At 40.9% G+C, this 144,179-nt stretch overlaps 2 protein-coding genes across 2 annotated transcripts; one reads left to right on the top strand and one right to left on the bottom strand.

Annotated features, from left to right (window-relative positions):
- Positions 1-51,417: 51,417 nt before the first annotated feature.
- gadd45aa (growth arrest and DNA-damage-inducible, alpha, a) lies at positions 51,418-55,410 on the top strand. Its single transcript, XM_060905489.1, has 4 exons — positions 51,418-51,567; positions 52,217-52,318; positions 52,410-52,626; positions 55,235-55,410. The coding sequence occupies exons 1-4, from the start codon at positions 51,524-51,526 to the stop codon at positions 55,346-55,348; spliced, it is 477 nt and encodes a 158-aa protein (XP_060761472.1). The 5' UTR covers positions 51,418-51,523; the 3' UTR covers positions 55,349-55,410.
- Positions 55,411-69,297: 13,887 nt separating this feature from the next.
- LOC132871909 (guanine nucleotide-binding protein G(I)/G(S)/G(O) subunit gamma-12-like) lies at positions 69,298-110,520 on the bottom strand. Its single transcript, XM_060906520.1, has 3 exons — positions 110,270-110,520; positions 75,605-75,710; positions 69,298-71,484 (listed from the first exon to the last, which is right to left on the bottom strand). Exons 2-3 carry the CDS (start codon positions 75,704-75,706, stop codon positions 71,359-71,361), a joined length of 228 nt encoding a protein of 75 aa, XP_060762503.1. The 5' UTR covers positions 75,707-75,710; positions 110,270-110,520; the 3' UTR covers positions 69,298-71,358.
- Positions 110,521-144,179: the final 33,659 nt, after the last annotated feature.

Below are 144,179 nucleotides of genomic sequence, written 5' to 3'. Positions count from 1 at the left end.
TTCTATTTTTCCAAGATACTTACATGGAAATTGGCAGCACGTAGATGGTTTTAGACTGAATACAAAGTTTAAAAAAATAGTAAAAACAAATTATGCAAAGTAGTATTTAATTAGTATTAATTATGCTAATCAAGTTTTTAAAAAACATTAAATCAGTATACTCAATAAAAAAGTAATAAAAGATTATTTCTAATCCCCTCTTTGTGCTCTGTAGGCTTTTGTATTTGGGCCGACTAGTGTTTCTATGAAAGAATATAAATGATTATTTCGATTAATATTCATAACTTTCAAGGCAAACCTCAAAAAAACTGTCTGATCCACATCCAATAAACAATTCACATTAACTCAACTGAAATTGAAACTTGCGTTTCTGACTTCCGTTTCTTTAAAATCTCATTCCGACCACTAAGATCTCAATATTTTTCATCAAAACAACTCCAGTTATATTCTAAAACAGTTATTTATTTACAGGAATAAGTTTGATTTGAAAAAAAATAAGTAGGTAAAGCTCTGAACACTCACTTCAAAGTCTCCCGTGAATCAGCACATCAAAACTAGCAGAGGGAAAATGTTGCTGAATCCTTCATCAGAAACAGTGAGAGCGAGAGAACATCGCTATAAAAGTGATCTGACTGATATCGATGAGTAATCCAGTGGGAAACTGATCAGGAGAGAGAGAGAGAGAGAGAGAGAGAGAGCACTTTCCTGTGACTCAAAAAGAAAAGCACCGGCAGTTTCCCGACGTCCTGCGAGCAAAGTTTTTACTCTGTTGTACTGACTTCAACCTGCCGTTACTCCCAAAGTACTGAACAGATCTTAACCAGATACATTTCTATGGAAAGCAGAGATTATAAACTTTTTAATGATAGTGTTCACAATAGAAAATATTCAAGAGTTAATCAGTGACAGATTTGGAAACTTAGATGAGCATCAGTTTTCACAGCACAGCCAGCGAGTGTCTGATACGACTAATAAATGCCAAACTCCTGAGTGAAATTTTGTACTTTGAGGCCATGAAACGACTTACACCTTCACAAACAGCACAAGATATTTAACTCTAGATATGATTTTTTTCATACTAATATCTTCCCAAACCTTGAAACCTTCAAATATAACATAACATTTATATTTCAGCGATACGCTGTTGAAGTTTGTATGATTCTTTTTTTTTTCGGTATTCCCAAGGACTTCCAATATGGAGGCTGGAATTTTTGACACTTGGCTCACTTTTGTGAAAAAAAACAAAAACAATGGCTTTTCGAATAAAATCCAACATTCCCAATTAATTTAATTTAAGAATGTATGTACATACTTATGCCATGCATAAGTATTCACCCCCTTGAGCTTTTCCACATTTTGTCGTGATACACCCTCGAATTGAAATGGACTTAATTGGGATTATATGTTTATATGTTTATATATATATATATGTTTATATGTGTGAGTGAATCTGCACAAAAGGCCTGAATATTGGAGTGTGTGGAGGGAAAAAATCTATACAGTTTGCATAAATATTGCATGTAGGTTGTGATTGCATAAGTATTCACCCCCTGTTTCTGTGAAACCAATAACTCAGCACCAGAAGTCAAATCATTAGCTGAAGAAGTGGTCATGTGATCGCGGTATAATTAACAGTTATTCCACGAAATCGAGTCGTACATGAGCTGATAGGTGACAAGGCGCATAGCACCAAGTTGTCTATAATCCACGTAGGATGAGATTGAGTGGAATAACTCTTTTATTCTATCCACATTCACTGGATTTTGAGAAACAGAGCCTTTTTATTTTTATTTTTTGCAGATTCGATCAATAAAAACTTTATACAACACGTCCGACAAAATCATTTCCGCTTAGAATGTAAACAAACCAGTGAAATGACAGGAGCAATTTGTGAAAAATGTGATAATAATAATTCTTGAAAAATTAAAAAAATAGAGATACATTCTTATCATCAAATACTTTCATTCCATATTTTGTTGCATTTTTGTGTATTTTTTGGGGTTTTGTTTTCGAGTAGAGTTTTTATTTCGTCCTCAGCTGGTTCAGTAACACGCTCCGCCATTTTATTTTTCCCTATTCATGGTATATGAGCTGATATCCTAATAGTAGAGTAGCCAATCAGAGTGCATGATTGCTCATATCCAGTGAATGTGGATAGAATAAATGCACTTGTTCATTTTGTGTTAATTTCCTTACTTGTTACAAGTTACTGTTTCAGAATGATCATATGACAGAACATTCAAGAACAGTGACTCAAATAAAAGTCAACATTCCAGATTAATTTCATTTAAGAATGTACATACTGATGCCATGCATAAGTATTCACCCTCTTAAGCTTTTCCACAATTCAAGGCTGTAACTTTTGTTTAAAGTTTCTATCTTTCTGGAGAACGTCTGAGCTGTTGGACTTTGTGTCATTTGCCTTTTGGGTCACTTTTGGACTTTCTTACCCTCCACACTAATATTTGGTCCAATGCAAGTGCCAACCTTGAACCGGCTGATGTGAATCCGATGGCCAGGCCTCATCAGTTCAGAGCGTGCATTTCCACCCAGCGCTGATGATGAATATCGTCCGAGTCGCACCGTGACCTCACCTTTGACTTTTATGGAAATGCCATTGAGCTCGTTCTCGTTCCGGCCTTCATGAAAGGAAAAAGCTGCTGTTCTCAAAGTCACCAAAGTGTCATCACACCACAGTCAGAGAGTTTGCAATTCATTCGACGGCCTGCTTACTGAAATATCATTTACTTTCTTCATGGATGGATGGCTAATAAGATGCCGTCTAATAGACTTTCAGCCTTTTCACTGGGATGCGAACAGGTTATCTATCAGTCAAAATAATGATCATTATCATTATCACAATGATGATGATGACTCTCTTTTTCATCCACAATGAATGTTTATTTCAATCTCCAGTGCGTTATTTAATAAAAAAAATAAGCCTCGTTTAGAGATCATCAGTCCTTCATGGTGAGGCTGCCACCAACCGTACGCTTCCTACACGCCACTTCCGAGCATAATTACATCAATCCCAGGAGCAAGTTGAAGCTCCAGCACTGCCATCAGAACTTTCAAAACCCAAAAGCATGAAAGAAGGCGACCTATTGGGTTGTGTTTGATGTTCAAATCAATCTCTTTCCAAGTCTCCATTAACGCTGTGCTTTAAAAGTATTGGACACACTCTGAAGTACGGCAATGGCATTAGATCTACTGTCATTAATTTGGGTTGGAAAAATATTGCAAGCCTCTGCCTCTCTCTCTCTCTCTCTCACTCTCTCAAAAGGCAAAATAGTTAACCTCATTACTGCAGCTATTTACTTCTAACGTTGGTTTATTTATATATTTCCGGGCTGAGAGAGGAATTTTATGCTTTGTGTATGTGAATTAATATGGGCCATGGAAATATAGAAATATTCTCAGCCTTGATCTTTGTGCTAAAGCCGTTCAGCGGGTGGAGAAGAGAACCATTAGGAATGTGAAAGACAAATCTATATCGAGAAAGTGGCAGGTTAGTGTGTGTGTGTGTGGGGGGGGGAACGTGCTACTAAAAAAACAAACATTAAAATTTGTTGCAATGTTATTGAACATTTCTAACTGAGACGTAAATACAGTTTAAATTTTAATTTAACTGTGAAATTAAAATGTATGATGTCTTTTTTCTTTATGGTTTCAACTCCGAGTGTAACATGATGCTATATGATGTTGTTGTTGTTGTTGTTTATGTACGGTACAGTAGGATGTCTCTCCCATCAGCATCCTTTTCCATCTCATAGTTTTAATCTGAGCTTAAATCCTCACCAGACACCAACAGATAAGATCTTTTCATGCTCACATCTCATCTCATCTCATTATCTCTAGCCGCTTTATCCTGTTCTACAGGGTCGCAGGCAAGCTGGAGCCTATCCCAGCTGACTACGGGCGAAAGGCAGGGTACACCCTGGACAAGTCGCCAGGTCATCATTCATGCTCACATCTGCGAGTCTTTAGTCAAAGAAACATCTAGAGTAGGTTTCATGATAATGTTGCATTTTAGGGCTAAAGAATGAGTTTAAAGATGCTCTTGAGCAAAGAACATTGTCTCTGAACTCACTTGTAAGAAAGAGTCTTAAGAGCAACTTTGCTAAGAGCATCTTTGCAACGTGCGTCCTTGATAAAGACATGAGTAGTTGTTAAAGGCATTAGTAATTGCTAAATCCAGTCAGTGAGGTCACATGGCTTTCATTTTTAACCAAAAACTAATGAAATTGAAGTGTTTAAAATATGACATATTGTGTCATTGTGAAGCATTATGTACATAATGTGTATGTTTTTTTATTAAATGAACAAATGTTGATATGAAAGAATGAGCAAATAATGAACTAAAGAATTAAGTAAATGTGTTCCCCGTGCCCGCTCATTTCACTATTACCCAAACATACAGCCAGGATTATTTCAACTGTTATCCACAATGCCAAGCTGGCAATGTTCTCCCTTATATATCAAAGTCCTTCCCATGCCATGACCTGGTCTTCTCAGTCAGTCTCCCGTCCCAATACTAACCAGGCCCTTAAGGTGCATTGGGCGGCGCCGATCTCCGCTTCTATAACCCTCGGCCTCTCACCTACACAGCTAGGGTTACAGTAGGGGGCAGGTACTCTGGTAACCGTAAGAGTTTGACTCCCTACTCACATCTGTATTGTAGCGTACCATGCCAGACGGCAGTAGATAAAAATTTTTTTATTGTCTTTGGTATGATACGACCACAATCTCCCGATCAAGAGGTGGACACGCTAACCACTCGGCCAGCTGGTATATATAATGGTGTGTGTGTATATATACACACACACACACACACACATTATATATATATATAAGCAAATCTCCTCCAGAAAACTTTACTATGTCAACAATTATTCTATCCACATTCACTGGATATGAGCAATCACGTGCTCTGATTGGCTACTCTACTACTAGGATATCAGCTCATATACCGTCAGTAGAGAAAAACAAAATGGTGGAGCGTGTTGCTGAACCAACCGAGGACAAAATAAAAACTCTACTTGAAAACAAAAAAATATATATATTAGGGCTGTCAAAGTTAACGCGATAATAACGCGTTAACGCGATCTCAATTTATCGCGATTTAAAAAAATAGTGCCGTTAACGCAAATTCTAATTTTGCCCTGCGAGTCACCCGTAGTTCCTGTTGAGGCTTGTTGCTTGCTGCTTCAATGTGAGTGAATCATACGTCTGCGTAGAATCATACATCATCCTCGCCGCCATATTGGATGTGGCAAAGTGGAGATTCTTCACCCGTCTCTGGTATAGCGTCTAGACAGTAGCCGAGAATAAAGATGCCTCATTCATGTGCTGCGTTTAACTGTACCAACAGGTTTACCGTCCAAACGAGATCACATGGGATTACCTTTCACAGGTGAGACTGGAAAAATACTTTTCAATACTGTTCTTTCAGTCTTCAGTTTCCCAGCTCATCTCCACCGGGGAGGTGTAGAGTTATAAGCAGTGAGAATTAGATAATACAGTGCCACACTATGATGAACGTTTTTGAACGTATGATGAATGTGTTTAACCTTTCTGAATGTGAAGGAATCCGTGATGTATTTTGTGACGTTAGAACCTGGCCGAACTCAGTTTGGCGCTCATTCAGCTCACTTTATTCAGCGAGAGCAGGTCTGTGTGGTGACTCAATAAATAAAACAGTACATTTTTATTTTCATTCACTATTTCCAGTTTTTCCACTATTTCCATCATTTATCATATTCAGTCTTGTAGGTTGGTTATTGTGGCCTCAGGTTTTGGTAGCTTGCTACGGTATGCTGACTGATTAGCTTACCTGAGCTATCTATCGCGTATCTGTCGCTAGTTTGCAGTGTACAGGGTATTTCACACACTATTTATAACCATCACATTAAAAGTTATATATGTTGTTTTGATGCCTGTTTGTTTCCCAAATATATACGTGTGTGTCTTAATGGGTGAATAAAAGGCATCGAGTTAAATATTATTGTAGAAAGGGGCTTTATGAAGTTCAGTCCATTTACTTACATTGGTTTACGGGGAAGATTTGCCACATCCAATATGGCGGACACTCTGACGTATCCCAGCAACGGGCCACCAGCTCAATGCGGCGTCTATGTTTATATGTCTATGGTGAGTGATGGAGAAAGGTCTGTTAAACGGGAAGTTTCATTTCAAAAGTAGAGTGTGATTGAGTTGGTTTTGGTATGCACTTTGCAGTTCTAAAATACTTTTGTAAAGTGAGATGTCAGTATGCTGTAGCACTGTGATATGACACTAAAATGTCTTTATTGAAGTCCAGCTGCAATTTATTTTTGTTTGCACAGCACTGTGAAGTCCTATAGGCTGTGACTGAATACAACTCCGGCACAATTGAAGTTTTATTTCATTATTTTCTTTTGTCACACATGTCTGAACTGAGACACAGTAGTATGTGACTACATGTTTTATATTTGAGACTACAGCTCCCTAATCCATCACACAAAACACAAAATTGGATTTTATGTTCAGTACTGCCTAGTATATGAGTGAATAAACTCCCTTACCATTTTCTCTTGTCCCAGCAGTTTAACAAGTACTTTTAGCATAAAATGTGTTCACCATTTTAATTGTAACATTTCACTTTAAAAGCCTTATTCATTTACATAGATTTAAAAAAAATGCAATTAATCCCGATTAACTATATGAAATCCTGAGATTAATCGCGATTAAATTTTTTAATCGTTTGACAGCCCTAATATATATATATATATATATTTTTTTTTTTCCCCCAATATCTCCTGTTCCACACTCCAGCCCAGTCGGTGCCAGTAATGAACCTTTAAGTTGGCTTGCCAACCACCAAAAAAACACTAAAGAAAAAGAAGGAAACCCCCAAAAATACAAAAAAGCAATAAAATATGGAATAAAAGTATTCGATGGTAAGAATGTATATATTTTTTATTTTTTCAATAATTATTATCGCATTTTTCACAAATTATTTCTGTCATTTTGCTAGTTTGTTTACATTCTAAGCGGAAATGATTTTGTCAGATGTTTTGTATAAAGTTTTTATCAAATTTGAAAAAATAAAAATAAAAATGCTCTGTTTCTCAAAATCCAGTGAATGTGGATAGAATAAAACAGTTATTCCACTCAATCTGGTTCTATATGGATTATAGACAACTCAGTGCTACGCGCCTCGTCGCCTATCAGCTCATGTACGACTTGATTTTGTGGAATAACTGTTAACTACACTGTGACCCTCACCAGGATAAAGTACTTAATTAAGATGAATATTTATCTCTTATCTACATCACTCGTACAGCTCCAGATGCCAAACATGTCATGCCTGATCGACTGAACTGGAATTGAGAATTGTGTTTAAACCAAACCATTGTTTTTAATGCTGTGTTTTATTCCAACTGACTCTTTAAAATGTTCAAGTCTGATGAGTGTGGCTCAGTTTTATCCCTCTGCCTTTGTATTCCCAATTCATTATCATGTAGTTCATTAGTTATTACTGCACAGTCGCCATGCACAGTCGCCAACACCTGCACATCCTGAGAGAATCTGCTCCGTCCCGCTGTTTAATCTGGCTGCCCGGCTGGCTGTGAAGTAACTCAGGATGGCTGACGGACCTCAGGACATCCGTCGTCCAATGTCTCATTTCCCTGATGGAGCTCTGTGCTGTTTGACATCGCAGAGATTTGACGTCGATGAGATCATTAGCAACTTTACTCCTCCGCTGGCCCGGGGCTACGGCCAGATAGACGGCACAATCTCCACGGACTCCCCTTCATTTCAGCCTCGTCCTTCTTCCCTCTCTCTCTCTCTCTCTCTCTCTCTCTCTCTTCTGCCTCTCGCTTCTTTCTTCCATCCTTCCACTCTAGTCATTTCCATCTTGTGGAATGTTATTTAGGCCTCGCCATGTCCTGCCCTATATGCGCTTTGATCAATTCCAGGCCAGAGGAATGGATTTTGCGCTTCACCTGATTAGCTTTGCATCAGCATGTAAATACTGTTTGTGACCTCCGAGTACTCGTGCATTATTCACAAATGCTCTGGTCAAGCTGCTCGTTAAGGATCTGGCTATTTATAGTGCAGAATCGCACTACATTTTTGTCACTTTCTTTCTTTCTTTCTTTCTTTCTTTCTTTAAAATATTACACTCTAATCAAACAATGTTACTTTGATCCATCATTCATTTTGTCGCTCGATTACGATCTTATCTTTAACAAAAAGAAAACAAAATGGAGACTATAAAAAGCTAGAACCCTAAAGAATCGTCTCTGATGGACCTCTTAATATTTAATATCTCTCATCTGCACAAAGGAGGACTTTTTTATTATTATTATTAAAGAACACTTCAAATGAGCCGTGACTTGCACAGCCCTCGACTCAGAACCTCATTTTCATTTCTAATCAGCAAAAGTGGTTTTCCTGGAGTTTTTTTTTTCCAAATGAACTCAAGTTCTAGCTCTTGATTAACAACTTGCTTATGAAGAATATGAAGTGTTAAACACTATTAATGTGTTAAGTTTGTCACAAATTTATGATGTTTTATTCGAATTAAAACCCGCTTACAGAACAGAAAATGATCGAAGCCTTAAGGTAATGTGTCAATATGATCATCCATTCATCCATTATCCGTAACCATTTATCCTGTACAGGGTCGCGGGCGAGCTGGAGCCTATCCCAGCTGACTACGGGTGAAAGGCGGGGTACACCCTGGACAAGTCGCCAGGTCATCGCAGGGCTGACATATAGAGACACACAACCATTCACACTCACATTCACACCTACGGTCAATTTAGAGTCACCAGTTAACCTAACCTGCATGTCTTTGGACTGTGGGGGAAACCGGAGCACCCGGAGGAAACCCACACAGACATGGGGAGAACATGCAAACTCCACACAGAAAGGCCCTCGCCGGCCCCGGGGCTCGAACCCGGACCTTCTTGCTGTGAGGCAACAGCGCTAACCACTACACCACCGTGCCACCCGTCAATATGATCAGTCAGCCTTATTATATTAAATAATAAAATATTTCAAGCTTGATCAAGTATTCATATAAATAAATAAATAAAATTTAAAGAATAGATCGAACAAAAACAGAACAATCAATCAATCAGATAGACAATATTTAAGTTTTTTTGTGGTGATTAAATGTTAAATATGACAAACCGTAGGTGCTAAAGAAGGCAACTGGACTTGCTTAAATTCTTGAAGATATTTCATGGAAGACATGGAGGAAGCGAAAAACAAAGCCTGACCACTTTTTCAGGAGTCGCTCCCAGCCACTGGTTCAGGTATGTGGATCACACCTGGGTAAAAATCAAAACCTACAAGAAGACAGAGTCATCTATATCCCCCGCCCTATATACCAACTATATACCAAGTTTCAAGATAGATTTGTCACATTTTTCAAGTTCTGCTGCAGGAAACCAACCTGACCTCTTTACACTGACCTCAGCAGCCCATGGCATAAACCCACAGACCTTTGGTCCAGGTGAGCTAAAAATGTAAATTTCTCACATTTTTTAGTATCAAAAGGCACATATGAAGAGTTTGGTTGCAAAACATGATAAACGCCAAATTTGAAAAATGTAAACTCCCACCACCAAACCATCAGCAATTATCATACCATATTCAGTTTTTGCCAAAACACAATATCTGCCATTGATTTACACACTGCATTACGGCCTTTCATTCCAAAACACAACAAGCACCACCACTGATTTTTCTCAAAACCAGACATAACCATTTGACCAATCAGAGGCCGCCATTGGCATGAAGTCTTCTAAGATGTCTGTGCCCATGAAGTAGGAAATCGCTTCGTCACTTCTTGCATTTATTGGACAATTTCACACTGAAATATGAATAATTTCGATAAAATAATCTAAAAAAAATCTATAAAATAAAATAATCGGTCATGAAAGAACATGGTTAAATGCACTTTAAATAGAAAGGGATATGTAGTATTTTGGAGGGAAATGCCATGGTGTGGATATGTAGCGACTTGACAAAAAAATAATTACTTGCTTCAGTTAAAAGTTGTTAATTAGTTTTGGATTTCATTTTTGAGGGCGGCACGGTGGTGTAGTGGTTAGCGCTGTCGCCTCACAGCAAGAAGGTCCTGGGTTCGAGCCCCGGGGCTGGCGAGGGCCTTTCTGTGTGGAGTTTGCATGTTCTCCCCGTGTCCGCGTGGGTTTCCTCCGGGTGCTCCGGTTTCCCCCACAGTCCAAAGACATGCAGGTTAGGTTAACTGGTGACTCTAAATTGAGCGTAGGTGTGAATGTGAGTGTGAATGGTTGTCTGTGTCTATGTGTTGGCCCTGTGATGACCTGGCGACTTGTCCAGGGTGTACCCCGCCTTTCGCCCGTAGTCAGCTGGGATAGGCTCCAGCTTGCCTGCGACCCTGTTGAAGGATAAAGCGGCTAGAGATAATGTGATGAGATGAGATTTCATTTTTGAAGTTTATTATCATTAAGGAGTTAGTCAATAAATTTTAAAACAGGATACAGTGGTTTTCCTTTTATCACTTCCTGTAATCAGAAAAAGTGATTTTTCTTGAAACAATGGAATTGGATATATAGCATTTTGGAACCAAACTCTTCATATGCATTACTTAACACATATACCAACTTTCAGACCATACCACTCATAATTTTCAAGTTCTGCTCTGGAAACAAAATCTACCCCTAAGACTAACCTGAGAGACCAAGTCTGAAATTGTTTCCATGGAAATGTGAAAAATTTAAACTTCTCAAATTTGTTAGTATGAAAAGGCACATCTACATCACCTTGGTAACATGTATACCAAGTTTCAAATCCGTATCATGAATAGTTTTGGATATATGCACCAGAAACGAACATTGCTCTTGGAAGCTAAGTCAAAATCTAATTTTTATGTAAAAATTTGAAAAATACTTTTTTTTCCAAAAATCCATAATAGGAAAAGTAGCAGTTCACATGTTGCTTGATGTGTATACAAAGTTTCATTAAGATATCTTCAGTAGTTTTAAAGATAAGGCCCAGAAATGAAAACGTGACTGAACGGACGGACAGCCAGATGGATGGACAGAACCTGTTTCTATATCCCCCGCCTAACTTCGTTTAGGCGGGGAATAATAAGGTGGAAGCCTTCACAGAGCACATCAATGCAGTGGATATCAACATCAAGTTCACTCAGGAGGACGTCAGTGGAAACAGCTTTGCCTTTTTGGACTGCAGCGTGCACATCAAACAAGACAGAAGCCTTAGCATTGAGGTCTACTGGAAACACACACACACACACACACACACACACACACACACACACACACATGCAGACCAGTATCTACTGTTTGACTCTCACCACCCACTGGAACACAAATTGGGTGTCATTAGGACCTTACATCACAGGGCTCAGAACATTCCTACAACGGTAGAGGAAAAGGAGAAAGAGCACAAACACATCAAGGAAGCACTTCAGAAGTGCAGGTATCCCAACTGGACTTTTGTCAAGACCAGAAAAAGAAACATAACGAACCGGGAAGAAAACAGCAACAAACACAAGAACATTGTCATTCCCTACATTTCTGGACTATCTGAGAAACTCAGGAGGATCTTCTACAAACACAACATCCCTGTACACTTCAGACCCAATAACACTCTGAATCAGAAGTTGGTCCACCCCAAGGACAGCATACCCAGACACAAACAGGACAACGTAGTGTACGCAATTCAGTGCAGTGAAGAATGCACAGAACTGTACATTGGGGAAACGAAACAACTGCTTCACAGGCACATGGCTCAACACAGGAGAGCCAGTTCCTCAGGCCAGGACTCTGCAGTCTATCTTCATCTCAATAACAAAGGACACTTGTTTCAGGACTGTAATGTACGCATTTTAGCCAGAGAAGACCGGTGGTTTGAAAGAAGAGTAAAAGAAGCCATCTTCGTCAACCTGGAACAACCATCACTGAACAGAGGAGGTGGTCTGAGGCCCTGTCCACACGGCAACGGATTCAAGTGAATCTGATAAAATTGTTTATCGTTTCGGCCTGGCGTCCACACGGCACCGGCGTTTTGGGTGCCCCAAAACGAAATCTTTTGAGAACGGGTTCCAGAGTGGAAAAATCTGGCAACGGCCCCGTTGCGAAGTCGTCTGGATGAGTAGAATGGATTTGTTTACGATGATGTCACAACCACATGACTGTCAGTGCTTCATGCCGGGTAGAAGTGTAACGAACTCGATGCGAGTTGTCAACAAATCCTATAACTTGGTTCATGAAACGCGCTTACAAAATATTTTCACTGTGAATATTTATTGTGTAATGGTGCAAAGTGAGAGAGAGAGAGAGAGAGAGAGAGAGAGAGAGAGAGAGAGAGAATAGCCCTTAGGGCAGAGTCTTTAGTCCAAATACTGCGGAAGTACTGAGTATAACCAAACCGTGCACCGCCCGTGCGCTTTCCAAAAACAAATACAATCCTGCCAGCAAAAATAGGGAAAAAAAAGGCGCGATCTCACCTCTTCAGATGTTGGTTTAAGTCCGACAATACATTCCTCAAAAAGGGTGTAGAAGAACAAAGTAATCCATCAACGTGTAGCATTCAATTTATTCCGGACCATTAAAGAATTTTGGAGGATATCAGAATGTTGGCGTACCGGCTTCCATCTACCACCATTCATTCCTCTTTCCGCGTCTTTCATTTTACGCTACTGATTAATAATCAAAACTTTGTGGCTGATGCTACAGAAGAAGGGGTTTATGAGCATGCGTCTACTTCTTCTATTGTTCTGGTGTCTCCGATGGGACCGTCTTACAGCGCATGTAGAGGTGTGGCATGTGTATTGCATCATTTTCAGCAAACGTTGCGTTGCCATATGTACCTGATATTTTACTGATCCGTTGCCCATGTGGATGTGATATTTTAAAAAAAAAATCTCGTTGCCGTTGTCGTGTGGATGTAGCCTGAGACACCACTGAGACATCAGCCACCTACAATGGAGTCCTTGGCACACTTCCCAGAAAACTGAATACACATCCACACCAAGACTCTGCTGACTTCAACGACTCACAGGATGGCAGAGAGAGAGAGAGAGAGAGAGAGAGAGAGAGCCAACGACCCACAGATCACCCTAACGACTCTCTAGGCCACTAATGCCGCTTTTCCACTACCAACGCGGCTGAGTTGGGCTGAGTCGTGCCGTGCTGAGTTGGGCTGAGTCGAGCTGAGCGGGGCTGTTGGAGTTGCATTTCGACTACAACCGCGCTGAACCATGCTGGCTGGAAGTGGGTGAACACATTGGGTGGAGTTAGCGAAAGTGGGTGGACGTCACGTGATTTCGTTAGGCGGCGCAAACAGTGACATCAGTGATCTTTTAAGCGGTAGTCTCACGACCCGGATAGTAAACAATAAACATGGAGTCGTTAGTGTTGCTGGTCTTGGTGCTGTGGCTTGTTGTCACCGACAACACCAACAGATATTGGCAAGAGCATATAGATGAGGCGAGGTGCATAAGGCTTCAGAAATTCTCGTAATTCGTAATTATTATTCTTCCGGGTTTATGGTGTTTACAGATCCCAGCGTGCTCGCGGGGCGTGTGTGGGCATGTGAGGACATTCCTCCTCACCAATCAGTGCACAGGGGAGTGTCTCCTCACGCCCCTAGCCCCACTCGGCTCGGTTTGGCTCGCTTCAGCCCTACTCCAAAACCGTGCTAGTTTTGGGTGCTAAGCAGGGCTGAAGCAAGCTGAGTCGTGCTGCTCTGAGGTAGTCGAAACGCGAGCCGTGTCGGGCTGAAGTGAGCTGAAGCGAGCTGAAGTGAGCTGAAAAAGGGTAGTGGAAAAGGGCCATAAGGCCCTGTCCACACGGCAACGGATTCAGGTGAATCCGATAAAATTTTTTATCGTTTCGGCCTGGCGTCCACACGGCACCGGCATTTTGGGTGCCCCAAAACGATATTTTTTGAGAACGGTTTCCAGAGTGGAGAAATCTGGCAACGGCGCCGTTGCGAAGTCGTCTGGATGAGTAGAACGGATTTGTTTACGATGACGTCACAACCACATGACTAGAACAAGCAGCACTCACTCATTCACGCCAGGTAGAGGAAGGGGTTTATGCGCATGCGTCCTACTTCTTCTATTGTTCTGGTGTCTCCGATGGGACTGTCTTACAGCGCACGTAGAGGTGTGGCATGTGTATTGCATCGTTTTCAGCAAGCGTTGCGTTGCCATATGTACCTGATATTTTACTGATCCATTGCCCGTGTGGACGTGATTTTTTTTTACCCGCTAAAAAAAAAAATCTTGTTGCCGTTGTCGTGTGGATGTAGCCTAACACCGTTCACACCCGGTCTCCAGTGGCCCTAATACCTACAGGATGACTGAGCGCATCAACGACCCAATGTGACCTCAACAACTCTCCTTAGGGTTGCTTTTGGTCCACTCAAGGATAATACCTGGAACTCCACACTAGTCAGACAGAACTGAAGAAGCCTTTCAGATGAGAGGTGGAACATCTTCAAGCATTTCAAGCAAGTCCAGTTGCCTTCTTTTGCACCTACGGTTTACGATGACCTGGATGACTGAGAACCTTCAAAGGCTTTAAATATAACACTTCAACATGGGGTAAAACAATGTACAGCCATCAAAGTGTGTTAAAAATAATTTTAAGGCGTAATTATAATCAGAGTTGCTGATGGACACATGCAGTGAGTATTTCCTGTTTTCCAGACACCTTTGATTTTCCTTTCCATATCCTGATGAAGAATTTACCAAAAATAAAAGATGTTAATGTGTAACTTCAAACTTTACAAGCAAAGGTGTTGATTAATTCTCTTTAGTATAAATACGCAGGTGATTATAGGAAATCATGCGTGCTGATTAGTCGAGAGATTCATCTCATCTCATCTCATTATCTCTGGCCGCTTTATCCTTCTACAGGGTCGCAGGCAAGCTGGAGCCTATCCCAGCTGACTATGGGCGAAAGGCGGGGTACACCCTGGACAAGTCGCCAGGTCATCACAGGGCTGACACATAGACACAGACAACCATTCACACTCACATTCACACCTACGCTCAATTTAGAGTCACCAGTTAACCTAACCTGCATGTCTTTGGACTGTGGGGGAAACCGGAGCACCCGGAGGAAACCCACGCGGACACGGGGAGAACATGCAAACTCCACACAGAAAGGCCCTCGCCGGCCCCGGGGCTCGAACCCAGGACCTTCTTGCTGTGAGGCGACAGCGCTAACCACTACACCACCGTGCCGCCCCTCGAGAGATTCGGATTATTTATTTTCGATAATCACCTCAAGCGACTCGGCAAAATGGTGGCCAATCGCTTCGTCACTGTAAGTGAGGAAGAATTACAAATGATGAAAGAAAATGCTGTTCCTAAAAGCACTAAAGGTGCTACAAAGTTTGGTCTAAAACCATTCAAAGGTGGGATTGGGATTCATTTTATCGATTTCAAAACAAAGGATTTTATGTGACTCGGTGTAGATAAGTGACTAAAGATAATAATAATAATAATAATAATAATAATAATAATAATAATAATAATAATAGTGCTTTTGTTTAGACTGGGTCAGTTAGTGTGGAATGGATCAGTTCTGACAGTTTGAGTTTGATTGTTTGATTGACAGCAATCATTTTGGCTGATTTTGACATTTTGTTATTAAAAAAAAGTCAAATGAAGACTGTTCTCGCTCTTGGGTGTCGAGCTCATGCCCTGCCGACTGTGAAATCACCTGAACTTGGCTTTGACTAACATGTAAAGTGGGCTAAAGCTTAAAGAGACGGGATGTGATTTTGGGGCACGCATGCTTTGGAGTCGGCCTCTTAAAGTCCTAAAGTGCCTCCCTCCTCCTCCGCCCTCCTCCTCCTCCTCCCTCTTCCTCCTCCTTCCTCGTCCTCTCTTTAGAAAACATACGCAATCTCGATTTCCAAATCCGTCTGATTTCATGACTCTCAGTGAGCGGGTCGCTGGTGACTGACATTAGTGTGTGTTCTCATGGGCCACGGTCTGGGGAAGGGAAGGAGGCGGGGCAGGGTTTAAGATTTATTTGCGCTCTCCGTCTTGAAAGAGCTTACGGCCTGAGCCAAAGAATCGCAGGGAGCTAATGTGAAGATTTTGGACTTTCTCTCAGGCTCGAGTGTCGGCTAAAGCTCTAGCAGCGGGAGCTGTTTGCCAAGGTCCTGCTCCCACTGAGCTCGGATTAATACTCTCCCACTGCTGAGGTCTGATGACATCCACCTCCCTGACACACACACACACACACACACACACACACTTGTGCCGGACTCTAATCATCTCACCTCTAATCCACACTCTGTTCATCTCCTTCTTTATCTCAGTTAAGCACATAAACACCTCCCAAGTGTTCTTCACAATACTGGAGGTCCACAAATGCGAGTAAATATGTTTTGTATTGTCTTATTATAGAAGAAAATCCTGTAAAATATGACTCTGGCTGGATTTTAGGGTGTTGGTGTATATCGACAGTCCACAAAAAACCATAGACTAATCTATCAATATTCAACATTCAATATCAACATTTTGTTTTTAATATAAATTCATGTCGACTGATGATTTAAACAGTAATCAAAATCAGACTTGTGCTTAAAGTCTGATTCATGTTCTCATATTTTGTTTATATTATAGCCCAAGTTATTTGTAGTTAAATATACAGTGTTGTATATTCCATAATTTGCATAATTTTAAGCTGCTGAACTAAGCAATACCTTTTTATAGTTATCTTTAGAATACCATAAACTTAATAAAATCCTTTTTTAATTATTAAATCAATTTAGAGATGTTAAAGTGTGAAAATTTGTCACTACAGAAACCTGGACTGCAGAAAAACCTCTGAATTTGTAATGAACATGTAACAGACAGAACTTATTGCATCATAAGATATAAGAGCCAATCATGTTCTAATATGCAAATGAAGTTTATGCAACACTGGAAAAAGGAGATGAAGAACATAAAGTTGGGAGAATTTCCCATTTTCTTATTTATCAGGTTTCGATTTCTTGATGTTGGTAAAAGTTCAAGCACCCCTTTGCTCTTTTTTTGGAGAACCATCATGTCATACTACTTACATTTAAAAAAAACAAAACAAAACAAAAAAAACCAAGATGTGTGTCTATGATCACCTGTAACAAATAATTCCCCAACACTATTTACAACTAAAAGTTTGTGTTTATTACTCAATTTTCTGAGACCATTCTGGATTTCTTTAGTGTTTCTTTAGTTTTTACTGACCAAAGACCAGATTTTTATGCATCAAAGATCTGGAACTCAATACTGATAAGCATTATTCAGACTCCAGATATAACTGATTTAAAAAAAAAAAAAACACCCTTGCATCATATTTCCTTTTTAGCATTGAACTAATGTACAGTTTTATTTTATATATATTTTTTATTTTATATATTTTTGGTCACTGCTTTTATTTTTGCATATAAATAATTTTATTATTTTATATTTGATTTTCTTTATTACTCTTTTTTTTACTTTACACTTTAAAGAACTTTAAAGATGCATTTTAAAGATATAAAAGGTGCAGTATGAGTAAAATAAATCAATAATAATAGTAATAATAATAATAATAATAATTTGACATCAACCAACTTCACCATTTTTCAGAGCAGGAAGTAGCTTGTGATTTGGCGTTAAATTTTTGTGTTGGAAGGAAACTTCTGACTTTGACTATTTCTCTCATCCAAAACCTACATCTTTAACCCGTTTTCCATCCTCTCGGGCCGCTTCAAATCAGTCGGCATAGAAACTGAATAACAAACATATTTGCGGCAAAGCAACAGAAAGAGGATGAGTCGGATTTTTTTTTCATTTGGCGCACCAAAGAGGCTGTCAAAACCCATTACCTAAGCGTCCTTTATCTTCCCATATGCTTTTGTTGCCTAATCAGCTTTGTATCTCTCCAAATCCAGGATTGGGATAAAAACAAATGGATCAGTCCGGCGTGTAGAGGACGGGAGGCTGAGAAGTGGCCGAGCACGGCTTTACAGCTGGGGGGAAGAAAGGCAGCAGAAATAGGCCAGGAATAGAATCTCTCTCTCTCTCTCTCTCTCTCTCGATCCTCTTGGATTTTTTTTCTCTCTCTCACAGAAATATGCTTTATACCCCTCGATCCACGCCGGTGGAGAGGAAGAGGACATTTGCAGGATCAAGGCTCAGACTGGGTCTCAAACTCGCCTCACAATAGAACTATTACTCTTCTCAGATTTGTACGTTTGTCTAAAAGCTCTCAGCTGTGGTGAGTCACTGTGATGTAAAAAAAAAAAGCAGTGTAAATGTGCTCGCATGGCTCCTGGCCTTCAACGATAAAAAGACATCAATACACAGTTTCTGTTTTGGTGTCCGCATCAGATTATTCGGTGTTAACAAATATCGAACAAAAGGTGGATTATTTTGGCCCAAACAAGCATCTTAGGAAAAAATAAAAAACAAGACTGGAGATGATTTCTTTCAAGCTCAGACTATAGATTCACACAGCTCCTTTCCACCAATGCTCAGTAACTACTGGTTCTGGGTTGGTGCAAGTGCCACGTTGGAGTTGGTTCAATTTGTGAACCTTCTAAGAACTGGTTTCCTTTTCCACGAGCTAGAGAGCCACCATCGGGCCACGTCATTATATCACTGTATATTACACAGACACGAGTGTTTTACTGGGAAATACGCCACTCGTATTTTTCATCCAAGCTCCATCCGGGACATGGAGAACCAAAACCGGGACGTAAATCTATCTGTCACTCATGAGGAAATCGATGACTGAGTTGTTTTGATAAATTTGGGGACTTTTTGTTTGTGAATGTGTCGATATAATAAAAAGAAAATCATACATTGGCTTGAAGATAGGAAGTTTATCTTCTCGTGTTGAAAAAGTCGCGGATCTGAGTGACATATTTAAATAATATTGTCTGGCTTTTTTTCATGGTCTATCAGATATATTTCATTCAGCGAGCATGATACTGAACGAGTCAAAGATGAGTAGCTGAATGGAATATATCTGATAGACCATGAAAAAAAGCCAGACAATATTATTATTATTAGTAGTAGTAGTAGTAGTAGTAGTATTAGGCGACACGGTGGCATAGTGGTTAGCGCTGTCGCCTCACAGCAAGAAGGTTCTGGGTTCGAGCCCCGTGGCTGGCGAGGGCCTTTCTGTGCGGAGTTTGCATGTTCTTCCCGTGTCCGTGTGGGTTTTCTCCGTGTGCTCCGGTTTCCCCCACAGTCCAAAGACATGCAGGTTAGGTTAACTGGTGACTCTAAATTGAGCGTAGGTGTGAATGTGAGTGTGAATGGTTGTCTGTGTCTATGTGTCAGCCCTGTGATGACCTGGCGACTTGTCCAGGGTGTACCCCGCCTTTCGGCCGTAGTCAGCTGGGATAGGCTCCAGCTCGCCTGCAACCCTGTAGAACAGGATAAAGCGGCTAGAGATAATGAGATGAGATGAGATTATTATTATACATACACATTCCTTTTGGGTGTTCAGCGCATCTTTCTCTTTCTAAATTCTCTCAAAATCTTCCATATTTAACGAAGCAAACCTGGCGACCATGTTTGTTTATTTACAAATCGTCACAGTCGCTCGCTAGCGTGGAAGTTTTACGTCTCTGACATGTGACATCATGTTGTCTTGACAACCATGCAATATCGTAAACCATATTCAACGTTCATTCTCCATTGGGTAGAGTGATGTAATACATGTAGGATAAGCGATATGCTAACAATATTGCATGCTATTAAACCAAATGAATGAAACCCGCTAGAAGGGAATAGAACACATGTTTTTATTCCATTGAAAAAGTGTCTTGTATGGATAAGAAGTCCTGATATTTCACTCTGATGACGTCACTCCCAGTGTTTTCCCGCTGCGTTGTCAAAATGGCAAACTGGTTCAAAATTAAAATTCTTTTGATTAACTTGTATATTTTTTTTGGGGGGTGGATGTGTCCATATAATATAAAGAACATTACACAGTGGTGCAAAGATATGAAGTTTATCTTCACGTGTTAAAAATATTCAGTCGTTCACTCTTCGTGCAACCGTGTAATATCCTCTATATACACTTAGTGTGGTAGAAACGATTGAAAATGACTTGATGTATTTGTTTGAAACAAATTTCATGAACAAAATAAATTCATTACATATTGTAGTGCATTCAAAAAAAAAACCCAAAAAAACAAAAAGTAATCTTCTCATTTTCCTTTCAAAACAAATGAACACGACATACACAGAACATCATCTTATGCCAAGGATATGACCTTACGATGTAACGTATTGTGTAACCTGAGTATTTTTCCTGCCGATGGATATTACGCTACATTTTAGCTCGTCTAATATCATGACCGCTGAATAAAGGTCGAGACTCTGGACTGTTAAATAGATCCAAAATTATGACTGTTGTTTCTCCTTCACTCGAATCAATGAGAAACAAATCACCAAGCAAACATCTCTTTCTCTTTCTCACACACACACACGCTTCTTCTCATGGACTAATCTATACCAGACAAATTAGCCTGGCAAACAGATTGGGAGAGAAAAAGATTTACTCGGTGCCGGCTAATTACATCAGCTCATTAAGAGTCTTTAAGAGGCTGTGATTAGAGATGTTTGTTCACACTCTGCGTGGTGTGTTTAATGAGCGCCAGTTTATCACCAGGCCGCTCGAAGCGCACTCTGTGTCGTGTGTGTGTGTGTGTGTGTGTGTGTGTGTGTGTATGGGACCAAAGGGCTAATCAGCCTATCATCAATATTTAAGAGCACAGTAGAAGGGCCTTATGGTGTTAAAAGAATCATGAGTCTTAAAGACCAGTCCTTAATGGGAGTTACTGGGATGAGACCGCGTTTGAAGTGTGTTGATTTGTGATTCATGTGTGTAGATAAGGGAGGAAGTGTGTATTCAAGATATACACATACATATCATTGGCTGACTTTTGTTAAACAAATTTCTGCCTATACTGACTTTTTGTAAACCTGTTTTTGTTTTGTTTAAACATGCTAAAAAAAAAAGTCCACTTTCTCAGAGAGTTTTGATTTGGGAATTTGGCTAAGTGAGTTTTATATGCTAACTAAAGCATTTTAATTTGCTAGCCCATCAGTTTCTAAACGAAAACTGATCATTTTTAGCACCATTATAGCACCATGCATGGTGTCAAATGGAAAGACAGCCAAACAAACACACAATACGCGTGCCATCATATTGTTATTCAAGTCACAAGAAAGTGTTTGTTAGCCATGATTTAGCGCTAGCACATCAAAAAGTTCTCGGTCTCACCCGGAAACAAGGGGTGTAACTCCCATTTTGGGGTGTAACTGTACACTATAAAGCCTTATATCACTGTCCACAAGAACTCAACTGAAAGAAGCAATCAAAGAGAAAATGAGAAGAAACATGAGGAACGCTTCAAGTTGGCACGATGTTGCTCCAGGACAATGTGCCTGTCCACACAGCACAGGTGGCAGGGGCAGGAACAGCCAAATGTGGCTTTGAACCGTTGCCCCTCGCACCTTACTCACCCGACCTGACACCGTCTGACTTCTATCTGTTCACCAAACTGAAATCCTACTCTCATGGTCATGGGTTCAGAGTGATGATGATGATGAAGTCATCTATGCTGGAGGCTTGAGATGTGTGTGACCTTCTTCCATGAAGGGCTAGAGAAGCTTGAACATCAGTGGACCAAGTGCAGTGAAGTTAAAGGAGATGGTGTAGAAAAATAATGCAAGAGCAATTTTTCTCCTGAGACATTTTCTGGGTGACGGAGGCTGAGAACTTTTTGAAGTCCCCTTGGAGCTTAAGTCAGATGTATCTGTGTGGAGGAAACACACCTCAGGTAGTCTGGTATCAGTCAGGAAAGCAAACAGGCCCTCTGTGTGCACTCCAATAGAAAGGGACCAAACTGTCACTGGTGTAATGGTACCAACAAACATACTGTACACTTCTAGGTCCAAGATAGGTACAAAGGATAAACACTTCAGGAACTTGTTCTTGATTTTAAGATCCCTGTTCTTGGCTGCAGGAGTGGAACCCAGTGTGTTCTTCTGCTTGAAAGCGGACAAGGTGAAATAAGTTGAGAGAACATCATTTATGACTGTACACTTTCACTTTACATTCACTGGCCACTTTATTAGGAACCCCCATGCTGTTTTCTGCAGTTCTGTAATCGTCCGATCCCTCGACAGCAGCAGGATGCGTCAAATCACGCAGATACAAACCAAGAGCTTCAGTTAATGTTCACAATGTTCAAACATCAGAATCGGAAAAATTGTAATCTCACAGTGAAGTGTGACTTTCTTTCACTGTGGTATGGGTGTTGGTTGGAGCCAGATGGACTGGTTTGAGTATTTCAGAAACTACTGATCTCCTGGGGTTTTCACACACACAATAGTTTCACAGAATGGTGCGAAAAACAAAAAAAAACACTGAGTGAGTGAGTGACAGTTCTGTGGGTGGAAACAAACACCTTGTTGATAAGAAAGGGTCAGAGATTGGAAAATGGACAGATTTGAGGTGGTTCAAGCATTTTTTTTTTTCCAGGAAGGATATAGTAACTCATAATCACTCTTTACAACCGTGGTGAGCAGAAAAGCATCTCAACATGCAACAGAAAACAGAACACCACACTGGGTTCCACTCCTGCAGCCAAGAACAGGGATCTTAGAATCAAGAACAAGTTCCTGAAGTGTTTATCCTTTGTACCTATCTTGGACCTTCTCAGATAGAAGTGTACAGTACGTTTGTTGGTACCATTACACCAGTGACAGTTTGGTCCCTTTCTATCTGAGTGCACACAGTGGGCCTGTTTGTTTTCCTGACTGATACCAGACTACCTGAGGTGTGTTTCCTCCATGTCACTTCCTCCCCCCCCCAAGAAAAAGAGCCTCTTTTCTCTCAGCTCCGGTTCCCCACAAACCACCCCCTCCTTTTTTTTTTTTACCCCGCGGCGCTGCGTTCCACAACGGAGAACGGAGCGGTTTGGGAAATGGAGGCCATTTATAACCGCTGCCCCGAGTTGTGCCGTGTTTCAAGACAAAGCGAGAGCCCGGCGTCTCCCTCGTCTCCCTCTCCCTCCTTCTCTTCCTTTCTGTCCGCTTCCTCCATGCTAATGTCACACAATTACCTCTTAACCGCTCAGACAAACTGCGCACGGGGGAAAAGTGACATCAAATCAAAACTGTCACAGGTGATCGAGCCCAGTCATCGAGAGAGAGAGAGCATGTGCTGCCTCGCCGCCTGTCACGGCCGCCGGTGCGTGTGTGCGTGTGTGTGTGTCTGTGTGTGTAAGATTTCAAATGATAACAGGATGTTAATATCCCACCAACACGCTCTTCTCATCAGCCCCTTAATATCAATGCACAGCTCGGGCCTAAGATGATAAATCACCAGACTTTTTGAGTCTCCCTTTTCTTTTTTCTTTTTTCCCCCTCTCTGTCTGTCGCGCTGACTCTCTCTGGGACTTGATTCTGGCAAGCATGGAAAATGAACTGCTCTTCGCTAATGATATTCAAAAATGATAGAGAAGAGATTGAAAAAGCGCTCCCCTCTGAACCATGCCGAATGTGTACCTAGCAAAGCATTGAGTTTTTTTTTTTAATAGAGTTTAGGGGACACTGTCAAACTGAGGCGTGCAGTCAATGTCAACTTATCACGCACACCTTCGACAAGCTCAAACTGGTGACGGATTACAGCGTCTTATAAACTCTGACGCACTTACTTTATTGCATAATTTAGGGAAAAATACAACAATGTTGTTTTTGAATCTCAGAAGTTGAAATGAACACATCTTTGAGAAATGTGTGATTTTTATTATTTATTTGGGGTGTGTGTTTCTTGGTGGCACGTGGCAGATTGGCTTCTCACCGTGAGTTTCAGATGAGTGTCTGTCAGAATGCAATGACTGGGAAATCACAGCTACATTACTGCACAGCATGAAAACACACACACACACACACACATACAAAAGGGAATTCCTGATAGCTTTAGTGACATGCTTTACTGATAAGCAATCACAAATGCTGCTAAGCTGTAATTTAGCACCACATTTTAAAGAAATAACTGTACAAATTGTCCCTCTGTATCCAAAATGCAATTATTTTTGCTCTCTGAAGTTTGATTAATTTGTTTGCTGTAATCGATGCCCTGATATTTGATGCTGCACAACACTGTTATTTATAAAAAATGTACGAAAGTACAAAGCTAAAAACTGTCATAGCTCCATTTTAAAGCTAGACGGCCTTTCAGATTTTTCAAGTGTAGGTCATAAAAGAATTTTCCCAACACCCACTTGTTTTTGTTTAGTGACTGAAAGCTACTGAATTCGAATCACAGACTTACAATTTTATTAGGGTTTTTAAAATAGAACAATTAATGAATTTAAGGTCACATGGCCCTAAATTCTCCGCTATTTTTTCCTGCTTCACCATGACCCAATTCAAGATACTACATCATGCATCATGTGGTCGGCTTTCCCCGTTCACGCAAGGCATTGTGGGATACAAATTTGAAACAGGAGAGAAAAATGGAGGACACGAGTATGCGGATGAAACATGAAAGACCGACTACAGTAATGGAAAGCGAGAAGAAAAGACGTTATGTTGTATACGAAGGAAAGGAAACGCAGGGCCAAACTAATAAATATGGGCGGTCAGTGAGCACCTCGGTGTGATCAGCTGTTCGTTTAGCGACAGAATGATGGAACTGTCAGTGCACGCTCAAAGGGAAACCTGTAGATGGCAGTAATGCAACACTGTGGACGCCAGCTGCCATAAAACCCAAAAGAAGAAGAAGGTAAACCTGCGCATGCGCACATGGACTTCCTCTGTCTGCTTGACTGCGCGACACCAGCGATTTCATGCACATTATTTGCTTTAATCCCCTCAAATTAAATAACTTCCCAGCCACAGAATGGCCTGATATTTTGTGAGATATTACAAAAATAAACATATATCACAGTAACCACATTTCAGAGGGAACTAAATTTCACCGGTTTTATGAAATCGAAAGGCTGCCTAGCTTTAATTATTATATTTTATGAGACTTTTTGAGTTGAGTATATGACTCCTGTACAAACACTTGATTTATGAGACTCTTTGCTGCTGTTATTGCTGCTATATTTATTTGCAGCGACGCTACACAATACTTTACACTCCATGCTCTGTGTTTTTATTGTCCTGGAGAAATGTCTTGTTCCAATGTATACAAGCTATCGAGAGGAATGACAAGAAAAACCCACTTGACTTGATGCTAAACTGGCTATAAGTCTCCATGTACTTGTTATCAACTCCTTCCCGTCTCTCTGTCTCTTGCTCTTTCTCTCTGTTGAGTCACATGTCGATCCTGAGACACCAGTAAGATGCTGAACCTCTTCTGCTCCTCAGACCTGCCTGATCCATCCTGATGCCCTACTTCTGGCTGGAGCCTCAGCTCATCGCTCCTATGGAGGACGGCCCCCATACAGACAGTCGAAAGACACTCTTAGAAGACGCCTCTGGACACTTAGGCTACATCCACACGACAACGGCAACGAGATGTTATTTTAAAAAATATCACGTCCAAATGGGCAACGATCAGTAAAATATCAGGTCCATATGGCAACGCAACGCTTGCTGAAAACGATGCAATACATATGCCACACCTCTAGGGGCGCTGTAAGACGGTCCCTTCGGAGACACCAGAACAATAGAAGAAGTAAGGACGCATGCACATAAACTATTATGTGCGAGACTTCATATTAGCCACAAAGTCAGAAAAGTCTGTTCGTAAAATTACATTATAATGACCAAATACAATGAAAAGTATTTTTCCAGTCTCACCTGTGAAAGGTAATCCCATGTGATCTCGTTTGGACGGTAAACCTGTTGGTACAGTTAAACGCAGCACATGAATGAGGCATCTTTATTCTCCGCTTTGACCCATCCAATATGGCGGCGAGGATGACGTATGATTCTACGCGGAAGGCGGCGTCTTTAATGGTCCGGAATAAATTGAATGCTACACGTTGATGGATTAATTTGTTCTTCTACGGCCTTTTTGAGGAATGTATTGTAGGACTTAAACCAGCATCTGAAGAGGTGAGATCGCTCCTTTTTTTCCCCTATTTTTGCTGGCAGGATTGACTCTGCCCTAAGGGCTATTCTCTCTCTCTCTCTGACTTTGCACCATTACACAATAAATATTCACAGTGAAAATATTTTGTAAGCCCATTTCATGAACCAAGTTATAGGATTTGTTGACAACTCGCATCGAGTTCGTTACACTTCTACCCGGCGTGAAGCACTCACAGTCATGTGGTTGTGATGTCATCGTAAACAAATCCGTTCTACTCATCCAGACGACTTCGCAACGGCAACGTTGCCAGATCTTTCCACTCTGGAACCCGTTCTCAAAAGATTGCGTTTTGGGGCACCCAAAACGCCGGTGCCGTGTGGACGCCAGGCCGAAACGATAAACAATTGTATCGGAGTCACCTGAATCCGTTGCCGTGTGGACAGGGCCTTAGTGTTGCTACGATGCTTTAGGACTACAATTGCAATGATGCCTTCAGGACTGCAGTTGTCATGAACAATTTTACACTCAAGTCTCCATCAGTTGATGAACAGTTTATAACTTCAACAAAACAGACTTCCTGTTAAAACTATAATGAATTTCCTGGTTACACAGTTGTATTTTGTGACTTTAAAGGACACAGTTATAAAAGTGAGTTATTTATAATCACACTATCTGTTATCACCCAGATGAGGATGGGTTCCCTTTTGAGTCCGGTTCCTCTCAAGGTTTCTTCCTTGTGTCGTCTGAGGGAGTTTTTCCTCACCACCATCACCTCAGGCTTCATTATTTGGGATAAATTAGAGATAAAATTCGCTCATATGTTTAAAGTCTTTAATTTTCTGTAAAGCTGCTCTGTGATAATGTCTGCTGTTAAAAGCGCTGTGCAAATAAACTGACTTGAAAACTGTTTCTGGTGTGAGGGTGTGTGTGGCTGAATGAACACACCCTGGCAAGAGTGAGCCCTCACTCTGTCAGGCCACACACACACACACACACACTACACTCAAACACTTCTGCAGCTGTCACACTCTTAATTGCCTGTGTGACCCCATCCTCCTCACTGACAGCCTGCTAATTACCCTGTGTGTGTGTGTGTGTGTGTGTGTGTGTGTGTGTGTGTGTGTGTGTGTGTGTGTGTGTGTGTGTTCGGCTAAATGCCAAAAATCCTTCAGCAAAACATTGTAGACAAGTAGAATTTACAATTTGTATAATATTATAATTATAATACAATCATATAAATAATAATTAAAATGTGATGCTAGGTATTTTCTGTTAGTTTGTTTTTACGTCAATGTAAATTCTGGGATTATATAATATTTATTTTGTTTTATTTTTACAAATTTAATTTTGAGTATTTTTAAAGGAGTTTTTAGATTTAACAAGCAGCAAACAATTCCGTGTTTCCGTTTTATTTTGTTTTATTTCACTCCATTCCAGAGGCACGATTTCCACTGTTCTTTTACTTTTAGTTTCTGATTTAATTTTTATTCAAAATGCATTAATTTATATTGTGCTATAGTATTATAGTTACATTTTTTAGTAATGTTTTATTTAGTTTTTAAATGTTTTTCCATGTTGTGTTTTTAATTTATAGGTGCTTGACTTACTCTGTTGAATCAGTGACGGTGTTGTTTTTTGGTTTTTTTTGTAACACATACTTTTAGCCACAATAACTTTGTCTTTCTGAAATTATAATCATTTCACGTTTCTCCGTATTCCGATACGTTGCTATTTCCAGGCATCAAATCTCCTTAAATGCTCTCTTCTGTTCAGCCATGCTGCTTTAGGCCCTGATTTTTCTCCTTCTCCTGTCAAGAACAAAAAACAATTAAAGTAAAATGAGTAAAGTTCTCCTAAGAAACGGTTATGCAAATGAGATGCTAATGACATGCTAATGAGGGCGATGGGGGTAAAGTTTGGTTAGGGAGCGGAGCGGCGAGGAAAGCGGGCAATGCCTGGGTGAGCAGTGAGTACGAGAGGTGCCATGCTGAGTGGCAAAATGTTTCGTTAGTGAGAGAGAGAGAGAGAAACAGCCAGTGAGCGAGCGAGTGAGCAAATGCCTCACGGGCTAATGAATACTGATTGATTTCCAAATTAAATTTCACAACTGTTCTCTCTCATTTTCCTCCTCGCATCATGTTCTTTTCCTCCTACTTCCATTATTATAGTTTCTTTTTTCATCCCTTTCCACCATTAATAAAGACTTAAACAAGAAAAAAAAATTATAAAAAAACACTGGTGACAAGCATGCAGGAGTTTTACGTCCATAATAACATGATCTCATTTACATAACACTAAATGATCCATAATACAATTAAAAGAAAACTCATGAAGAAGAAAAAGAAAATTTCTTCCTTACCTTGTTAAAACGATGACCTTAATAAAAATGAAAATGCTAGCATAAAAAAGTGTTAGCATGACCGTTTAAAATCACTAATAAAAACAAATACAAAGATCATAAAGAAAACTTTCATAAAAACAAAGCTAGCGTGGAAATTAGCATCATGTTAATTGCATAGTGAATGAATGCTAAAGTAGCATGCGCAGCTAGCATGATCTCAATTCCGTAATACTAATGCTAATAAGAAATGTGTTAGCATGACCATTTAAAATCACTTATAAAAACAGACACAAAGCTCATAAAGAAAACTTTCATAAAAACAAAAGCTAGCATGGAAATTAGCATCATGTTAATTGTATAGTGAATGAATGCTAATGTAGCATGCATGGCTAGAATGATCTCAACTTCATAATGCTAATATATCCCTTTAAATACAGAGCAAACTAGCTTGGAAGAGTTACTATGATCTATCTAACTGTTGAGTGCTAATCCTTTCCGAAAGGCATTTCTTTTATAATCAGCATTAAACGAGCAGTTTCACAGACATATGCTGCTTTTTAGTTAAATGATGTGATGTGACGTGTAAATAGACAACTCCTCTAGGAAGCTTTTAGCCACAGAATCTTTGCTTAGCTCATGTTAGCAGTTGTTATGCCAACATTATTCACACAGGTCTGGTTGTTGTTGAATAAATTACTGAGACAATAGCAATGTGACCTGAGACCCAGATTCTGAAATCCCACTGAACTTAGCAGTTAACTAGCTGGTCAATGGTATATTTTGACAGATTTGGTGACTATTACATAAATAATGATGGAACTTCAGTACAGAAAACCCACTCGGACAAATTTGAGCTACTTTACTAGCAGTTAGCTAGCCAATTGGTTTACTTAGCTAATGTTAGTGATAAAATATAACAAATGATTTATAAACTTTGGCTGCTGTAAAATAAACAGCTGAGAAAATGACAATGTAATTTGAGATGTGCTCGGTCACGAATTTGAGTTAGCTTGCTAGCAGCTAGCCAGTTAGCTTACTTAGCTCATGTTGGTGATAAACAATTGTGGTTGTTATGGTACCATTTCACATTTTATCAGCTTTGATGATTAATATTTCAATAAATATTTAATATATTAAATATTTGTCAAATGTGAGCTACGTTACTAGCAGCTAGCTAGTCAATTAGCTTATTTTTCCAATGTTATTGTTAAACAATCATGGTTGTTATGGTAACTTATATTTTCATGTATTTGACTGCTGTTACATAAACTACTGAGACAATAACAATTCATACTGAATTCTCACTCAGTGACAAATACAGGATAGTTTACTCACAGTTAGCTTAATTTGCTAATATTGGTGACATAGTCATGGTTGATATGGCAATATTTCATATTTTAGCAGGTTTGGTTGCTGGTAAATAAATTAAGACAACAACAATGTCAATTGTGACTCACTGACAATTACAAGCTAGTTTACTAGCAGCTAGCAAGCCTGTTAGCATACTTCACTCGTGTTAGTGATAAACAATAGTGGTTGTTCTGGTAACATGATATTTTATAAGGTTTGACTGCGAGTAAATAAACTCCTGAGATGATACGGATGTAAATTGAGGCTCAGTGACAAATTTGAGTTAGTTTACTAGCAGCTCGCTAGTCTGTTAGCTTACTTACATAATGTTAGTGGTAAAATATATAACATTACCATAACAGTTATAATTGTTGATCAGATTTGGCTGCTGTTTAATGAATTACTGGGAAAATAATGAAAAGACTCAGGTGCTAAATCCAACTCCGTTAGCAATGTGAGCTAGTTTGCTAGCTTACTTAGCCAATGTTAGTGATATATTTTATATTATGTTATATTTTGACAGATTTGGCTGTTGTTTAAAAAATGACTCAGATAATATGATGTGAACTCAGGAAGCTACTGAAATCCCCCCCCCCCCCCCCCCAAATTAGTACTAGCAGTTAGCTTACTTAGCTAATGTTAACCTCTGGTTAGCTTACTTAGTTAATGTTAGTGATATTAGCGTTTTAAGTACAGACATTTTATTAGCTCCAGATTAATTTTTTTTCCAGCTAGGTTACTTTTAATGATTTAAAGCAGCATTAAGTGGGACTTTATAGGCAGAGCAGTGAGGCCACTTTAGCGCAGACAGTCCGTCACTCAACACAGCGAGCGTTTAAAGGCAAGAAAAGAAAAGAAAGAAAAGAGACACCTCATAAACCTGTCAGTTCATTGCACACTTACAAATGACAGACCGGGACCCGGTTTGGTTTGTCTGGCCTGCTAATGTTGCCACTCTGTCTTCTGACCTGACAAATTGGAACGCAGCCCTCAATACCCCCCCCATGCACCTCTCCACCCCCCAACACCAAACCCCTCGTCCCCACCGCCAGCTTCATTTCAATTTTACAAACCTGGGAAGGGAAACGTTTTGTTGTTCGTATCGGCGAGGTCACGCGTTCATCATTAGCCGGCTGAAGGTGTAAGACGGGCCTCATGATGGTGGGAAAAAAAAGATGCGCCCACACACACACACACAAGCACAGATATTGAAATGTGAGGAAGCAATTGTGTGTGCATTTCTTTAAGAAAAAAAAACAAAACAAAATATTAATGATCTTTCATTTGAGTCTCATCACAAGGCAGGCGAGGGGCGAAATTGCATTCTATTTCACAAAGCCTAAGAAAGCGCAGGCCTAGGTAATGGGTAATGTGTGTAGAGAGGAGAACGAGGGTGAGGGCCATGAGGCTTGGGGAGGAGAGAAATAAAAAGAGGGAAAAAAGAGAAAAGAGTGAAAAAATTCCCTGAGAGAAAGCAGGGCAGGAGAGTGGCTAAGGTTGGTAGTGAGGAGACGGGGGGAAAGACGAGAGGAGATTGGAAATTGAAATTGATGACATTGAGAGCGCCTATGACAGAGACGGGTCCTTTTTCATTTTTTTATTCTTTTTTTTGAGGAAATCGCTGCAGCCAACCCTGCAATGAGAGCAGATCAACTTAAAATAGGCTGAAACAGAGAGAGAGAGAGAGAGAGAGAGAGAGAGAGAAATAACACAGTGACAGAGAGAGGGACGGACAGACAGACAGATAGACAGACAGAAAGGGATGGCAAGGGATGGTGAGAGAGAGAGAGAGAGAGAGAGAGAGAGAAAGGGGGGACAGGGACAGAGAGTGATGGAGAAAGAGAGAGACAGTGGGACAAAGGGACATAGATAGATAGATAGATAGATAGATAGATAGATAGATAGATAGATAGATAGATAGATAGATAGATAGATAGATAGATAGATAGCGCAGGAAAGAGGGACAGCAGGACAAAGTGATTAGGACAGAGAGAAGGAAAGAGAGAAAGACAGAGAGAGAGAAAGACAGAGAGAGAGTGATTGAGAGAGAAAGAGACAGTGGAACAAATGGACAGGGGGCATAGATAGAAAGCAGGACAAAGGGACAAAGAGAGACAGTGAGAGAGAGAGACAGCGGGACAAAGAGACAGAGAGAGGGACAGAGAGAGACGGTGGGACAAAGAAAGAGATTAGGACAGAGAGAGAGAGACAGGTGGGCTGACGATGATGGGGGTTTAGAGAAGAGTGAAGGAGGACATTAGTGAGTAGATGATGTTGTCAGTGACCGATGTAAATCGGCAGCGCTACATAGTCAACAGACACACTCGGCTGGCTGCACGGGGCCGCCATCACCGGCACTGGCACTGACAAATGGAATATTTTTGGAGGACTTAATCAGAGGAAAATGGGGTTTCATCTACACGCCTCCCCGCTCCGCTGCCCTCAACGAGAGAAATGATTGCCTGTCTTTCTCACCGTCTCCTTCCATCCTCTCCGCTTCCTCACTCTCACCATCACTATCTCTCTATCTCTCACACGGCAAAGGTTACAGGAAGCGCAATGATATACAGCGACGAGGATGAGCATCCCTGAGTCCACACGTATCATCACTAATGGACACCGTTATCTCCCGTCACCAAAGGCTGATATATACATACATACACATATATAACACACACGTGGTGTGAAACCCATCAGACGCTGGCTCTGTCGCCATATATTCACTTTAGTTATGAGCACGAGCCCTTTATATGTGTGTGTGTGTAGTAGTAGTAGTAGCCTTTATATACCATTTTATTAAACAGCTAGCTTCATTTCCAAGAAGAATTAACGCTAACCGTTTTCTATTTGCAAAAAATATTCCAAAATACCAAACCTGACATTTTGAAGCATCAGAGACTCTTCTAGACTCAAAAAATACTTTGGAGTAATTTTTAAAGACTAAGACAAATTAAGATTCACCAAAGAAAAATGAAGCTGGACTCGCTAGTGTGTCTAAACATGATGAAGCATCTCAAGCTGAAGCAAAGACCGACATGGGAGATTAGATTTTCTTGCAAGGAAAAGGATTAGCAGCATATGTATTAGCACAAAGTGTTAGCAAAAACAATTAGCATTGCAGGAGTAAATAGCACAGTATCAGGGCATTATTCAAAATATTGAAGCAAGCTGAGTCTGGTATCTTAGCTAGCATCATTTTGAAGTGATAAAAATATATATTTTTAGATATTGGTCTAGAATTAGCAAGAAAAAAAAGCCCAATAAGATGAAAGCAGACTAGCCGTAGCATTGATTGATGCTGTTTATCCTGTTGCTATGACGACAAGGAAGAAAACTTGCGTTGCTTCAATTTCTAATTACTCATAAAATAAGACGAAATAACTTCCAGTCTGATTTGAATCCGACGAAAGTTTTTAAATTAAAAAATTTCACTCACAAACCCTTAAATGGTGGAGTGGAAAACGATTTCACATTTTACATCTCAAACCAAGAATTAATGCATCCTGAATGACTTTAACGTCCTTTCGACTTCCTGGATGAGGCCGTACGGTCCCCGGAGTGCATCCGTGTCAAACTAATATCCCGCCAAAGAATTCCTGCATCCTCTCACCCCACTTAGCCCATAATCACAATTTATGGTGGAAATCTGTGGGTCGCTCCGTTCGGTCGGAGCACGAGGAGTCACCTCTATCAGGTTTTTCCCAATAAGTTTATTCCTCCATCGAGCCATGATGGACTTCAGGGATCTGAGGCAGTGAGATGAAATCGAGGGATGGAAAATATAAAATATAAATATACAGATGCATAGTGTACACACTGGGTCCTGGGTATATAAGAATATAATGGATGAGAGTCTTGAAACGCGCACACGTATCGAGTGTGTGGTGTGTTTGACGCAGCAGGCCCTGGTCTCTAAGCCGCAGGTGACCACCGAGTGCTGGATAAACACTAATAAATCTTTCTGTACCGGCAGGCAATCAGTCATCTATCAAAACTCAAAGAGAGGGAAGACGGAGAGAGAGAGAGAGAGAGAGAGACGGGGGGAATGTTTCGGCATGTAAAGAGCTTTTTATAGATATTTATCGATGTTAGCAAGAAGATGTTTCGAGAACTGGATTAACATTTATTAACTTCTAGGATCATAATGACTGCAAAAACGAGATATTTTAAAGAATTAAAGTCAAAAGACTTCTATAAACCAATAAGGAGCACAAAAGCACATCAGTTCTAATCAAAAGGAAGTTGTGATGTAGGATCCGAGGATCTGAGGCTTAGCCTGTCCGCACAAACCCAGCAGTAAGCGCTACAAGCCCTCGACACCATCATGATGAATGTGGCAATCTCATAGCCCTTTGCCTTGTCCCCCTCATTTGTTACAAGCTGACGTGCTCGCTGCTTTCTGCTCCGTCGTTGCCAGTGGGGACTGCCGGCTAAGTAGGATCATAACTTTTTTAGCAGACTCGGCCGAAGAGAGGCTGCCAGTCAACTCAACAAAGTTGGTTCTTGTTCTTTGGTTTGGATTTGGATTTTTTTTTTCCTGCTCACTGTCATAGATGCTTTTTCCTCATGAGGATAAAGATCTTTTGGTTTACATCAAAAGTGCATTGCAACACATAATGGACAAAATACATTAAAATAATTAACAGTTATTCCACGAAATCGAGTCGTACATGAGCTGATAGCTGATGAGGCGCGTAGCACCGAGTTGTCTATAAGTCACATACGACGAGATTGAGTGGAATAACTGTTTTATTCTATCCACCTTCACTGGATTTTGAGAAACTGAGCATTTTTATTTTTAGCAAATTTGATAAATAAAAACTTTATACAAAATGTCCGACCAAATAATTTCCGCTTAGAATGTAAACAAACTGGCAAAATGACAGGAGCAATTTGTGAAAAATGCTATAATAATAATAATAATAATAATAATTCTTGAAAAATGTTTTAAAAATTACGTTCTTACCATCAAATACTTCCTTATTTTGTTGCTTTTTTGTATTTTGGGGGTTTTGTTTTCGAGTAGAGTTTTTATTTCATCCTCGGTTGGCTCAGCAACACGCACCCTTATTTTTTTCTTTAGGTTTTTTTTAGTCAGTTGGCAAACCAACTTAAAGGTGCATTACTGCCACCGACTGGGCTGGAGTGTGGAACAGGAGATACTGGGGTGGGGGGGTGGGAACCTGTATTATTTTCATTCATTCATTCATTCATTCATTCATTATCTTTAGCCACTTTATCCTTCTACAGGGTCGCAGGCAAGCTGGAGCCTATCCCAGCTGACTACGGGCGAAAGGCGGGGTACACCCTGGACAAGTCGCCAGGTCATCACAGGGCTGACACATAGACACAGACAACCATTCACACTCACATTCACACCTACGGTCAATTTAGAGTTACCAGTTAACCTAACCTGCATGTCTTTGGACTGTGGGGGAAACCGGAGCACCCGGAGGAAACCCACGCGGACACGGGGAGAACATGCAAACTCCACACAGAAAGGCCCTCGCCGGCCCCGGGGCTCGAACCCAGGACCTTCTTGCTGTGAGGCGACAGCGCTAACCACTACACCACCGTGCCGCCCGCCTGTATTATTTTATTTAACCATTTCTGTTTCTTTTAAATACTTGATAATAAAGTGGTATATCTGACTTGATGCGCTCCGCCATTTTGTTTATCTCTACTCATGGTATATGAGCTGATATCCTAGTAGTAGAGTAGCCAATCAGAGCACGTGATTGCTCATATCCAGTGAATGTGGATAGAATAAATCTTGATATACATATAGTATGCAACACCGGCAATGATAACATCTTCACATTATGGTTGATGTTCACTAACACTATCGTGAGGTATCTTTCAGAAGCCTCCTTATTTATCGTATGATTAATAAAGTTGTGTGTAAACATTTTTGTGATTTCATGATTTGGTCATCAAACAAAACTAAAAGTTGCCACCAGATTTGCTGATTTTCTTTGTACTCATGTGCGTTTGTTGATAAATGCAAATCACACATAAATTGTCAAGAACTTTTACTGTGCATGTAGCCACACCCAAACTTCATAAAATTCAAAAAAAGACAAAATACTCACTACATGATGAAAGAACTGCTTCTAAACACAAAAATCTAAATCTTCCAATAATGCAGCTCAGCCACTGCAGTGCATCAGCTACCATAAACACACACTTCCTGCTTTTATAGGGTGCTGTTACTTTTGTCCTAACTAAACAACTAGATGTATGTTTTAATTTATGCTTTCTTTCATATGACATGACAAAATGTTCTTTAAATCTGTTCATGTAAATGCATATAAATAAGCGATTTAACCCAATTTGAGCTTGAACCCAGTCAATCAAGGTTCACATTAGTGCAACTCTTTATATGTAAATTTACACAAATGCAGGAGCAAAACTACGGATAAGGATACAATTTTTTCTTCCAAACTAACTGGATTTCTTGCTTAGATGTTCCTGTGAACAATATACAAATAAAATCATTCAAACACATTTGAAAGTCAATGGTGGGATTCAAACTCACAACCTTCTGGTTAATTAGTTCATAGGTACAAATCTGTCTGATATTTGTTTTATCAAATATGTTGAATTGATTTGATGTCTGTAACTCATGTTGCAGATAAAAGTTGAAGATTTTGCCCACTAATGGAACAAACCCTGCACTTTTGCTCCGTACTTTCACTGTTCACCAACGCGGGCATGAATCATGCCACGGTACGACAGCAAAATTTGTCACTTTTTCTCCAGCAGATCAATGATAATTACCTCCCTGACACGCGTACGGTTATTACTTTACAGGATCAAGGACGGAGGGGAGGAAGGCCTGGCGGCGTTTAGGCAGTGCCTGATCGATACACGCTGAAATATGGCTGCTTCGAAGCCCCGGGCCTGGCCTCAGCAGCTCAACGAGCCATTACACACTGACACGCTCTCCGTGGCTTAGCACTGGATCTGCTCCTTATATCCAGCTCAGAGTCCATCTGTTCCCTCAGAGAACCTCATACGGTTCTGAGAGAGCGAGGCTAGCGTGAGTTTTTAGCACACAAGTTCAACAAGCGTACCGCTGAAGTAGATATAATGCACGAACTGACGTTAAGAACTTCATACAAACCCGGAGCTCTGCAAAATCCCTGAGTGGTCTGATGCCAGTTTGTTTAATCTTCTTTATTTTTTTGTCATTTGTAGTCTGTGGTGTGTTACATCTACCAACCATGTGCTTTTAAATTCCTCATATGAGGACTGATATGAAAACATAACCCTGTGAAAAAGTTGTTATTCTTCTAAATTAAACATTTAACTGATCCCAGTGGGTAAAACAACAACAACAAATAATAATAATTTCCCATTTTTCACCCTGCAGTTTTTGAACCACTTTTCACAGCATTAACTGACACAAAACACTCTCGCAAGTAGTGTGGTGTAGTTTGGTTTAGTTTAGTTTACACGTAAAGCCTGACATACCAAATTCAACACACATTATTTCAGTAGCATTCTTTAAAATAATACTTGAAATAAAAAAGTTCAGAATACTTAAAAAAAAAAAAAACTAATCGTATTGTCTCATCTCATTATCTGTAGCCACTTTATCCTGTTCTACAGGGTCGCAGGCAAGCTGGAGCCTATCCCAGCTGACTACGGGCGAAAGGCAGGGTACACCCTGGACAAGTCGCCAGGTCATCACAGGGCTGACACATAGACACAGACAACCATTCACACTCACATTCACACCTACGCTCAATTTAGAGCCACCAGTTAACCTAACCTGCATGTCTTTGGACTGTGGGGGAAACCGGAGCACCCGGAGGAAACCCACGCGGACACGGGGAGAACATGCAAACTCCACACAGAAAGGCCCTCACCGGCCACGGGGCTCGAACCCAGACCTTCTTGCTGTGAGGCGACAGCGCTAACCACTACACCACCGTGCCGCCCCCTAATCATATTGTGAAATTGAACAATCTTTGGGTGGAATATCAGCATACATCTGTCCGATCCAGGCAGACATTTTTACGACGCACATTACAGTGTGTGTTGTAAAATATTTCAGTGAAGACCCAAGAGAAAGCGCCAAACATGTGCTAATGAGAATATTTAACAATTATTCCATGAAATCAAGACATACATGAGCTGATAGCCGACGAGGTGCGTAGCACCGAGATTGAGTGGCATAACTGTTTTATTCTATCCACATTCACTGGATTTTGAGAAACAGAGCATTTTTATTTTGATTTTTTCAAATTTGATAAATAAAAACTTTATACAAAACGTCCGACAAAATCATTTCCGCTTAGAATGTAAACAAACCGGCGAAATCTCATCTCATCTCATCATCTCTAGCCGCTTTATCCTTCTACAGGGTCGCAGGCAAGCTGGAGCCTATCCCAGCTGACTACGGGCGAAAGGCAGGGTACACCCTGGACAAGTCGCCAGGTCATCACAGGGCTGACACAGACAACCATTCACACTCACATTCACACCTACGCTCAATTTAGAGTCACCAGTTAACCTAACCTGCATGTCTTTGGACTGTGGGGGAAACCGGAGCACCCGGAGGAAACCCACGCGGACACGGGGAGAACATGCAAACTCCGCACAGAAAGGCCCTCGCCGGCCCCGGGGCTCGAACCCAGGACCTTCTTGCTGTGAGGCGACAGCGCTAACCACTACACCACCGTGCCGCCCCAACCGGCGAAATGACAGGAGCAATTTGTGAAAAATGTGATAATAATAATTCTTGAAAATTTATTTTTAAAAAACATACATTCTTACTATCAAATACTTTTATTCCATATTTTATTGGGGTTTTTTAATTTTTTGGGTAGAGTTTTAATTTTGTCCTCAGATGGTTCAGCAACACGTTCTGCCATTTTGTTTTTCTTCTTTAGGGTTTTTTGGCGGTTGGCAAACCAACTTAAAGGCGCATTACTGCCACCAACTGGGCTGGAGTGTGGAACAGGAAATATTGGGGGGGGGAATTATATTCTTTTAACTATTTCTGTTTCTTTTCAATACTCGATCACAAAGGGATCTAACTGACTTGATGCGCTCCGCCATTTTGTTTTTCTCTACTCACGGTATATGAGCTGATATCCTAGAGTAGCCAATCAGAGTGTGCAGTTGCTCATATCCAGTGAATGTGGAGAGAATAAATCACATTTTGATAACCTCAGTTGCATAGATAATGAAATCAAAGGCCTCCAGATGTTAAAACTGAAAAGTTTCATAACTTTTTTTAACATTTTTCCATAAAACTAGTCAACGATGCTGCTGAAAGTATTATAAATAATAGAATAATAGAGTATAATAAATGTAACCTCTATCCCTGAATGACCTTCCCATCATTTTGGATTAACGACAGACGCTGTATATTCTACCTCGCATGGTCTCTGTGTGTGTTTTAATACACAACTAGGTGATTTGTGTGGTGTAGTTAGTGGAACAAGCGTTCTTTATGTAAGGAATAAAACACTCCAAGTTGTGCTGTTAAAGTAAAATAAATAATAATCAACTATAGGATGGTGTGACGAAGGAGAGTTCTTGCCCCACACACACATATTCCTACACCAGCATGTCCCCAAGTGTTTTATTCCTCTGATACTACAGCAATTTGCCAATTTTAAAATAATGTATTAAAGAACAATACATTGTACTTTTTTTTATCTGCCTATAGTTATGTTTAATGTTGTGGAAAGTATGAAATAAGTTAGTTCCAGTTCTCACTCACATTATAGTCACTATAAACAGTTGTTCCCTCACCAGCGTGTCTTTTTTCTCTCTCTCTTGAAGTTAATAGGATATAATAATAATAATAATAATAATAGGGCGGCACGGTGGTGTAGTGGTTAGCGCTGTCGCCTCACAGCAAGAAGGTCCTGGGTTCAAGCCCCGGGGCCGGCGAGGGCCTTTCTGTGTGGAGTTTGCATGTTCTCCCCATGTCCGCGTGGGTTTCCTCCGGGTGCTCTGGTTTCCCCCACAGTCCAAAGACATGCAGGTTAGGTTAACTGGTGACTCTAAATTGACCATAGGTGTGAATGTGAGTGTGAATGGTTGTCTGTGTCTATGTGTCAGCCCTGTGATGACCTGGCGACTTGTCCAGGGTGAACCCCGCCTTTCGCCCGTAGTCAGCTGGGATAGGCTCTAGCTTGCCTGCGACCCTGTAGAAGGATAAAGCGGCTAGAGATAATGAGATGAGATGAGATAATAATAATAACACCAAGTGCTGACACTGAAGACTCCATCTATAAATATGAAATGGGATGTGCTGTATATTTCAGTTATTTAATTTAATTCCCTGAGATGCTTTTGTAAAGTTTGCAAGTTTTAAAATAAATAAGTAAATTTTTTTAAAATACCTTAGTTCTTTTTTCTCATGCCATTTTCTCATGGTATGAAACCCCTGTAAGATAAAATAGGCTGATTTTCCCCCTGTGCCTTTAAATATTAAATGTGTAAATAGCTTCATTTTGGTTGGCTAGTATCTTTAAACGAGAACTCGATCATTTACCCTTGCTAAATTCTTCTGCTCCGGACTTCATCCAGATACATGTGTAGCCTACATATGAAACAAATATAAACTACATACATATAATATTTATATTGCTAATGAGCAATAGCTAACTGCCTGAAGTGGTGAAAAAGAACGCTGGGTAACATTAGTGCTTATGGGAGTCACTTCAGTGCATGGAGGCTAACAAATTTACCAAAATCACACAACAGAGAGTTGATTATTACTCCAACAAACACTATACTCAGTTCAGATAATGTCACCTCATGAACTATGCATGTCATGGAAAGAATGTTAGCGTTAGCTAACCAGCTAAAGCTATCTGAGGGCTTTGACTGGTCGCGTAAGCAAACTAAGGTTCAGTCCAAAAGGAGAAATCGGTTACAAAATCTAATACAGGGTTTAATGTTGGATATTTATTGGAAATTTTTTACATTTTACTGGTTTGCGACCTGGCAGTCGACTCCAGCAGAGCTAGCACGGCTCCATTTTCTTGATTCAAATTGCTATGGGTGGTCACATGTTAATGAGGTGGTGGTACCTTAACAAAAATAAGTTTCTACATAAGCTGCATGCATGTTTGTAACTGTCCTATTCTCTCTGCCTGCTTTCTTTCTGTGGCATTTAACAGTCCACTTTGAAAGGCCCTTGACGTCCCCGAGTTACATAGACACATTTTATTTCAAAATCAACAACAACAACAACAAAAACAACAAAACAGTTTTCCACGGCATGTCCCCTTCAAATAAACGTGTCCTTGCAGAAAAATTTGCCAAATCAACCATGACTAAACCATTTTTAAAGTAAAGCATTTGTCGTACAAGTCCCCTAGAATAGATAGTTACTATAGAAACGATGACATTAGAACGAGTGCATTGGTATAAACCTGTGACTTGGAGCTGAACTATAAGTTGTATTCAATCATGTGACCTTTGACTTCCAGTGAATGAAGTGGTTGGCTGCCGTTATGTAAAGAGCTAGTGAAATTGTCTCTAACTATTTTCGCAGTTTAGAGGCCAATGCACAGTTAAGATACCTTCAGAAGGATAGATCCTCACACACTAGCAAAGAAGGATTTTTCTGATTATTTGAAAAATTATCCATCTGTTGACTTCCCCGACATTACAAACTACCTGGTGCTGCAGACATCGTTCTACACAGACACACAGATGAAAACCTGGAAGAGCATGTCGGAGTACAACTTTTTATATGTGGCTGGGTTAAAGATCTGGGGATCAGGACACTACAAGATAAATTCTGGATCATTTTTGCCCGGGTAAGGAGGAGTTTCTGGGCTTTTTGTACGCGTCTTTGCGATGATTACTAGGACGCTACAAGTTTTAGTATTGGGTGTAAACAAACCACAGCTGCTCGATTCCCAATCCTCCTTCTCTCCAGGTAAATCATTCACAAAGATCCACAGAAATCCCTTTACAGACCCGGGATTGGTCAAACAGGATGGAGAAGTTATCACGGCTCACTGTAACTGCACAGCCGGGGAAACAGTTTCGTGTTGTTAACTCGCTCGTGAGCTCTGCTTTTGTGTTTCTGTGGATCATCTTGATTATTTTATCTCTCTAGTTCAGTGTCGGAGCCCAATCTACATCATCATCATCGTTGTCCTTGGACAGATTGCTGATAAATAAAGTGAAAACATGTGTGTTAGGTTACAATATGGCGACCGCAATCAAACAGTAAACAAAAACACATCTGAGGACTGAAGCATCTCTTGAACTTCCTCCAAAACATCATGAAATAACAGAAAATGGCGAGAAAAGTCAGTGATTTACGAATCCAAACAAAATAAATCAGAGGAATTTACAAACCTTTCCGGAAGTGATCAGTGCAAACGCGAGCATTTTCGACTCGGCTCCTTTCCATCGCAGTGAAAGGTTCAAGAGCCACCTGTCTCATCATCTCATCTCATTATCTGTAGCCGCTTTATCCTTCTACAGGGTCGCAGGCAAGCTGGAGCCCATCCCAGCCGACCACGGGCGAAAGGTGGGGTACACCCTGGACAAGTCGCCAGGTCATCACAGGGCTGACACATAGACAGACAACCATTCACACTCACATCTACGGTCAATTTAGAGTCACCAGTTAACCTAACCTGCATGTCTTTGGACTGTGGGGGAAACCGGAGCACCCGGAGGAAACCCACGCGGACACGGGGAGAACATGCAAACTCCACACAGAAAGGCCCTCGCCAGCCCCGGGGCTCGAACCCAGGACCTTCTTGCTGTGAGGCGACAGCGCTAACCACTACACCACCGTGCCGCCCCTGTCTCATCATATTTTGGTAAAATCATTTGCTCTTTCACTCTTTATCACTTTGCGAGGAACCCAGAAGAAACTTTGATCAGTTTCAGTTTGTTCAATTCAAACAGCGCAAAACAACGCAAGCGTAGGGCATTTTAACGACTAGCAAGGTGCCTCAGTGATAGTAACACTTTGTGAACAGTGAGCTCAGCTGACCACCACTTCATGTCTTGTATCGTATATCTAATGACATAGATGTGACGTCGGATGCAATCCAGCTATTGAACATTAATCACCTCCTGACCAATCAGAATGTAGGGTCATTGTTTAAAACCACATGCTAATTGTATGGTTTGTAATCTTTATAAAATGATAACACAGCTTTTTCTTTCTCAGGAGAATCAGACAAGAAGAAGAAGAAGGAGAACAACAACAACAACAACAACAACAACAGTAGTGTTTAGTTTTAGTTTTCTGATGAAAAGTGTTCAATATCCAGGAACTTGAAGGACAGGAAAAGGTAAAAATAGGTCCGCCATGGTGCAGGTAAGTCTGTGGATTTTATTTTTTAGACTCTTTCGGACACAATCCTTATCCTACGGTGGAAAGTCTCTTTATTAAACGACCTGTCTGCCTGTGTTGGGCGTGTGTCCCTGGTGGCTGCGCGTGCTAAATTCCATCATTAAAACCCATTACTGAGCTATCAAAACCCCCCGTAATTCGAGCTAATGACCTCATTTCCCTAAGTGTCACCCATGTCAGTCAGCTTGTTCTGGCAAGCGTTCAGCGTCTCTTACGGGACGTCCCCCCTCCTCCGGCTTGGAAAAAAGAGAGGTGTGGGGGTGAAGTCAGTGGGGAAAAGTGACAAGGCTCGGTGGTTTGGGACATGTGAGCACGTGTGGCAGTTCTCATATCCCTATTGACCTCCACTTCTAATAGTCAAACCAGGGGTAGGGTTTGATGCGAAGCAGGACAAATGAGAGGCAAGGATGGGAAAAATGGCTGCTTTTTTTTTAATGCCTGTTCCAAATCTCCTTCAAAAAAAAAACCTAGACACAAAATGAGCTAAAGAGAGGATCTGAGACCCATCACGTCCCCTCTGTAATCTTCATCCTTCTCTTCTTCTTCTTGTGCTTCCTTTTCCTTTATATGTACACCCCCTACCCCCTCTTCAAAAATCATGCCTTCAAATGGAAAAAGGGGCCCTTAGGCCAAGCAAAGGGCCACCGTTCCCGTTTTTTTTTTTCTCCCCCGACTGGATAATTGACTCCCTTCGCCAGGTAATTCATCGCTTGCATATGCTGCCTAATACATCAGCGGACGAAAAAAAGCTGCCAACGTTCCAACCTTGTCCTGCAACCCCACCACCATCACCACCACACACACACACACACACACACACACATAGAGAACCCCCCTCGATAAAGAGCCAGGAGCCTGGAAGTGAATTGGAGAGGGAGAAAAAGTGGCAGGGAAAAAATGAGATGATCGATGGGCTGCATTGTGGCATTATGAATGAATTATGCCGGCCAAATACCTTGAGCAGTGCAGTCTGTCAGCCAGTATCTATACTAATCTAGGAGGAAATATGACTCTCTCCATATTAAAGAGTGCGGCACGGAACAAATCAGCCACTTAATTGAGCAATTGGTCCATTAAAGAGACATATTTTAGCTGGCATCCTTTGGCACTTGGCACATTTGTCAGCCGTCGCACGGATAGACCTCTCAAAGCGTCAGTGTATTAACCTCCTGTTCATCACACAACTTTCACAAGTGTTTGACACGTTTATATTAAACTCTCAGTTCACTCTCTGTGTTTTTAGCTTGCTGTATTTATCACTATGAAGATTAAAAAAAAAAACACCTCTGTATAAAGACAAAACATCCAAAATGTAATCAACTTTATTCAGAATCAGTGTTTATTAAAAAAAAAAACATGAAAGCTGAATGTTGTAAAATGCTCTTATGTAATATAGATATCATAAAACATAATATATAAAAATAAAATCAATAATTTGTAGATAAAGGCCTACAGTGCATTTATAGACTGATATGGTTTTATAAAATAAAACATAGCACCAATATTATTTGTTTGTTTGTTTGTTTGTTTGTTTGTTTGTTTGTTTGTTTGTTTGTTTGTTTGTTTGTTTGTAACAATGTTTACACAGGAGGCTCTCATTACCATGGTGTTTTTCAGGGAGGTCCTGCACATATATAATCATATCTATCTAATATAAAAATAATATGAATAAGAATTATACAAAGAAAAATAAAAGCGAATACATTATAAATAAAATATTAAAATATCTCATTTGTATCGACACTGAAACAAGTCGTGCACTGAATTTGCGTCTAACATCATTTCCATAGTAATAAAAGAAATTAAAGCGAACTAAAATGCATTCAGCTAAAAAAAAAAAAATAAAAAAAAAACAGATAAAGGATACACTCTCATGTTAAATGTGTGCTGTATACTGTATGAGGATTTGAATAATAATTATGCACCATGAATAAATTAATTAATTGTAATTAATAATTTAACAAGTTATTAAGTTGAATAAATTAATAAGTTGTAATTGGATCTAAAACTGGACTTTTTTAATCAGTAAACAACTCTTCCAGAATTTTCTAAATATCAATATTTAACATTGAACTTTGTTCATGGTCTTTTTCCAGTACTCAAAAAAAAAAAAAGTGAGTACAGAATAAAAACAAAAAGGTTAAACAAGTCACATTCGCAGTTCATCTCAAGCTTAATCTCAGAAAGAACTTTAATCACATCAGTGTTTCTATGCAAATAGAACAATTATCTTTAGTTCTTCAAAGGTTCATGATTAATAGCTTTTTTTAAAGCATTTATCAGGTTCTCTGTGGTTTCAGATGTGTTCCGTGTTCCAGAAATAATCTCTTTAGAATGAATTCAGATGCAAATTTATTTCAAATTGTAGAGATTAATGCAACTCTGTCGCCTCCTGGTGTCTGAACACAAAACTGCAGGGGAGTTTTCTTGAACAATGAGACAAAACAAAACTCATAAGATAAATATTGATTATTGATAATGATAAAAGTTATATTAGAATAATATAAAAATAAACAGTGCAAGTACAAAGATGTTCATTCTCAAAAGCAAATATGGGTCTTTCCTGTGCAGAATAATCTCTTTCACCTTCAACTTCATAATCAAACGATATAATTTTTAAAATATAATTTCATATGAAGCCCTGTTTTCATTAAGGATTCTCTTTCTAGAGCTTGTTTTCCTCAGTTGCTGATCAGTGTGTGTTTTAGAGTCTCACGGCATCTTTTGTTTTGGATCCCCCCCGCTGACCGACCTGCTGTTTGAATTGGTTGATCTGTGGGAAATTATTATTCATGAAATGTTATTATTGAAAAAGCAAGTAAATACTGTAGATTATATGATATGATACAATATATGATATGATATGAGAAGCCAAATCAGACTTTTTTATAATATTAATAAATGTGTCCGTTATTTCTAAAAATTGACCACTTACCTTAATCATGACTGGATATTCATTCTTCAAAAATTCAGAACCTGTAATGCAGTAAACCCTAAATATAAACACTTATTTACATATGATTTTTGAACATCAATGAAAAAGATTTGCAGTCATTTGAAAGAAAGAACAACTTCTTTACAGTGTAATAGACTTACTAACACAGATATGTGCTAACAGTAGCTGTTTAAAGCCAAAGTCCACCATGATGGATGCATTTCTAAAAGAACAAAATCCTGTGCCTCCAGATTTTTTGTACTGTTCCAAAGCATGAATTTAAACCTTACTTTTTTTCTGTCATATCACTTTAATTGATTCTAAGATCCTTGTTTTTGGCTGCAGGAGTGTAACCCAATGTGTTCTTCTTTCTGCTGTTGCATGCTGAGATGCTTTTCTGCTCACTACGGTTGTAAAGAGTTATTATGAGTTACTATAGCCTTCCTGGCAAAAAAGCTTGAACCACCTCAAATCTGTCCATTTTCTGATCTCTGAGCTCTATTATCAACAAGGCATTTGTTTCCACCTACAGAACTGTCACTCACTCACTCACTCACTCACTCGATGTTTTTTGTTTTTGGCACCATTCTGTGTAAACTCTTGAGACTGTTGTCTGAGAAAACCCCAGGAGATCAGCAGGTTCTGAAATACTCAAACCAAAAATACTCATCTGGCTCAAACCAACACCCATGCCACAGTGAAAGAAAGTCACACTTCACTATGAGATCACAATTTTTCCCATTCTGATGTTTGAACAAGGGCAGCATGGTGGTGTAGTGGTTAGCACAGTTGCCTCACAGCAAGAAGGTCCTGGGTTCGAGCCCAGCGGCCAACAGGGGCCTTTCTGTGTGGAGTTTGCATGTTCTCGCTGTGTCTACGTAGGTTTCCTCCAGGTGCTCCAGTTTCCCCCACAGTCCAAAGACATGTCCAAAGGCTAATTAGTGGCTCTAAATTGACCGTAGGTGTGAGTGTGAATGGTTGTTTGTCTCTGTGTCGCCCTGTGATAACCTGGCAATTTGTCCAGGGTGTACCCCCCCTCTTGCCCATAGTCAGCTGGGATAGACTCCAGTTTGCCTGTGACCCTGTAGAACAGGATAAGCAGCTACAGATCATGGATGGATGGATGTTTGAACATTAACTGAAGCTCTTGATTTGTATCTGCATGATTTTCAAGGGATCGGCTAATTAGAGAACTGTATCAAACAGCTACAGGTGGATGTAGGGATGTTCCTTTGAAGGTCCTGACTCTTCTGGCTTTTTATTACCTTACTGCAGCCATACTCCATTAACAACTCAGCACCTGGATCTCTAAACACATTGCTGATATTTCACTATAAGCATATTAATGTGTGGAGTTTAATTTTAAGACAACAACATGGATCACTTCAAGAGGAAGTTGTTGAGGGTGTGGTGTCGAGTTATTGGAACAGCTCCAGTGTGTTTGCAGTAATCTCCTCAGGCTGTTTTTTTTTTTCAGTTCATTACACAATCATCACTTGATTCACAATGACTTTAGGAAAATTCCCAATGGATTCATGTGGGTTTTTGTAAGGGTTTTTTTTCCACAGCAGATAGCCAGTATAATGTGTAAAATTAGGATCGTGTGCTGTTGCTAATCCTTTTGCAAACAGGGTCCTGAAAGTAAAATGAACTATTACATGTTTACTTTTATGTTTATATATCTATATACAGTGGTGCTTGGAAGTTTGTGAACCCTTTAGAATGCTCTATAGTTCTGCATAAACATGACCTAAAACATCATCAGATTTTCATACAAGTCCTAAAAGTAGATAAAGAGAACCCAGTTAAACAAATGAGACAAAAATATTATACTTGGTCATTTATTTATTGAGGAAAATGATCCAATATTACATATCTGTGAGTGGCAAAAGTATGTGAACCTCTAGGATTAGCAGTTAATTTGAAGGTGAAATTAGAGTCAGGTGTTTTCAATCAGTGGGATGACAATCAGGTGTGAGTGGGCACCCTGTTTTATTTAAAGAACAGGGATCTATCAAAGTCTGATCTTCACAACACATGTTTGTGGAGGTATATCATGGTACGAACAAAGGAGATTTCTGAGGACCTCAGAAAAAGTGTTGATGATGCTCATCAGGCTGGAAAAGGTTACAAAACCATCTCTAAAGAGTTTGGACTCCACCAATCCACAGTCAGACAGATTGTGTACAAATGGAGGAAATTCAAGACCGTTGTTACCCTCCCCAGGAGTGGTTGACCAACAAAGATCACTCCAAGAGCAAGGCGTGTAATAGTTGGCGAGGTCACAAAGGACCTCTCACATTGGCTAATGTTAATGTTCATGAGTCCAGCATCAGGATAACACAGAACAACAATGGTGTGCATGGCAGGGTTGCAAGGAGAAAGCCACTGCTCTCCAAAAAGAACACTGCTGCTCGTTTGCAGTTTGCTAAACATCACGTGGACAAGCCAAAAGGCTATTGGAAAAATGTTTTGTGGACAGATGAGACCAAAATAGAACTTTTTGGTTTAAATGAGAAGCGTTATTTTTGGAGAAAGGAAAACACTGCATTCCAGCATAGGAACCTTATCCCATCTGTGAAACATGGTGGTGGTAGTATCATGGTTTGGGCCTGTTTTGCTGCATCTGGGCCAGGACGGCTTGCCATCATTGATGGAACAATGAATTCTGAATTATACCAGCGAATTCTAAAGGAAAATGTCAGGACATCTGTCCATGAACTGAATCTCAAGAGAAGGTGGGTCATGCAGCAAGACAACGACCCTAAGCACACAAGTCGTTCTACCAAAGAATGGTTAAAGAAGAATAAAGTTAATGTTTTGGAATGGCCAAGTCAAAGTCCTGACCTTAATCCAATGGAAATGTTGTGGAAGGACCTGAAGCGAGCAGTTCATGTGAGGAAACCCACCAACATCCCAGAGTTGAAGTTGTTCTATATGGAGGAATGGGCTAAAATTCCTCCAAGCCGGTGTGCAGGACTGATCAACAGTTACTGCAAACGTTTAGTTGCAGTTATTGCTGCACAAGGGGGTCACACCAGATACTGAAACCAAAGGTTCACATACTTTTGCCACTCACAGATATGTAATCTCATCTCATCTCATTATCTCTAGCCGCTTTATCCTGTTCTACAGGGTCGCAGGCAAGCTGGAGCCTATCCCAGCTGACTACGGGCAAAAGGCGGGGTACACCCTGGACAAGTCGCCAGGTCATCACAGGGCTGACACATAGACACAGACAACCATTCACATTCACACGTACAGTCAATTTAGAGTCACCAGTTAACCTAACCTGCATGTCTTTGGACAGTGGGGGAAACCGGAGCACCCGGAGGAAACCCACGCAGACATGGGGAGAACATGTAAACTCCGCACAGAAAGGCCCTCGCCGGCCACGGGGCTCGAACCCAGACCTTCTTGCTGTGAGGTGACAGCGCTAACCACTACGACACCATGCCGCCCCGCATAAAATCATACAGATACAAATCAAGAGTTTCAGTTAATGTTCACAATGTTCAAACATAAGAATGGGAAAAAATTTGATCTCACAGTGAAGTGTGACTTTCTTTCACTGTGGTATGGGTGTTGGTTTGAGCCAGATGGACTGGTTTGAGTATTTCAGAAACTGCTGATCTCCTGGGGTTTTCACACACACAACAGTGTCTAGAGTTTATACAGAATGGTGCCAAAAACAAAAAACATCATCGAGTGAGTGAGTGAGGGACAGTTCTGTGGGTGGAAACAAACGCCTTGTTGATAAGAGAGGGTCAGAGGAAAATGGACAGATTTTAGGTGGTTTGAGCTGACAGGAAGGATACAGCAAATCATAGAATCACTCTTTACAACCATGGTGAGCAGAAAAGCATCTCAGCATGCAACAGCAGGCAGAAGAACACATTGGGTTCCACTCCTGCAGCCAAGAACAGGGATCTTAGAATCAACAAGTTCCTATTAAAGTGGCCGATGAGTGTATGTAGGCTATAATAATAAGCGGTGCTAGAAAAAGAATCCTGATGAACATAAAACTTGACCAACGAACATTCCACATAATTATGCAGAAGGATAAGAGTTTGTGTGCACTTGAAATAATATTCAGTGTGCATGTCTCCACTCTAAAGTTTGGTGAGATTTGGCCTCATGGTGTCACTATTTTCCACAAAACCCATGAAAGAACTTCCTGAAGGGAAATTACATCTTACAAAACATGATTAAGTCATCCAAATCTGTGCACACATGTGACTTCTGGAAAGACAGAAGCAATACTTGGGCCTAATGAAGGCAGAAAGCATGCAAACAATCTTTTAATGCATTTTAAAAGATTTTATTTTATATTAATGACCCAAAACCACATCTATGGACGCTTTATATAGCTTATGTGTTATTAAGTTCAAATTATGTTGTTAAGTTCTAATAATGAGATATTAAGTTGAAATTGTGACATAACACATCAGTTTTTCCACAATTTGCAGTTCTGTCGGCTTCAAAAGCATTTCTTCGTGTGTTTATTGCTTGTTTGTTTAAGAAAATACTTATAGATGCATATAGGCCTAAATCTCTCCATCAGAAGCATTTAAGCACAAAATTGTGACAAAAAAGGACTGAAGTGCTGTTTTGACATTTTTGACTCAGTGTTTGAAGGCAAAATGACAAGATATTAACTTGAATTGGCAAAATAGCATGTCATTATTTTGCAGTTCAGTGTTGTCCAGTCTTTAAAAGCATGCATTATTTAAATTCAAATTCTGATTCTAATTCTAATTCTAAACATTTTATTTGTCCGCACGCAGAGATGTGAATGGTTTTTTTTTTAAATATGTGAATGTTTTTATTTAAATGTGCTAAACTTTATAAACGTTACAATGAGTGCACTAATTTAAATGAAGTCACAGGCCATGTTTAGAAATGTTACACAATTATCTGACAGGTTAAAGAAATCAGATTAGAGAAAAATGTTTACAAGTAGACTAAAGGTTGATATGATCTGAGAACTATTACTTCTTAATATATTAATATAATTTATTTAGTGTTCTTATCACAGGAATTTAAAAAAAAACAAAAAACCTTTAGACATGTCAGGGCAAAGTATTTCACCTTCAGAAACCAGCTCTCATCACTGACTGGATACAGACCCCGCCTCTTAAGACGCAGGATAAACCAATCAGACACCGTTATTTCTAGATCCGTGCAGCGATTGGCTGTCAGGAGGACAATTTTGCCGACTCAAATTAGCATACGTCCATTCAGCGTGCGCGCGTGCTCCTGAGTATCTATGTCAGACGACCAATCAGAAATGATATGCTAATTTTGGAGCTGGAGTCCTGCCTGATTTACCCAGTGACCGTCAGAACGCAGCCAGAACGACTTGGTCCGTGTGGCGAGAACTAGTGTGTGTTTAAGCGTAAAATAATTTAAAGCGAATTCTTTTTAAGAACAAATATCAATACGTACTGGATTTCTTGACAAGCACCATGACCTTTGAAGAGCTGAATGGAGATTATACTTCTGTCGAAAGGTAGGTTTTTGGTGGTTAATATTTTAGTAGTAGATTTCTGTGAGAACTCGCGTGCACGCGCATTATTTTAGATTAATGAGCAGCAACATTTTCAGAATTTAAGAAGTTTGTGACTTATACAGTAAAAACACGGAGATTCAGACAGTGCAGTTAAATTCTTATTTTTAAAAAAAGCGCTGAACGGAGCTCAGTAGATGTTTGTGGTAGAATTTAAAATTTTTTTGGTGTAGATGTTTGTGGTAGAATAAAAAAAATCCGTAGATAATATAAATGTTAGTCACATATAAAGTTGCTGAAAATGTGAATATGGTTCTTAAAGAAAATTCGTCAGTAAAACTACTGAAAAGCTGTTAGCAAGCCGGGTGGCTCGTGACAGCTGCTGGGTCACGTGACTTAGCGTGAACGAGCGCCTGCGTGCACGCTGTGCGGCGCAGGCATTCACAGAAAAAGTGCACGTTTATTTATTACTTTATTTATTTATTTATTGCATGTATCATAACTATTTTGCGAATAAACTTTTGATTTTTTATAAGTGCGTTTGCGTTACTGTACTCGTGCAAAAGTGCAGCAAAGCACGCTGATAATGAGGATCATGGTTCCTGACATTCCTAACATTCCTCACATGTGCCTGTCTTTTTCCATGCTTCAGGATGGATTCAGTCTCTAAAGCCCTTGAGGAAGTCCTCGCCTCTGCCTTGCTCCAAGGCTGGGTTACTGTTGGAGTTTATGAATCTGCAAAGGCACTGAATGTGTAAGTAGCTCCTGTGCACAAATATCATAAACCCTTTCTCATCAGAAATCACCGCTGCATGGATCTAACATCTACATTTGGCATTTTTCAGAGACCCGGATAATGTCGTGCTGTGCATCTTGGCCACCGATGACGAGGATGTGAAGGATGTCGCCTTGCAGATCCACTTCACTCTCATCCAGGCCTTCTGCTGCGAGAATGACATCAACATCCTGCGTGTGAACAACACCAGGCGCCTCGCCAAGATCCTGGAAGGACCTGGGAAGCAAGGAGGCGAGCAAATGGACCTGCATTGCATCTTAGTCACTGTACGTATCCACAGGAATATGCAAAATAATAATAAGAGGTGTAGAGATCCTATTGGGATGTTAGAGTACTTAAATGTAAATTAGTCACTAATTAATTGAATGACACGCGTGCGGCTGACGTGTGTGTGTGAAAGAATGTTCCAGCACAGCTTGCCTAAACATGTCTGGCAGTTGCTCACCGTTGGCCTGCTTTCTAGCTCTCATGCAAATAATCATCTCTAACAGCCATGAAGACTCAGGTTCAGGGCCTCGTTTGCATTTCTTAATTTAACAGGAAGTCAAAACATTCAGATGAGATGATGATAACTTTATTCATCCTGAAAACTTTTTATTCCAACTTGCTCAGGACGATGCAGTTGTAAACCTATAAAAGTAAAAATATTAACCTAATAATAATAATTGTGTAGTATTCATTTTTGGGGTCAGTAGGCTATATTATATTAACATTTTATAAGCATTTTTTTTATCCGGCTTTAACCGTTAGCTAAAAGGAGATATGCAGAACCTTTATTTGTAAATACATTTCTGAGTGGATAGTATCTCCATCCTTGACTCTTGTATGCTACATAATTGGGAATAAAAATGTATTTTTGAGAGTTAAAATCGACGGCAAAGTTGGCATTCGAGCTGAGCCAGCCAGTCACAGCGGGAACCGGTGCTATAGACCAAAGCCAGACTCGGAAGGCGAGAGCGGTTGCAATGGCCTCTTCATTCGGATTTATTGGAGATTCTTCAGATTCCTCAGATAGTAATACATCTGACTGTGATAGTCCTGAAATTAGTGTGTGTACATGCTACTGCTATACACGTAGAACCGTATCAATTCAAACCATCAGAAAGTGAATCCTATAGTAACACATCAGCCACGGAGGCCCCCACCTTACAATATATAACCAGAGAACAAAGCCGCCTAGAGAATTGGGTGGAATTGAACTGACAGTCTCATGTGACTCATTAAAACAGGATAGGTGTTATAACTTATGCAACATGTTGTACATGCATGCATTTTCACTGATCAAATGTAAAAGGCTAATTAAATAATCAGTTGAACTGAGACAATCACATTCCGAAGCAAATTAAATAATCTTATACCGGTAACTTAAGCACACAATACAAGTTACATGTAATAATCTAAATGCAGGTAAGCGTGTTTGTTTTTGTTGTGATGTAGCCAAATGAAAGTCACATCTTGCCCATCTGTGTTCTCGCTTCTTGAAGGCCGATCTTGTGGCCGGTTTTTGAAACAATCTGACTTTCGGTTCTTTGTTCATTCGCTTCTTCCACGTAAGGGCGAGATATTGCTGCTGAGGCAAGCATATCCAGCGCAGAAATCAGATGGCTGCTCCATTCATTCTCCATTTTCTCCATACTGAGTACTCCATTATTACTGCTCGGCTCACACTCTGGGAGAACTGGTGCAACTGAACTTATTTTCTTTCTCTTGTAGTTTTCTTTTCCTTTAATTGTTGATCCTGCACCCTCTTTCAGTACGGGCTTATAGCCAATGCTCCTCAACAGATCAGAGGTCTCGTACGACTCTTTACTCAGTAAAATGTGCCCCTGAATTTCTTGCAAAATGCATCCAAATCTTTGCAGTTTGAACGTTCTTGGGCCATGAACACAACGTAAATCCACCTTCTGTCGTGTTGCTGGCAGGTGCAGCAACACATCTACATGGCATGGCGATAAATTAGCTCAAAATGGAGGACCTGGAGTTGCAGTCAGCTCTGTGTTTTAGTATAGCGGAAATGGCGATGAGACCGATAGACTTCCTGCTGTGACATCACAGATGTCAAGGTCATTCACTCAGACCCGCTACCTATGTGAATCATTTTAATCGTAAAAATTACTATGTTAGATTTCTTGTTAACGCTTAAAACTATTCCTGTGCCATTCTTGAGGTCTCAAGGCATTTATAAACAAAAAGTGAGGCCATGGCTCTGCGTATCTCTTTTAAAACTGTTATGAGTTACACATTACTGCTTAGTGTATAGAAAGGTTAGAGCAGATCTGTGGTTATGGACGAAGTAGCTGAGGTTCGTTGATACAATATGATTTTATGAGTACTGCGATAACATGAGGATGGATCACAGGTCTCAATCTTCACCACTGTTACAGTAACGATTAGCAAATGTTAATAATTATCATTTAAATAGGAGCTCTGAGTTTTATCATATTTATGAATTAAACAACCTGATCGATGTACGAGTGTAAAATGCTACTTTACAGTTGTAGCTTGTTAAGCTACATGTTTTTTAGAAAATCTGTCTAAATGACCAAGAAACCAAACTACGCTTTTATTAAATTAGTTAGCTATGTTACAAGCTACTAAGATGCCATCGCTAGTATAGTTTTGCTTTCCGGCTGAAAGGAAATTCATTTCACGTTTTCTATAAGTGACGGAGAAGATTTATCAAAAATGTGTGTGTACCCACCACCCCCAGGTTTACTGTCCCCCTTTCCAAGAAATACATTTTATTCTTATTAGTTAACATTTCGTAACATAATCGTATGTGTCATGATGTCATTTTAGTTGCTATTATATCCCCCCCCCCCATTGCCATGCTAAGAAATCTACAACACTGTGTGTTTCTTTTTCCCCCTTTAGAGTCCATGTGCGTCTTCATGGAAGAACCAGGCGTTGTGGAACGTGCATCACTTCTGCCATGAGAGCCGCAGCATGGACCAGTGGGTTCCCGTCATCAATCTCCCCGAGCGATGAGACAAAAAAAAAAGAACTGAACTGAACAAAAGTAAAAATTATACTTTTTAAAAAAAAAAAAACAATAAACGTTATAAAACTCCTGAATGCTGCGTCCTGAGTATGGCAGGTCATGGAACTCGATCTCAGCCTGCTCTCGAAGAGGAAGGAGGAAGAGTGTTTTCTCCAGCATCCCCTGTCCAGATGAGTCAGCAGGTTTTTATTTTTGCTTTCAGAGAAGGGGGAGGATGTTGAGCTGGACGGACAAACAAAACAATCACAAGCTGTCCGTCTGTGCTGAGCACCGAGGCTTACATGTGAAGGAGGGATTTCTAGGAAGGATGGGTTCAGGACGAGGCCACTAGCATGGTCACGCTGTTCAGTTTCTCAGAAATCTGAAGTTATTTACAATTTTTTATTATTATTATTATTATTATTATTATTAATGGTATTGTGAAAACTATTTATATATGGATATAAAGAGATGGATTCAGAAACCTTTCCACTTCTGTACAAGTGGGGTTTTTTTTTGTGTGTGTGTGCAAGTTAATCACTTGTTTTCTAATTTATTTCATATTATTCACTGTAAAAGTATTTATGCTAATTCCTTTTTTTTTTATACAACCGACAGTCCTGTGATTGGTTACAGATGTATTTTGTGATGCAATAAAATGTATTTTGGAAAGAAAGAAAAATGGTGTTGATGCATCATGCTTTGTAGTAGGTTCTGCTAAGGACGGGTTTATTGCGCGATGTAGACGGACTCAGATGTAATTACATTGTTTTTAAAATTCCGTGCGCTTAAAACGGTGTCCCCCTGCTAATCATGTAGCCCTAATCATGTGTTGCTTTTACTTTTCTTAATGGCGAGTGAAATATCTCTGCAAATGGTATTTCAATGCTGACATGCCAAAAAGATAGCGGAGTCCACATTTGGAAGATGAAGGAAGAGAAGCCTATTTTCATGTATGTTAATTCTTAAGGACTTGTCTCTATATTGTGCGTGTTTAATGTTGGTGTCTTAACAACACACAAGCTTACGTTGTAGTGTGTGTGTGTGAGAGAGAGATTTTATCCTTGGCTGGCTACGAGCCAGTGTGGACGTTACGCAGTAATCACTGGTAATACCAGCGCTGGCTCCATCCTCTGTGATCGGAAATGTTGAGTGAGGAGAACGTGAGCCTTGTGCAGACTATAGGACCTATGCAAAGTACGTGCTTGCACAGTAAATAGTTTAAGTAAAAGGCGTTTCAGGGTACAACGGGAAGGGTTGACAGGTAGCCTATGAGGCCTGTACTATAAAAATGTGGCCCGGTGCCTCAGGTGTTGATGATCAGGGCTTTAAAAAAAGGTGTATAAATATCGTTTTAAAAATCGCGATATCGATATTTACTGAAAAAATCGTGATATTGATTTTTTCCAATATCGAGCAACCCTAATCTGAGTACATTAGCATAATCGACAGTGAACATAAGTTTTATATTGTTCTCTTTGTAGCAGGTTAAATAGCAAATAATTATCAATTGGACAAAATGCCTTCAAAATCAACAATAATACTTAATAAACAAAATATTTAATAATAAGGATGTTGCTACTATATATGCACTATAGTTCTCTATATGGGTACATCTATCAATCATTTTATTTTTGCTTCATTACTCATTTGAGTCTCATATCACAGTCCTAAAACTAAAAAGCATTAAATTCTAAAATACAAAAAATGTATAAAGTTCAGTGTAATGATCGGGGAGATTGTTCTATAGTACAGTATTTATATATAAAGATAGAACTGAAACACAGGAAAATGTCATTTTTCTCTCCTTTCTGTCTCTGCTTCCTCTCAGGCCCCACTCTGACCTCAGTGACCCTCTGAACAGACAGACAAAAGCCCCCGGTTCCTGTCTTTATTCTGCTTTAGTCAGCGTAACGCGGTATTCATGTCGCCCTGCTCCCTTTTCAGCCTGATAAACTCCTGACGTGGTGAACGACTCTGCTGGAGCTCAGCACTTTCGCTCCTCGGGCCGGAGGACTCGAGAAAAGTCTCGAGAAGTTTTCTGTATTGACCTGAACTCATCTCGGACGAATTCTTTTGGATCTGTACTTGGACTTTGGTCTTGGATGTTGGTCTCGCTAAATACGGTCTTGTTTGTAAAATCAACAGGCTTCATCTATGAATCTTTTAGTGGCGTCGTAAATGTGCGAATGTTTGCGTAAGGCAAATCAAACTCAAACTTTCCACCGTTTTCAGAAACTTTTTCATGGAGTGATTTACTTCATGCTCATGTGTGTCTGTTGATTAGCTGTAAGGAGCATGGCGTGTTCCCAAAGCAGCTCATTTGCATGAAGTGACAACACAAAACTCCATAAAAGGTCAAAGCAGAAAAACAGCTGGGAGCATGAAATGAACAATCAGGGTAAGTGCTGAGAAACAGAAGTGGAAGTTATTTTGACTCCTATACCAAGAAGAAGAACTAGAAGGGCAGACCTCCACCAAGCCACATATTTGGATTTGCATCAAAATCTAATCAATTGGGGGCGGGATTCGCCCATGCCTCACATTTCCTTAAAAATATCATCAAAATCCATTCTAGTTTTGAGTTACATTGGGAACAAATAAACAAACAAACAGAGGTGAAAACATAACCTTCTCCAAAATATTTGGCGGAGGTAATAATAACGAAACTGTCAATAACAACGTAGCTCACTCCAGCCCTGTCTAGTCCAGAAGGAACGATCTAAAGTGAACCACCTTGTGCAATAAATGTCACAAGCTATATACACTATATACACTTTTCAAAGGAGGTGTACTTATTTACGCTGAGCACTGTATAGTGCTCAGCGTAAATAAGTACACCTCCTTTGAAAAGTAACATTTTAAACAATATCTCAATGAACACAATTTCCAAAATGTTGACAAGACAAAGTTTAATATAACATCTGTTTAACTTATAACATGAAAGTAAGGTTAATAATATAACTTAGATTACACATTTTTGTCAGTTTTACTCAAATTAGGGTGGTGCAAAAATGAGTCCACCCCACTGAAAGTCTCTGGAGCAAAGCTAAATTGTAGACTACAAATGTCTAATTTAACAAGAATACAATCAAAGGTGAGTCTATTTAGTCATTACACAGGTGTCCAGCAGACAGTTGACTATAAAAGGGTGTTACTTAAAGAAAACCCCTTCCCATTTCATGCTGTCAGCAATGGCACCACATGGAAGAGAAATGACACAAGACCTGAGAAAGAAAATAATTTCTTTACACCACAAAGGTGAAGGCTACAAGAAGATCAGCAAAGCTTTACTTATCAGTCAGAATACTGTAGCAAAAGTGGTACAAAAATTTAAGAAAGATGGAACTGCAACCATCTCACAGAGACGTCCAGGTCGTCCACGGAAGTTAACACCTCGACAGGAGCGTCTTCTGATGAGAAGGGTTGAAGAAAATCGGCATGCAAGTTCACTGCAGTTATCTAAAGAAGTAGAAAGCCAAACTGGGGTGACTATTTCCCGTGACACAATACGCTGCAGAGGAATGGCATGCATGGATGCCGTCCACGAAAGAAGCCTCTCCTAAAGCCCAGGCACAAAAAAGCCCGCCTAGAGTTTGCCAGGGCCCATGCTGACAAAGATGAAGACTACTGGGACTCTATACTCTGGAGTGATGAGACCAAGATAAATGTTTTTGGAACTGATGGCTTCAAAACTGTATGGTGTTGCAAAGGTGAGGAATACAAAGAAAAATGCCTGGTGCCTGCAGTGAAACGTGGTGGTGGCAGTGTCCTTATGTGGGGCTGCATGAGTGCTGCTGGTGTCGAGGAGCTGCATTTCATTGATGACATCATGAATTCACAGACGTATTGCTCTATACTGAAAGAGAAGATGCTACCATCACTCCGTGCCCTTGGTCGTCGTGCACTTTTCCAACATGACTAAACACACATCTAAGGCCACTGTTGGATTTCTGAAGAAGAACAGGGTGAAAGTGATTCAGTGGCCAAGTATGTCTCCTGATCTGAACCCAATCGAACACCTATGGGGAATTCTGAAGAGACAAGTTAAGCATCACTCTCCATCCAGCATCCAGTCACTAAAAGAGGTCGTTGTTGAAGAATGGAAAAAGATTGATGTTGCAAAATGTCACCAACTTGTTCATTCCATGCCTAGAAGGTACACTGTACAAGGTACTACAGTGGTGCTTGAAAGTTTGTGAACCCTTTAGAATTTTCTATATTTCTGCATAAATATGACCTAAAACATCATCAGATTTTCACACAAGTCCTAAAAGTAGATAAAGAGAACCCAGTTAAACAAATGAGACAAAAATATTATACTTGGTCATTTATTTATTGAGGAAAATGATCCAATATTACATATCTGTGAGTGGCAAAAATATGTGAACCTCTAGGATTAGCAGTTAATTTGAAGGTGAAATTAGAGTCAGGTGTTTTCAATCAATGGGATGACAATCAGGTGTGAGTGGGCACCCTGTTTTATTTAAAGAACAGGGATCTATCAAAGTCTGATCTTCACAACACATGTTTGTGGAAGTGTATCATGGCATGAACAAAGGAGATTTCTGAGCACCTCAGAAAAAGCATTGTTGATGCTCATCAGGCTGGAAAAGGTTACAAAACCATCTCTAAAGAGTTTGGACTCCACCAATCCACAGTCAGACAGATTGTGTACAAATGGAGGAAATTCAAGACCATTGTTACCCTCCCCAGGAGTGGTCAACCAACAAAGATCATGCCAAGAGCAAGGCGTGTAATAGTCAGAGAGGTCACAAAGGACCCCAGGGTAACTTCTAAGCAACTGAAGGCCTCTCTCACATTGGCTAATATTAATGTTCATGAGTCCGCCATCAGGAGAACACTGAACAACAATGGTGTGCATGGCAGGGTTGCAAGGAGAAAGCCACTGCTCTCCAAAAAGAACACTGCTGCTCATCTGCAGTTTGCTAAAGATCACGTGGACAAGCCAGAAAGCTATTGGAAAGATGTTTTGTGGACGGATGAGACCAAAATAGAACTTTTGGGTTTAAATGAGAAGCGTTATGTTTAGAGAAAGGAAAACACTGCATTCCAGCATAAGAACCTTATCCCATCTGTGAAACATGGTGGTGGTAGTATCATGGTTTGGGCCTGTTTTGTTGCATCTGGGCCAGGACGGCTTGCCATCATTGATAGAAGAATGAATTCTGAATTATACCAGCGAATTCTAAAGGAAAATGTCAGGACATCTGTCCATGAACTAATCTCAAGAGAAGGTGGGTCATGCAGCAAGACAATGACCCTAAGCACACAAGTCGTTCTACCAAAGAATGGTTAAAGAAGAATAAAGTTAATGTTTTGGAATGGCCAAGTCAAAGTCCTGACCTTAATCCAATGGAAATGTTGTGGAAGGACCTGAAGCGAGCAGTTCATGTGAGGAAACCCACCAACATCCCAGAGTTGAAGCTGTTCTATACGGAGGAATGGGCTAAAATTCCTCCAAGCCGGTGTGCAGGCCTGATTAACAGTTACCGCAAACGTTTAGTTGCAGCTACTGCTGCACAAGGGGGTCACATTAGATACTGAAAGCAAAGGTTCACATACTTTTGCCACTCACAGATATGTAATATTGGATCATTTTCCTCAATAAATAAATGACCAAGTATAATATTTTTGTCTCATTTGTTTAACTGGGTTCTCTTTATCTACTTTTAGGACTTGTGTGAAAATCTGATGATGTTTTTGGTCATATTTATGCAGAAATATAGAAAATTCTAAAGGGTTCAAAAACTTTCAAGCACCACTGTAGATGTAGTAGTTTTTGTTGTGGGGTGTACTCATTTTTGCACCACCCTAATTTGAGTAAAACTGAAAAATGTGTAATCTAAGTTATATAAAAAACCTTACTTTCACGTTATAAGTTGATGTTTTATTAAACTTTGTCTTTTCAACATTTTGGAAATTGTTTGTGTTCACTGAGATATTGTTTAAAATGTTACTTTTCAAAGGGGGTGCACTCATTTACGCTGAACACTGTACAAGCTATATATTAGAAGCGATATCCACCCTAGGAATACCGACCTATTTACCAGAAAGAATCCAAAATGACAAGAAATTGACCGAGAAGAAGCGATTTTTTTTTGTTGAACTGCTCATTAAGTATTAATTAGTCCATTACTTAATTAATAATTGTAATGAAGCAAATCTGGGTAGAAGTTCTATGCACCCTAGGTTCCCCTACCTTCATGCCAGAAAGAATCAAAATCAGTGAAGAATTGAGGGAGAAGAAGCGATTTGTGTGGAAACTGCTCATTAAGGATTGATTAATTATTCTATATCTTCATTATTAATTGCAATTATGCAAATTTGGGTAGAAGTTATATGCACCCCAGGCAGACCTACCTTCCTGCCAAAAAGAATAAAAATCAGTGAAGAACTGAGAGAGAAGAAGTGATTTTCGTGAAATGTGGATGCCGCCAGATGGACGACGGACAACACAACACACAATGGCATTAAACTCATCACCTGTTGGCTGGATGAGATAATAATAATAATAATAATAATAATAATAATAATAATAATAATAATAATAAGTGAGCGCTAACTTCTATTCATAGGAGTGTTTTACGAATACGTTCATATCCAGCTTGATAAATGATGTGTAATATTTGTGCTGACAAAGTAATTCCTTCTGGAAAAGTCTAATTATTGCCAAAGTGCACGAAAAAATGCGACTATTTGAAAGACTTGGCCTCGAAAAGGATTTCATGTTTTTTGGTCTCAAGTTTTACTTGATCTTGGATTTGACAAATAATTTGGACTGCATCCTTAACTGTAGTTGCTCGAGGTCAGACAGCATGGTCGGTCGGGCAAAAAATAAACGTGTACATGAACAATAATAATCTGATTTGGACAATCCAAGGATTCTCCAAGTGTGGAGTAAATGAGTGTGCTGTTTTATGAAAATAATCAACTATCAGTGGCAGCTCATCAGCGCTGGGATTTGAACTCTTGAGACCTTCTGGTCATTTCCGCGCCACCATTGTAAATGCTATTCAACACTCAGTGTTCGTCTCTTAAAACCAATATCCACTTGTGGTTCAGTCGTGGTGTGATTATTTATGATCATGTCACGCTTACAGAGACAACACAAGCGCATCTGCCTGTTCAACCTGCTCTCCTGTGAATAAAAGCATGATGGAGGTCAGTCAGGAAATTCCCTCTGCAACAGCTGAGTCATGATCACAAGATATTCGCTACCTTTGTACAACAAAACCCACCTGGCACAAGTTCATGGACTTTAGTCTGTGAGAAAGCAGTGTGAAGTGTGAGGTGAGTTTTGAAAGAGTAGGTGTGTTTCACGGTCACAGGGCATGACTTACTGGATTACTGAACAAACAAATAAAATAAAAATACCATTCTCCAGATCCTTTACTAGAATACAGGATAGCTAGCATAATGTTAACTATTTGCTTGCACATTTGTAGCTAGTGACTTGCACATGAATATGGCTCATGATTTTACGTACATGATAGTCTAATTTTAGCTAGCACTAGTGTTTAAAGGTTCCGACTGCAAAGTTGAATTCTGGGTAAAATGTTTCGAGATGTTGTGCTGCTGCACACACACACTGTGTATCCTGTGTGTAAACGTTTCGCTGAAATAAAAAGCGTCCTGTCAGATTGCAGGCACTTACGGATGTATGTGCAGAAAGAGATTGAGAAGTAGACTACAAACAAAGCCAAATTGTGTGACAAGAGACATAATCGGTAACCAGGCGAGGTTCGGGCGATCATGCAAACAACACAAAGTAGGCGAGGCAAAAGACAAGAGAGAAATACTAGCAGGGGTCAGAATAATGAGAAAGCAAATAGACAGTGAAAAGGCTCGGTAGTACTGGTCGGAACACAGAACAATACTTCACAATGAAGGTGTGGAACTGGCGTGGTTATACGGGGAGACTAATGGTGTGTGTGATGATTGTCAGCTGAGTTCAACAGGCCGGTGACAGAGGGCACTGTGTGTTCTGGGATGTGTAGTTCTGGGAGTCCATGTTTGTAATTTGGTTAGTGACTGCGTTTTCAATGGGGATACTGACATGTCCCGCATTTTACGATTCCGGAGATCGCCAAAGCAAGTGAGCAATAATATCACGTGACCACCATGGGGTGTGTTTGAGCTACTTTTAACTAAAACAAGTCAGCGTGGGTGAACATGGCGGACTTGGCTCTCCCTCCAGCAGAAAAGAAAAGGAAAGCCTGCCTAGTGAGTGTAACTGCAAGATAGAGCAAGGTTAGACGACGTGCCATTTTTCTGGACAGATAACTAAATCATTCTAGCTAGCGCTTAGCTATCTCAGCCTTAGAACGCATGGGCTCGACTCCACGGTAGTGAGTATGGAGTTACACACCTAATGTTTTGAGCTTACAGAGAAAGAAATAAGAACACAAAAGCAGGAACAAAGAAAATATATAAATATTCGTCTTTTGTTTGTTTCACGGATCTATTCGCGAACGACAACCACAAATTACATCCCTGAGACTCAAAACTCTTTGAGGTCAATGCAGAGTCACAATGTTTTCTTGGTGGCGTCGCCATCTTGGTGTGACACAGTTCCATAGTTATGCTAATTAGTTAAAGCTCCTCCCTCACATTCGGCTGTTTCCTGTTTCCGTCGGGCCGTACTGTTTACCTCAAGAGGGATGAAAACGATCCCAAAATGGAGAAAAGTGACCCTCAGGATATTGAAATGATCACATCTCGTTCGTCCGCATGATATTGTTCTTGCGGGACAGAGGGAAAATGCCATGCACAAAAAAAAAATTCAGATGACTTTGCAGTCCGTACGTTTAATTACTTGGAGTAGCTACAGTGGTGCTTGAAAGTTTCTGAACCCTTTAGAATTTTCTATATTTTTGCATAAATATGACCTAAAACATCATCAGATTTTCACACAAGTCCTAAAAGTAGATAAAGAGAACCCAGTTAAACAAATGAGACAAAAATATTATACTTGGTCATTTATTTATTGAGGAAAATGACCCAATATTACAGATCTGTGAGTGGCAAAAGTATGTGAACCTCTAGGATTAGCAGTTAATTTGAAGGTAAATTAGAGTCAAGTGTTTTCAATCAATGGGATGACAATCAGGTGTGAGTGGGCACCCTGTTTTATTTAAAGAACAGGGATCTATCAAAGTCTGATCTTCACAACACGTGTTTGAGGAAGTATATCATGGCACAAACAAAGGAGATTTCTGAGGACCTCAGAAAAAGCATTGTTGATGTTCATCAGGCTGGAAAAGGTCACAAAACCATCTCTAAAGAGTTTGGACTCCACCAATCCACAGTCAGACAGATTGTGTACAAATGGAGGAAATTCAAGACCATTGTTACCCTCCCCAGGAGTGGTCGACCAACAAAGATCACTCCAAGAGCAAGGCGTGTAATAGTCGGAGAGGTCACAAAGGACCCCAGGGTAACTTCTAAGCAACTGAAGGCCTCTCTCACATTGGCTAATGTTAATGTTCATGAGTCCACCATCAGGAGAACACTGAACAACAATAGTGTGCATGGCAGGGTTGCAAGGAGAAAGCCACTGCTCTCCAAAAAGAACATTGCTGCTCGTCTGCAGTTTGCTAAAGATCACATGGACAAGCCAGAAGGCTATTGGAAAAATATTTTGTGGACGGATGAGACCAAAATAGAACTTTTTGGTTTAAATGAGAAGCGTTATGTTTGGAGAAAGGAAAACACTGCATTCCAGCATAAGAACCTTATCCCATCTGTGAAACATGGTGGTGGTAGTATCATGGTTTGGGCCTGTTTTGCTGCATCTGGGCCAGGACGGCTTGCCATCATTGATGGAACAATGAATTCTGAATTATACCAGCGAATTCTAAAGGAAAATGTCAGGACATCTGTCCATGAACTGAATCTCAAGAGAAGGTGGGTCATGCAGCAAGGCAACGACCCTAAGCACACAAGTTGTTCTACCAAAGAATGGTTAAAGAAGAATAAAGTGAATGTTTTCGAATGGCCAAGTCAAAGTCCTGACCTTAATCCAATGGAAATGTTGTGGAAGGACCTGAAGCAAGCAGTTCATGTGAGGAAACCCACCAACATCCCAGAGTTGAAGCTGTTCTGTATGGAGAAACGGGCTAAAATTCCTCCAAGCAGGCGTGCAGGACTGATCAACAGTTACCGCAAACGTTTAGTTGCAGTTATTGCTGCACAAGGGGGTCACACCACATACTGAAAGCAAAGGGTCACATACTTTTGCCACTCACAGATCTGTAATATTGGATCATTTTCCTTAATAAATAAATGACCAAGTATAATATTTTTGTCTCATTTGTTTAACTGGGTTCTCTTTATCTACTTTTAGGACTTGTGTGAAAATCTGATGATGTTTTAGGTCATATTTATGCAGAAATATAGAAAATTCTAAAGGGTTCACAAACTTTCAAGCACCACTGTAGCTTGTAAGCAATGTTGGGAGGATGCTAAAATATATATTTTTTAAAACAGTTAATCTAACAACTAAAAACAACTTGAGCACAGTGGTGTGGGGTTTTTTTTGTTTGTTTTTTGTAGCTAGCTGTCTTAGTAGCTAATGTTCCTAAATGAGGTTATTGTGACAATTCTGTTTAAAGTAAAATAGCTTGATCTTTTGTTATGATTTGGAAGTTGTTGTTTTTTTTTATCAAAAGCACATTACTGAGGAAATGAAAGAAAGCCGTTTCCATGTCACTTGTGATTTATCGAAAGTATTATTAGTACAGTACATGACAGTACAGTACAGTAATGCCAAATACAGTACATATCCACATCTGAAACGTAAATTGTGGTTATCTTTTACATCCTTACAGAATTTAAAGTAAAACTCCACCCTGAGATACCCAAACGCAGACATAAAATACGTTCATACTGAAATATTTATGATGTATTCAGCAATTCAGCGATTCAGTTCAGCAGCTAACGTGTTGGTTGGTGTTGCATGTGTTAAGAAATGAGATTTGATAAAGACTCAACTCGAGATAACGAGCATGGCTGCCTTTACGGCTTCGGAAGTTAAAGCTTTGGAAGCTGATCTTTTCGAGCAGAGCGTGTAGGTGAGAGAGCTGGACAGAGTAAAGGACTAAAGCGCCGCTGCATCGCTCTCTTTAGGTAGAGATGAAGCGAGGGTTAAATACTGCACCACTATCAGTGGATCACCGAATGGTATTGTGATTGTGGGTAATATAAATAACCATTAACCAGAAAAGAAAACAGAGCAACATTTCAAAGTTTTACAAAATCACTTATGACTTTTATAATTCATAAATTTATCACATGACACATTTATCAGCACTTTGTCGAGTCACAAAACAGAAATTTGGTATAATGTACACGAAACAGTGTGTCTATAATGGTAATATAGTCTCAGCAGAATTGCATTACTACTACTGTTTACTCAACACTGCTTTCCATGGAAAGCTCCGGGCCGCACCGTGTTTTTATAAACGAGTTATTTTTAGAAACAGGACTCACAAGACTGAGCAGGTGATGCAGGAGCTCGCTGCTAAGCTCACTCCATGTCTCCATACACACCATCATCTCCCATCGGTGTCAGTGTCCCTTCTGATGAACATCCATATATGCTATACTCACTCATTTACATGTTAATGAGATGGGTGTGGCCTATGAATAATATGAATGCTCAAGTAAGCCACTGTGATGGGGTTTTTGTGTTTGTTTTTAAAATTTTGCTGTCACAAACCTCACACATCATAAAAGAACTTGTTGGTTGATGGTCTTAGACAGGTAGGTCTGACTGCAGACGCACGAAACGTACAGGACACGCCTACTATCACTTCACCTTGCACACTATGCCAGCCTTACAGCCTTATTCGACCTCAGGTGAGGGTTAGGGGTTGGGAATTAACAACTATACTTTCGATGGTTAACACGCGTTAGCACAGGGGGTGTGTCATGTCATAAAGTGGGTGTGTCTTGTGGTCTGCAGGATTGCAGATAGACACTTCTCATGCTCACAAGATGGCCAAAAACAGTTCTGGCTGCGTGACCATTTTTAAATTAGAATCTCAGAGTCCGAGTGCTGCTACAACACTCGTCTAAAAGCGACCAATCAGAGAACGGCACTAGGATGACGCCAAAATGCACAAGGACGGTACATGCTAAACATGCTAATGAAGCCCGGATCACGCTGATCAACGACGGCAGAACATATTCATTTTCTTTAATCACAGGTCTATCGTAAGAGGAGCTTCATCATGTAATCTGGAGAACGTGTTAGAGCAGAGATGGTTCTAGAATATTGGTCGAGATTTTATATTTTATCTTGTACAGTGTGACGAATAATAATAATAATAATTGCGGGTGGCACGGTGGTGTAGTGGTTAGCGCTGTCGCCTCACAGCAAGAAGGTCCGGGTTCGAGCCCCGGGGCCGGCGAGGGCCTTTCTGTGTGGAGTTTGCATGTTCTCCCCGTGTCCGCGTGGGTTTCCTCCGGGTGCTCCGGTTTCCCCCACAGTCCAAAGACATGCAGGTTAGGTTAACTGGTGACTCTAAATTGAGCGTAGGTGTGAATGTGAGTGTGAATGGTTGTCTGTGTCTATGTGTCAGCCCTGTGATGACCTGGCGACTTGTCCAGGGTGTACCCCGCCTTTCGCCTGTAGTCAGCTGGGATAGGCTCCAGCTCGCCTGCGACCCTGTAGAACAGGATAAAGCGGCTAGAGATAATGAGATGAGATGAGAAGAGGGTGATGATGACAGTCATGTTAGGTTTTGGCCTCTGTTATTCCAACACAGGTTTCTCAGTATGGTTTAGAAAACCTGCTCAATGTGGAAGTGGAACATTCCGGTGATGTTGAGTCTGACGTCGTTCTAGTCTTCAGTGAGGTTATTGTTGGAAAGCAGCAATCACAAAGACAGCAGGTGATGCAGGTGGAGCTGCAGTTTTGGCTCTCAGTGGAGTCTGCAACATTCACTTCCACTTTACACAGAAACAAACGTGATTTTTTTTTTTGCTGTTCACCCAGATGTGGTTTGGGGTAAAGACAAAGCTGTGCCAAGTTCACTTTATTGTGTGTTACTTTCTGAAACCGAGAACTGAATATGATTCTTTAATATAATAATGTAATGAGATTTATAGATGTTGGAAAGTAGGAGGAGCCTGATGTACAGGGGGCGTGGCCTTATATGGACAAAGGTTAGGGATTCTATATCAGCACATTCCAGATCACTGACGCACTAAACACACACCCTGTGTATTACAATAGGGCATGAATAACTTTGTCTTAAAGCAGCAAGGCCTGAAGTGTGTTGTTTCTCTTACATCAATTAATATTTTTATTATTAGCCGTAGATTCAGGCCCACCATACAGGTCCATGTGAATGAGCGGTTACTATAGAAATGGTAATGTTCAGCATTAGAACAAGTGCATTAATAGAACAGAGCTACTGTATGGAAAATTAACTCAAATCATTCAAGAATTCAGCTGCACTGCGGTTCACATACGGAATAAAACACTCTGCGTCATGTTTTCGACAATGAGCTAGTGTTACGAAGGAAGTGGAGTTCCTGTTACCACCCTGACGTTAATTATTTTCCTGTAATAGCAAGGCTCTGAGTGTGTTATTCTTCACAATTAGAGCAATTTGCCAACATGAGCAATGATTTTAACCAGTTTAAAGGTGAAATGTGTTTTTGCCTTGGAAGTATTTTGTGTTTATGTGGACGTGGTGGATTAATATCCTTCCGTATCCAGGCTATACAGTACTTCATAACATGGGATGATTTATTTTTTCTGAAGTTATCCCATGCCTTGCATTCATGTTTGTGCAAACAGGTTACAGCACTCCAACTGTAGGAGTTTATTACCATGTTTACGTCAGTCACGACTTGGATGAGTGACTATTTTCCAGCCGACAATAAATTGACGACTCACATACATGACATGTCCAGTAAATACTTCATTTTGTATCATCAGTTTAATACAATATTTTAGAAGACAGGATTAAGAGGATGTACAGAATTGTTCCAGGTGGGATCACGGCACTGGGATGGAAATGAAGAAGCATCGCCAAGAACACAAACATTCAATCTTACAGACAGACAACGGATTACAAGGTATATATGTCACTTGAGGAGGATCTTCTTCACTTCTTGTATTTTAAGTCTTGTTTTAAACACGCACTCTGTGGATTCTCTGTAACACCTACGGCATGTCACTGGCCACTTGTAACATGAAAGGGGCGGAGTTTGATAGTTTATAATACACTTAGACTGAGCATCAAGCGGCTTAAAGTATTGTATTTGCTGTCGCTTCTGAGATAGCTAATCAGTAATGTTAGCTCAAATTCGCTGGTGTATAAACTGAGCTCAGCAGCACCGCCCACTGGAAGTAAATTCCTCAGTTGGTTTCTCCATAGACAAAAACATTCCAGAAAAAAAAAATAATTAATTGAACCAAACCAAACAACTACAAGATGAACTATGATGTCATGAAAATGATTTCAACACTAAACTTTTTTTTTTGGGGGGGAGGGGGAAATGTTAATAATAATAATAATAATAATTATTATTATTATTATTATTATGAATGTCGCTGAATCACTTCCACTTTTCGCACGCTTTTATCAACATCGTCGTGTATTTAAGCAACATCTCTGATTGGCGAGTTTCAGATTTAAGATTGAAACAAGATTTCATCAGTGTTGTATTTTTTAAATAAAGTTGAACTCAGAATAAAACTACGGCTTCGATTCAGTCAGGTTTGAAAATTATCCCTCGTTCTCCATCGAACAAAACATTTAATTCTGATTGTTAGCGTCGGAGTCAGAAGATTTTAAAACGTACGCATTTAATTTGCATATACATAGTTTCGTTTACAATTCCAAAAGACGTTGCATCAGATGTCAAAGCCTGGTAGCTAGTTAAGCTCCAGCTTCTGAAGTGTATAAACTCAATCCTCAAAATAGCGACCAGGATCGTACGTGCTTTTAAGTATTAAAAGCCAGTGGTGTTTTGACTGTAAAGGAATTTCTACAAGATCACAATCTACAGAGAACTCTAAAAATAACTTGTGTTATAATGAAGCTTTTCCAATCTGAGAACATACCATCGAGTCTGTAGTGTTTGAGGGCAGTGGGTTAAAGGTGATGTTTTTCGATGTTAAAGGTGCAGTGTGATGTAATCTGATGTTCTCGTAGCTTCACTTCGGAGGAACAACATGACGTGTCCTGTAGTCATTTATACTACAACAACAGGTTTATTATCGAGGTCTAACTTTTCTTTTCTCCATATTACATTCATGTACACTGTGTGTGTGTGTGTGTGTGTGTGTGTGTGAGCGAGAGAGAGAAAGAGATATAGCACTGGTCTTTTAAAAGATGCAGTTTCTAATTTGTAAAACTTAAAAATAAATGTAGAGTTTTATGAATATGTAAAGGGCGTGGCCTCCTCAAAGGTAACACTCACTCCGTTTGGGTTTGAGTAAAAACTGTCTGAAATACTTAATCATACTGCATCATATTGCCACACATCTAAACTGTAAATTATACAAAGCAAATAATTTCCTATTTTAAACACGTCATTCATAATACTTCCAATTTTAGATCATGTATCAAGATAGCGGCTTGTGCAAACAGTTATACATGAATTTATAGCTCTCTCGCTTAAAAAAAACAAAACAAGCCATCAAAATATGCTGTTTAACATCGAGCAATAATGCAGCGATGAAACTGGGGATGAAATTATTTTCTCTCATACAGACCGATACGGATTCATTTAATGGCACAGATTTTACTCAAATTCCCTGGAATGCATTAAATTCATTATCAACAACAACAACAAGAACAAAGGAACACACACACACACACACACACACTATACGCTATTCATAACAACAAAACAATGCTAATGGTTGGGCTGTGATTACAAACCCGCGGTGAGTTTACAGGGTGAGAATGAAGGCAGTGTTGAGTGAAGGCAGTGTTAATTAAATAAGAGAGAAGGTGAAGTGTGGTGGCGACTACAATAAAGTGCAGGGCTTTTTGTCCTTGAAGGGGTTTTCTGAAGCCGGGATGCCCATGAGCAGGGGGTCATACTTGGCGTGTTCACTGCAGTAGCGCATGAGATCGGCCGAAGCTTTGGACACCTGAAGAATAAAAATCACAAAAGGTGAGTTAGGGTTTTCATATGGAAAAAAAAAATATATTAAAAAAAAAAAATAATACTCCACACACACTTGTTAAAAAGTTGCTGTCACGTTCATGGTGCCAATACTTTTCTTTTGGTATTTGGTTTGGATTCTACGACGGTGTATTAGGGCCATTGTAGGTATAATTTTATATTATTTATTTATTCATTCTAGCCACATTCACTGGATATGAGTAATCGTGTGCTCTGATTGGCTACTCTACTACTATAATATCAGCTCATATACCGCGAATAGAGAAAAACAAAATAGCAGAGCGTGTTGCTGAACCAACCGAGGACGAAATAAAAACTACTCAAAAACAAAACTTCAAAAATTTATTAAGTATTTAAAAGAAACAGAAATAGCTAAAAGAATATTGATTTTTTTTTTTTCCTCCCAGTATCTCCTGTTCCACACTCCAGCCCAGTTGGTGGCGGTAATGTACTTTTAAGTTGGTTTGCCAACCACCAAAATAAAGAAGAAAAAAAAAACCTTTATTCGTCACATGCACACTTCAAGCACAGTGAAATTCATCCTCTGCATTTAACCCATCTGAAGCAGTGAACACACGCACACACCCAGAGCAATGGGCAGCCACACCAGAGCGCCCAGGGAGCAGTCAGGGGTTCGGTACTTCACTCAAGGGCACCTCAGCCCAAGGCCGTCCCACGTCAGCCTAACTGCATGTCTTTGGACTGTGGGGGAAACCGGAGCACCCGGAGGAAACCCACGTAGACACGGGGAGAACATGCAAACTCCGCACAGAAAGGCCCTCGCCGGCCGCTGGGTTCAAACCCGGAACCTTCTTGCTGTGAGGCGACCGTGCTAACCACTACACCACCGTGCCGCCCGAAGAAAACAAAATGGTGGAGTGTGTTGTTGAACCAACCAAAGACGAAATAAAAATTCTACTCAAAAACAAAACCCCAAAAAATATACACACACACACACACACACACACACAGCAACAAATTATAGAATAAAAGTATTTGATGGTAAGAACATATCTTTTTTCCCCAAGAATTATCATCACATTTTTCACAAATTGCTCCTGTCATTTCGCCAGTTTGTTTACATTCTAAGCGGAAATGATTTTGTCAGACGTTTTATATAAAGTTTTCATTTATCGAATTTGCAAAAAATAAAAATAAAAATGCCCCGTTTCTCAAAATCCAGTGAATGTGGAGAGAATAAAACAGTTATTCCACTCGATCTCGTCGTACATGGATTATAGACAACCTTGGTGCTACGCGCCTCGTCAGCTATCAGCTCATGTACGACTCGATTTCATGGAATAACTGTTCAATATCTATATGGAGCTGACAGAGGGGAAATATTCTGAGAAATAACTCAATTTCTGAGATTAGAATTGTAAATTTGCAAGGAAAAAAACTTCAGATTTTCTCAGAAATAGTAAAAAGTCATAAATTCACAAGAAACAAAACACAGAAAAATAATAGATTTTTTTTTGTCAGTTAAGCACATCATTCACACAGACTGTATTTCCTATAACTCTCGGCTCCGCTGTCCCACAGTAACGGAGATTTGGGCAGATTAGAAAAATCCATACACTGAAAGTAACAGGAAACTAATCTTACACAATAATTACACATTTAGAAACAGAGACAGCCAAGACAAAAAAAAAGGACACGGATAAACAAAGCTGTGTGGTTTATACATTCATCTCCTATTGATTGTTGCACTTCCTGGAAGCAATCACATGCTTCCCAGCTTCCTGGCTGCAGTGCATTCTGGGAAATGTAGTTGAACACCTCTTAGGCAGCTGGGCCATAGAAGGTTCACGCTGCACGCTGCATGCTGCACACTACACGCTACACGCGTGTAAAGAAAAGTGGACAAACGTAGCATGACTTGCTCTGGGCCATAGAACGGCGTTCACGTTGCACGCTGCACACTTCACGCGTGAAGCGTGAAATGAACATGCACACTTTTTCCTAGGCGTGAAGATGGAAATTCCAGTCAATGCATGCGGTCACCGCCGCGCCAGCCAATCAGAACGGGTCTAGGGAGATAACTCTATGCTTTCAGGGGAAAACTTCAGAAAAAATATAATTGAATGGTATAATTGAAAAATAGTTCTTCATCGGGATTGTCAAGCAGATTATAGAATGTTCGGTGAAATTCACCACGGGTTTCTCTCAGAAGGAAGTGTTCTCGGCTCCAAATTCTGTTCCTTTTTCTCTTCCTCTGTCTCAGTAAAAGCAGAATGAGGCAATCGTCGTAATCCGAAGAGTCCATATTGTTGGTTACTCGGTCAAAGTAGAACAGACGCAACACGTGAACATCCAAGCATGAAGTTTAATGGCCCAGGGTCCGGTTCTTCACGTGAACGTGTAGCGTGCAGCATGCAGCGTGCAGCGTGAACCTTCTATGGCCCAGCAGCCTTATGGTGTTTTTACACGGGCAGTGGGAACAAGTTGCACTCACTTTCCTTTGTGTTTACACGCTCGCTCTCTATCGGTGGCAGACCAGAGGTTAGACAGGTGAACACGAAAGTGCTCATTCGTAAATCAGCGATCAGAAGCAAACTGGCAGGTAGACTTCTTTATTACTGTCTTTATACCTTTTTAAATTTCTTCTCAAGTTTTTGAGCTTCTTTTCAATTTGCTTTTTGTCCTCTCGTGGTTCGTTTCTTGGTTTAAACGCTCAGTGATTCAGCGGCAAATCGGCTCACTGCGGCCTGATTTCTCCAAATCCAGCTGGGTATCTGCATCTCAGCACAGCTAGATGAGGTTAAAAACCTCCTCTTTAGTCCAGTTTTCAGTGTGATTGGCTCAAGAATCATTTGATTCCATCATTTAACTGTGGAGAAGTTTGACAAGGAAAAGCACTCGAGAAGAACCGAACGTTGATTTTGCCGTGAAGCGTCTTGTCCAGATGATAAATGATCCGGATGAACACTACTGCGCATGTGTAAGCCCCTCCTACTTGCCATCGATTGTGTTTAGACGGTAAACGGGAACAAGTTGCACCAACTCAGAAAGGGGAGCAAGCTGCAGCCGCCAGTGTCAAATTGTTCTGGAACAAATCGTGTTTAGATGGGAAGCTGCGCCGGGGAAACTTGTTCCAGCGCAAGTGTCCATGTAAAATCAGCTTCAGTGCTTTATACAGGTTTTAGTATAAATACAGAGGTGATCATAGGAAATCGTGCACTCTGATTGGTCAATAGATTCAGACCATTTCTCGATAATCACCTCGAGCGACTCGACAAAATGGCGGCTGATCACTTCGTCACTGTAAGTGAGGAAGAATTACAAATGATGAAAGAAAATGCTGTTCCTAAAAGCACTAATGATGCTCCAAAGTTTGGTCTAAAACTATTCAAAGGTAAAGTGGGATTGGGATTTATTTTATCAATTTCAAAACAAAGGTTTTTATGTGACTTGGTGTAGATAAGTGTCACAAGTTTGCGCCGCAAAGTTATTACATTTACATCCTGCTTTTGAAGTTTGAAAAAAAAATTTTAATCTGATTTTTTTTTAAATAATCCCCTGTGTATTTCCACTAAAAGAATTATCCACCTCAGGCTCAGGGAACATCAGTGAATAATGACCTCGACCTTGACTCTGTCTCAGTTATTATTCACTGATATTCACTTCACCTTTGGAGAATAATTGTTAATTATTGTGCGACTGAGGAGGAAAGACTGCATTTCCTTTAACTCTCAGTGATCCTGTCATGCAAAATGAAGCAATGTGGCTCCTTGACAAAAAAGAAAACTAATTTTCCGAGTTCTGTTTCTTGTAAATTTGTGACTTTTATCTTTAAACTCTCCAAGAATATCTGAGGTTTTTTCCTCACAAATTTATGAATTTAATCCCAAAAATTCGGAGTTATTAACTCCCCTCCCCCATCTCCATCATTTTTTATACCTACAATACACCGCCATAGGTTTCACACTGCACACAATTCATCAAAATAAAACGAAAACATTTGGTCTGAGGGCTGTGTACGGATGGAAACGTCTGTAAAACAAACAATTTCATTAATTGAGCAGTGAGAACCAGAGAGTCGGCGCTAAATAAAAATGTTAGAAAATCTCCGAAAACATCGCTACCTTTATCCTCTCGATACTGGCCTCGACCCGGAGCTGCTGTACCGTCCTCCTCGCCAGGGCCATGCTGTTCGAGCTCGACTTGGAGGACATTTTCACCAACATGCAACTGTGGGAAAACACGAACACACACACACACACACACACACACACACACACACACACACACACATGCGTGTTGGTTTTACTCATTGGTCTACATTATATTTTTCAGGGTTAGTGATGATTTAAAGTTTCTACTTTAACACTGAAGCACAAATACAATACAACACGCTACAAGACAATAAATAAATACTATTTCTTTAGCTAAATATTTCTGCAATTTCTGCCAATTTGTCCATAATTTTTTGCAAAACTGCCCTGACCACCATTTCCTTTTTAAAACGCTTGTGACAATGAGAGCCACATTTCAGTGAAAGATGATGAGTAATTCAGGTCAAAGAGGAACAACATGCTATTACTACAATTACGGAGAACATCTTTATTCCTCAAATGGCTAAAACAGGAAGTGGTGGGAAAAAAAAAGCTTTACTCTGAAACAAACCCAATCTACACATACGCATCATTTATAACTCTCAGCGTAGAAGAAAAATTATTTGTAGTGATCTTGGAAAGGCGTTTTTTTTTTTTTTAAACTCGAGCATGCTAAATAAATCTGTGCCACATCGTTTACTTTTAGAAGAAGCCTTTATTTTTCACATGCACACTCGAGCACAGTGAAATTCCTCTCTGCATTTAACCCATCTGAAGCAGCAAACACACAGGTGAGCAATGAGCAAGCACACACGCACGCACGCACAGAGCAGTGGGCTGCGATGCTACAGCGCCTGGAGGGCAGTTGGGGGTTCGGTGCCTTGCTCAAGGGCACTTCAACCGTGATACAGAGGGAGGGGAAAGTGCTGTTTATTCACTCAACTCCTCTCACATTTTTCCTGCCAGTCTCAGGAATCGAACCGGCAACCCTTTAGGCCCAAAGCTGCTTCTCTAACCTTCAGGCCATGGCTGACCCCCACTTATGTTTAATTTGTGTTTAAATATTTCAAAAACAGACCTGCGTTAACCAGCTGCAGGCTTTAACACATCTGTATCTCAGTCTGATGTTGCTCCGTGTAATCGTAAATTTAGTTCAAGCGTTTTCTGTGTATAATCTCTCTCTCTCTCTCGTATTTCTTATTTAGCTCCATTTTATTAATCATACCGCATATTAATTTTATTATTTTACTGTTTTTTTATTTTATGTTTGATCTTATGATTTCATGATTTTTATGATTCTATCTGGTTTTATGTCTTTAGTCTTGCCTCATTATTTCTCTCCTATTTTTATTTGTGCCTTTTATGTACTGATTTGCATTTGCCTCAACTGTCAAGGGCTTTGGGTCAACTCCCATTGTTTTTAAATGCGCTGTAGAAATAAAGTGACTTGACTTGCTCGTAACAATAGCAGGGGTCGAACCCATGACCTTCGGCCTGCAGGGAGCCGACCCCTGGAACACGGAGCATCTGCAGTGACATCCACATGAAAAGGTCGATGAAGACTGAACATGAAAGCTGTAGATGTTCCCAAAACTTCATATTCTTGCTTCAAGTGACATCATGATCACATTTTTAACAAAATGCCTCGACAGGATACAGCGTCCTTTATGACGACCTGTCTGTATGTTTCAGATAAACAACTAAAAAACTATTCACCCCCTGTGAAATATTTAGAGTATTCCAAAAGTCCAACAGGAAGTTGCATCATACAAGTTTCCTGAAGATCACAAAGAAGGAAAGGAAATTCTCTTGTTCTTTGGTCTTTATTTTGTATCTTGAGGATGATGAGGTCACTTTCGAAAGTACGACTTGGGTCCCAAATTATAGACTGAAAGTAAATTTTTATTTATATATATACATATATATATATATATATATATATATATATATATATATACATACACACACACACACCGTATAGACACACACAGTACCAGTCAAAAGTTTGGAAACGCCTCCAATTCAGTGTTTTTTCATTATTTTAAAATTTTCTGAATTGTAGATTAATACGAAAGTCAATCATCGACATTATGAAGAAATATATATGGAATTATTTGGTAAACCAAACAGTGTTAATCAAACCAGAATATGTTTTATATTTTAGATTCTTCAAAGTAGACACCTTTTGCTTAGATGACAGCTTTGCACATCTTGGTATTTTCTCAGTCAGCTTTACGAGGTAGTCATCTGGAATGGCTTTCAGTTTACAGCTGTGCCTTGCCAAGAGTTAATTTCTTGAATTTCTTGACCTCTTAAAGGAACAGTCCACCGTATTTCCATAATGAAATATGCTCTTATCTGAATTGAGACGAGCTGCTCCGTACCTATCCGAGCTTTGCGCGACCTCCCAGTTAGTCAGACGCAGTCAGACGCGCTGTCACTCCTGTTAGCAACGTAGCTAGGCTCAGTATGGCCAACGGTATTTTTTGGGGCTGTAGTTAGATGTGACCAAACTCTTCCGCGTTTTTCCTGTTTACATAGGTTTATATGACCAGTGACATGAAACAAGTTCAGTTACACAAATTGAAACATAGCGATTTTCTATCCTATTGAAAGTCCGCACTATAATGACAAGTGTACTAACACCTTCTGCGCGCTTCGGCAGCGCATTGATATCTGAGCTCCGTATCAATGCGCTGCTGAAGCGCGCAGAAGGTGTTAGTACGCCTGTCATTATAGTGCAGACTTTCCATAGCATAGAAAATCGCTACGTTTCAATTTTTTAACTGAACTTGTTTCATATCACTGGTCATATAAACCTATGTAAACAGGAAAAACGTGGAAGAGTTTGGTCACATCTAACTACAGCCCCAAAAAATACCGTTGGCCATGCTGAGCCTAGCTACATTGCTAACAGGAGTGACAGCGCGTCTGACTGCGTCTGACTAACTGGGAGGTCGCGCAAAGCTCGGATAGGTACGGAGCAGCTCGTCTCAATTCAGGTAAGAGCATATTTCATTATGGAAATATGGTGGACTGTTCCTTTAATGTGTTTGAGACCATCAGTTGTGTTGTGAAGAGGTAGAGTTGGTATACAGTGAATGGCCCTATTTGAGTACTGCTCTAATCCATATTATGCCAAGAACTACTCAACTAAGTAAAGAAAAACGACAATTCATCATTACTTTAAGAAATGAAGGTCAGTCAGTCCGAAAAAGTTTGGGATGAGTTGGACGGCAGAGTGAAGGCAAAGCAGCCAACGAGTGCTCAGCACCTCTGGGAACTCCTTCAAGACTGTTGGAAAACCATTTCGAGTGATGACCTCATGAAGCTGATTGAGAGAAAGTCAAGAGTGTGCAAAGCTGTAATCAAAGCAAAAGGTGCCTACTTTGAAGAATCTAAAACATATTTTGGTTTGATTAACATTTTAAAGTTTACTAAATGATTCCTCATGTGTTGCTGCATAGTCTGGATGACTTCAGTATTAATTTACAACGTAGGAAAAAATAAAAACTACGAATTTGAAGGTGTTTCCAAACTTTTGACTGGTACTGTGTGTGTGTGTGTGTATATATATATATATATATATATATATATATATATATATATATATATATATCACACACACACACACATTTTATTAATCATTAGAATGGCATTAAGGTCATGCTAATGTCATGAACGACATTTTGTGTATTTGCAAACTCTAGGATAAAAAAAATAATTTCAGTACAAGATGCAGCCACTGTCAGGAAAAACTGTAAAATATTATATTATATAAAATCATTACATTTTATTTTATTTTAAATGGTTCAAAGCATGATTTCTTGGAGTCCGTGTAAGCTGGGTGATGTGACAAAAATATCACAAACATTTGTATAATTACTTAATTGCTTAATTAATGGATTGCTTAATTACTCCATATCTTCATTAATTGCAGTTATGCAAATTTGGGTAGAAGCTACATGCAGCCCAGGCAGACTGACCTTCCTGCCAAAAAGAATAAAAATCAGTGAGGAATTGAGAGAAGAAGCGATTTTTGTGAAATGTGGACGACGGTAGACAGACGACGGACGACACATGATGGCATTAAACTCATCACCTGTCGGCCGGATGAGCTAATAATTTAGAAAGAATAGTAGTACACTGCTGCAAAACTAAAAAAAAAATCACAAATTATTCAACTGAATTTGATGATACCATCGTATGCAGAACACACAGACAGTGGGACAGTGTATCATCTCTAAAACGTGAAGCTGCGACAGGTCTAGCGCCCCTGCTGGCTGGCTGCAGCATAATGTGTAGCTCCGCCCATCTCCAGATGTTTCAGTGACAAAACAGCCTTTTTTCCTGCTTCATTTTTCTCGTCTAATCTGTTTTTCCGTCTACAGTGTAGAATCTGAAAAGTTAGTGTTTTCCATGCTGATATCTGCACAATTTTATTTTCCCCCAGAGATGAGTTTTTAAAACTGTATCCTAAGAAGGCGGGGCTACACCTGGGAGTGAAGTGATTGACAGCTGCAGCCATCCAGCTCACTTCACCAGAGAATCATATATTCTCTGGACACAGGCACAAAAACAAACTGTTAACAAACCGTTCCTACGTCATTCAAACATTCAAAACGTCAAGAGCTTTAATGGGAAACAATGAGTTTAATCACGTGGCCATATAGCCACCATGATAGCGATATTATTTTGGTATTAACGACATCCTGCTAGCCAGCTATCAAAATAACACACACATATACAACCGATAACATCTGGACAGATTTTACAAGTACGCGGGTTAGTTTACCTGGAATAACCACATGTTCCAAATAATAAGCTTTTAATTCGTACTGGAATTGTTAGGGTTTTGCTGGGATTCGAACCTGGTTCGCTGGTGTGATAATCCAGCAAACCCCCACTAGGCCACCAGGGGGATGACTCAAATGCAGAGGCGTGAGGCAGAAGTAGAAAAAGTATCAAAAGGTTTATTTACAATATTTACATGCAAAAAATCCAAAAAGTACAATCCAAAACGCTCAGAAGATATAAGGGAAAAAATAAAAAATCCAAAAGTTCAAAGTCAATACAAAAGCCAATAACCAGAAAAGGAGTAAAAATCCAAATGCTCAGAAGATCCAAAAAGTCAAAAACAAAATCCACAAAGTCCAAAAGAAAGCAAAAATACAAAGAACACAAGGACATAGACGAGGAAATCGGAACAGAGGTAACTGGAGCTAAACATAACAGCACAAAGACTCCGTGACAAGAGGACTGAACTCAGGGGTATAAATACACAAACTAAAATAGGACACAGGTGACACTAATGAGGACTAGGCGGGGCACAAGACACATGGAAAACAACAAACATAAAACACAGAAACAGTGGCGGCCTCTAGAGGCCAAAACAAACATGACAAGAAAAGGAAATAGCAGCGGCCTCTAGAGGCCAAAACAGTCCCAGTCCTAACAGGACCCCCCCAGGAGCATCTCCTGACGTTCCCAGGGCGATCTGGATGGGCCGAATGGAAGTCCCGACACAGTTCTTTATCTAAGATGTCCCGAGCGGGAACCCAGCAGAGCTCCTCAGGACCATAGCCCTCCCAGTCCACTAGATATTGAAGCCCGCCGCGGACCCGGCGGGAGTCAAGCAGGCGACGCACGGTGAACACAGTCTGACCCTGGAAGATGCGGGGGGGGGGGGGGGTTCCTAGGGGCAGGGGCATATGTGGACATCAGTACGGGCCACAACAGGGAAACATGGAATGTGGGGTTGATCCTCAGAGTCCGGGGTAACTTGAGCCGGTAGGCGACAGGGTTCACCCTGCGCACCACCTTGAAGGGGCCAATGTAGCGAGGAGCAAGCTTGCGGTTCTCCACCTGCAGCGGAAGGTCCTTAGTGGACAGCCAAACCCACTGCCCAGGGTGGAAAGCGTGGGCAGGTCTTCTATGACGGTTGGCCTGAGTCTGGTTGGTTCTGGAGATCTGGATGAGGGTCTTCTTGACCTTGCTCCAGGTCTTGCGACACCGTCTCACATATTGGTTGACCGAGGGCACCCCCGCGTCCTCCTCCTGGTCCGGGAACAGAGGTGGCTGGAACCCGAATTGGCACTGGAATGGCGACAGCTTGGTGGCCGATGACTGCAGGGTGTTGTGGGCGTACTCTGCCCATGGCAGCCAGGTGCTCCACGATGTCGGGTTATCCATGGCCAGGCCTCGCAGGGTGGTTTCCAGGTCCTGGTTGAGCCTCTCTGTCTGGCCATTGGACTGTGGGTGAAACCCAGAGGAGAGGCTGGCAGTGGCTCCGATGACCTTGCAGAACCCGTGTCACACTCGGGAGGAGAACTGGGGCCCTCGGTCTGAGACGATGTCCTGTGGGAGACCAAAGACTTGGAAGACATGATTAAAAATAAGTTTGGCTGTTTCAAGAGCAGAAGGGAGTTTGCACAGTGGTATGAAGCGGCAGGCCTTCGAGAATCTGTCGACTATAACCAAAATGACAGTGTTACCTTGAGACTCAGGGAGACCCATGATGAAGTTGACTGCCACGTGGGACCAGGGACGCCGGGGAATGGTCAGAGGATGCAGGAGACCCTGGGGATGCTGTCGTGGGTTCTTGGTTCTGGTGCAGACCTCACAGGACAGGACAAATGACCTTACTTCCTTCTCCATGTTAGGCCACCAGAAGCATCTTTTCAGGAAGTCCAGGGTCCTCCGAGCTCCCGGGTGGGTGGTGAGAGGGGAAGAGTGACCCCACTGGAGAGCCTTGGCCCGGGCTTGATGTGGGACGTACAAGAGGCCCGGTGGCCCCATCCCAGGACCGGGGCCCTGGCATTGGGCTCGTCAGACGGCCTCCTCAATACCCCAGCGGACAGGGGCCACAATCCGGGACACAGGGATAATAGGCCCGACTTCACTCTCCCTGTTAGTGGCAGAGAACAGCCTGGACAGTGCGTCAGGTTTGGTGTTCTTGGAGCTGGGACGGTACGAGAGGGTGAAGTCAAACTGACTGAAAAACAGGGCCCACCTAGCCTGTCGTGGGTTCAGTCTCTTGGCTTGCTGGAGGTACTCCAGGTTCTTGTGGTCAGTCCAAACCAGCAATGGATGTTGCGCTCCCTCCAGCCAGTGCCTCCACTCCTCAAGGGCCAGTTTGACCGCTAGCAGTTATCGATCCCCCACATCGTACCGGGACTCCGCAGGACTCAGGAGGTGGGAGAAGCAAGCACAGGGGTGCAGCTTTCCTTCAGAACGTTGAGAGAGCACCGCGCCGACACCACTGTCCGAGGCGTCCACCTCCACGATGAATGGTTGGGAGGTGTCCGGGAGGACCAGAATGGGTGCCGTGCAGAAGCGGTCCTTGAGGTCTTTGAACGCCTTTTCCGCCTGAGGAGACCAGACATAAGATCCACCTGTCCCTTTGGTGAGGTCCGACATGGGTGCTGCTACAGAACTAAAGTTCCTGATAAACTTGCGGTAGAAGTTAGCAAATCCTAAGAACCGCTAAACCTCTTTGACGGACTTGGGAGTGGGCCAGTCCCGGACGGCCAGGGTCTTGGCTGGGTCCATTTGGAGTTGGCCTGTCCGTACAATAAAACCCAGAAAGGAGACCTCGGGAACATGAAATTCGCATTTCTGGGCCTTGGCGAACAGATTGTTCTGTAGCAGCCTCTGGAGAACCTGGCGGACATGGTGGCGGTGCTCCTGCACGGTCTTGGAAAAGATAAGGATGTTGTCGAGGTAGACAAAAATGTACAGGTTAATCATGTCCCTCAAGACGTCGTTGATTAGGGCCTGAAAAACAGCTGGTGCGTTGGTGAGTCCGAAGGGCATCACCTGGTATTCATAGTGCTCAGACGGGGTGTTAAAGGCAGTCTTCCACTCGTCTCCCTGTCGGATACGGATGAGGTGGTATGCGTTCCATAGGTCCAACTTGGTGAAGACAGTGGCGCCTTGGAGCAGGTCGAATGCTGTGGACATCAGCGGAAGGGGATATTGGTTGCGCACAGTGATCTTGTTCAGGCCCCTGTAGTCAATACATGGTCGGAGCCCCCCATCCTTCTTGCCGACAAAGAAGAAGCCAGCACCAGCAGGTGAGGTGGAGGGTCGAATGAACCCAGAGACCAGGGCGTCTTTGAGGTATTCCTCCATGGCCTTGCGTTCTGGCTGAGAGAGGGAAAACAGTCTGCCACGAGGAGGGGTAGTCCCAGGGAGCAAGTCGATGGCACAGTCGTAGGCCCGGTGCGGAGGAAGAATGGCGGCCCTGCTCTTGCTGAATACCTCCTTCAAATCCCAGTACTCTGTGGGAACTTGAGATAGCTTGGTGAGATCAGGGGGCTCGGCAGGAGACACAGGAGAGCTAGAGAGCAGACAAGAGGCATGGCACGCAGGGCCCCATTCCACAACCTGGCTAGTGACCCAGTCTATACAAGGGTTGTGACGGGTAAGCCAAGGAAGACCTAGAATAACTGGGAACTCAGGTGAAGGAATCAGATGCAGGGATATTTCTTCCTTGTGACCTTGAGACTGGAGAAGTAACTTGGGTGACTCTTCCATCACCTAACGCTTGGCCATCGAGGGCAGACACAGACAGTGGAACTTCAAAGGGCGCAGTCAGGACATTGATGCTTTGGGCGAAGTGGATATCCATAAAGTTTCCAGCCGCCCCTGAGTCTAACAAGGCTTGACAAGAGTGGATGGACTCACCCCAGGAGATGGAGACCGGGATGTAGATTCCTTGGCCAGGGAGTCCGGGAGAGAGGGTAGGCCCTGTCACAACCCTCCCTCGGCTGGATGGGGCGGTCCTTTTCCCAAGAGCTCGGGACATGATGCTCGGAAGTGACCAGGCTTGCCACAGTAGATGCAGCACTTGTCCCTCCTTCTGCGCTCCCTCTCGGCTACGGAGAGACGAGTACGGCCAACTTGCATGGGCTCTGGACAGTCACTGGAGGAGGTAGATGGGCTCCACGTTGAGGCAGTGAGGCCGGGGAGGCTCAGGACTTGGCGGCGTTCTCTAATCCTGTTGTCCAGACGAATAGCATGTGAGATCAGAGTTTCGAGGTCACTTGGGCATCCAATAGAGGCCAGGCCGTCCTTGATGGGGTCAGACAAACCATGGTGAAAGGCTAAAACCAGGGCAGCCTCATTCCATCTGCTGACTGCTGCGAGCGTCCGGAACGATATGGCGTAGTCTGCGACGCTTCCTCCTTGCCGGATGGACATGAGCTTTCTGGCTGCATTGGTACTGATGTCCGCCTGGTCGAAGACCCGAAGCATCTCTTCAGTAAACAGTTCAAAATCAGAGCACTCGGGTCCCTGTCTCTGCCAGATAGCTGTTGCCCAAGCTCGTGCCTTACCAGCTAACAAGGTTATCACAAAGGCGATCTTGCGGCGATCCATAGTATAGAGGATTTCGACGTGACGTCACAGGTGACGTGACGCCCCGGTGTCCGCCATTTTGAAGGTCAAGCTAGCTAATATCAACAACAGTAGCTGGTATGTTACTGTAGCAATGTTTACGTTCAGTCATTTGGATGACTGTTAAAACCTTTCAGCCTCAAGTTTTTCCTTTACTATATTTACTAGTTTACTGAGCGAGCGCGCTAGCTCGGGCAGGCTGGGAGCGAGCGCGCTCGCTCCCAGCCTGCCCAAGCTAGCGCACTCGCTTCCAGTCTGCCCAAGCGCGCTAGCTCAGTAAACTAGTAAATACAGTAAAGGAAAAACTTGAGGCTGAAAGGTTTTAACAGTCATCCAAATGACTGAACGTAAACATTGCTACAGTAACATACTAGCTACTATGTTGTTGACATTAGCTAGTGCTAACAGCTAGCTGCTAGTACACTGCTACAACACAGACCCTAATAATACAGTTCTTGGTCACTGCCTGGTAACAGCAAATTTATAACGGGCCATGTCTCAACAGACTAAGAAGTTATTTCAATGACATTTAATAACATTTTGTTTATCCTGAGGACCGAAAGTAAATGAAAATGTGAACAAACCTTAGCTGTAATAAGATGGCGACCACCGGCTCCAGGGACGACCCGCTGATGTAGGCATGTTACCCAGCCTGTTTTTTTAATGACATAGGTATACAGATCATGTGGGCCGAAGTCAGGTAAAGACGAGGGCTTCATGTACTTCCGTACGTCAGTGAACAATCCTGGTGGAAGCAGGTAAACATCATTCTCTAAGCCTGCTAACCTCAATTTTTGCAAATACCTCTCCCTCTGCTCGCCCTGTAAATGCCCTACTTTGCTGGATAGTGAAGGTGTTTTCTGCATCTCGCTCCTTTTTCTTTTATGTTTTTTCCCTGGTATTTCCCACACGCCTGACTGCAGGTCAGGAAGATCACCCGCGCTGCAGTGCTGCAAAGCTAGAAAAAGATAGCCTAGTAATGTGTACGGCTCACGTACACCAGCATCATTGATTTTCTGGTGATATCGCTTCTTACTCGCGTCATCTAGGCCGGATAAAATACTCGACAATGAGACTTCGTCATGATCAACAGCGTATCGCTACCGGTAGTCGCCATATTTGTGACCATCAAAATGGCGCCGGCTACTTGTTGACATGGCAACGGTCACGTGGGTCGAAAACCTCTATAGGTGGTAGGCTGGAGCTCAAAGGTGAGTTGGCACAGGGTAAGGAACTCCCGGCACTCACCGTGCTTGCCGTCATACCTCTGTGGTGCAGGAAGGCTGGGTTCGTGAGGTGAAGGAGACAGTGTGGTGGGAGGCACTGGAGCAGGAACAGGAGCTGGATCAGGATGAGGAGATGCAGGCAGAGGTGTCAGCTGTGCCAGGGTTTTCCCAATTTGCTGAAGCAGTACCTCGTGGCGAGCAAGGGCCTCACGTTGGCTTGTGAGCGTTCATCCATGAGTGTCCATGGTCGCTCTGAAGCGTGTCAAAGCTGCCATAATTCCCTGAAGGTTGGCCGGGTAGACAGTTGAAGCAGCCTCTGCTGAGTCGGTCATAACAGAGTCTTTCTGTTAGGGTTTTGCTGGGATTCAAACCTGGTTTGCTGGTGTGATAATCCAGCAAACCCCCACTAGGCCACCAGGGGGATGACTCAAATGCAGAGGCGTGAGGCGGAAGTAGAAAAAGTATCAAAAGGTTTATTTACAATATTTACACGCAAAAAATCCAAAAGGTATAATCCAAAATGTTCAGAAGATATAAGGGAAAAAATAAAAAATCCAAAAGTTCAAAGTCAATACAAAAGCCAATAACCAGAAAAGAAGGGGTAAAAATCCAAACGCTCAGAAGATCCAAAAAGTCAAAAACAAAATCCACAAAGTCCAAAAGAAAGCAAAAATACAAAGAACACAAGGACATAGACGAGGAAATCGGAACAGAGGTAACTGGAGCTAAACATAACAGCACAAAGACTCCATGACAAGAGGACTGAACTCAGGGGTATAAATACACAAACTAAAATAGGACACAGGTGACACTAATGAGGACTAGGCGGGGCACAAGACACATGGAAAACAACAAACATAAAACACAAACAGTGGCGGCCTCTAGAGGCCAAAACAAACATGACAAGAAAAGGAAATAACAGCGGCCTCTAGAGGCCAAAACAGTCCCCGTCCTAACAGGACTGCTGGAACATTCCACACCAGCGTGATGAACGGTTAACGTTAGTCACATCAACGTCAGTGTGTTTCCAGTTCATGTTCATGTGATGAATGTCCTTCCTGGACACATCAGTATGAATGAAATATCTCCAACTGAAATGATTTAAACTCTGGGATTAGATCTAAGATTGATTTCCATGAATGACAATGAACACATTTTGTGACATACTGGACTTGGGAAGAAGGGGGCGGGACTAATGGGTGGGCACACCAAACGAGTGGGTGTCCCAGACCTCAACTCTTTGGCACAGATTCTGGCTCCAAATTTGACAACATGGAGGAAGTGTTTTGGTTTCATTTCTACAGTACAGAATGGGAGGCAGTGGAGCCACGACGATGGACGGTGGGCAATGCGGTTACTCAACACCGAAAAATACTAAATTATAACAAAGATATATCAGGAAATGCATCATGACAGGATTTATCATTGACAAAAAAATACCAGCATTTGGAAGGCTAAATAGCACTGCGATCGTGAAATCGGACAGTAAAACCGCAGCACTACAAATTTCAGTCCCCAAACACGTCCTGCATGAAGCGGCGAATGGTGTACTTGTGATTTGACCCTAGGTGCAGGTGTGGGAAGAACCGACTGTAAGGAGAACCGGACTTAATCACGACTTTCCTGCACATAGTCTCAGCTGCACAACGCACTACGACTCAATCAGCTTCCTGTGTGGCTCCAAACAAACCCATGCATGTAGATCCGCTTGGGCCGACGTCATCCTCTCAGGCCGGTGTCATTCAAAATTAATGACTGGCTCATAAATAGCTCATGTTCTGCAAATCCCCAAACTCACATGTGTGGAAAAAGTTGTGAGCGTGTGTCCATCTGCACACAACATGAGGTCGTGGCTGCAATAATGGGCCATTATCACGACGTGCCCCGGCTCTAACCAAACACCGGCTCCTGGAGATAATGCCTAACATACGTCAGCGTGCATGCACTCACACTTGAGTCAGGAGCTGGCAGCTCATGGCATGGTTTAAAACACAACTCTGAAAGAAATGGCATTGTAGTGAAGGAAAAGAAGAGCTGTAACTCAACACCACCACTGAGCAAGACATCAACACTCAGCCAAACACACCCCACCTCACCTCACACACTCTCGACATTTTAAGCAATAAATTCAATATTTATCAACCTTTCACCATACCTTCATACCCATAGCTACACCTCTTCAGCTGGACTTCCATCACTCTTATCGTTTTATTATTTCACTGTTTTCTTTCTTCTCATGACACACGTGCTGCTCCATTTCACGTGGAAAAAAAAATCCACATCATTACAATCCAGCCAAACCAAAATACAACACAAGCAGGTGAAGGTTAAACTTCACGCTGCTGAGCTGCAACTACTGTTTACATTCAGATTTTCTCAATTACAGGTTAATTATCAACTACGAAATAAAGCTACAAATACAAACTCGATAGAGATTGGGACTAAAGTCACAGTAAGGCCATCCTTAAAAAAAAAATCCGTTTCCTGTCCACCGGGTGAGCAAAAAAATTTTCACTCGGGAGGGAGGGATATATATATATATATATATATATATATATGAAAATCTGCTAATGGGTAATAATATGTAACAAATGTCAAAATTCATATTCTTTTATTGAAAAATTAAACTACATCATATTAAACTTTTATTTTATTAAACATATTAACAATTGAAAAGATAGTAATCACACTGGATTTTCAAAAAAATCATCTGCGAAGTTATCAAATCTACGCTTATGCATGTTATTTTTTGACGGAAAAAAATGAAGTATTTTTAGTTTTTTTTCTCCTTATTTTACAAAACTCCATGCATATAAGAATGAAATAATCAGGCTTTTACAATACTTAATGGAAAATATCAAAGATCTTTCCAAAAAATGAGAATATAATTATTCAAGAAACAGGTGAAAAGATTCACGACCAAGAGCCAAGGTGATAACTTTTCTGTTATCACTTATGAACCGACATAACACAAGAATTCATTGTGAAGAAATCCTCATAACATAACAGTAGTAACTTACTATTAACATTAAGGATTGGAAACAGGACTCTGTGGAACAATACAATATTAAACACATGTGGGTTAGTATACTTATGCATGTTACTTTTGACGGACATAAATTACCAAAGATGAATTCATTGAAATGTACTCTAATTGCACTATAAGATCTGACTAGGGAAAGGGGAATATGAATATTTAAGTAACAGGAGAAATCTAAAACTAAAATTATATAGTAAAATTCATAAATGAAGACTACAACATGAGTATTGCACACAGCCGGAACTGTCTAGTAATATGCATGCACCATAAAGTAATAAATGAGACTTAAAATTTGGATTACAGCCATGGAAACATATTTCTGGGCCATCAATCTCTTCCTTTTTCCAACAAGTCCACTTAAAGCTCTCTGACTCCAGAAGGAGATCTGTCTGACCTGTCTGACATGGTGACAAGTACACCCAAAACAAATTTTATTTATCTTCAATTGGGGGACGTCAAAATATAACGTGCATAAGAAATGTCCGTCAGATTGTAATGTGCGACTTCCTGCTTCCGTCAGGGACCAACACATTCCACACGATCATTCACCCTCCCGGCAAATTCTTTCAGTTGCACTGGCGTCAATTTTTGTTTACATCCATTATGAAGTATTTCAGGGGGCGGCACGGTGGTGTAGTGGTTAGCGCTGTCGCCTCACAGCAAGAAGGTCCTGGGTTCGAGCCCCGGGGCCGGCGAGGGCCTTTCTGTGTGGAGTTTGCATGTTCTCCCCGTGTCCGCGTGGGTTTCCTCCGGGTGCTCCGGTTTCCCCCACAGTCCAAAGACATGCAGGTTAGGTTAACTGGTGACTCTAAATTGACCGTAGGTGTGAATGTGAGTATGAATGGTTGTCTATGTCTATGTGTCAGCCCTGTGATGACCTGGCGACTTGTCCAGGGTGTACCCCGCCTTTCGCCCGTAGTCAGCTGGGATAGGCTCCAGCTTGCCTGCGACCCTGTAGAAGGATAAAGCGGCTAGAGATAATGTGATGTGATGTGATGAAGTATTTCAGCCAGTTCCCCGATCGCTACGGTTCATTTTTAGTGAGTGAAGAACAAATCTATACTTACGTGCATTACGTATTATGCACGTTAGCTTTCTTGACAGACTGCAAACACGCGCTGCTCAGGCGGCCAGTTTCTCCATCTACTCGGAAAGCGATGATGTCATCAAAACTTGTGGTAGTGTGGATTTCCTGGAGGTTTGTGTATCATGCGGTGCTATGCCGGTCGGAGATATACGATACAGTCTTGTGTACGTTATTTTCTGACAGACAGCGATCCTTTGATTTTACCATCGATGTATTTTGAAAACAGGCAGATTCCAAGGCGAGAATTAATTATAAATCAATTGGTGCTTTTATATTAAAGTGATTGATTACATATATTGTTCTATATTAATGTTTTTAGTTGGAATATTCTTATTCACAAGTTGATGTTGACTTCTGACGGACACAGTAACGTGCATAAGGGTCTTTTTTTTTAATGATTTTTTCGTGTTTAGAAAATGTGCAGGCCCATTGTATGTGGTTTTTTAAACACTTCAGTAAACCTGTTTTATGGAGTGTAGTTGATTTAATTCCGACAATAAGTTGTATAGCAATCAAACCTTGTCGAAGTTGGTTAGTCAGAACTGTTACGGTCGAGTGTCTAAAATTCACCAACTTCAAAAAATTAATTCATGATTTTATTGGGAAAATATAGCTTGTGATATCTGAAGTTGTCAACATTATTTCTTAGAGCAATATTATTTTATTTAAACCAAAAAATATCCAATTTATGTTTAAAATAGTGGATGGAGATGATTTTTTATACGTGTCTCACCATTATTACCCATTAGCAAATTTTGACTCATATATATATATATATATATATATATATATATATATATATATATATATGGATAAGAAATCGCAATGCTGTGTTTTCTTTTTCTTTCAGTACTTTTTTTTATTACAAAAGCAGACACATTTAATAAAATGACAGTTTAATCAACTGAAACTTGTACAAAAACTTTAAGTTAGCATTTTAAATGCTGACTGCAACATTTGCAAAACTTTTACAAAGGTACTTAAAATGTCCGACACACGGACTTTTTGTAGTTCTAAATCGAGCGTTAGGCCTAGCTCGGATGAAATTACACTATTAAAATGATCACTGAATGATTTGTTTTTCTGAATCTTTACTATTTTGTTGTTCGCTAGAATACCATTTTGCGATTTCACACTTAAGCAAAATTGAAAACTCCGGATCTCCTTCCTTCATGGCGGCTGCCATTTTTTTGTGCTGCACGGCGCATGCGCAGAGCTGATTCAGTTCAGAGTGCGCGCGCGCTCGGCGGAGGCAGTAGTGTGTCGGAGGGAACAGAAGCAGAGATAACGCTTATTTTGTCTCCGGTAAACCAGTCTTCTCTCGTTCAATTACGTGCTGGCATCAAGAGACACCATTGGTTGTAAATGAAACCAAACTGAGTGGTTGGAGTGTATTTTCATACACAAATGGAGAAATGTTCGCTGAGTGTGTAATTGTGCAGCCCCACTGCAGACCGTTGTCGTTAATTCATAGCATGCTCAGCTGCGTGAATGTGTCATGCACCGAAAATAAGAGATTTACAAGCCAGGAACGCCTCATGATGCAATATGCAAGAAAAGAAAGAAGATTTACTGCCATTTTACTTTGTATTTGAGTAAAGTGAATAAATAAATGGTCTGTGGAAAATACATTTAATCCTGGGAACTGCGTGCACAGGAGTTTATTTAGTGTTTACTCTCCCTCCCCCGGCCGGCTACTTATTTGTCATGGCTGGCTAGTATGAGCCTTAGTGGAAAGCCCTGGGAATGCGTAAGTGTCAAGTTCGATTTTAGATTTATGAACCCGAAAAAAATGTCAAAAAACCGGCATTAAAAAAAAAAAATTTTCAACCGCACAAACGGCACTCACCCGGCCGGTGGACCGGAAACAGAGCATTTTTTAATAATGGCCTAATTTGCACTAGCTCTTACAAACTGGGACGTCTGGTCACTGTACCCTACAGATCTGGAACAGTAGGACATCGAGAAGGACGCTTGGTGAGGAAAAGTTGCGCCCTGTCGCCCTGAACAAAATATAAACAACTGATTGAAAAAATCATGAAAATTGACAGAGTTAGAAGTGATTGAAGAAAAATCCTATTTTTCATGAATCATTCCAGATCAGCACCAAAAGTCATAACGTAATTCAGCCCACAGGGATTCTTCATGTGAAATTTGGTGATGATTGGTTGAAAACCGAGGAAGAAATTTTTAATGTCCTAAATGTTAGGAGAAGAAGAAACTAGAAAGATCCTGAGTGAGAGGAACAATCTGCACCAGTGCTGCAAACGCATATTAACAACTGGCTTAAGAAATTTTCTGAAATAGTGTGTCCAACGTTCTCCCAACTGCTTGACACAAAAATAAAAAGAAAGAAAATTAGCTATGCAGTATTCGTGACATGAGACGTACGCAGTATTCTTGTGTTCTTCGATAGACGGCTAAACTGTTTTATAAACCTTATTTATATACACCTGATTTGACCTGCTTTAGATTAACATTATTTACACCGATGCACTGCTGAACTCTGGACTGTGATTGGATCAGAAGAGGAGGTGTTGATTAATTCTCTAGAACAGCAGCTCTGATAGTAGTGAAGCTGCAAATGACAGGTTTATAGGATATTAATGAGGGCCCAAGCACCGGAGGCACTGCACCAAAATGCAAGGCCCTATTGTTTTCCGAAGGATCTTATTATTATTCTTCCTTTTCTTCACTGAATTTGAGGAGAAAATTACTTAATACTAGTGAAATTATCTTGCTGCATGGACAGATATTTTTACTTGATAAGACATTTTAGAATAAGTTGGTTGCAATCTAGAACGAGGTTTAATAATCTCAGAATTGGTGCGAAATCTCAGCTCATCTCATTATTTCTAGCTGCTTTATCCTGTTCTACAGGGTCACATAGACAGGGCCGACACATAGACACAGACAACCATTCACACTCACATTCACACCTACCGTCAATTTAGAGCAGTGATTCTCAAACTGTGGTACGCATACCACTAGTGGTACGTGGGCTCCATTCTAGTGGTACGCCAAAGAATCACTTAATTAAATATAAAAAAAAAAAAACGTGAAATACTATCCATAATATCCGAATGGATGAAAAATATCTTATCAACCGATGACAAGAAAATGAAAGGAGATACAAATTAAGTTAATAATTTTAAAAAGTTTGCAAGTGCTTCTGGGTAGCCATACGTAGCGTACGTACGCATTCCCGCCGGTTCCACTGACAGACGGTTATCTGCCATTGGTAGACTAGGCTGTGATGGGAAAAGGTGGAGGTGGCTTTGCTAATTATGACGAGTACGACAAAATTACTGTCGTGGCTTAAATCCGCGAATGGGAGCGTGGATCAGGAGAGAGGGAGAACTGAAGAGGACGTGTGTGAGCCGAGCGCAGATGCTAACAACAGTGGCAAAACCAGCCCCAGAACTGCTAGCAAACGGCAGAAACCAGTAAGGAGGAAGTATGACGAAAAATACATAAAACTGGGATTCATTTGGAGCGGGACAGAGGAGCTGCCCAGGCCGCAGTGTGTTGTATGCGGGGACGTTCTGAGCAATGAGTCCATGAAACCATCGCATCTCAAACGGCATCTTACAACCAAACACACAGCACTAAATGACAAACCAATGGATTTTTTTTTTACGAAAACGTGATGAACTGAAGCAGTCCAAGTCCACCATTCTGTCCTATGGTACACCCGTAGCCAAAGCACAGGAAGCTTCATATCGTGCCAGCCTCCTGATCGCCAGAGCCGGTAAGCCGCACACAATCGGGGAACTGCTGTGTTTACCATTAGCCAAAGAGATGACACGTATCGTGTGGAGAGAAAGCTGCCAGAGAGTTAAACTTGGTGCCGCTTTCAAATGACACCGTGTCAAGGAGAATAAACGACATGGCTGACAATGTTAAAAAGACACTGATTGAGCGCATTAAGAACAGTAGATATTTTACCATACAGCTTGATGAGACTACAGATGTTGCAGATTTGGCCAATTTATTTGATTCATTATTTAAGTACAGTGTTTTATTTTCCTATATTTAAACAGTGTTACTGTTCAAAGTACTGTGTGTAATGTTACAGTGGCCAACAATATTAAATATACTTGTTAAATAAAACCTCCGCCTTGTTTTTAATGAATACTTAGACCTACTACGCTACTGTACTTTAATGTTGGTCATTATGGTGGTACTTGGAGAGCCAAGTATTTTCTGAGGTGGTACTTGGTGAAAAAAGTTTGAGAACCACTGATTTAGAGTCACCAGTTAACCTAACCTGCATGTCTTTGGACTGTGGGGGAAACCGGAGCACCCGGAGGAAACCCACGCGGACACAGGGAGAACATGCAAACTCCGCACAGAAAGGCCCTCGCCGGCCACGGGGCTCGAACCCGGACCTTCTTGCTGTGAGGCGACAGCGCTAACCACTACACCACCGTGCCACCTCCAAAGAATTCTCATTATTATTATTATTATTATTAATAATGCTCACGAAAATCGGAGATTTTGGCAAGTATGTTGATCTGTCCGTTTGTTTGTTTGTTGGTGCTCTAGCGTCGTCAATTCTTGACCAATCTTCACCAAAATGCACAGGACAACTCACTAGGTTCAGACAAAGATATCATTAGTTTTTGGTGGGTCAAAGTCAAAGGTCAAGGTCACCAAGGTCAAATCTTGTAAAAAAAAAAAAAGCCAAACACCTAATTGGCCATAACTACTGTTTCTTTGTAATTTTCGCAAGTATTATGCTCTGCATGACTTTTCACTGTTATTATTCTTCTTCCTTATCTTCAACACTTGGCCATTTTTGAGGTGGTTCCCATGGACAAAAACTTATGAAATTTGGTACACACATCAGTCCTGGCCACCGCTACTCAGGGATAGAGGCTTGGCCCCGGGTGTGTCTGGGGACTCCATAGCGCCCCCACAGGTCATTGAGACTTCTGCCCGGTATATAGTTTCATCTATCCGTGTCAAATTTGGTCGGTGTGTGGGGTGCCCCAAGACGAACAAAATTGTAAGGTACATTGCATTAGCCATACTCAACAGGAAGTGAGTTATTTTTGGTTTTGTGCGTTTTAATACAGGTTACATTTTGACGTTCTCCTCTGAGGCAGTTTGTTGGATTCATGTCAGATTTGATATACCAGAGGTGCTCGGGCCCTTCATCGCCGCTTATGGTCATATTATTAATATTAAAGGGGAACTGAAGTCATTTTTAAACTTGCTTTATTTCTTAATTAACGTATTATTCAATTACGATTTCGGTTTTAGTAACCTTATATCGTGACTCGTACTGGCAACTAATTGCAATTAAATATTATACTTATCGTCCTATTCGGTTTTTAGCCGTGTTGAATTTAGTTGGTTTGGTCCACGGCAGTCGTCGCTTATCTGCGCGATCTTCACGAGACTTGTGCGAGACTTCAAAACGTGAAGTGTCAGCGCGGCCATTTTGAAAACTGTTTTCCAAACGAAATATTGCAAAAAAATGAGTTTAAATGATGATTACCACCTACTTTTTTCAAACTTTCCTGATTGCTATCAAAACAAACAAAACCTCTGGCTTGATTACATCAGCATTCGAAAGAGACAAAGAAGAAAGGATTCAGCCTTGATTTAAAAGAACTGAAAGCTGCAGGTACTTTGTATTGATTAATGTGTGAAATGCGCTCAGTATAATATGGATTTATCACAAAAACACACGCATGTATTTATTATTTTGAAACCCACCAGCCGACTGATCTGGCACGTTTTAATTGTGCGACAGTAATGACGTAAATACCAGCGCGACGGACTAGTGTCCAAAAGAGTTTTTTCATTTTACCAATGAGCTCACTATATAGTCCTCTATATAGTAATTCACTATATAGGGAGTAGTGAACGAGTGAGCGATTTCGGACACGGTTTGATTTCCGCTGTACGTTTTACTTCTGTCCTACAATGTCTCGCACAGGTCTCAACGAATCTCGTTTACGGCCATTGCTTTGACATATGGACTGATATATTACAGAGCATATTTCAAACACCCAGAACTTGCTATAGCAGCGACAAAATAGCGATCAAACATGCATTCCGATATTTAATAAAATGAGAAATAGAATTTTGATAATAAAAAATTTGCCTTCAGTTCTCCTTTAATATTAATGTGCTCGTTCTAACACATTATCATTTCTATAGCAACAGCTCATTCTCAATTCCCAGGGTGAGGAGAAAATAGTTTATGGAAGGAGTCTCCAGTGTGAGAGTCGAGTCTGAAGATGAAGCTTTAAGTTTAAGCTCGAGGATTTCTTCTGACATGTTCAAGACAAAGGACTTTATGCTTTTTCTGTGGTTTCTCGGTAACATGACAAACTGTGTTGGTGGTGTTGTTTTTGTCCTGTTAACTTCAAGACAGAGAGGATGAACATGTTTGTGTGAAGACGATAAGTGAGTTTCACCCCCCCAAACACACACACACACACACACACACACACACACACACACACACACACACACACACGCAGAACAAACTCTCAGTCACTGTGTCTCTGGGTGTCTCCCTCCTTCTAAATGCCTCCATTCAGCTGAGCGGTAAAGAAACGCACCACTATTCAGCTCAAACCTACAATCTCACTCCACCAGGCCTCGACACGTACAGCTTTAAAACAAGGCGTGCATTGAGAGACGCTGTGCCACTCACTGTACGACACTCCCTGAGGTTAAAAGTCCAACTTTAACTCTCTTTGCTTGCTGGTGGTCTCAGAAAAAAAGGCCTCTGTTAAAAGAGGAAAACACAATGAGGTCATAAAGCTACAGTCGTGTTGTTATGGGGGAGTGTGTGTGTGTGTGTGTGTGTGTGTGTGTGTGTGTGTGTGTGTGTGTGTGTGTGTACATGCACGAACAGAGGCATTTCCATAGGAAAAGTGGAACACTGTGAACAGGCTCGTTTACAGAGATGGCAGAAAATGATAAAAACATCAGTTTGACTATGCACTCGTTCTAATACATTACCATTTCCATAGTAACAACTTAAACACAATTTCATCCTGAACGTTCCGTATAAATGGATTTTGGCCACGTGGCCCTAAATTCTCCGCTATTTTTTCCTGCTTCACCATGATCCAATTCAAGATACTACATCATGCATCACGTGGTGGGCTTTCCCCGTTCGCGCAAGGCATTGTGGGATACAAATTTGAAACGGGAGAGAAAAATGGAGGACGCGAGTGTGCGAATGAAACGTGAAAGACCGACTACAGTAACGTAAAGTGAGAAAAAGAGACGTTATGTGATATACGAAGGAAAGGAAATGCAGGACCAAACTAATAAATATGGGCGCTCAGCGAGCAGCTCGGTGTGATCAGCTGTTCGTTTAGCGACAGAATGATGGAACTGTCAGTGCATGCTCAAAGGGAAACCTGTAGATGGCAGTAATGCAACACTGTGGATGCCAGCTGCCGTAAAACCCAAAAGAAGAAGAAGGTAAACCTGCGCATGCACACACGGACTTCCTCTGTCTGCTTGACTGCGCCAAGCGAGCGATTTCATGCACATTATTTGCTTTAATCCCCTCAAATTAAATAACTTCCCAGCCACAGAATGGCCTGATATTTTGTGAGATATTACAGAAATAAACAGATATCACAATCACCACATTTCAGACGGAACTAAATTTCACCGATTTTATGAAATCGAAAGGCCGACTCGCTTTAACTTCAAGACGGGGGGGGAGATGCCTGTGAGGGAACGACTGTTTATAGCTGCTATAATGTTAAGTCAGAACAGGAACTTGACAACCTGAACACGTAACTATAAATTGGTTAAAAGTTTGGCGTCATTTATTGTTGTTTAATGGATAATGCTGAATAATACAGCAGGTAAAATGCTGTAGTATGCAGAAGAGGAATAAGCCACATTGAGGCACACTGTTATTGGAAAATAATCATGTTAAGAGTGGGAATAGTAACTTGTCTTCATCACAGCAGTTCAGCATTGATTATATTCCTACAACAGCATGATTTATACAGCGTTTTCTTTAAAAAAATCCCAATCTTCTTACTTTTTTTCACCACCAGATTAGACATCATGCCAATCCTAGAAAGTATACCATAACCATATGACCTCCGAGACATCGGTCACAAGTGGATGTCAGTCAGATGTTTAAAAAAAAAAAATGCATCACATGACCCAATCCGTATGATTAAAAGCAATTTGCACCGACAGTCACGGTGTCACAGTGACTTCTCCTTCAGTGATGAATTACTGATGATGGTGTGAGACCATAAATAATAAGTGCACACACTGAGGGACACAAGCACATGATAAGAGACCAGGGGTATGAAGGCATGCCCACGTTTCAAGGACACACACACACACACACACACACACACACACAGGAAGCATGTGAGAGCGGGAGGAGCTGTCTAAGCACTGATGAGAAGAGCTCTGCCGAGATGAGGAAACCGAAAGGGAAACACAGTGATGTAACTCAGAACTTTCTTGAGTCTTTGTGAGCTGCTGAAGTAAACACCAGACTCCGAGACTCTGCTTTCACTCTGCACCTGATGAGCGACGGCTCGGAAAACCCCCACAGCTGTGTCGGGAAGTTTACAGCGTGTTTAACGCATGTGAAAATCATCCTTACAGTATGAAGAAATCATTTCCAGCTCAAACAGTCGACAGAGTCGAGAACCTTTTCATTGCAACACAAATTCCACAGACGCCATCTACTGACAGAACACATTGGGACCATGTTGGAATTATTTATAGACCTTTTTTTAATGAAAATGAATTGATATTTTAGCAGGAAAATATGTCAAACTGCTGATGGATTTCTGTAAGGAAACGTTTGTTTAATTAACGTGCATGGAAGGAGTCTCCAGTGTCAGCACAGCACTTTGGATTCGTTTTACGATTTGTGGTTTTTCAGTAACGTCACAAGCGACTGTCTGGTCCTTCACAAAAGCAGAAGACCAGAAACAATCAAGGAGATAGTACGCTAAATCTAACACTCATGTGTCGAGTCATTGCTGAAATGTTGCCTCACTTCCTGTTTTCAGTCGCACTCCATGGTAGTGAATGAAGACGAGACAGTATGGGTGTCTACGCCTATTTCCAGTGACGTAGAATGAAGCTTGGCGTCAAATCCATTGAACATGACATGACACAGGAAAGTGAAATTGTGTTCCTGTGATGTTATGTTGCAGAGTTAAGTCCAAATTTGCTCTGCTTGGGGTGCAAGTGCATTTCAGTGGTGTAAACCAAACATTTCATAAAATGTTCTATGTTCTTAGAAAAAGAAGAAAACATACAGTGACAACAGAGTGCCTACACAAACGCAGGTCCCTAAAAAAAGAACGGCTAACGAGGGAACTACCGTTTATTCGCTTGTTAAGACGTGATGTAATGGCTGCATTTAAAACATGACACAGTGGCATGTCCCTCGTTCTTTGAATAGATCCGATTCCAAAGAACTATGCAAGTGCCTTTCTACCTTGATGAGATTATGAGATTGATTACATCAGCTGGGAGAAAAGCAGCTAAAGAAAGTTCAAAACGCTGACAGAAGTAGCTGAGCGATTTGCATAGGAGTTCCTCGTCATGACCAACGGCACGTCAAGTTGCAAATAAGGGGACATGAAGGAAGATGTTCACTTAGAATAGAAAATAACAATAGGAAAGAAGGGTATCATTTTATTTCTTAAATATATGGGGTGAAGTCATGACCTGATGGTTCGAGGAGCAGCTTTGAGGCCAAAAGGTCACCGGTTCGATTCCCTGGACCAACAGGAACGGCTGAAGTGCCCTTTAGCAAGGCACCAAACCCCCAATGGCAAGTTTTGGATGGCAAGTTTTTGTAGGCCATGATGCGGTTCGTTTTAGGCAAACAAAGCAAACATTTAAAACAAAATTACTATTTCTTTCAGAAAACTGAAACATGGGTTTTAGGTAAAGCCATGGGTGTGTGCATTCCCCAGAAGCCTCCTTCCATTCTGCCATCAAGTGATCGTGTTAAATAATGCTATTGAGAAATCACTGATCTTGATTTTATCCAGTCTATGGACATGACGTGACTCTAATGATTACTGATCAGCTGTCTCAGTGTCACCTACGAAAAAAACCAACCACGTTTTAGAAAAGAAAAGAAAAAAAACATCCACTTTCAAAGCTGCTTCATAGTAACGAGTAATGAGAACCTTGATAGAAATGTAGTGGAGTAAAAGGTACAATATTTTAATTTCACTACATTTGAAATACAAGTCATAAGTTGCCAAAAAATACTCAAGTAAAGTGCAGATACTCAAAAAGTGTACTCAAGTACAGAACTCAAGTAAATATACTTCGTTACTGTCCACCTCTGCAGGATACGAACATTTCTATCAAGAATGCAGACAAAAAGAAGCAGTGACAGCAAGGAGCCATGAAGGAAAAAGTTTACTTGCTTTTAGTGCTTATACCAGAGCGTCAGCGACGCAGTAGCTCACACGGCCGTACCATAAAAAACCAGACTCGTTTATTTATAATTAGCCAAGTTGCTCTTCATGAGAACAATTAGAACCATTAGATCTTCCAAACCAATCAATCAGAATCAAAATCCAGTGAAAACTCAGAGAGGAGTAGTGATTTTTGTGAATTGTGGACTGACGCCGCGTGATGGCAGTAGCTCATCGCCCTACGGCCAGGGAGCTAAAAATAATGTAAAATCTTCAAAAAGAGAGAGTTTAAAACAAAGAACAAAGAAGCAACGGGATGGGACAGTCAGTTGTGATCAGTGATTGGTCATGACAGCAACACAGTCAGGCTTTACCCACTGATGGTTAATTGAATGAACCTGCTTTCCAAACTCGTATAATGGCGGTTGGGATGTGACCTTTAGAGCCGTATCACGCTCAAGACAGTCGCTAACGTGGGCTGAAAAAGTTGCTAGATTTGTCACTAGGCTTTTTTTTTTTTTAAATTAAAGTCACTAAGGTGTCTAAAAAAGTCGCCAAATCTTGCAACAAAGGTTCTACGGACCCGTAAATAGCCACCGATGTCACACTTAACGCACGGATCGCTGTAGAGTACGTGATAACAGGACGTGATATTTTAATGTAACAATAAACAGATAAAACGTACAATGTGTCATTTTTTAATAAGCAAACAAACAAAAATAATTGTTGGTATAACTGCTGTGGGTTTAGATAACTTTGGTGAAGTAAACACATACTTTTGCTTCATCAACGACTATGAACCATTTAACCCTCTAATCATGGCCTAAAGGTTAGAGAAGCAGCTTTGGGACCAAAAGGTTACTGGTTCGATTCCTTGGACCAGCAGAAATGGCTGAAGTGCCCTTAAGCAAGGCACCGAACCCCCAACAGGTTGCTCTGGGTGTGTTTTATGCCACTCTGGATAAAAGCGTCCGCTAAATACCTGTAATGTAATGTAACACAGCCTGTTGTTGATTATTTAACTCTAACAGCATTACTCAGAGTGTATTAGTCCTTACATAAACCCATCCCCTGGGAAATCAGACTCATTTCAACTTGTTAGCGACCGAAGTTAGGTAAAGTTAGTAATATAAGGTTAGCTGGAACAGCAAGAGGGCATAGCGGTGTTTCTAATTTGCATATTCATAGACAGTATTTTTATAAGGGTGCAGGTGCTGTCTGGTCACTTTTAGGGTTTTTTAAAAACAATTAATTGCTCAACACAATCGTTTTTTTTTTTTGCACACATACACTTCTCATCTCATTATCTCTAGCCGCTTTATCCTGTTCTACAGGGTCGCAGGCGAGCTGGAGCCTATCCCAGCTGACTACGGGCGAAAGGCGGGGTTCACCCTGGACAAGTCGCCAGGTCATCACAGGGCTGACACACAGACACAGACAACCATTCACACTCACATTCACACCTACGGTCAATTTAGAGTCACCAGTTAACCTAACCTGCATGTCTTTGGACTGTGGGGGAAACCGGAGCACCCGGAGGAAACCCACGCGGACACGGGGAGAACATGCAAACTCCGCACAGAAAGGCCCTCGCCGGCCACGGGGCTCGAACCCAGGACCTTCTTGCTGTGAGGCGACAGCGCTAACCACTACACCACCATGCCGCCACACATACACTTATAAAGAATATTTCTATTTTTATCACTAGAATGTTTTTAACTAATTTATTCATTGATATCTTTTTGCATTTTGTATTGTCTTGAGCAACTGGCATAAGAACTTCTCTTATCTTATCGAAACACATTCAGGTAGACATCCTGACTTCATACCAAAATGAATAAACAATAATGTTGTGTTACACACACACACATGTTTAAGTCAGGTGCTGGCAGCTCAGACTGATGTAACTTCTCTGTTCTCAGGCGTTATCAGGCGATATCTCGTTAAAGCCACGATAAATCGTTAAAGAGCCTTTGAGAAAGAGGAAGTGGAGCGACGCAGTGGTGGTTGTGAGGGCGCTTGTGTGGCAAGCTGGCACCTGCAGACTTGTTTTTTTTGTCTCAAAAAAAAAAAAAGGTCAAAAGATTTGGGGCCCTGTGCGGAGCTGGTCTGTGAGAGAGATCGTCTCTTTCTTTCTCTCACACAAAAAAAACGCGTTAAACACGAGACCCCTCGAGGCCTCCTGCTTCTCCTAAACCCCAACGGGGAACCCTCTCACAATCCAGACTCTGTCCTGCCCGAGACCCGAGGCTCCTTTGTTTGAGGAGCTTCAGCAGCGTGGCCACCTGAAGCTTCCTGACTTCTCACTTTCTGCCAACACGGATCCGTCCCTATTCACCAGCCCATGGCACCAGCAGGGTGTGGCACTCCTAAAACACTCCATACCTGCTCTCTAACACATAGGGCTCGGCTTTACAAAACACGGAAACAATGCCCATATTAGAGCAATACTGCTTACGACATACAGCAAGGTCATGGTACAGTACACACTTTCATACTACCATGCGATGAGATGAGTCAGTAAAAGCTTTACACGACTTACAGATGGTGCAGAGTTTGTTTGGTTTTTTTTATCAAAATAAAAACATTTATGAAGTTTAGATTCAAGTGGATTAAAGGTATAAGAAAACCTTAATTAAAAAAACCTGCAATTAAAAATACTGAATTAAATATTGCAACATGGCATAAAATCAAACAGATGCTTAATAAAATTAAATAATAAAATAAACACGATCCCCATGCACATGAATCCAGACATACATTTCAGAAAGAAAAAAAAAACCCAAACTTTTATTTGAAATTTATAAGAAGTCATTTGTACATTAGTGGTTTATAGACGTAATTAAAATGCTCGTTATAGTAACGAATGTCATAATATCTGCTTTACAGCTTTGCAATTTAGGAAAACAATTAGCTTTGTGGGGGAAAAAATAAAAAATATTTTCTTTAAATAAAGTTTTTTCTCTTTTTTAAAATAAAACCATCTAAAAATAGGGCTGCAGAAGAAATCATAACATCCTATTATTATTATTATTATTATAATACAACCCAAATTTTTTTATTCAATTTCTGAAACATCTTGGAGTCAAAGCTAAACACTAATTATTGTAATAAATAATATTTTATATCACATGATTGATTTTTAAAAAAATCGGTTTATAATATAATACACAATTATGATGTGTATAATTATATTGTGCAATATATTATTGTATAAAAATATATACTAACAATAATAACTGCTTCACAAACTTTTTAAAAATAGACAAATTTGGATAAAACTAATTTTTTTAATTAATGCTAAATATATTTCATCATTATTCGACAAACGCAATTAAAATGCATCGTATTTAATGAACGCGTTTTCAGATTTTTTTTTGCAGAAAGTGAAATCTGTGTACATTTGATTCTTTTTGTGCCGAGTTACACATTTAATGTGATTATAAGAAGACAAAACTATTTGATTAATACTATTATTATCGACAATACTGAACACAAAAGGACAAAAGGAGACGCAACAAAAGGACCTGTAAGGACACCTCCATCCTGACGAGGCCTCTGTGTAAGGCAATAATGCATTTAATGGCAGCCACTCATCATCCATGACAACCTCAACTCCTAGTGTGTGTGTCACTTTGCATGAAAGATCTCTTTCAAAGCTGCAACTGACGCAAAGCTAATCAATAAAACGTTGCCATTAAAAGGTGCGGCCGTCTAATAAAGTGGTGCTGGAGCTCAGCATTAATCAGCATGCTATGATTTCCTGTCTTATCATGCCAGGCAGGAGAAAACCAGGATTTGTGTAGGATAGAGGTTACCTTTGTCTGTGTGTCTACGTCCATCTGGACCTAAAGAGCAAACAGCAGCTTAGAGACGAAAGGCAAAAGAGTAAAAAAGGCCTAACGCTGGTCTGAGAGTGCTGTGTAATAACAGTAAGTTAGTGCCATTGTTTGGAAAAAAAAAGTAGACGTGACATTCAGTAGACAATAGCATTACATTCCCACAATGTCCTTATCATGGCGTTGTTGACTTCCCCTAACGACTCAGGAGTGTACACTACATGAAAATGTACTTTTTTTTTGAGGAGTGATGATCAAAAGCACAATTTTTCCATACACACATTTTATATATATATATATATATATATATATATATATATATATATATATATATATACATACACACACACACTCTCGATGGCAAGACAAGAAACTACGGCTAAAACAAATCACTAGCCATTTAATGCTTTATAAAGTTCACAATCAGCACTGTGTGGTTTGCTAATTATCTACCCTGCTAGCTTTATAGTAGTTTACGTCACATGACAGAAAAAGACAACTTCTCTGATATGCAAAATGCACAATTTGTATCATAATATCCTGATTTATGCAATTATTAATTTAATAAGAATATGCGGTATAAATATAGATTATAATGTTCAATCTGAGTGTCCAAGTGGAGGCAGTGTGTGTTAGAGATGCACTAAAGATCCCCACAATCCTCTAAAAAAAAAAAGGAAGAAAACACTCAGTGTCGTGCTGTTCTGTGAAAATAGAACAGTGGTCTTTTATTCTGCTTATTCATCCACAAAACTTAGTCATGACTTAAGTGATAAACAGCTTGACACAGCTTGTCATGTCACTGAGAAACCACAAAGAAGCTTAAAACTTAAAGCTACCATTAAGGGATGAGCTTTATCCCTGACTGCTACAAAGCACTGACTCTGGAGACTCCTTCCCAAAAACATTAAAGAAAACATCACCATATCACCATAATTTGCTTCTAATAAACCACCTGAACTGATAAAGAATTTAAATTTGGGCAGCACGGTGGTGTAGTGGTTAGCACGGTCGCCTCACAGCAAGAAGGTTACGGGTTCGAACCCAGCGGCCGGCGAGGGCCTTTCTGTGTGGAGTTTGCATGTTCTCCCCATGTCTCCGGGTGCTCCGGTTTCCCCCCCACAGTCCAAAGACATGCAGTTAGGTTGATGTGGGGCGGCCTTGGGCTGAAGTGCCCTTGAGCGAGGTACCGAACCCCTGACTGCTCCCCGGGCGCTCTGGTGTGACTGCCCACTGCTCCGAGTGTGTGCGCGCGCATGTGTTTGCTGCTTCAGATGGGTTAAATGCAAAGGATGAATTTCACTGTGCTTGAAGTGTGCATGTGACAAATAAATAAAGGTTTATTCTAAATTACTTTTATGAATGGTTTCCAGGATTTAAAAATATGCGTAAAGCTGTCAAGATTCAGAATTTTCCTTAAAAAAAAAGGAAAAAAGAAGAAAAAAATTAAACTCCGAATACATGAAGGAAAAGTGGCTGGATACTTTTGTACATCATACTAAATGGTTAATTCATACTCTATAGACTTATTTGATTAACTGTAATCTATAATTATATAAATATGCTCAATGTACACATAATTTATTCATTACTGTTATTATTATTGCTTTCTATAGCTAATACAAGACAATGCTAATTTAGGCTAATCACTGCAAGACTCATTTCTGTAACATGCAACGGCGAAACGCAATCACTTAGCGACATCATGTGGTAAGAATTGGAACTGCATGCTTTGGGGTTATTACAAAATGTCCCCGAAGACCAGAAATATCATTTTAAATCACTTTAAAAATGTTACACACGCGGTGTATGTGAGGAAAACTACTGCCGAATGCTAGCTAAAAACTGGTAATGATAAATACAGGGCATTTTAATCGCCGTTTAGCATCATGCTAATTACATCATGCTAATTGTTCTCTCAGTCTTAGCCTTCATTCATGATTCATCAACCATGTTAGCATATTTTAACTCTACATGAAACATGGATTGAAAGAAATTAATATATTTTCAATACAATCAGATAATTACTTTTTTACTGAATATTTCTATGCCAAAATCTAAGGAAATTCATAAACACACTTTTATGGATGCTGCCATTTTTCACTAGGGATCAGGAAGGTGTATTTATTAAAAAAAAAAAGAGTCATGTTATTGTAGGGTAGAAGTTTTGCAACCAGGACACAAGACCAGACATCTCCATCCCCAAATCTCAAAAGTGTTTTCAGCTGCTTTGACTAAACACGTAAAGTGTAAAAAAGTGTCTTAGTCAGCATTAGTCCAGGACACCACACGTCATCTGTCGCTGCTAGCATTCTAAAGTATGATGAAGGATGAGAACTTCACCACAACACCTCCCTGTTTAATGAGAGGGTGTATTTCAAGCAGGAGCACTGCTTCGCCTGAAAGTCTGAGCAAGTTAGACTCTTGTAACCATGTGGGAATTGTAGATCTCTTCAGAGGTAAAACATAAGTCGAGACATCAAATTCTTGGAAATCAGGAATAATTCAAAAAACATCCTAAAAAAATCCTCAAAAAGTGTTGCGTTTTTTTTGGGGGGGGGGATTTTGAGACTAATAATAAAGTTGATCTGTGGTGTAATTTAAAGGTACTGGCTGCTAAGTCATTTGATTTTTTTTTTTTTTTTTGTGCATGGCATTTCCCTCTGTCCCACAAGAACAATATCATGCAGATGAGATGTGATCATTTTGATGTCCTGAAAGTCACTTTTCTCCATTTTGGGATAGTTTTCTTCCCTCTTGAGGTAAACAGTACAGCCTTACAGAAACAGGAAACAGCCAAATGCAAGGAGCTTTAACTAATTAGCATGCATTAGCATATGGAACTACGTCACACCAAGATGGCGACATGTGGAAAACATTATGACTCTGCCTCAACCTCTGAGAGTTCTGAGTCTCAGGGATGTAATTTGTGGTTGACGTTCACGAATAGATCTGTGAAACAAAAGATGAATATTTATATCTTTTCTCTGTTCCTACTTCTGTGCTCTTGTTTCTTTCTCTGTAAGATCAAAACATTAGGTGTGTAACTCCATACTCACTACCGTGGAGTTGAGCCCATGGGTTCTAAGGCTGAGATAGCTAAGCGCTAGCTAGAATGATTTAGTTATCTGTCCAGAAAAATGACACGTCGTCTAACCTTGCTCTATCTTGCAGTTTCACTCACTTGGCAGGCTTTACTTTTCTTTTCTGCTGGAGGGAGAGCCGAGTCCATCATATTTGCTCACGCCGACTTGTTTTGGTTAAAAGTAGCTCAAACACACCCTTCGGTGGTCACGTGATATTGTTGCTCACTTGCTTCAGCAATCTCCGGAATTGTAAAATGCGGGACGCTTTTTATCTCGACGAAACATTGACACACAGGATACACGGTGTGTGTGTGTGCAGCAGCGAAACATCTCAAAACTCCAACAGCTATAGAAATAGAACATTTTACCCAGAATTCAACTTCGCAGTCAGAACCTTTAAATAAAGTGTAAAACACTTTGTATCAATGCTGTTAAAAGAAAATATCGTAAATAACATTGTGGTGTGATTAAAGCGAAATTACTGTTATCTCCCTACAACGGCACTACATGAAGTGCTTTATTCCAGTTGTACCACAACAATACACCAAATTAATATTTAATAAAGAATGACAATTTTTACCCATTTAATGTTGGAACGTCCGCAAAACAAGTTAGTTCCTGGTATCACTTATGTTATAGCAGCTATAGAGTTATTCACTCACCAGCTCACACTTTTTTCCCTTTCTTGGAATTAATAAGAGAATAAAACACACCTTGTCATGTTACCGTGAAACCACAACGCACAACCAACAACTCTTATTACAAAGCACTGACACTGGCGATTCCTTCCATAAAATTGCATATTAACATTTCCTTAGAAAAAACTTCATCACATGAATGATTATATGCTTCTCTTTGTTAAAGAACACATTTTTGTTGAGTATAGAATCAACCACATTGACCAGGATTTAACCAAAGAGAAAGTGGAGAAAGTAAGTTTGTGTGGGATTTTGGGACTTGATCCTTCACATTCTCTGATCTGACTTCATGAAGAACATAAATATAATGACAAACATCCACTGCATTTACAAAAAAGGACAGTGAAGTTTTTGTTGGACTCTTTTATGCAAATTATACAGTATGTGATTTATTATACATGAACTTACATGCATATTGTATTTAAGCTACTGTTTGAATGTGGGTTGTTTTTGGCAGGTTACTATTTTATTTAAATGGATTGTCTACATTTGTTGTGGGATTTGAATTCGCAACTTTAAAGGGAAACGTTCACCCTGAAACACGTTAAATATCATTCGACTGAAACACATTTGTAGCACGTTTAGTGAATCTGGTGCTAAATTTTTGTTATTCCTATATGAGAAGTTAGTTGTTCTAATCTGCTTTAGCTACAATAACATTAGTCTCGTAGTTCTAATTCAGAACTAAGGAAGCAAACATGAGATACCAACTCATTTTGGCTGATCAATTACACTTGGGTAGTAGCGCAGAGGGTCGCATTGCTATCTCACAGCTTGATCTGGTTCGATCCTGAGCTCAGGTTACTGTCTGTCTGGACTTTGTGTTTACATGGGTTTCATCTGGGTTCTCCAGTTTCCTCAAACTGTCTAAAGACATACCAGTAGGTGGACACACTAAATGTGAACGAATGTGCAGGACACCCTGCGATGGACTGGTGTCATTTCCAGGGTTCATTCTCAGATTGAGCCCAGTGTTCCTGGGATAGGCTCTGGATCCACTGTGACTATGACCAAAATAACTTGAAGTAAAGTGGAAACTGTTTCAATTTGTTTGTTTTACTGAACTACTCCTTTAAAACAACATGACATAATTACACCTGCAGTTTTCTAATCAGCCAATCCCTTGACAGCAGCACAATACATCAAATCATGCAGATACAAATCAAGAGCTTCAGTTAATGTTCAGTTAATGTAAGGAAAAATTGCGATCTCAAAGTGTGACTTTCATTTCACTGTGTTGGTTTGAGCATTTCAGAAACTGCTGATCTCCTGGGGTTTTCACACAGAGTTTACACAGAGAATGGTGCGAAAAACAAAAAACATCGAGTGAGTGAGTGAGCGACAGTTCTGTGGATGGAAACAAATGTCTTGTTGATAAAAGAGGTCAGAGGAAAATGGACAGATTTGAGGTGGTTCGAGCTCTTTTTTTTTGCCAGGAAGGATATAGTAACTCATATAATCACTCTTTACAACCGTGGTGAGCAAAAAAAGCATCTCAGCATGCAACAGAAAACAGAAGAACACATTGGGTTCCACTCCTGCAGCCAAGAACAGGGATCTTAGAATCAACAAGTTCCTATTATAGTGTGTGTGTATATACTATATACATATATAAACTAGCTTATGGGAATTAAGTTGAAACCCAAAATCTGAGGATCTTACCTTAAACCCGAATGTATATGAATGTTAAAGTTGGCTGAAGAGCTGCTTTGTCACTTTTGTGCTCATGATACAGAACTAAACTCTAAAGTTTTCAACCCCAATTACAGCTGATTGAGGTCTTGTCAAACTGGACCACATGTCAAACAAACAAGTCCTACTTCTTAAAAGTATACTACACACGTGTAAAAATCTACTTTAACCCAATAACTGCTTTGATGAGTTTCTTTCTTTCTCTCTTTTTTTTTTTACCTTCAATCAAATATCCCGAGCTTCCAGTTTCTTCTCCAAATCCGTAAAGACGCAGTAAAGCTGCTCCAAAAAGGCACAATAACACCAGAAAAGCTGTGTGTTGTCCAGAACCAGCACCCAAGATCCTGAAGTACAGTGTAATGCAGTGTTTTCACTTGGATAATAAGAGTTTGTAACACTTTCAGCGACGTTACAGTCAGCCACATTGACAAAAACAAACGACCTTCCGCTGACTACGCTGTTTGCGCAGGATAGGAATTTTGCGTAAGAAGCATAAACACGTTCAGAAGAGCAGACTCGCATACTAAACAACTAAACAGCGTGTTACATTAGTAAGCTAGATGTACTATTTATTATTATAACTTATTACCGAGTCTTACTTTTGATCTCAGTATTAATGAAACTACACACTTTTACAGTTTGTATGTGTTTATAGGGTCACTATTTTATTTCAGGTGTAATTACCAGCTTTGTCCAACAGATGGCGGAAAACTCTAAAAAAAAATACGGATTTAGGCGAAACAATGTGAAACGTGAACTCTAGTGTTTCTTCAGTTACTTGGGCTTGTGAATCGGAAGAGTTTTAACATTCTCAAAACTCCAGCTGCATTTGTCAAAATAGCTTATATGGACCATCACAGCACCATACAGGAGTACAGTAAGAGTCCATTTCTTCCTCCTCTTTGTCCAGCACTGCTGCCAGGTCTTTTGATTTGATTGGATTTATTCATTATGATTAAAATTGTATAAAAATGATACAGTAACATAATAATGATTGGATAACACAGTAAAGTGCAAGCACATAATTTCCATTGTGGTCAGGGTCCATGTGGACCCTACTGATCCATATGTCATATTAAGTGGAGCATAGTTTTATGCCAGATGCATAAAAGGGTTCCTGCAGCAACCCTCCCATTTCTGCACAGTAAAAGTCATAGTGTCAATTTTACTCTTTAAGAGTTGAATTTAACTCTCTGTCAGATAACATTTGGTCCCACTCAAAATCAGTGTAAAATTTACTCTATAGCCAGTGTAAGATTTTTAGAGTTAATTTTACTCTATTTTGTGTCAAAATTAACAATGATCATCACCCTGCAGAGTAGATTTTGTCGTTGTGTGCAAGTGGGAATTAACTCTCACTTTTGACACTACCATTTAGACGATTTTACTCTGCATAGTGTTATAACTACTCTATCCAGAGGAAAATAGGTTTACACTGCAATATTGACACTCCATTTTTTACTGTGTGGGCTTGGGAAGCAACCATTCACACCTATGGGCAATTTAGAGTAGTCAGTTAGCCTAACTGGGGGAAGCCATGGCCTAATGGTTAGAGAAGTAGCTTTGGGACCAAAAGCTTGCTGGTTCAATTCCCTGGACCAGCAGGAATGGCTGAAGTGCCCTTGAGCAAGGCACTGAATCCCAACTGTTCTGGGTGCGTTGTACGTTGCTGTAGATAAGAGCGTCTGCTAAATGCCATGCATGCAATGTAACTGCATGTCTTTGGACTGTGGGAGGAAACCCATGTAGACACGGGGAGAACATGCAAACTCCACACAGAAAGGCCCCCATTGGCTGCTGGGCTCCGACCCAGAACCTTCTTGCTGTGAGGTGACAGTGCTAACCACTGTGCCACCCAGCAGGTGTCAATTTCTGTCTCTCAAAGTACAGTCTACACTAATGTACCCCTTAAGGCTCATTATTGGACCTCAAGGTAACTATGTGTACCTTTTTAGGACCAAAAAGGACAATATACTGTATGTTCCTAAATGGTATATAAAGGACACAAATAAGTACTTTAGAGGATAATGCCCCAGTGACAAGCCACTGTGCCCTTAAAGGTACAATAATATACTTTATTTTCTGAGAGTGTAGTTCACCTGCTAAAGATTATATTCATTCATGTTCTATACCACTTATTCATTGCAGGTCGTGGGGAAGGTGGAGCCAATTCCAGCTCACATCAGGCACATCCTGGACAGGCCACCAATCCATTGCAGGGCCAACGCACTCCACTTCTATAGCCCTTGGCCTCTCGCAAATTATACAGCTAGGGTTACAGTGGGAGGCTAGTCCTCTGGTAACCATGAGGGTTTGACTCCCCACTCGCATCTGTATTGCAGCGTACCTTGCCAGACGGCAGTAGGTACTATTTTTATGATGGTCTTTGGTATGACCTGACTGCGAGTAGAACTCACCATCTCTCGATTGAGAGATGGACATGCTAACCACTAGGCCAACTCACAATCAAGAAGAGATACAAGGGTGCCCTAAAAAGATCCTTTAAAGAGTGTGGGATTGTTGATTGAGCTACAGCACCAATTGATAGACTGCTCTGAAGGAGTTTGGTCTCCAATGGAATTAAGACCTTTGAAACCAATAGACGTAAAGCAAAGGATGAGAGACGCAAGAGATGAAAAGCTGCTCACGCCCTAAAACTGGCACAACCTCCTGGGGAGATGTCTGAATAGCCTTTCAGAGACCACCATGCTCATGTTGAGCGGCGGTGATGAATTTGATGCCTTTTTAGTGACTTTTTCTGCACAAAGATCCAACTGATAAATTTACTGACTTTCTGAGCAGATGTTAGTGGCAATATGGCTCTCCAGCTCATGTCAGTTAACTGCTCATTATATGAGTTGAGTTGAGAATGAGTTCACTTGCCTCATGACCAGTGTGTGATGCCAATAACCAGTCAGTCATCACCATTGTTCAAGGTTCAAGCTTCAAGTTTATCTTCATTGTCCCACTCAGGGAAATTTGTTATGCAGCAAGTGTTCACAGAATGACAGAATACAATACCAATACCAACAATATCAACACAAACATCAACAGTAAATCACAAAGCTAAGGAAGGGGAATGAAAATTCATACCAAGTGCAAATGTGCTCATGGGTCATTCTAGAATTCGGGGTGTATTTCCCGTCTCCGAGATAAACCTTTTTTTTCACAAAAGGAAACTTTATTGAATTAGTTTTGAACAATAATGCAAATTATGACCAACTTTCACCAATAGCAATGCTTGATGTACATTTTAGACCCAATTTATCCATAAAACAGTAACTAAATGACTCCCACCCCTCCCCCCACATTATTGGCTGTCTTTGACTCATGAGTCATCCATTCAACTTCAATAAACAGGAAGTGATTCAGTCTAACTATCTGTTTTTTGGGGCTTATTCTATTAACTGCTATAAAATCAGTTGCGTAGAATAGAAAGTCTATTTTCTCTATTATGTGAAATTTCAGTGGTAAAAAATATTTTTATCTGTCCCAATGTTTTTGTCAACTCTGTTTACTCTGTTATAAAGCTGCATAAAACACACAAAGACTTTTAATAATACGCATGACACTTGCACCTAGTGATGTCACTTCCTCTGGCGGGAAATTTCAGAAAGGCACTGAAGTATGTTTGTTTCTTCTCTCATTAATTTGAACAAAATGTTGAGGATTTTACACCAACAGGAGGTTAATTATTCATCAACTCTGTTATTGTGATATTGGAGTGAATCTCTTGCTCATTTAAAAAAAACAATAATACGATTAAAATCCATAAAATTCTGTTTTTATACATGCCATGTGGTAGCTAGTTTGAGATTAGCATGTGGAGTCAAGACACCGAATGGTGGAAAATGTCGACTCTGTTCTCTTAATGGACTGCCCTGTTGAGCGATAACAGAGTTCACGATGACTAACAAAGTCAACATTTGAAATGTACCCGTAATTATAGAATAGGCCTAGTGCAAGGAATGCAACCAGAATGCTAATTGCCATTAAGCACGTTCTCCAAATGGATGCCCTGAAACAATGGCCTGAGGGCAGTAGCTCAGACACCTTCTGGAATGGATAGTCATAATGATCCAATATAGTATTAACCCTCGAAAGGACCTGTTTGTTATAAATGACCAAAAGTTTGACCATTCACTAATCCCAAGATAAGATAAGAAATCTTTATGGTCATCAAAAGTCAAAATCAAAGTCCCTCCTGCACCAGGACTTGGTCTTCCCAAGCAGTCTCTCGTCCCAGTACTAACCAGGCCCTTAAGGCGCATTGGGCGGCGCCGATCTCCGTTTCCATAGCCCTCGGCCTCTTGCCTATTATACAGCTAGTCCTGGGTATGACTTTATACTGCAACCGGTGGTGAGTCTCAGGTCCAGGAACACTCGAGTATTGGGAAAGTGGAGTGACCCCTTAATCACCATTGCTCCCAGATCTGCTCTGACCCGGAGTGGTAGCACCTGCCTGGGTCCCAGCTGTGGGTTAAATAGTACATCACCAATAAGGCGCTGGCAGCAGGGTGCATTTTGGTGCAATGTGGCAGATGAACCCAACAGGGTCAATGGCACACCTTCTGATGGCATGCGGAAGAGCCACTCAAATGGCCAATAGATGGCATCACTTGGCAAGTCAGTTGTCATTGCTGGGCAACTTCCATACCCATCAGGTCTGTGGCAGTTTTGTGCACCACTTGGCATCAGGTCTGGAGGGCATGACATAATTTGTCTTACCTTACTGTGCAAGGGGTTTCATTATCCATCCATCCATCCATCCATCCATTAACTGTAGCCACTTATCCTGTTCTACAGGGTTGCAGGCAAGCTGGAGCCTATCCCAGCTGACTATGGGCGAGAGGCGGGGTACACCCTGGACAAGTCACCAGGTCATCGCAGGGCTGGTGTTTCATTAGGAGAGGAGAGTAGTATGCAAAAACTCACGAGGCCAGATGTTCTGTGGCGGCTTAGCCAGACCGTTCATGCTGCTGCTGTGGGTAACTCTGTTGCTTTGGCGCAGGCCTCACAGCCCATCTGCGTTTCTGTGCATCCTAATGAAGCACTCATCATTGCTAGCGTTGGACAGCCGACGATTATACAGCTAGGGTTATAGTAGGAGGCTAGACTTCTGGTAACTGTGAGAGTTTGACTCCCCACTCGAATCTGTATTGCAGCGTGCCTCACCAGATGGAAGTAGGTACCATTTTTATAATGGGCTTTGCTTTGACCCAACGGTGAGTAGAACTCCCAATCTCCCGATCGAGAGGCGGACATGCTAACCACTAAGCCAACTCACGGTCTTTATAGTCATTATACTTTTGCATACTTTTATTCCCAATGACTAATCACTGATCATCATTGTTGCACACTTTTATTCTTATTAGCTCACTGGCTGTAGGGCGATGAGCTATTGCCATCACAAGACATCTGTTGTCCAGCCAGCCATCCACAATTCACAAAAATCGCTACTCCTCGCTGAGTTCTCAATGGATTTTGATTCTGATTGTTTTGTTTGGAAGATCAAATTGTTTTAATTGTTCTCATGAAGGGGCGGCACGGTGGTGTAGTGGTTAGCGCTGTGGCCTCACAGCAAGAAGGTCCGGGTTCGAGCCCCGTGGCCGGCGAGGGCCTTTCTGTGTGGAGTTTGCATGTTCTCCCTGTGTCCGTGTGGGTTTCCTCCGGGTGCTCCGGTTTCCCCTACAGTCCAAAGACATGCACGTTAGGTTAACTGGTGACTCTAAATTGACCTAAATTGGTGTGAATGTGAGTGTGAATGGTTCTGTGTCTATGTGTCAGCCCTGTGATGACCTGGCGACTTGTCCAGGGTGTACCCCGCCTTTCGCCCGTAGTCAGCTGGGATAGGCTCCAGCTTGCCTGCGACCCTGTAGAACAGGATAAAGTGGCTTGAGATAATGAGATGAGATATTCTGCAAATAGTGACATCCCAGATTAACCATGTCCTGAATGTGAAATCGGATCAGACTCAGTGTGGGATCTGTAGCTCAGCATGACTCACTACTCAATATCAACATTTCTCTTCCAAATTCCAAGATACATCCAGTTCAGGTTGGTGAATTATCTGACGAGATAAAGCTGAGAAAACAAGACAACATGTTGGCTGAGGGTACAGAAATGTAGAAGTCACCTTTTATTTCACTTTCATTTTGGATTTATTTAAATTTTATAATTATGTTGCGTGATCACTGGTCGAGTTTCACATTCATTGGTATTCTTTTTCTAGTATTGCTTATAGCCTACATACACTCACTGGCCACTTTAATAGGCACTTGTTGTTGATTCTAAGACTCCTGTTCTTGGCTGCAGGAGTGGAACCCAGTGTGTTGTTCTGCTGTTGCATGCTGAGATGCTTTTCTGCTTACCACGGTTGTAAAGAGTTGCTATGAGTTACTATATCCTTCCTGGCAAAAAAGCAGCTCGAACCAGCCCACCCCATAGAACTGTTGTTCACTCACTCAATGTTTTTTGTTTTTTTGCAGCATTCTGTGTAAACTCGAGAGACTGCTGTGTGTGAAAACCCCAGGAGATCAGCAGTTTCTGAAATACTCAAACCAGTCCATCTGCATAAAACAGCAGGTGGATGTAGGGGTGTTCCTAATAAAGTGACCGGTGAGTGTAGATAGCAAGTGTTTTATAGATAATTTTGCATTTCGACTTCAACATTAACAATGTGTGGTAGTTTTAGTTTCGATTACGATAAATATTTCATGCTGTACTGTCAGACTTTACAGCAGTAAAATATTTTGCTTTGCTTTAAACCAACATTGCACTTGGGCAGCGATGATGCTGAGGGACAAGTATTACACAAATATGTTTTTATAATCACATGAACCCACAGCCCACATTCTCACGTGTAAATAAATACTATAAAATTCTGATTAATTTTCAGTGAATTACAGCACAATTGATGTTGCATGTTTGTTTGAAATGCGAATTAGACATACTGTAGTCGTTGCTCTCAGGGTTTTGTATGTGTACCATGACAAGCCCTTTTAAAAATGTTTGATTATTGGCACGAGTGTAGCTGGTTCGTGATCATTAAACCCGGTGGTTTTAGATTTCTTTGGAACTGCTATAATGGTGGTGTTTTTATTTAAACATTATCAAGGTGTGATTATGAATTATTAAGGAGGTTGTTTGTCACAGTACAGTTGCAAAATGACTAAGAGACTTTATGTAGGTTTATTGTCATTTTAGGTTTACAATGGCTTGCTTAAGTTTTCAACCCCTCAGTCAACTTTTTTCACATTTTGTACTTTCCAGCTCCTTTGCGGTTCCCCTTGACTTCTTGGTTGCTTCTTTGACTAATCCCCTCTTTTACTTATTTTCAAATGTGATTTATTTTCAAACGATTCACTTATTTTCAAATTTGATTTATTTTCAAATGATTCACATTTCATAGCCATGGCTAAATGGCTGCAGTTCAGTCGTGGCCAGGATGTTATGTTCTGCATCCCTCCTGGCAAAACACGGCTGAACCGAGAGGGAGGTCGTGGAGCTTGGGCAACCCACGGCTTCTGTCTAACCGCTTCCTCACCTTCTGCCTTTCTTGCCCAGGACTCAATGGCTTTATCTTTTTTTTCACCAAAGACCTGTGGCGATGGGCGAGTGGTGACAGTGGCAGGTGTAAGATGGGATTGGGAGCTGCTAGCCACAGACCTGCACACAGGTGGTCAGGACTGGATGGTCTCTCTCTACTCACTTGAGGCAAGGGTAGGGTTTGGCAGCCATCCTGGCGACGGAGCAGCCCTTTTTCAGGGTCAGCACTGCTCCCCCTTGCGGGGGAAGGGTCTAGAAAAGGTGACCTAAAGAAAGCTTGTCTCAGCCCATCCTGCCAGCGCACCGCAGCTGGCTGGACATCTAACTACGCGGTCGAAACCAGAGACAATACGCATCAAAGCGTACAAGACCCACTCACAAGAAGTTTACGCTTTGTGTTGGAGCCTGGGACATCAGAACCCTGATGGACAGGAAGGACTCTGACAGACCAGAATGTCGCACAGCCCTGGTACATGAACTACAACGGTACAACATTGAGATTGCTGCCTTGAGTGAAACACGCCTGGCAGACACAGGGGAAGTTATTGAGATTGGTGCTGGATACGCCTTCTTTTGGTCAGGAAAGTGTCATGACAAGCCCAGAGAAGCCGAAGTTGGCTTCACCATCCACACCTCACTTGTGAGGAACCTAGAAACCCTTCCCAGAGGAGTCAATGACTGCCTTATGGTGATGAGATTACCTCTGAAAGGGAAGATGCAGCTGACGCTCATCAGTGCGTACACTCCCACCATGAGCTATGCACAAGAGCAGAAAGAACAATTCTATGAGAAACTTGCACATTTGTTACACACCGTACCCAAACACGACAAGTTGTTGCTAATGGGAGACTTTAATGCTCGTGTGGGCAGTGACTTACAATCATGGCCAGATGTCATAGGATCACATGGTATAGGGAGGGAAAACGCAAATGGTCAGATGCTCCTCGTACTCTGTTCTGAGCATGGTCTCACAGTTACCAACACCCTGTATCAGCTACCGGACATCCATAAGGCCACCTGGATGCACCCCCGCTCAAAGCATTGGCACCAAATTGACTACATAATAACGAGACTGAAAGACATTCGGGATGTGCACATTACAAGGGCAATGAAAGGAGCTGACTGCTGGACTGATCACATGCTGCTGCGATCAAAGCTCTCCTTCTCTACTGCCAATGCACATTGTACACACAGGAGGAGAAAAGACAACATCAAGAAAAAGCTTGATGTCCTGCAGCTCTCTCAACCTGAAATAAAAGAGTTGCTAGCAACAAGCCTTGGGGAACAGATTAAGAAACTGCCCGTTGAAAGTGACCCAGAGAAAGCATGGGGAAACTTTCGCAATGTACTATATGACACATCCAAACTCACATTAGGTCACGCAAAGTGCAAACACCAGGACTGGTTTGACAACAGCAATGAAGAGATTACCAGCCTCCTCAATTCAAAGCAGGAAGCTTTCACTAGATGGCTAAATGACAAGAACTCTACCACAAAGCATGACCACCTGAAGCACCTCAGGAGTAAAGTCCAAATAGAACTCAGATGAATGAAGGACAAATGGTGGGAGTCCAAGGCTGCACAACTACAACAGTATGCAGATGAACACAACACAAGAAAGTTCTTCGCAGGTCTGAAGGCTGTGTATGGTCCCTCTTCCAATGCTATGGCACCTGTCCGTTCAGCTGATGGCACCCTCCTCACAGAGAAAAGTGATATAACTGCGCACTGGAGACAACACTTCAGTCAGATGCTCAACAGACCCTCCAATATTGATCAACACGTAATTCAGGATATGCCGCAGCGTCCACTTATGGCATTATTGGATGACCCTCCCAGTCTGGAGGAAACTGAGAAGGCTCTCAAGCAGCTTCAAGGAGGAAAAGCACCAGGGCCAGATGGCATACCACCCGAGGTTCTCAGGGAGGGAGGGGGAAGCTGTCACAGCCAAGCTGACAGAACTGATGCAAATGTTTTGGGAAGAGGAGTCGGTACCACAGGACTTCAAAGATGCTAACATCATCCACCTTTATAAGCACAAAGGAGATAGAGCATCATGTGACAATCACAGGGGCATCTCACTGCTGAGTGCTGCAGGGAAAGTCATGGCCCGCATTGTCCTCAACCACATTACACAACACCTGCTGGATGACGTGGTGTCTGAAAGCCAGTGTGGCTTCAGAAGAAACAGGGGAACCATCGACATGATATTCACACTTCGCCAAATCCAGGAAAAGTGCTGTGAACAGAATCAGAACCTGTACATTATGTTTGTGGACTTAACAAAGGCGTTCGACACAGTCAGTCGAGAGGGCCTGTGGTCTATCCTGTCTAAACTGGGCTGTCCCCCAATGTTTGTCAACATCATCAGGTCTTTCCACAATGGCATAATGGCCTGTGTTGTGGAAAAAGACATGATGTCTGACTCCTTCCTGATCACAAACAGAGTAAAACAAGGATGGGTCGTCTTGGCACCCACTCTCTAGCCTCATGTTTGCCACCATGCTGTTCACAGCACTCTCCGCAGCAGATGCAGGAATAACCATTCGCTATAGATGTGATGGTCGGTTCTTTGACCTACGGCGTCTCAAAGCGAAAACCAAAATACTGGAGGCCCTAGTGAGAGACTTCCTCTTTGCAGATGACCGTGCCCTTGCTGCTCTCAGCGAGCCAGATCTGCAAGAACTCGCTTGCTGCCTGTCATCATCCTATAAGGCCACGGGCGCAGATAGAGGGGGGGACGGGGGGGATTCGTCCCACCCAGATTTAAATTCACCTCGTTCGGTCCCCCCCACTTATAGGGAGGAAAAAAACGTCTATGTTGTCTTTCTTTGCATAAGGCAAACCTCACGGAAAAATCAAAAGACTAATTACCATTCGGTTTATTGAGGTGCACAGCAGTACATACATAGTTGCAACTGCGCAGACTGCACAGGTTGCGAGCTCGAGCTTGGTTGCTATGGTTACCCACAACAAGTTTGACAGGCATATCGGGGACAGCTCCTTCTAGTTCAGGACCCCAACACGGCATGATGAAGGGTGCCAAAAGGCAGAAAACGACTGCATCATTAAAAAAAAAAAAGAAACGGCTGTAAGTAAACTGTGCCTTACTTTATCATATCACCTTGCAATTTTTTGATAGTCTGTTCAAAGTAATGTTGTAGTGAAAGTAAAATCGTACGTAGAGATGCCTTTCTGGTAGCCTCCTTCTTTCGGTGGTAGCCTGTAGATACAGTGCTCAGAAGGCAGTTTTAATGTTTAATCTGGCGTTCCCTGCCATAATTTCAGCGAGCATATTGTTTCATAAGGAAACTTTGCGAAGAGTTGTTGACTGACTGCCGCTCACGCAACACACAGGCATAGTTAGAAAGTCAGGATGCACTGGTTTACACTTTACACACACACACGTAGCCCAGCCTCTCGCTATGTTTAACAGTTGGAACTTAGCGGTTTTAAAACTAGTTTTGCAGTTTTGCAATTTCTGTGCGTGATGATAATGTGTAAACTTTGGATTTCCATAGGCTATGTTAAAATGTTATCATTGTCCTGGCCTGCAGGTAGTTCCTGGTGATGGCAGTGAGGGAGGTGAAATAACATGTATACACACTACCGTTCAAAAGTTTGGGGTCACCCAGACAATTTTGTGTTTTCCATGAAAAGTCACACTTTTATTTACCACCATAAGTTGTAAAATGAATAGAAAATATAGTCGAGACATTTTTCTGGCCATTTTGAGCATTTAATCGACCCCACAAATGTGATGCTCCAGAAACTCAATCTGCTCAAAGGAAGGTCAGTTTTATAGCTTCTCTAAAGAGCTCAACTGTTTTCAGCTGTGCTAACATGATTGTATAAGGGTTTTCTAATCATCCATTAGCCTTCTGAGGCAATGAGCAAACACATTGTACCATTAGAACACTGGAGTGATAGTTGCTGGAAATGGGCCTCTATACACCTATGGAGATATTGCACCAAAAACCAGACATTTGCAGCTAGAATAGTCATTTACCACATTAGCAATGTATTTCTGATTAGTTTAAAGTGATCTTCATTGAAAAGAACAGTGCTTTTCTTTCAAAAATAAGGACATTTCAAAGTGGCCCCAAACTTTTGAACGGTAGTGTGTGTGTGTGTGTGTGTGTATATATATATATATATATATATATATATATATATATATATACACACACACACACACACACACACACACACATATATAATATAAAAAAAATCTCCTTCTCACCCCCGGTGGGGGGGGTGGTATCCATGTCATCCTCAAGCTCGGGTCCTCTACCAGAGGCCTGGGAGTTTGAGGGTTCTGCGCAGTATCTTCGATGTTCCTAGTACTGCGCTCTTCTGGACTGAGGCTTCAGATGTTGTTCCTGGGTTTTGCTGGAGCCACTCTCCCAGTTTGGGGGTTACTGCCCCAAGTGCCCCCACTACCACGGGGACCACGCAGCCCTTGACCTTCCACATCCGTTCCAGCTGCTCTTTCAACCCTTGATACTTCTCAAGTTTCTCATGTTCCTTCTTCCTGATGTTGGCGTCAGCTGGGCTCGCCACATCTATCACCACCACCCTCTTCTGCTCTTTGTCCACCACCACTATGTCCGGTTGGTTAGCCAGGATCTGTTTGTCAGTCTGGAAGCTGAAGTCCCACAGAACCTTGGCCCTATTGTTCTCAGCCACCTTCTGTGGTATGGCCCATTGGGACTTGGGTACTTCTATTCCATACTGGTTGCAGATGTTCCTGTATACTATCCCAGCCACTTGGTTGTGCCTCTCCATGTACGCTGATCCAGCTAGCATCTTACACCCTGCTACTATGTGCTGGACTGTTTCAGGGGCTTCTTTGCACAGTCTGCATCTTGGGTCTGATCTACTCTGGTAGATCCTGGCCTCTATGGCTCTTGTGCTTATGGCCTGTTCTTGTGCTGCCATGATTAGTGCCTCTGTGCTGTCTGTCAGTCCTGCATTATCCAGCCACTGGTAGGATTTCTTGATATCAGCCACTTCCTCTATCTGACGGTGGTACATGCCATGTAGGGGTTTGTCCCTCCAGGTTGTCTGTTTCTCCTCCTCCTCTGCGCTCTCATCAGGGTTCTGCTGCCTGAGACATTCACTTAGCAGTTCATCCTTTGGGGCCATCTTTCTGATGTATTCTCGGATTTTCGATGTTTCATCCTAGACCGTGGTCTTGACGCTCACTAGCCCTCAGCCTCCCTCTTTCCGCTTAGTGTATAGTCTCTGGGTGCTGGACTTGGGGTGGAACCCTCCATGCATGATGAGGAGCTTTCTAGTCTTGATATCTGTGGCTTCTATCTCCTCCTTTGGCCAGTTTATGATACCAGCGGGGTATCTGATGACTGGTAGTGCATACATGTTGATGGCTCAGACCTTGTTCTTACCATTCAGCTGACTTTTCAGGACCTGCCTTACTCTCTGGAGGTATTTGGCTGTGGTTGACTTCCTTGTGGCCTCTTCATGGTTTCCATTAGCCTGTGGGATGCCAAGGTACTTGTAGCTGTCTTGGATATCACCTATGTTGCCCTCTGGTAGGTCAATCCCCTCAGTCCGGATCATCTTGCCTCTCTTTGAGACCATCCGGCCACACTTGTCCAATCCGAATGACATCCCTATGTCATCGCTGTAGATCCGGGTGGTGTGGATCAGCGAGTCTATTTCTCGCTCATTCCTGGCATACAGCTTGATGTCATCCATGTAGAGCAGGTGGCTGATTGTTGCCCCACTACGGAATCGGTACCCGTAGCCACTCTTCGTGATGATTCGACTGAGGGGGTTCAGGCCTATGCAGAACAGCAGTGGTGATAGTGCATCTCCTTGGTATATGCTGCACTTGATGTTGACTTGGGCAATTGGTTTTGAGTTGGCCTCTAGGGTTGTCTTCCACATTTCCATTGAGTTCTGGATGAAGGTCCTTAGGTTCCTGTTGATCTTATAGAGTTCCAGACATTCCAGTATCCATGCGTGTGGCATTGAGTCGTAGGCTTTCTTGTAGTCAATCCAGGCAGTGCACAGGTTGGTCTGTCTCTTCTTACAGTCTCGGGCGACTGTTCTATCGACCAGTAGCTGGTGCTTGGCTCCTCTGGTGTTACTGCCAATCCCTTTCTGTGCTTCGCTCATGTATTGAGCCACATGCTTACTCATTTTTGCTGCAATGATGCCTGACAGGGCCTTCCATGTTGTGCAGAGACAGGTAATTGGCTGGTAGTTGGATGGGATGGGTCCCTTCTGGGGGTCCTTCATGATTAGGACTGTCCTGCCTTGGGTTAGCCATTCTGGGTGGGTCTCATCCCTCAGCAGCTGGTTCATCTGTGCTGCTAGGTGTTCATGGAGTGCAGTTAGCTTCTTCAGCCAGTACGTATGGATCATATCGGGGCCTGGTGCTGTCCAGCTCTTCATCTTTGACACTCTTTCTTGGACGTCTGCCATTGAGATGGTTACTGGTTCTTGTTCTGGGAGGTTGCTGTGGTCAGCTCTTAGGTCCACTAACCATTGGGCATCGGTGTTGTGTGATGCCTTTCTTTCCCATATGTCTTTCCAGTATTTTTCCACCTCAGCTCTTGGTGGGTCTGACCGGTTGTTGTTCCCCTGCCACTGAGAGTACACCTTGGCTGGTTCAGTGGAGAACAGCTTGTTTATTCTCCTGGTGTATGTATATATATATATATATATATATATATATATATATATATATATATATATATATATATATATATACACACACACACAAAATGGAATCATTTGCTGACAGCTCATTCCCCCCCAGTTCAAAAATCCTATCTGCGCCCCTGTATAAGGCTCTCGGACTGACAATCAGCCTGAAAAAAAACAGAAGTAATGTTTCAGCCTGCACCAGGGCTGGTACTACCAGCCCCTCGCATCGTGATTGAGGGAACAGAGCTCAACAATGTAGACAGCTTTACCTACCTGGGAAGTACACTGACCTCATCCTGCAGCATGGACAAAGAAGTGTCAAACAGGATTGCGAAGGCAGGCTCCTCCTTTGGTAGGCTCTGGTCACGGCTGTGGGGCGAATGCGGCATCACACTTCACACAAAACTGGCAGTCTACAAGGCAGTCATCATAACGGCCCTACTCTACAGCTGTGAAACATGGACACTGTACAAAAAACAGCTAAAAGCACTGGACCAGTTTCACCTCCGCTGCCTGTGCAAGATCATTGGTATTTCATGGACAGACAGAGTTCCCAACACAGAAGTGCTCCGACGAGCAAACATGCCTGGCATCGAAGCACTCATCATGAAAGCTCAACTAAGATGGGCTGGTCATGTGGTACGCATGGACGACACACGACTCCCGAAGACGGTGTTCTACTCTGAACTTGCTACTGGCACAAGGAAGGTCGGACGCCCTTACGGTACAAGCGCTTCAAGGACTCGCTGAAGTCGTCCCTTGCTGCATGCGGTATCCCTCACCGTGAGTGGGAGCCCATCCCACAGACAGATGTTCCTGGCGCCATGCTGTTCACCAAGGAGCAAACAACTTCGAGGAGAACAGACGAGATGACCTGGACCGCAAGCGGCAAGCCAGAAAGGAAAGAAGACCCGACCCCAGCACTACCGTCGTATCCCCAGTATGTGGATGCACCTGTGCTTCAGCTTTCAGGCTACGATCCCACTTAAGACGCCATTGACGTCATCATCGCTCGCGATGGACATCCAAGATTCACTTGTTTTCAAATGTGATTTATTTTCAAATGATTCACTTATTTTCAAATAAGATTTATTTTGAAATGATTCACTTATTTTCAAATGTGATCTGTTTTCAAATGTTTCACTGATTTTCATGTGGTGTTTTCAAATGATTCACTTATTTTCAAATGATTCACTGACTTTTTCATGTGATTTTACTTTCAAATGATTCACTTAAATTCACGTGATAGATTCTCAGATGGTTCACTTACTTTCGTATGAATTATTTCTGAATGATTCGCTTATGTTCAAATGAGTCAATTATTTTCATATGTGATTTATTTCCAAATGATTCACTTATTTTCAAATGTTTTATTTTCAGATGATTCATATTTCACATGATTTATTCTCAAATGATTCACTTATCAAACGTGATTCATTTTCAAATGATTTGCTTATTTTCAAATGGTTTTTCATAATTTTATTTTCACGATTGATGTATTTTAGGGGCGGCACGGTGGTGTAGTGGTTAGCGCTGTCGCCTCACAGCAAGAAGGTCCTGGGTTCGAGCCCCGTGGCCGGCGAGGGCCTTTCTGTGTGGAGTTTGCATGTTCTCCCCATGTCCACGTGGGTTTCCTCCGGGTGCTCCGGTTTCCCCCACAGTCCAAAGACATGCAGGTTAGGTTAACTGGTGACTCTAAATTGAGCGTAGGTGTGAGTGTGAATGGTTGTCTGTGTCTATGTGTCAGCCCTGTGATGACCTGGCGACTTGTCCAGGGTGTACCCCGCCTTTCGCCCGTAGTCAGCTGGGATAGGCTCCAGCTTGCCTGCGACCCTGTAGAAGGATAAAGCGGCTAGAGATAATGAGATGAGATGATGTATTTTACATGGCTTTATTTTCAAATTATCCACTTGTTTTAATCACTCATTCATTTTCAACTCATTAATGATTCACTTGTTTTCAAATGATTAATTTATTTTCATGCTTTTTTTTTCATGTTTTACCCAACACTGGATCTTCCCACGGCTGTATCCTGAGCCCCCTCCTGTTCTCTCTGTATCCACGACTCTGATGCCATCCACAGCTCAGACATCGTTATTCAGTTCCCTGATGGGCACAGCTGTGATGAGACAGATTGGTGGCGCCTCAGTAACATGGGTGAGCCATTTTACATTTCTGGGTGTCAAGATCATAGGCTTGATCTCAGCACACTGACACACTGCTAAAACACACACAACACTATCTCTCTCTCATATCTCCACAAACTCAGGACATTCAAATCACCCCCCACATCATCCTCACACACTTTTATTGACGCACAGTAGAATAGAGACAGCTGTTCTTCTTTCTCTAATCAGTAGAGTACTTCCAGAATCAGAGAGCAAGTTCAGGCAATCTTCATTGTTAAGCAGGAATAATTGTTCTTCAGAAATGGGAAATAGTCACATGCACGTTCTACCTTAGGCAATATGACTCATCTCACTATCACCTGTTCCCTCTCTGCTCTCTGTAAACAATCACGACATTTAAGCACATACTGTATTACATGCACTAATAGACGTCCATTTGTATGCATCTCACTGGTGTGTATCTTGCCTTGTCCTCTTGTATAGGGAGGGAAAGTAATGTCATCACCCCCTACTGGATGCGTTCCAACCTCTATGGCAAAATGAATGGGAATATCTTTTCAAAAAATTACATTTCGGGTTACACTTCAAAGTTAAGACAATGGCTTCCATATGTTGTGCATGTCGGGCAGCTCTATCGATCCTGGTAATCATACTTTATTTTTTCCACCGATTTGAATTGTTTTGAATGTTTTTTTAATAAGCTGCTCAAAGACTACACGGATCTGACGTCACCGCAAGTCTACCGCCTTTCCAAATCTGTAGCAGGTAGCGGCCGGCGAGGTGCCTACATCAACATGCCGATGTGTATACCGTGGTTGGCGGAGTATTTCTGTACCAATAAGAAATGCATCCCTCATGGAGATAAGCATTACAGATCAGGGCATGTAGTCAACTGCCGCTATTCACAGGGAGAGCTGTCAGCACTCGTAAGGGCTAGTATGAAGAACAAAACTTATCAAGCCTACTGCTGACGTAATATGAGCGACTCTGACTAGACAGTTTGGTTGTAGTCCGTTTCTGACAGGTTAGGTGCAATTTCGATCTTTGAAAAGACAGCAAAATTTCACCTGATACCTTCACAGTTAGTAGATAATCCCAACATATACAACATATTTTTGGGGGTGTACAAGTTCCACGTCATAACTTCGTGGGATTTTTTTAAAAATCGGGTCTATGGGATTTTCAATAGTATGGCTCTCGGCTTAGGAACGCTACCACTAGGATTGCTGTGTTTCATTTTCCCTCCCTATATATGTGTATATCCATTCATCCATCCATTATCTGTAGCCGCTTTATCCTGTCCTAGTCTGGCTAACGCGACTTCAAAGCTCTGCGAGCATTTGGTCTGGCAAAGATATTAAGCCCAACCATTTCCCAAAGGCATGGTTGACCCGCCTCCCTGAAATGCCTCAGTTTGCTACTGGTCGAAGCCAGAAAAGGCTGTGACGAAGCTTAAACCAATCACATCACTCTTTCCTCTGACGTGTGTGACGCGACGGATACTGTTTGAGTAACAGGAAGAAGATAAATACCTCCAGGGCTGCTCTTTGCTCCGTTTTCAATGAGAACTTCCCGTTGAATGCTTTCAATACAGCATCTACCGCTATGTCAAAGGCTTGCCGCTGCTCCATGTTCGTAATGTTTCTAGTGAATGAAGCGCTTCCGGCATAGATTCTGTAAACAATCTATGGCTTCCGGTCGCAGTTCTACTACGTCACTGCCTTGAACACGCCTCTACCCAGGGCCGTTGGAGATGCTCAAAGTTGATTGGCTCCCGATTTTTCGGGAACTTGGAAGAGCTGGAGATAGCTTGCCTTGCCAGACTAAGCTCACAACAGGCTCTCGTGTTGCGTCACACTTAGGATGGGCGGGCCCAGGCTAATCCTGTCCTACAGGGTCGCAGGCAAGCTGGAGCCTATCCCAGCTGACTATGGGCGAGAGGCAGGGTACACCCTGGACAAGTCGCCAGGTCATCGCAGGGCTGACAATGTGTATATCATTTCTCCAAATTACTTTCCACAATTTTTTTTTTTTTACTGTAACAGCTGAGCACCTTAATATTACTGACAAATAAAGTCTGTTTATATTTACATTTATATCTTTTACACAATTCATTGAGTTTTATGTGTGGGTTTGGGTTGTTCACATGAATTATTCTTTTTTTTTCCTCACATATTGTTTCCTGGAGTCATGCAATTTTAGGGTACACAAAGCATGTTGGAATGCACTCATTTCCATCTCACCATGTATGAGAAACTGAAGATGGCATGCTTTTTTGTTGTTGTTGTTATTTGACAGCAGTGCATAACACACGTACAGTACATGTTTAACACCATGGCAGGTCACATAGTTTCAAATAACATCTTTCACTTTCAGATAACATCATTAACAATGGTATCGTTTTCTGGGTGGTTTTTTTTTTTTCCATTTGTTTTCCTGTTGGTCATGGATGAAGTATAAGCCGGAAACAGTGCTACTGCATTTCCACAAAACTGCTTCAACCTGTTCCAGTAAAAGCTGAAAGTAATGCTCCACAACACAGCATTCCAGACAGGGGATGGTGAGAGACACATCGTTGTTCTTACTACTGCTCCTAAATCTTTCAAATCTCAAATATAAACCCGGTTCAGTTGTGACTTAAGTCAAAGAATTGAAGATTCTGTCACACATGTTTGACCTGATGCCACGTCTAACCTGCAAAGGTGAGTTTAAAAAGAAGCTTATGGAGATGAGAACAAACTCTGTTCTCTTTGTCCTCGGGATGTTATGTACGACGTTATTAAAACCTCAACAGCTTTTTTTTTTTTTTTTGGTGCTTAATTTATGCCAGGATGGACAATGGCTGCCTTCATTATAATCCTGCAAGTAATCCAATTTCTCTCTGGCTTTGGCTTCACTGAATCTGTTGGTAAGTTTGCTGCTAATTCATTACTATCCAATAATCAAGTTTTTAATATATCTTTGAGAAATGGTTTTCAGACTAAAATTCTGTCCAACAACAAAAATCATGGTTCAAAAAACCCCAAAAAACTTAGATCTTACATACCTTATTACATCTTCAGTACTTTCTTGAGATCAACTTGCCCGTTCTTTTAGGCTATAAATGATATATTTTTTTAAATTGTCGTCTTTTTTCTCTATCGTTCTCCCATTTTGTCATGCTCTTTGTTCTATTTGTTTGTCAAAACGTACATAAGTAAAATTGTTTCCATTGTCCTGCATATTAAAGGTGCCATATGTGATAATGTTCAAAACATATCTTAGGAAAAAAAAAAAACCCTGAAATGATTTGTAAGATATCACCATGTAGTGTATTTCGTGAAGTTTTTTTTTTCTCTTTTTCCCCTAAAAGACACTTAGTTTGGATTTGAGTGATACATCAGATTTGGGGGAGAGTTGAAGACTTGTCAAGCTTTTCATAGAAAGAACAAGTCTCTTCACAAACAGCATAATAACGCACCACCTCTTCAAATGCCTTTTGTCAGGTTATGAAAATATCACAGGTGCCAATATTTATGGTTTGTGTTAGTGTGTCATTTGTTCATTTATTTCACCTGTTGCTCCAGATACAGCTGAAAGCTATGTTTTTGTGCTATCTCAGCTAAACCAAATCAAAAAACACACAAAATTCACCACAGCAGAAAAAAAGCAAAGGAAAAGAAAGACTCGTACTTGCTCATCCTAGTAGAGGATTTTTTTAACAAAAGCTCTACTGACACCTCCATCTTTTCATTTTTTCCCTCTCTTCATCTCTTCCGTCATCATGCACTAGACTTTTCGTGGCACCCAAATGATGAAACAATAAATGACACACATCAGGAAGAACAAACATTAGAAAAAGAAGACAATGAACAGAAAATGTAAAGAAAAAAATGAAGTGATGAATAAATTAATCAACATAATCTTGGCACTTAATTTAACTATTTTTGGTGTCAAATAAACTGACATGTTCCTGACACCTTAACCCCATTTTCAGAGCCTCTGAAATGCTTTAACGATTATGAAACCGAGCTAAAGTGCAGCTTGTTTGGGTATGAAGCCAAAAGTTGTTCTGAAAACAAACTCAACGCTTCATTGAAGAATGAAGTCAGGTTAGTTCAGATGATGGGTTAAAATGACTTTTTTTTTTTAATACAGTTGATTAGTGGTGCAGTATTTGCTTGATATTTGTCCTTTCTTATGTTGCAGGTCATTCACATGCCATTTTGATGAAATCCAACCTGGCTCATGTGAATGCACAATTGAAGTGAAAGGGTTTGTGGTTAACGAGTTATTCATATTGGACGTGATGAAAGGAGACAAGATTTGGTACACACAAAATACCACAACCCACGACTTCAGTAAGTGAATTACAGTTTGTAAGGTTTGAAGGTTGCAGGACCATTCATTTTTAATTCAAAAAGTACTCAAATCAGGAACTGATTCCAGACAAAAGTACAGTGTCTTGCAAAAGTATTCATCCCCTTTGGTATTTGTCCTGTTTTGTCGCATTACAAGCTGGAATTAAAATGGATTTTTGGAGGGTTAGCACCATTTGATTTACACGACATACCTACCACTTTAAAGGTGCAAATTGTTATTTTATTGTGTGACAAACAATAATTAAGATGAAAAAAACAGAAATCTGGAGTGTGCATAGGTATTTACCCCCTTTCATATGAAACCGCTAAATAAGAGCTGGTCCAACCAGTTCACTTCATTAATTGATTTACGTTCCACCTGTGTACAGTCAAAGTGTCACATGATGTCTGTATAAATCAACCTGTTCTGGAAGGACCCTGACTTTGCTACACTACTAAGCAAGCAACATGAAAACCAAGGAGCCTCCAAACAGGTCAGAGACAAAGTTGTGGAGAAGTACAGATCAGGGTTGGGTTATAAAAAATATCCCAAACTTTGAATATCCCACAGAGCTCCATTAAATCCATTATAGCAAAATGGAAAGAATATGGCACCAATACAAACCTGACAAGAGAAGGCCCCGCCCACCAAAACTCACAGACCAGGCAAGGAGGGCATTAATCAGAGATGTAACAGAGACACCAAAGATAACACTGAAGGAGCTGCAAAGATCCACAGCGGAGATGGGAGTATCTGTTCATAGGACCACTTTAAGCCATACACTCCACAAAGTGGGCGGGGCTTTATGGAAGAGTGGCCAGAAAAAAGTAATTGCTTAAAAAAAGTCACATTTGGAGTTTGTCCAACAGCATGTGGCAGACTCCCCAAACACATAGATGATTCTCTGGTCAAATGAGACAAAAATTGATCTTTTCGGCCATCATGGGAAATGCCATGTATGGAGCAAACCCACACCCTGAGAACACCATTTTTATATTGAAGCATGGTGGTGGCAGCATCATGCTGTGGGAATATTTTTCATCTGCAGGGACAGGAAAGCTGGTCAGGACTGAAGAAAAGATGAATGGCACTAAATACAGGGCAATTCTGGAGGAAAACCTGTTTGAGTCGGCCAGAGGTTTGAGACTGGGACGAAGGTTCACGGTCCAGCAGGACGATGACCCTAAACATACTGCTAAAGCTACACTGGAGTGGTTTAAAGGGAAACATTTAAATGTCTTGGAATGGCCTAATCAAAGCCCAGACCGCAATCCAATTGAGAACCTGTGGCATAACTTGAAGATTGCTGTACACCAATGCAACCCATCTAACTTGAAGGAGTTGGAGCAGTTTTGCCTTGAGGAATGGGCCAAAATCCCAGTGGCTAGATGTGCTAAACTAATGGAGACTTACTCCAGGAGACTTGCAGCTGGAATTGCAGCAAAAGGTGGCTCTGTGGCTTCCGGGTTTGGCGATGTGGGGGTGAGACGCGTTCTACAGAGCTCCCAGTGAACTTGGGAAATTATACTGTTTTAACATCGCTCTGGTCTTAAATATTTGTTTTTGTGGGATCATACATTGGTGAGACAACAGTTATTGCGTTTTATGTTACCTCTGAAATGAGTGGCAAATCGAAATCTTTTTAACAAACTCCGTCGACACGACAGGCTAGTCTGGCTAGCAAAGTTTCAGCTATGGTGGAGGGCAAGGCTAGTGGCAAGGTGGCTGATATTGTATCAATGCCTCAACTGGTGACTGAGCTAGCTAAGCAGAGGTCTGTTCTAAAAGAAGACATCTCCACGTTGATTCAAGAGTCGCTAAAACCACTCCAGACTGCTGTGAATGCTATACGGGACACAGTAAATTCGTTCCAAGCCAGGCTGACATCAGCGGAGGCTATAGCTGGTGAAAATTTTGAGCGCTTGAACACTGCCGAAGCAACCATTAAAACTTTGAAATTAGCAAATCAGGAATTGTTGGATCGGGTTGACGATCTGGAAAACAGATCACGCAGGTCGAACCTGCGAATTGTGAATATTCCGGAGGGCAGCGAGACTGGCAGACACCCCGTTAAATTCATGGAAGAGCTACTTATGGAATGTATCGGGTCGAGTATGTTCACTGGGCTGCCAGAACTGGAGAGAGCTCATCGATCCTTGGCTACTAAACCGGCGCACGGGAGGCCTGCTGGAGCATTTGTGGTGTGCTTTCGAAGTTTTCAACAGAAAGAAGCAGTGCTGCGTTGGGCAAGGAACCATGAGGTTAAGTTTCATGATGCTAGCCTTCGATTTTATAATGACCTGAGTGCTACCTTAGCGAAAAAACGCAGGGCTTTCAATGGAGTTAAACAAGCGCTGTATGAGAAAGGGGTGAAGTTCCGCCTGGTTTATCCAGCCCGCCTGAGAGTGACTCTGGGAGAAGAGACGCTTACCTTTGAATCACCGGATGAAACACAAGAATTTTACAACAAACGCATTCGGTCCAATGAGCCAAAGTAGGTGATGGACATTATGCGACCTGGACTGTACGATAACTAGGTAGCCTACTCTGCTGTTAACTTGTGCTTTACTAAGTTTGTAAAATATATGACACTTTCATAATGATGTAAATTGACACATGGGAGTCTTTGTGTAGATAACGTAGTTCTTAAAGGATGTTCTTTAGAGTTTAGTTCTGTATCCTGAGCACAAAAGTGACAAAGCAGCTCTTCAGCCAACTTTAACATTCATATACATTCAGGTTTAAGGTAAGATATTCAGATTTTGGGTTTCAACTTAATTCCCATAAGTTAGTCTATATATGTATATAGTACACACACACACTATAATAGGAACTTTTTGTTGATTCTGAGATCCCTGTTCTAAAAATTAAACTAAAACTAAAAAAAAAAACCCCACATGAGGAAGCATCGACTTTAAAACAGTGACTTTAAAATTGACCTTTTATTCAAGCAGCTCTTCCTATTTTGCATAGGTTTTATTTTAACTACACTTTATTTGCACTGAATTAGGAATAAAAACGCATCTGTATTTTTAGTGTGTTAAATATTAATATAAATATTAGAATACAATTCACAGTTTTCAAACCTTTTCATTTTTAATCCATGAGGAAAGTTTACTGACATGAGCAATCACGCGCTCTGATTGGCTACTCTACTACTAGGATATCAGCTCAAATACCGTGAGTAGAGAAAAACAAAATGGCGGCGCGCGTTGCTGAACCAACCGAAGATGAAATAACAACTCTACTCGAAAACAAAACCACAAAAAATACAAAAGAAAAGCAACAAAATATGGAATAAAAGTATTTGATGGTAAGAACACATCTTTTTAAAAAAAATTTCAAGAGTTATTATTATTATTATCTCATTTTTCACAAATTGCTCCTGTCATTTTGCCAGTTTGTTTACATTCTAAGCAGAAATTATTTTTTTGGACATTTTGTGTAAAGTTTTTATTTATCGAATTTGCAGTAAATAAAAATAAAAATGCTCTGTTTCTCAAAATCCAGCGAATGTGGAGAGAATAAAACAGTTATTCCACTCAATCTCGTCGTACATGGATTATAGCAGTGTTTCCCAACCACTGTGCCGCGGCACATTAGTATGCCGTGAGAGATCATCAGGTGTACCGTGGGACATTATCCAATTTCACTTAATTGTTCCGAAAATTATTTATTTACTGCAAATAATTTGTCTTCGTTCGTCTATGCCAGCGACGTATAGTGACTGGCAGAACAATTAAATACTCTTCCAATAGATGGCAGCAGGTAGCTAATTAACCTGTGTATCTACCTGTTGCCATTCAAACAATAGAATTAGTAATGCTTCGGGTGTGACCGCGGTGATAGCGATAGCAGGGATGAGAGTTTCCCGCTTTTCGGCGGATTTCCGCTTTTTCTGAGTAAAAATCGACCTTTTTATATTATGCCAAATCCGTTGAGATTTTTTTTAATTTATTGAGGGGGTTGGGGTATGTTCCTTCGTGATACTCAAGCGTAATTCATTCCTACGACGATGTTGCATGTTTACATTTTCGCCATCTTTAGTCTCGCTAAGTCTCGCGGTAGAATACGTGTTATCTACAATGTAATTGGCCAAAACATCGATGGCGAGAGCATGATAGCCAATCATAACAGTTCTTACAAAAGAGAGGACTGACAAGCTTTTGTCTTTGGCCAAAAAGCTGAAGAAGTCGAAATGATCAAATGAAAATGAGAAGTGACTGTGAACTATAAATAATTGTATAAAGTGTACATAGACATTATCCCATAAACTTAGCATTTGTTTGATTTAATACACTGAACATGTATATGATGGTCAGTAAATCTGAATTAATGCTGACAGTTTTTTTGAAAACTTAAATATTTCAAAAGACTTCTTGAAGAAATCATATGCAACTAATGAGGACATGGGGAGAAAAAGGTCAGTCACCCTAAGAAGTTTTATTTAATATATGAACATTTTGATAATTAATAGAACTTAAGTTTAATGTGAATTTAGTTTGTCATTTTTGTTGATCATGAATTATAACCATACCCTTGAATGTAGAAGGTGATTTTCTGTGCGTGCTAACCACAGATTATGTGTTTTCTTTGTGATGGGGAACCTTGAGTCATCAAGCAAAAGGTGTAGAGCAGGATCCATTGGGAAATCATTGTTTGTCAAGGTAGATATTGTATCTACTACTTTAGTCCAGAAAGAGAAAATGTCCGGACAGCTCCACACAGAATGCATAAAAGTCCCCACATTACCAAATGGGCAAAAAGTACAATAGCAATGGGGGGCTAACCCCATCAAATATTGCTTATGGGGGGTCAGATAGGTGCGATAACGTATATTCAAGTGAATAAACTGATGATTGGGATTTTTTGACGAGCCTGTAACATTGTCCCATATCGCTTCCCAATCTAGATCTTCCTGTGGGTTTCCAATGTCTCTTTTCCATTCTTTATTGAGGCTGTCTGAATGTTTTGAATGTGCACACAGAAATGAGTAAAGAAATGATACTATTCTTCTAGGGGCTTTTTGAATCGTTTCCACAATTGGGTGCGGTTTTAAGTTTGAACCCCATTGAATATTATGACACTTGAGAGCTGACTGTAACTTAAGATAATGAAAGAGAGAGTGTTTAGGAACATCGTATTGTACAATAAGGTCACAGAAACTCAATAATGAGTCCACACCGTTTACATCGCTCAAATCATATTATGCCCTTATGCACCCATGGACCTGGAGTGAATGGTTTATTTCCTGACAGTAAACCATGATTAAGCCATAGGGGAGAGTTTTTGTGCCATTTCATGTCCACACCTAGGTATTTTTCCACTGCTCTGAATGTTGTCAACAAATAGGATATAACTGGACCACACCGTAAAGAGGATTGTCTAGTTGAAGCACCTGAAAATAAGTAATCCTGCAGTCTCACTGGCACCACAAGACCCCTTTCAATGTCAGTCCCGGAGGTCTGTGCCTCCAGGTCCAACTAGTGTCTTATGTGTTGTAGTGTAAAAGACCAATGGTATAGTTTGAAATTAGGGAGAGCCCAACCACCTTGTGATTTGGGTAGTTGTAACGCTGACCATTTTATTCATGGACACCTCTTATTCCATATAAAGGATTTGAGCAAAGAGTCCACCTTTTTCCAATAATCAACAGGAGGAGAGAGAGGTAGCATTGAGCTAATGAAATTAATTTGGGGAAGAACATTCATTTTAACAACTGAAATTTGGACTGGTACAGACGATGGAAGGGGCATCCATCTATTAATATCATTTTCTATTTTCTTTAATATAAAGCTATAATTAATTTTGACAATAGCAGACACAGACGATGTTATCTGAACACCTAGATAGGTCACCTGGCTAGCTACAACAATGTCTGTTGGGAGAGCCAGCTCACTTTCGTCCACATTGAGGAGCATGAGAGCAGTCTTCTTTAAATTGGTTTTGAATCCTGATAGTTTACCGAAATTGCTCAAAGTATGCATGATCTCTTGTAATGAGGATTGAATATCTCATCTCATCTCATCATCTCTAGCCGCTTTATCCTGTTCTACAGGGTTGCAGGCAAGCTGGAGCCTATCCCAGCTGACTACGGGCGAAAGGCAGGGTACACCCTGGACAAGTCGCCAGGTCATCACAGGGCTGACACATAGACACAGACAACCATTCACACTCACATTCACACCTACGGTCAATTTAGAGTCACCAGTTAACCTAACCTGCATGTCTTTGGACTGTGGGGGAAACCGGAGCACCCGGAGGAAACCCACGCAGACACGGGGAGAACATGCAAACTCCGCACAGAAAGGCCCTCGCCGGCCACAGGGCTCGAACCCGGACCTTCTTGCTGTGAGGCGACAGCGCTAACCACTACACCACCGTGCCGCCCCAGGATTGAATATTGGATATGTAAATCAATGCATCATCAGCATACAGGGACATATAATGTTCGGAGGAACCTATTGATATTGGAGTTAGAATATTATTTTGACGTATACATTGGGCCAAAGGTTCTATAGAGAGATTGAAAAGAAGGGGGGAAAGTGGACACCCCTGCCTTGTCCCCCGGTATATCCCAAATGGGTCAGAGGAAATTCCTCCAGTGAAAACTCTAGCTGATGGGTTACTGTAAAGGATTTGTACCATTCTAATAAAATTTGGGCCAATTTTGAATTCCTTTAGAGCTCTCCATAAATATCTCCACTCTAATCGATCAAATGCATTTTGTGCATCTAGGAAAAAAAGTCCATTAGGCGCGCCACTCCTTTCTGCACCATCAATGATATGAAGAAGCCACCTTATATTGTCAGATGATAGGCGTCCCTTCATGAAGCCTGTCTGATCCAAGTGGATCAATTTATTAACCACTTTCTCAAGACGCAAAGCTAGTGCTTTGGCATATATTTTTAGATCTGCATTAATTAATGAGATGGGACGATAATTAGCACACTCCAAGTGGTCTTTGCCTGGTTTTGGCAACACAGTTATAAGTGCAGTATTAAGGTCCCTAAGGAGGCTACCATTGTCTAGTGCAAAGTTAAGTGCACCAAGCCATAATGGACCCAACATTTCCCAAAAATTCAAATATAGCTCAGCTGGGAGCCCATCAATACCTGGAGAGCGACCCTTATTAGTGAGCTTTAAAGCAAGAAGGAGCTCCTCCAATGTAATTGGAGAGTCTAGCTTTTCAATGTCATCAGGAGTGAGGCCTGGGAGTTTAACATTTTGGAAGAAAGAGTCCAGTTGGTTTGGAGTAGGAAAATATTCAGAGGTATATAGGTTAGTGAAAAAGTTCTTAAAGGTATTATTTATGTCTGGTGTCATTGTCACTATCCCTGCATGAGGGTCACGAACAGTAGAAATAGTCATGTTTTTCTCTTGTTTTTTAAGTGTCAATGCAAGGAGTCTGCTTGGCTTACTACTCTCAGAATAGTATTTGTGCTTAGTTATGTGCATTAAGTATTGAACTCTCTGCTTAACCAGATCATTCAGTTCTGACTGTTTAAGTTTGAGATTGATATCTTTTTTTTCTTCATGACAGGAAATAGTCTATTCTAGAGGACATTTTATGTGCAGCAGAGTAATAGGTAAAATCCTTGGTAGTAGGGTTATTTATCTTCCAAATGTCTATTAAATTCAGGCTTTTCGAAAAGTGACCTAAAGCCTTAGATGCAGCACCCTGGATTGTTGATACTAAACCATGTGACCTGTCCATATGTCTATCAAAAAAGGTATTCATATCAGCCCCAATAACTAATAGATGGTCAGTCAAGGAAAGTAGCTCTTTTGCTAAAACTGTAAAAAATTTTGCTTCATATATTGTTGGTGCATATACAGTTACAAATGCCACCTTTTGCCCCTGTGTAGAAGTACAACAATAGGCTAACCTACCTGATTTATCAATGCTAATCCTCTCAATCTGAAGGGCTAGGTTCCTTTTCATTAAGATCACCACCCCTTTGGTGTGGGAACCATCTCCTGAGGCTACAATTAGTTTGTAATGTCTGTTTTGCATTCTAGTTACATCTGCTGGTCTCAAATGGGTCTCCTGCAGAAGTGCTATGTCTATTTTATGTCTCTGCAAAAAATCTAGAATACTGGTGCACTTGACAGGAGAATTCAGGCCCTTTACATTTAGGGTTAATATGGTGTGGCTACCCATAATGATTACCTGGTACCCAACGGCATCATCTTTCTCAACACCCACAGGAAGGTTGACTATTCGGATGTTGTTTCGCCTCCCTCTGTCTTCTAGTTCATCAGTCTTTAATTGCAGTTTGTCCAGCTCATCAGTGCAGTTGTTAGCATCTTTTTTAACTTGACGCACTGACTCCTGAAGAGTGTCCACTTTAGTAGATAGTGCTTCAACTTTAGCAGCCTGACTGTTAACATTGTCTTGCAAAGAGCAAAGTAAAGCTCCATTTTCGGACACACAGGCGCTGACAGGAGACCGTGCTTTGTCTAAAGTCTCTGTTAGCATGGCACTCACCGCCTGGAGTAGCGTTTCTCTTTCGGCTTCCACCGTCTGTTTGATTAGCAATGGTACATCCTCGTGTGGCGAAGTAGCCTTAAAACGTTTACTTGTCGAATTCTGTTGCTTCTGCGGAGAACTCACAGGATTTTTGTTGGCCACCGTTGAGATAACTTAAAGTATCGTATATGCAATCAAAACTACACTTGAAAGTATTTAAAATCACAAGAAGTTTTTTGGCAGGAGGTCTGCTCAGTGTGGCAAAACCATTTCGCAGAGTGGCTCACCGGAAGTCTCCCATAACTGATTTTTTTTTTTACCTCTTTATTACAGAATCTTTAAACCACAGTGGGACAAGATTCCTACTCCGAAATTTTCTACAGATTTTGTAAAACAGGTAGGCAACGCTGTTTCCATCAGTTACTCCAATATGGAGCATTTCCAACAATCACTTTCCACTGAACATCAGATTTGTTTCTGTCTATTGTAGCATCCAAATAAAAAGCATATCTGTGGATGTTTCATATTTCTAAAATTGTAAACTAGGCAATAGTAACATTTTTTCTTTTTTCCCCCCTACAAATAGGCATATCAGGTAAAAGTTGAAATTCAGTCCAAATTGCTTGAAACTGCTCTCATTGAATTCAGAATTGAATGCAGAACAACAGACCTTTTCCAGAATTAAAATGTTTGTCCATTCTTGAGATATTACAAATCAAAGATTGAAAAAACGGCTTAATTTTTAGAAAACTGCCGTAATATTCTGTATGAGGATCACATGGTCCAAAATGGGCCTCATTAACCAATGAGATCAAATGTTTTTTTCTTCATAACTTTATTTTTTATTTTTCAAGATATTTACATAGGAACATAGATGGTTATATAATGAATACAAAGTTTAAAAATTTGTTTAAAAAACAATTATGCAAATTAGTATTTAATTAGTATTAATGATGCTAATTAGGTAAAAACGTTAAATCAGTACACTCAATAAAAAAGTAATAAAAGATTATTTCTAATTGCCTCTTTGTGCTCTGTAGGCCTTTGTATTTCTCAAAAGAAAGGCCTACTAGTGTTTATATGAAAGAATATAAATGATTATTTTGATTAATATTCACAGCTTTCAAGGCGAACCTTGAAAAAACTGTCTGATCCACATCCAATAAACAATTCACATTAACTGAACAGAAATTGACACTCACATTTCTGACTTATGTTTTTTTTTAAATCTCATTCCGACCACTAAGATCTCAATATTACAATATAATATTACAATATAATACAACTCCAGTTATATTCTAAAATAAAATAGTTATTTATTTACAGGAATCAGTTTGATTTGAAAAAAAATAAGTAGGTAAAGCTATGAAAACTCACTTCAAAGTCTCCCGTGAATCAGAACATCAAAACTAGCACAGGGAAGATGTTGCTGAATCCTTCATCAGAAACAGTGAGAGCGAGAGAACATTTCTATAAAAGTGATCTGATTGATATTGACGAGTAATCCAGTGGGAAACTGATCAGGAAAGAGAGAGAGAGCCTGACCACTTTCCCGTGACTCAAAAAGAAAAGCACCGGCAGTTTCCCGACGTCACGCGAGCAGAGTTTTAACTCTGTTGTACCAACTTCAACCTGCCGTTACTCCCAGAGTACTGAACAGATCTTAACTAGATACATTTCTTTGGAAAGCAGAGATTATAAACTTTTTAATGATAGAAAATATTCAAGAGTTAAACAATGGCAGATATAGAAACTTAGATGAACGTCTGTGTGGACAGTTTTCACAGCACAGCCAGCGAGAGTCTGATACGCCTGTTACAAAAGTTTGATTTAATTCCTCCATGTTGTATTCTTTTCTCTATTAGGTCCCAAAGTTGCCGTCATTCCAAACTGACATCTCGTCTGTCAGTCTTGATCCAACAGCAAACCAAGTCACCAAGAAGACATGGTGATGCTTTCATCATTTATACGTTTAAAATTTGCAAAATCTAAAGTGCATCGCTTTGTTACGTTTCTAAATATAAATCTGAATGTTCTCCTGATTTCAGTGTGGAATCTTCTCAAGGCCGGGGTGAAGATAGGCACTGTAGTGTCAGTCTGGAGAAAGGTGTTGATTCAGGATCGCCATCGCTGATTTACTCCTCGTCCGGCTACAAGAGCATGGACAAGAACAGCTTTGAAAATAAATTAACATCCGTCAGCCAAGAGTATGAAAATCAGCAATCGAATGAATCCAGTTTCTTAATCAGCAATAGATTGCAAATTCAATCAAAGTCCTTTTTTGAAAACCCAGTTCCAACAATGCATCTGGGGAAGAACTTCCTGGAGCCATATAAGAACCTGGGCCAAAACATACAGATGGATTTTGAGTACAGTGTGTTGAATGGTTGTACAGACTCCAGAAACTCCAAACTGAGTCAGATCATGCCACACAACAAGGACATGCCTGTGGTTCTTGCATACGAGTCCATCAACCATCATGATGCTTTTAGCTCTTGTAGTAATTCAAGCTTAGAGGAACCATTAAGCACCATGAAACCACAAACTCTTACATCTTCCGTCCATAACAACATCCTTATTCTGATGGAGGACGAGTATCAGTTGCTTTGAAGCATAGCCTGAAACGCTGGAGAATGAAAGAGCTACAAAGTTCGAATTAGATTAGAACATCTCTCCGGGCAGCCACTTGGTCATTTAGTGCAAGGATGGTGAAATGTTACTAAGGTTAAAGATAAATGTTCTGTACACTGCTGTAAATGTGTATTATAGAGTCATGGCCGAAAGTGTTGGCACCCCAGGTTTTTTTTTTCCAGAAAATGAAGTATTTCTCCTAGAAAATGATTGCAATTACTCATGTTTTTTAAACACGTTTGTCATTTGTGTGTATTGAAACAATACAAAAAAACAGAGAAAAAAATAATAATTTGCATAATTTCACACAAAACTCCAAAAATGGGCCGAACAAAATTATTGGCACCTTTTCAAAATTGTGGGTAAATTATTTAGTTTCAAGCCTGTGATGCTCGTTTAAACTCACCTGTGGCAAGTAACAGGTGTGGGCAATATAAGAATCACACCTGAAACCAAATAAAAAGGAGAGAAGTTGACTCAATCTTTGCATTGTGTGTCTGTGTGCGCGCCACACTAAACATGTAGGACAGAAAGAGGAGAAGAGAGCTGTCTGAGGACTTGAGAACCAGAATTGTGGAGAAATATCAACAGTCTCAAGGTTACAAGGCCATCTCAAGAGATCTTTGTGTTCCTTTGTCCACGGTGCGCAACATCATCAAGAAGTTCCAAACCCACGGCACTGTAGCTAATCTCCCTGGACGAGGACGAAAGAGAGAATTTTTTTTTTTTTTAATATTTTTTTGGGGCTTTTTCACCTTTATTGGATAGGACAGTGTAGAGACAGGAAATGAGCGGGAGAGAGACGGGGAGGGATCGGGAAATTACCTCGGGTCGGAATCGAACCCAGGTCCCCGGGTTTATGGTATGGCGCCTTATCCACCTGAGCCACGACGCCCCCCGAAAGAGAAAAATTGATGCAAGGTTGCAACGCAGGATTGTCCGAATGGTGGATAAGCAGCTCCAATCAAGTTCCAAATGTATTCAAGTTCTCCTGCAGACTCGGGGTGCATCAGTGTCAGCGCGAACAATCCGTCGACATTTGAATGAAATGAAACGCTATGGCAGAAGACCAAGGAGGACCCCACTGCTGACACAGAGACATAAAAAAGCTAGACTGCAGTTTGCCAAAATGTACGTGAATAAGCCAAAATCCTTCTGGGAAAACATCTTGTGGACAGATGAAACCAAGATAGAGCTTTTTGGCAAAACACATCATTCTACTGTTTACCGAAAACGGAATGAGGCCTACAAAGAAAAGAACACAATACCTAGTCAAATATGGTGGAGGTTCAAAGATGTTTTGGGGTTGTTTTGCTGCCTCTGGCACTGGATGCCTTGACTGTGTGCAAGGTATCATGAAATCTGAAGATTATCAAGGGATTTTGGGTCGCAACGTAGGGCCCAGTGTCAGAAAGCTGGGTTTGCGTCCTAGGTCATGGGTCTTCCAGCAGGACAATGACCCCAAACATACCTCAAAAAGCCCCCAGAAATGGATGGAAAGAAAGCACTGGAGGGTTCTAAAGTGGCCAGCAATGAGTCCTGATCTGAATCCCATTGAACACCTGTGGAGAGATCTTAAAATTGCTGTTGGGATAAGGCACCCTTCAAATATGAGAGAACTGTAGCAATTTGCAAAAGAGTAATGGTCCAAAATTCCAGTTGAGAGGTGTAAGAAGCTTGTTGATGGTTATAGGAAGCGATTGATTTCAGTTATTTTTTCCAAAGGGTGTGCAACCAAATATTAAGTTGAGGGTGCCAACAATTTTGTCCGACCCATTTCTTGAGTTTTGCATGAAATATCAATTTTGCTTTTTTTTCTTTTTGTTTTAATCCAATGCACACAAAGGAAATAAGCATGTATATAAGAAAACATGTGTAAATGCAATAATTTTCTGGGAGATATGCTTCATTTTCTGGAAAAAAAAATCTGGGGTGCCAACACTTTCAGCCATGACTGTATAAAGTCTTGTGGGTTTGAACAGTCTTTTGTATTATTTTCATTATTATTCTTTAGCAATAAAACATTTTACAAGAAAGGAATGAAACACTACCAGAAAGTTGATTATTTTCCTATAAAACAGCACATCATAGTGTTTTATTTCTCTTAGACCACAGCAGTGTGTCACTGCTAGTAATTATGTATTTGTTAAAGAGCATGACATCAATCTATCTACAGTTGTGGTCAGAAGTTTACATACAATGACATGAATGTCATCTTGAATATGAATGTCATGGCAATATTTGCTTTCAGTAATTTCTTTGAACTGTTCTTTTTCTGTGGCAGAATGATTATACAGCATACAGCTTTAATTAAAAAAACACTAGAATT

This window comes from Neoarius graeffei, chromosome 23 (assembly GCF_027579695.1).
Source record: "Neoarius graeffei isolate fNeoGra1 chromosome 23, fNeoGra1.pri, whole genome shotgun sequence".
Classification (NCBI taxonomy): domain Eukaryota; kingdom Metazoa; phylum Chordata; class Actinopteri; order Siluriformes; family Ariidae; genus Neoarius; species Neoarius graeffei.
The sequence above is the reverse complement of the archived record's forward strand: the minus strand, read 5'-3'. Positions and strand labels throughout refer to the sequence as shown.

Bases quoted from the DNA above. Each gene is read 5' to 3' on its own strand.
- gadd45aa (XM_060905489.1), top strand. From the start codon at position 51,524: ATGACCTTTGAAGAGCTGAATGGAGATTATACTTCTGTCGAAAG. The intron at 52,319-52,409 runs GTAAGTAGCTCC...GGCATTTTTCAG, and splicing joins TCTGCAAAGGCACTGAATGT to AGACCCGGATAATGTCGTGC. The intron at 52,627-55,234 runs GTACGTATCCAC...TTCCCCCTTTAG, and splicing joins TGCATTGCATCTTAGTCACT to AGTCCATGTGCGTCTTCATG.
- LOC132871909 (XM_060906520.1), bottom strand. From the start codon at position 75,706: ATGTTGGTGAAAATGTCCTCCAAGTCGAGCTCGAACAGCATGGCCCTG. The intron at 71,485-75,604 runs GTAGCGATGTTT...TTTATTCTTCAG, and splicing joins CCAGTATCGAGAGGATAAAG to GTGTCCAAAGCTTCGGCCGA.